General features: G+C 31.6%; 1 protein-coding gene, 16 long non-coding RNA genes and 4 pseudogenes across 24 annotated transcripts; 12 read left to right on the top strand and 9 right to left on the bottom strand.

The window, feature by feature from the left end:
• Nucleotides 1-2957: 2957 nt before the first annotated feature.
• On the bottom strand, nucleotides 2958-5846 carry LOC124459366 (annotated as a pseudogene).
• Nucleotides 5845-10138, top strand: LOC124459365 (annotated as a pseudogene).
• Nucleotides 10139-12006: 1868 nt separating this feature from the next.
• Nucleotides 12007-14763, top strand: LOC124459375. Its single transcript, XR_006953588.1, has 4 exons — nucleotides 12007-12329; nucleotides 12390-12707; nucleotides 14468-14513; nucleotides 14573-14763. It is a non-coding gene; the product is annotated as an uncharacterized LOC124459375 (long non-coding RNA).
• A 164-nt stretch (nucleotides 14764-14927) lies between these two features.
• LOC124459386 lies at nucleotides 14928-68863 on the bottom strand. The gene is made up of 3 exons (XR_006953606.1): nucleotides 68651-68863; nucleotides 68248-68413; nucleotides 14928-15110 (listed from the first exon to the last, which is right to left on the bottom strand). It is a non-coding gene; the product is annotated as an uncharacterized LOC124459386 (long non-coding RNA).
• On the top strand, nucleotides 15597-27258 carry LOC124459387. Its single transcript, XR_006953607.1, has 2 exons — nucleotides 15597-16431; nucleotides 27148-27258. It is a non-coding gene; the product is annotated as an uncharacterized LOC124459387 (long non-coding RNA).
• On the top strand, nucleotides 18211-20281 carry LOC124459376. Of its 2 annotated transcripts, none has more exons than XR_006953590.1 (5): nucleotides 18211-18291; nucleotides 19030-19116; nucleotides 19233-19347; nucleotides 19898-20063; nucleotides 20134-20281. It is a non-coding gene; the product is annotated as an uncharacterized LOC124459376 (long non-coding RNA). The 2 variants fall into 2 exon arrangements; XR_006953591.1 differs by lacking the exon at nucleotides 18211-18291 and adding an exon at nucleotides 18821-18862.
• On the top strand, nucleotides 20290-25370 carry LOC124459371 (enoyl-CoA delta isomerase 2-like). 2 transcript variants are annotated; one of them, XM_047008843.1, is made up of 5 exons: nucleotides 20290-20402; nucleotides 21289-21507; nucleotides 24242-24331; nucleotides 24680-24823; nucleotides 25051-25370. In XM_047008843.1, the coding sequence occupies exons 2-5, from the start codon at nucleotides 21346-21348 to the stop codon at nucleotides 25084-25086; spliced, it is 432 nt and encodes a 143-aa protein (XP_046864799.1). In that variant the 5' UTR covers nucleotides 20290-20402; nucleotides 21289-21345; the 3' UTR covers nucleotides 25087-25370. The 2 variants fall into 2 exon arrangements, with proteins under 2 accessions (XP_046864799.1, XP_046864798.1); XM_047008842.1 differs by having other exon boundaries at nucleotides 24215-24331.
• Nucleotides 25706-26216, bottom strand: LOC124459373. Its single transcript, XR_006953586.1, has 2 exons — nucleotides 25978-26216; nucleotides 25706-25906 (listed from the first exon to the last, which is right to left on the bottom strand). It is a non-coding gene; the product is annotated as an uncharacterized LOC124459373 (long non-coding RNA).
• Nucleotides 27523-29577, top strand: LOC124459389. The gene is made up of 3 exons (XR_006953609.1): nucleotides 27523-27874; nucleotides 28920-29016; nucleotides 29532-29577. It is a non-coding gene; the product is annotated as an uncharacterized LOC124459389 (long non-coding RNA).
• Nucleotides 68864-76321: 7458 nt separating the features above from the next.
• Nucleotides 76322-90255, bottom strand: LOC124459385. 2 transcript variants are annotated; one of them, XR_006953604.1, is made up of 4 exons: nucleotides 77197-77441; nucleotides 77061-77128; nucleotides 76707-76869; nucleotides 76322-76618 (listed from the first exon to the last, which is right to left on the bottom strand). It is a non-coding gene; the product is annotated as an uncharacterized LOC124459385 (long non-coding RNA). The 2 variants fall into 2 exon arrangements; XR_006953605.1 differs by lacking the exons at nucleotides 77061-77128; nucleotides 77197-77441 and adding an exon at nucleotides 90243-90255.
• LOC124459382 lies at nucleotides 80562-85408 on the bottom strand. 2 transcript variants are annotated; one of them, XR_006953602.1, is made up of 5 exons: nucleotides 85296-85408; nucleotides 84447-84665; nucleotides 81627-81743; nucleotides 81116-81259; nucleotides 80562-80881 (listed from the first exon to the last, which is right to left on the bottom strand). It is a non-coding gene; the product is annotated as an uncharacterized LOC124459382 (long non-coding RNA). The 2 variants fall into 2 exon arrangements; XR_006953601.1 differs by having other exon boundaries at nucleotides 81627-81716.
• Nucleotides 85662-87480, bottom strand: LOC124459378. The gene is made up of 4 exons (XR_006953593.1): nucleotides 87405-87480; nucleotides 86580-86666; nucleotides 86349-86463; nucleotides 85662-85797 (listed from the first exon to the last, which is right to left on the bottom strand). It is a non-coding gene; the product is annotated as an uncharacterized LOC124459378 (long non-coding RNA).
• Nucleotides 90256-91074: 819 nt separating the features above from the next.
• Nucleotides 91075-94282, bottom strand: LOC124459383. The gene is made up of 3 exons (XR_006953603.1): nucleotides 94122-94282; nucleotides 93744-94061; nucleotides 91075-91358 (listed from the first exon to the last, which is right to left on the bottom strand). It is a non-coding gene; the product is annotated as an uncharacterized LOC124459383 (long non-coding RNA).
• Nucleotides 94283-96306: 2024 nt separating this feature from the next.
• On the bottom strand, nucleotides 96307-99354 carry LOC124459370 (annotated as a pseudogene).
• A 5821-nt stretch (nucleotides 99355-105175) lies between these two features.
• On the top strand, nucleotides 105176-108661 carry LOC124459393 (annotated as a pseudogene).
• A 1166-nt stretch (nucleotides 108662-109827) lies between these two features.
• On the top strand, nucleotides 109828-111995 carry LOC124459377. The gene is made up of 2 exons (XR_006953592.1): nucleotides 109828-111000; nucleotides 111751-111995. It is a non-coding gene; the product is annotated as an uncharacterized LOC124459377 (long non-coding RNA).
• A 1740-nt stretch (nucleotides 111996-113735) lies between these two features.
• Nucleotides 113736-124761, top strand: LOC124459388. Its single transcript, XR_006953608.1, has 2 exons — nucleotides 113736-113816; nucleotides 124543-124761. It is a non-coding gene; the product is annotated as an uncharacterized LOC124459388 (long non-coding RNA).
• On the top strand, nucleotides 115609-117426 carry LOC124459379. The gene is made up of 4 exons (XR_006953594.1): nucleotides 115609-115684; nucleotides 116422-116508; nucleotides 116625-116739; nucleotides 117291-117426. It is a non-coding gene; the product is annotated as an uncharacterized LOC124459379 (long non-coding RNA).
• LOC124459381 lies at nucleotides 117680-122769 on the top strand. Of its 2 annotated transcripts, none has more exons than XR_006953599.1 (5): nucleotides 117680-117792; nucleotides 118676-118894; nucleotides 121621-121710; nucleotides 122076-122219; nucleotides 122450-122769. It is a non-coding gene; the product is annotated as an uncharacterized LOC124459381 (long non-coding RNA). The 2 variants fall into 2 exon arrangements; XR_006953600.1 differs by having other exon boundaries at nucleotides 121594-121710.
• Nucleotides 123065-129438, bottom strand: LOC124459374. Its single transcript, XR_006953587.1, has 3 exons — nucleotides 129427-129438; nucleotides 123385-123529; nucleotides 123065-123313 (listed from the first exon to the last, which is right to left on the bottom strand). It is a non-coding gene; the product is annotated as an uncharacterized LOC124459374 (long non-coding RNA).
• On the top strand, nucleotides 124818-127521 carry LOC124459380. Of its 3 annotated transcripts, none has more exons than XR_006953597.1 (5): nucleotides 124818-125313; nucleotides 126360-126456; nucleotides 126973-127033; nucleotides 127203-127289; nucleotides 127411-127521. It is a non-coding gene; the product is annotated as an uncharacterized LOC124459380 (long non-coding RNA). The 3 variants fall into 3 exon arrangements; XR_006953598.1 differs by having other exon boundaries at nucleotides 124819-125313; nucleotides 126982-127033; XR_006953595.1 differs by lacking the exon at nucleotides 126973-127033 and having other exon boundaries at nucleotides 124825-125313.
• Nucleotides 129439-144179: the final 14741 nt, after the last annotated feature.

Below are 144179 nucleotides of genomic sequence, written 5' to 3'. Positions count from 1 at the left end.
GGTTGTTTGATTATTACGGTAAGGCACTAAGGTTTATAAAAGACTATCGAGTTTAAAGATTTTGCAACATTCTGCCCAATGTTGCAATATCAAATGATTTACCTCAATTATATATTAATATCATATCGATAATCCACCTCCTTCGTCACTTCATCTGCATCCCTCGTCTCTTCATCTGCATCCTCGTCGTCTCTTCATCGGTATCCTCTCCTTCATCTGCATCCTCTCCATCTGCATCCTCTCCATCTGCATCCTTCTCTTCATCTGATCTTCTCTTATCCCTTCTTCATCTGCATCCTTCTCCTCCTTCATCGGCATCGTCTCTTCATCTGCATCCTCCTTGTTTCTGCATTAGCATCCTCCTCATCTAAACGAGTATCTAAAACTGTTACGATTATGACATACTTTCTATATCCTTTGATCCTCCTTGTCCGTTCTTGATCCTCCTTGTCCATTCATTTCATCCTCCTCGTCCCTTCATCTGCATCCTCCTTTTCTTTATCTGCATCCTCGTCTCTTCATCTGCATCCTCCTTTTCTCTTCATCTGCATCCCGTCTCTTCATCTGCATCCTTCTTGTCTCTCCGTCAGCATCCTCCTCTACTTTCATCAGCCTCCTCCTCATCTAAACGAAAATCTAAAACAAGTTAAGATAAGGACAGGAAAAATAATAACGTACTCCTCTATCTTCTTCCTGATCTTCATCTCTTGTACCTAAAAGACTGAAGAAGGAGTTATTTGTTTAATGGAAACAAACAATTGTTTAGCACATACCACTGCCAGAGTTCGCGTTCTTTCACTGTCCGTACGCTCGACACTGTACATGACTGAACATGTATGTTAAGTGAACAACTCTTTGAAGATTATAAGACTCGCGGAAAGCTTATCGTTTGAACCGTGCATTGTGCTGTAACACCCTCAATGTTATAACACATGCAGTGTTCTGTAACATTGTCAAACGATTTATTACATGCGATATAATTCAAAATACCTAGATAAAAACAAGATAATTAACGAATGTCTCATGCAATATATTCTCTGCTCGATTTCATTGAAAAGGTTGTTTAATTATTACGGTAAGGTACGAAGGTTTATAAAACATCATCGCATTTGAAGATTCAGCAACATTTTGCCCCATGTTGCAATATCTTGTATACTCTATAATATATATTTGAGGTAATTCATTTGAACGTTTCTCAAGTGAATTACCCACTTTTATCTCACCTACTATAACATCACTTGATGCTACAGTAGTTCCTCTCAGGAGCAGGGACGGATTAACCAAAGGAAGCTGTCTAGAAGCCTCCACAAACAAGGGCCTTCACATTATTCAAAGGAAGAATAAACATAGTTGCTTTAAAGACGAAGGAAAAGCATTTAGTTTATTTGTTGGATCAATTTCAGCTGATGAAGAACAGACCACGTATGACAACGAATCACAGTAAACTCAGCCATTTTGCTCTGATGAGCATTGAGGACAATATTCTAACAGAAATAAACTTGGAAGAGCTTATCAAAGACTGCCAGAATAAAATCGCAATAACTACTTTATCTCAAGTAGCAGCATTCACTCGTCGTATGCAACCGCTTTACACGCTATATTCGAAGTTTATACTTTTATCAAATGCTTTACGAAATTTGAAAGTAAATTTTACTGTTGAAAAATGAGCAGCACATTGCGTTTAGAGTAAGGAAAGGGGATCTTTACTACGTATTTTGCTGCTCAGAGCCTCCACACATCTTAATCCGGCCCTGCTCGGGAGACAAAATATTATATCCTTTTGTCACAAAGACAAAGGATTGAACTTGCTATTTCTAACAATGGCCAGTTGTTAGAAATAGGCAAAATGCAAAATCATCACACTTATGTGAATGATAACGATGAATGCAAAAATGAAAATATTTTCTGGACATGTATTGAAGAGGTCCAATAATTGATGTCAAGAATAGTGGGAAACTTTTGGCAGTTTCGTTCGTGTTCTCACTTCAATATGTAACTGAAACTTGACGGCATTTTGTGCTCCAAGATCGAAACATAGAAATACTAAGAAACCAAAGAAATCGATCATTCCTTCGAACAAATAGGACTCATAACGATGCTTTGAATATGCTGTAACGAGAATTCACATCACAATTGGGTTATACATTTTAATTCATCGATCTCAAACTTACATCTTTATGTCATCGACGATTTTTCTGTATTTAACCTGCCGCTTTCAAACATGGCTAAAATATCTCAACCGTGTCATGTCTTCAGTTGCTCGTCCTTTCCAACAAGTAGTCGCATTTCTTGAAGGCTGTCTTCGACTTTCAACAGACTTTCACCTTTCCCAGACGAACAGCTCGGTCAAATAGGGTTATCGAAGTGAAAGACCCTACTTTTCTTCTGATAACTTTCATATATCACATGAATTAATTATTAATTCATTCGTCAATTTTGTTCAAACCATGATAAAAAGGGATTAAATTCATTGATTGCATGAAAATATATGCAGGGCAAAGACAAAAGGAATTAAGCCTGGTTATAAGTTAACTAACGACATTGGTTAGTAAAAGAAAGCAAAGCCTTTTCCCCAGAGGTTTGGAGAAAACAAAAGAATATTTCTTTTGTTTCCTCAATGAAGAGTTTGCGAAATCAATGATTGTAAGGTTATGACGGCAGACAGAGCATGTCGTGTTGTGGTAAATTTTATCTAGTATGAACAAAAAATTATCTCACCCAAAACCGCAATTCAATGCACCATAGCTAGGAGAGTTATCATTTTTCTCCCACCTGACCACCTTTATTCAACTTGTTACGTCAACAAATAAATTAGAAGGCATATCAAAAGCTTGTAATTTATTCACGTGGGAATCACCCACATGTTATAGAAAAGCTTTTGTCGTGCTCAATACTTATTATGAACATTGGAGCCCTGCTTATTGCAATAATATGACTTGCCATTGTAAAATGTAATGTAATAATTTAACGAGAGAATTTTATTGACAGAACTAAATGGTAGCAAGTGATTCATTTTAGCAATCCTAATAGGATGGGACAAAGGGAAAGAATGAGAGGTAAGTTCGTTTTCAAATAATTATCTTTAGCGATGTAACGATAGCAGGACTTTCAAATGCGGTAAATGTTTTGTGGGAAAAGCGCGATTGTTTCTTTTCCGTGGTTGTAATCCTTAAAATTACATTATTAACAGTAAAACTGAACAAATTGAAAGTTATCTTTTTCCTCTTATATTCCTTGTTCAACGAGTTCATTTCCTTGATCAAACCATGATGAAAATTTATCTAATCACATTTACATTAAAGTTTTTTAAACTTCAAGATTTCCCCACATTCATTTAGCTTAAATCCCGCATGATAAACGAATGATATCTCTAATCAAAGATGATCACGCAGTCTCCGATTTTTTAGGAATGAAAATTGGTTTTACGTTAATTGGTTTATGTTTGGCGTAAGGTGAAGCCGGTGATCCAACAATTAACACGTGATTACCCTTTAACCATAATCTCCACATGCTTTTATGAAATCCTCGAGCATCTAAGTCCAAGATTCGTAAACATCTCGCTATATTATTCCATGTTGTCCAGTCGTTAGCATGTTTCATTTCAATATAAAATATATATGATTTATCAGATGTTTCTGGAACAAAGGTGACTCACCTGATTTTTTCAGGTCCTGAGACGATTGCTTAAATTGTCCAGCTAAGTGCGAAGATCATATCTCATTTAATTTCAAAACACCGCACTGCATAAAACATTCATTAAACTTAACGTTAGGTTCAGTATTCAACGTATGTTTTTTGAAATAGGATTCTTGAAAAAATACATTCATATTCAGGCCTTTGGCGCCAAAATGCTAGGTTCTTGAGATATCCGGAATGATACATTCACGTCCCTTTTTGTTGCTGTCCATCCTCATCCACATATCCCAATCCCAAAAGAGATCAGGGGTTGGCCATTTTGGCTCAAGTTCTTCTTTATAAAGTCGTCGTTTGAGCAACCTGTTAATGCAAAGAGAAATAATAGATAGAATGAAGTTTATACTATCTATACATTTATAGTGCTGCGTGATGTCATTGTGGCGTGATGTCATTGCAGCGTGAGGTCATTGTAGCGTGATGTCATTGCAGCGTGATGTGCTTGTAGTGTGATGTCATTGTAGCATGACGTCACTGTTGCGTGATGTCATAGCGTAAACAAAATCATTTGTAGTAATAAAATTCTCACCAGCCTAAACCAGGCATTGTTTCTACACGATATAACATTGCAGGATCATTACATGTGTGATCATAACCCTAAAAATAGAAATACTTGTTTTGCAATTAAATCATTAATCACATAAATTAGTTTTTCAATGGATGTACCATTTCTAAGGTAAATTTCCTAAATTTCACTTCGTGATGTGCAAGGAAGGAAGCTCGATAAAGACAAACATAATGTAACCAAAGAAAACTACAATAAGATAACAGATTCTTGTTAGGAGATTTCCATTTTCCATTATAATGTGAAAAATATTTGAGATTTATTTAATTTACATTCTGCACTCTCGTCAGAGATAAACTGGACTCGACAAAAAAAAACAAAAAGAATCAGAGACGTTCAAAACCACGTTAATAAAGTTGAAAACGAATTAAAATTTTGTTGTGTAGCAAACACAAGCCAACAATAGAGTAAAAGACTAAAAAGATGAAAAGAATGTTGTTAGCTTTTGTTTATAACAAACCTGATCATTCCACGCCGATATACAGTACAGACTTTCATCTGTATCCATTAAAGGCAAAAATTGATTAAAATAACTAAATATGTCCACAGATACGTCTAAATCTTCTTCCAAAATAATCATATACTGAGCATTGGGATAAGCATTAAACGTCTCTGTCAATGTTCGCTTGTAATGCTGGGAGGAAGAGAAAATACATTTAAAAAGTAATAAAAGGAACGAAAAAATTTTGATTACATCGTGTAAACACTCTCAAAGAAAAAGCCTTACCAACCTGTGATATTCTAGCGTTCTTACTGCTAATAGGAATATGCTGTACGACTTTACATCATATAGCCTTGCCACAGCAGCTGGTTCTTCAAAGAATCCATCAATAAATACAGTAAATAACTCCTTCTTTGCTCCATGAGCTGACAACATTGACCGTAAGCCACGATAAAGATAATGTGGCCTGTTACTAGCAATCACAGCAACAGGAATGTCTTGAACTTTTCTAACTTCAACGGTGTTGTTTTAATTTCAATTGGAGCAGGATTATTACCTACAACATTTAAGAACATATTCTGTCAGTTCTTCATATCGTTCTAACATTAGCTGCAATAACAGTGATATCCTTATTTCTACAATTTTTCCATGGAGTATTCTCAGAATATTTTCTCGAAGTTTTAATGCACAATGTGAATGGCAAAATTACTGAACACATCGCTGTACGTTCAATTAAATAAGAAATCTAATCCTACATGGATGTAACGAAAGATACTTACAACTGCATACACTTCCATAGCCTTCAAACTTATCACAAAACATTCTTCTTCGCTTTAATTCTTCACTGTCATCCCAAGCACAATGAGATTGTTCAAAAGAAAGCCAACATTGTTTTGAGTTTTATCAGCAGAAATTTACATCCAAAATCGTAAGTATGGACGAGAGATTCTCGCCACAAAAGTAGTTTACTGGATGGCACCGTGTTTCGCCTTTATTCCAAAGCCATCATCAGAGAATACATATAATATATTAATCCTAACACGGTTTTAATATGCACATGAAAAACATGTGACTTGGACGAACTTTGAACTCGCACCTTCAGGATACTAGTCCGCCGCTCAACCTGTTCAGCTACCAAGCCCACATGGATTGGAGACCAGTCAAATCTCTTTTAAACTGCGTTTGGACAGTGGCGGATCTAGGATTTTTCAAACATCAGTCATAAAACGTCTTTAAACATTTTACAGTCTTTAAAAATTTCTACCAAGTTGTCAGGCATAAACCCCCCTAGAGACCCCCATTCAAACCTCTATGTAACGAGTTAAGTTAGAAATTTGGTACTACAAGTGACAGTTCATAGATATAGAAAAGCTCAGACTTCAAACCATGCAAGTTTATTGTAACCCTTTACCCATCTCCACATCAGTGTCAGCAAATTCACTTTTTGAGAAAAAACTCAAAATTTTTCTGCCAAAGATTAAGCAAAAATTATCAGAGTAAAAATTTGCAGTTAAGGACAGCTTAATGTCATAAATGTTTATTAGGCATTTCACTAGACTATTATCTTCTGTAAGTATATGCAAGGTGTGCTATATAGCAATCACTAGTAGCATTGTATTTGCAAATACAAACAGAATGTAACCAACATGTCTTTAATTATATAATTACATGAATGTTATATTTGGTTCATGTGTCATGCTTACTGGTTATGATAAATATCTTTTGATATGATCAAAGCTCGTTTGATCTGAAATAATTTAGTTTAGAAATTATAATGATCATCAGAAAAATTACATAGTGATCATGAAAATACTTTGCTGTTTTGCCAAATTTCAAGGTTTATCTGCATACATAGGAAGACATTTTTACTCTATAAAAAATGCTTTTCATACATCAATAGCCCTTTGGATTTTATGGCAAACTTTGGATTTTATGGTATGAGCCATAGATTAACACACCTTTACATCTCTACATGAGGTGTTCAGTTTGAAAAGGGACAATATGTGACATGGGACAACATTTCATGTATGTGAAATACTCAGGTTTAATACCATTCCAGTCAAATTGTCAAAATAAAAGCTTCATGGATCAGAAGACTCAAAATCACAGGTTATAGTAAACAGCTTCTCATGTAATCAATGTTAGTTTTCTCAAATCTTAAACAATATGTAGTATAACTGTCCAATGATTGAATGATCAATGATCATAAACTGAAAAGCCCCAAACATTTGCTTATGATAAAGTAAATAATAGTATGGCGCCTTATGGCTACAGATTTTTTGTCCATTGAAATATATTTGCAGGAATGTAGGATTTTGCTGCCATATAACGGCCACGATTCCCCAAGCACTAAAGAAATTATAGCTAAAAGTCCTTCGTCAACAACAATTTTAGAAGCATCAATCTGCTTACCATATGCCATATTGACATAAATCGCATCACATACTCGCATAAATTGACTTTGATATATTACATTCATGCATACACTTCACTTGTACTTTACTTACGATTTTGGATGTAAATTTCTGCTGATAAAACTCAAAACAATGTTGGCTTTCTTTTGAACAATCTCATTGTGCTTGGGATGACAGTGAAGAATTAAAGCGAAGAAGAATGTTTTGTGATAAGTTTGAAGGCTATGGAAGTGTATGCAGTTGTAAGTATCTTTTCGTTACATCCATGTAGGATTAGATTTCTTATTTAATTGAACGTACAGCGATGTGTTCAGTAATTTTGCCATTCACATTGTGCATTAAAACTTCGAGAAAATATTCTGAGAATACTCCATGGAAAAAATTGTAGAAATAAGGATATCACTGTTATTGCAGCTAATGTTAGAACGATATGAAGAACTGACAGAATATGTTCTTAAATGTTGTAGGTAATAATCCTGCTCCAATTGAAATTAAAACAACACCGTTGAAGTTAGAAAAGTTCAAGACATTCCTGTTGCTGTGATTGCTAGTAACAGGCCACATTATCTTTATCGTGGCTTACGGTCAATGTTGTCAGCTCATGGAGCAAAGAAGGAGTTATTTACTGTATTTATTGATGGATTCTTTGAAGAACCAGCTGCTGTGGCAAGGCTATATGATGTAAAAGTCGTACAGCATATTCCTATTAGCAGTAAGAACGCTAGAATATCACAGGTTGGTAAGGCTTTTTCTTTGAGAGTGTTTACACGATGTAATCAAAATTTTTCGTTCCTTTTATTACTTTTAAATGTATTTTCTCTTCCTCCCAGCATTACAAGCGAACATTGACAGAGACGTTTAATGCTTATCCCAATGCTCAGTATATGATTATTTTGGAAGAAGATTTAGACGTATCTGTGGACATATTTAGTTATTTTAATCAATTTTGCCTTTAATGGATACAGATGAAAGTCTGTACTGTATATCGGCGTGGAATGATCAGGTTTGTTATAAACAAAAGCTAACAACATTCTTTTCATCTTTTAGTCTTTTACTCTATTGTTGGCTTGTGTTTGCTACACAACAAAATTTTAATTCGTTTTCAACTTTATTAACGTGGTTTTGAACGTCTCTGATTCTTTTTGTTTTTTTTTGTCGAGTCCAGTTTATCTCTGACGAGAGTGCAGAATGTAAATTAAATAAATCTCAAATATTTTTCACATTATAATGGAAAATGGAAATCTCCTAACAAGAATCTGTTATCTTATTGTAGTTTTCTTTGGTTACATTATGTTTGTCTTTATCGAGCTTCCTTCCTTGCACATCACGAAGTGAAATTTAGGAAATTTACCTTAGAAATGGTACATCCATTGAAAAACTAATTTATGTGATTAATGATTTAATTGCAAAAACAAGTATTTCTATTTTTAGGGTTATGATCACACATGTAATGATCCTGCAATGTTATATCGTGTAGAAACAATGCCTGGTTTAGGCTGGTGAGAATTTTTATTACTACAAATGATTTTGTTTACGCTATGACATCACGCAACAGTGACGTCATGCTACAATGAAATCACACTACAAGCACATCACGCTGCAATGACATCACGCTAATATGACCTCACGCTGCAATGACATCACGCCACAATGACATCACGCAGCACTATAAATGTATAGATAGTATAAACTTCATTCTATCTATTATTTCTCTTTGCATTAACAGGTTGCTCAAACGACGACTTTATAAAGAAGAACTTGAGCCAAAATGGCCAACCCCTGATCCATTTTGGGATTGGGATATGTGGATGAGGATGGACAGCAACAAAAAGGGACGTGAATGTATCATTCCGGATATCTCAAGAACCTAGCATTTTGGCGCCAAAGGCCTGAATATGAATGTGTTTTTTCAAGAATCCTATTTCAAAAAACATACGTTGAATACTGAACCTAACGTTAAGTTTAATGAATGTTTTATGCAGTTTTTGAATTAATGAGATATGAATTAGCTGAATTTGATCAGGTGAGACGATTGTTAATTGTAGTGGATCATATCTCAAAGTTAAGTTTAATGTTGGATTGTTGAAAAAAGAAAATTATGAGGAGATTGAACGGCTTGTAGGGTATGTCTTGCAGGATTTTATAAAATATTGACAACAATATTTTTCTTTTCACAGGACAATGAAGGAGATTTCTACTTAGTGATTCAGTGATCTAATTATCATCATAGTGCGTATATTTATGTCATTTGATTGTTAGAGATGTCTATCTACTGTTTTTTACAGGTTGGCAGAGCCGTTGGATCACAGTAAAAATCCTTGCAAGAACGAGAAAGACTTTGTTCCAGAAACATCTGATAAAACATATATATTTTATATTGAAATGAAACATGCTAACGACTGGACAACATGGAATAATATAGCGAGATGTTTACGAATCTGGGACTTAGATGCTCGAGGATTTCATAAAAGCATGTGGAGATTATGGTTAAAGGGTAATCACGTGTTAATTGTTGGATCACCGGCTTCACCTTACGCCAAACATAAACCAATTAACGTAAAACCTATTTTCATTCCTAAAAAATCGGAGACTGCGTGATCATCTTTGATTAGAGATATCATTCGTTTATCATGCGGGATTTAAGCTAAATGAATGTGGGGAAATCTTGAAGTTTAAAAAACTTTAATGTAAATGTGATTGGATAAATTTTCATCATGGTTTGATCAAGGAAATGAACTCGTTGAACAAGGAATATAAGAGGAAAAGATAACTTTCAATTTGTTCAGTTTTACTGTTAATAATGTAATTTTAAGGATTACAACCACGGAAAAGAAACAATCGCGCTTTTCCCACAAAACATTTACCGCATTTGAAAGTCCTGCTATCGTTACATCGCTAAAGATAATTATTTGAAAACGAACTTACCTCTCATTCTTTCCCTTTGTCCCATCCTATTAGGATTGCTAAAATGAATCACTTGCTACCATTTAGTTCTGTCAATAAAATTCTCTCGTTAAATTATTACATTACATTTTACAATGGCAAGTCATATTATTGCAATAAGCAGGGCTCCAATGTTCATAATAAGTATTGAGCACGACAAAAGCTTTTCTATAACATGTGGGTGATTCCCACGTGAATAAATTACAAGCTTTTGATATGCCTTCTAATTTATTTGTTGACGTAACAAGTTGAATAAAGGTGGTCAGGTGGGAGAAAATGATAACTCTCCTAGCTATGGTGCATTGAATTGCGGTTTTGGGTGAGATAATTTTTTGTTCATACTAGATAAAATTTACCACAACACGACATGCTCTGTCTGCCGTCATAACCTTACAATCATTGATTTCGCAAACTCTTCATTGAGGAAACAAAAGAAATATTCTTTTGTTTTCTCCAAACCTCTGGGGAAAAGGCTTTGCTTTCTTTTACTAACCAATGTCGTTAGTTAACTTATAACCAGGCTTAATTCCTTTTGTCTTTGCCCTGCATATATTTTCATGCAATCAATGAATTTAATCCCTTTTTATCATGGTTTGAACAAAATTGACGAATGAATTAATAATTAATTCATGTGATATATGAAAGTTATCAGAAGAAAAAGTAGGGTCTTTCACTTCGATAACCCTATTTGACCGAGCTGTTCGTCTGGGAAAGGTGAAAGTCTGTTGAAAGTCGAAGACAGCCTTCAAGAAATGCGACTACTTGTTGGAAAGGACGAGCAACTGAAGACATGACACGGTTGAGATATTTTAGCCATGTTTGAAAGCGGCAGGTTAAATACAGAAAAATCGTCGATGACATAAAGATGTAAGTTTGAGATCGATGAATTAAAATGTATAACCCAATTGTGATGTGAATTCTCGTTACAGCATATTCAAAGCATCGTTATGAGTCCTATTTGTTCGAAGGAATGATCGATTTCTTTGGTTTCTTAGTATTTCTATGTTTCGATCTTGGAGCACAAAAATGCCGTCAAGTTTCAGTTACATATTGAAGTGAGAACACGAACGAAACTGCCAAAAGTTTCCCACTATTCTTGACATCAATTATTGGACCTCTTCAATACATGTCCAGAAAATATTTTCATTTTTGCATTCATCGTTATCATTCACATAAGTGTGATGATTTTGCATTTTGCCTATTTCTAACAACTGGCCATTGTTAGAAATAGCAAGTTCAATCCTTTTGTCTTTGTGACAAAAGGATATAATATTTTATGTCTCCCGAGCAGGGCCGGATTAAGATGTGTGGAGGCTCTGAGCAGCAAAAATACGTAGTAAAGATCCCCTTTCCCTTACTCTAAACGCAATGTGCTGCTCATTTTTCAACAGTAAAATTTACTTTCAAATTTCGTAAAGCATTTGATAAAAGTATAAACTTCGAATATAGCGTGTAAAGCGGTTGCATACGACGAGTGAATGCTGCTACTTGAGATAAAGTAGTTATTGCGATTTTATTCTGGCAGTCTTTGATAAGCTCTTCCAAGTTTATTTCTGTTAGAATATTGTCCTCAATGCTCATCAGAGCAAAATGGCTGAGTTTACTGTGATTCGTTGTCATACGTGGTCTGTTCTTCATCAGCTGAAATTGATCCAACAAATAAACTAAATGCTTTTCCTTCGTCTTTAAAGCAACTATGTTTATTCTTCCTTTGAATAATGTGAAGGCCCTTGTTTGTGGAGGCTTCTAGACAGCTTCCTTTGGTTAATCCGTCCCTGCTCCTGAGAGGAACTACTGTAGCATCAAGTGATGTTATAGTAGGTGAGATAAAGTGGGTAATTCACTTGAGAAACGTTCAAATGAATTACCTCAAATATATATTATAGAGTATACAAGATATTGCAACATGGGGCAAAATGTTGCTGAATCTTCAAATGCGATGATGTTTTATAAACCTTCGTACCTTACCGTAATAATTAAACAACCTTTTCAATGAAATCGAGCAGAGAATATATTGCATGAGACATTCGTTAATTATCTTGTTTTTATCTAGGTATTTTTGAATTATATCGCATGTAATAAATCGTTTGACAATGTTACAGAACACTGCATGTGTTATAACATTGAGGGGTGTTACAGCACAATGCACGGTTCAAACGATAAGCTTTCCGCGAGTCTTATAATCTTCAAAGAGTTGTTCACTTAACATACATGTTCAGTCATGTACAGTGTCGAGCGTACGGACAGTGAAAGAACGCGAACTCTGGCAGTGGTATGTGCTAAACAATTGTTTTTTCCATTAAACAAATAACTCCTTCTTCAGTCTTTTTAGGTACAAGAGATGAAGATCAGGAAGAAGATAGAGGAGTACGTTATTATTTTTCCTGTCCTTATCTTAACTTGTTTTTAGATTTTTCGTTTAGATGAGGAGGAGGCTGATGAAAAGTAGAGGAGGATGCTGACGGAGAGACAAGAAGGATGCAGATGAAGAGACGAGGATGCAGATGAAGAGAAAAGGAGGATGCAGATGAAGAGACGAGGATGCAGATAAAGAGAAAAGGAGGATGCAGATGAAGGGACGAGGAGGATGAAAATGAATGGACAAGGAGGATCAAGAACGGACAAGGAGGATCAAGAAGGATATAGAGAAGTATGTTACTTTTTTCCTGTCATAATCGTAACTTGATTTTTAGGTACTTCGTTTAGATGAGGAGGATGCTAATGCAGAAACGAGGAGGATGCAGATGAAGAGACGAAGATGCCGATGAAGGGAGGAGAAGGATGCAGATGAAGAGAGGAGGTATGAGAGAGAAGTATGCAGATGAAGAGACGAGAAGGATGCAGATGGAGAGAGGATGCAGATGGAGAGAGGATGCAGATGAAGAGGAGAGGATACCGATGAAGAGACGACGAGGATGCAGATGAAGAGACGAGGAGGATGCAGATGAAGTGACGAGGAATTCAAGTGAATTATCTCGATTATATATCATAGAATATTTGTATATTAATATATAATTGAGGTAAGTCATTTGATATTGCAACATGCGGGCAGAATGTTGCAAAATCTTTAAACTCGATAGTCTTTTATAAACCTTAGTGCCTTACCGTAATAATCAAACAACCTTTTGGATGAAATCGACAAGATTTGAGTAGAGAATATATTGCATGAGACATTCGTTAATTATCTTGTTTTTATCTAGGTATTTTTGAATTATATCGCATGTAATAAATCGTTTGACAATGTTACAGAACACTGCATGTGTTGTAACATTGAGGGGTGTTACAGCACAATGCAAGGTTCAAACGATAAGCTTTCCGCGAGTGTTATAATCTTCAAAGAGTTGTTCACTTAACATACATGTTCAATCATGTACAGTCATGGATATCGATGTTTTAGCATGATAGAACTATAACAATGTGAAAGCACGATCTCCATAATCACTTGCTATGATTTTCATTCAACAATTTTTGTTGCATTTATGTGGACATGTCGGGCTAACGGACAATGAAAAACACGAACCCTAACAGTGGTATGTGCTTACAATTGTTTGCTTCCATCAAACAAATAACTTCTTCTTCAGTCTATTTTTAGGCACTAGAGACGATGATCAAGAAGAAGATAGAGAAGTATGTTATTTTTTTCCTGTCATAATCTTAACTTGATTTTTAGATGTTTCGTTAAGATGAGGAGGATGCAGATGAAGATACAAGGAGGATGCAGATGGAGAGACAAGGAGGATGCAGATGGAAAGACGAGGAGGATGCAGATGAAGAGACGAGGAGGATGCAGATGAAGAGACAAGAAGGATGCAGATGGAAAGACGAGGAGGATGCAGATGAAGAGACAAGAAGGATGCAGATGAAGAGACGAGGAGGATGCAGATGAAGAGACGAGGAATTCAAGTGAATTATCTCGATTATATATCATAGAATATTTGTATATTAATATATAATTGAGGTAAGTCATTTGATATTGCAACATGCGGGCAGAATGTTGCAAAATCTTTAAACTCGATAGTCTTTTATAAACCTTAGTGCCTTACCGTAATAATCAAACAACCTTTTGGATGAAATCGACAAGATTTGAGTAGAGAATATATTGCATGAGACATTCGTTAATTATCTTGTTTTTATCTAGGTATTTTTGAATTATATCGCATGTAATAAATCGTTTGACAATGTTACAGAACACTGCATGTGTTGTAACATTGAGGGGTGTTACAGCACAATGCAAGGTTCAAACGATAAGCTTTCCGCGAGTGTTATAATCTTCAAAGAGTTGTTCACTTAACATACATGTTCAATCATGTACAGTCATGGATATCAATGTTTTAGCATGATAAAACTATTACAATGCGAAAGCACGATCTCCATAATCACTTGCCATGATATTGTTGTTGCATTTTATAGACATGTCGAGCGTACGGACAGTGAAAGAACGCGAACTCTGGCAGTGGTGGTGCTTACAATTGTTTGTTTCCATCAAACAAATAACTTCTTCTTCAGTCTTTTTAGGTACAAGAGATGAAGATCAAGAAGAAGATAGAGGAGTACGTTATTATTTTTTCCTGTCCTAATCTTAACTTGTTTTCAGATTTTTCGTTTAGATGAGGAGGAGGCTGATGAAAAGAAGAGGATGCTGACGGAGAGACGAGGAAGATGCTGACGGAGCTACGAGGAGGATGCTGATGGTGCTACGAAGAGGATGCTGATGGTCCTACGAGGAGGATGCTGATGGCGCTACGAGGAGGATGCTGATGGTCCTGCGAGGAGGATGCTGATGGTCCTACGAGGAGGATGCTGATGGTGCTACGAGGAGGATGCTGATGGCGCTACGAGGAGGATGCTGATGGTGCTACGAGGAGGATGCTGATGGTGCTACGAGGAGGATGCTGATGGTGCTACGAGGAGGATGCTGATGGCGTTACGAGGTGGATGCGTATGAAGCAACGAAGAGGATGCTGATGGAGCGACGAAGAGGATGCTGATGGAGCGACGAAGAGGATGCTGATGGAGCGACGAAGAGGATGCTGACGGAGAGACGGGAAGCATGCTGATGGAGAACAAGATGAAAAGCAAGATGAGGTATAAAAATTTTTTTATTTGTTTCACTGACTTGTAGCTTAGTGACTTCAGTCTTTTTTCAGGTTTATGTGTTTGTTTTTCTTGTGTCACTAATTTGTTCTTTGGCTATCTTTTAGATTTTTAAGAAATCTTGGATTTTGAGAGAGCATATATACTCTGTTGAATTCGGCGTATTCTTACTAAGTCAGAGAGTTCCCTCGCTCTCTGACTTAGAAAACGAATTTTGTGGTAAAGTATTTCAAAGTAGGCTCCTGCCACCTATTTTGGAATAATGTTGTACAAATTTCTATTAAGTAATGATTTTAGAATAATAATGTTGTTTGAAAAGCATTTATGCCGTGATGAATAAATAACATCCATCGGTAGTTTTGAAACGACTGTCAGCTTAAAATATGCATATGTATTTAAATTAAACATGGTCACCATGCCAGCAAGTGTCAGCGTTTGATAAATGTTTTCGAAATACGCTTTTCAATGCAATATGGAAATTTGTCATCATAACGTGCACAAAATCGCTGTTTCGTAATAATATATACGCAATTTTAACAAATATTTAATGATGTTTGGGGCTGTTTTCATTCAACCGTAGCTATAGTGTGTTTTCTTTTGACGTCATATAAGCCATGTTGGGAGAGTACATGAGAGTGTCGAAGCTCAGCAAAGCATAAAATTAGCAGAAATTCTTTTCACTGTATGGAATTTTGCCCCAACATGGTAACTGATGAAAACAATTTAGAGGAAGAAATCATTAAGGTGTAAAATGATTTTTCATCAGCTGGCAATCCATTTGGGACTTTTCACAGTATTTTTAATTCACGAAAATTTACATAAAACGTACAAAATGACATACCTCGCAACAAGTATAAAACATGTGAAAATTGATCATCAAATTTACTGGCATTTCCCCAGTATAGTAGCGGCATCTTCTTTCATGTTTAGAGATTATTTTACACCTCAATGTTTTCTACTCTCATGTCCTTAGACCCAAAAAAAAATTTACATTTGTAATGTAATGTATGATAAACTTAAGAATAAATTTAAGAGAAAGGAACTTCTCAAACGACTTCAAGTAATATGTAAGTTTTAGCAAGTAAAAATGTTCGTACAATAAATGATAAAAAACAATCTCCAAACATTGTTTAAGATTTTTAGACATTAAGCTGGCTTGAAGACCACTGTTTTTTGCAAAAAATTCGGCAATTTCGCCTCCGTACCTTCAATGGCGGCGCTCATGCAGGCTTCAAAGATGGCGTCCAATTTAGCCTTCCAGTTGTTGTAGAGTTCACTGGGTTTAAATAAGGTCGAGATAGATAGTTCACTATACCACGACGAAAAATTGCATGTAATTTACAAACTCTTGGCGTCACGTTCATTTGCTATAATAAAATTTACAATAAATATTTTTATTATTGATTGAACTATGGACGAATAAGAAAATTCATATCTAGAAATGACATGAATGAAAGGCAAAAGTAAATAAAAATGTGACTATTTTTGACCAATGACATTAGGATGTTGATAGTGGTTACAATGGATGATAGTGGATAATTATAGACATGCTTTCAAAATGGCGTATGCTGAACAATTTTATTTTCAGTCAACTTGGAGCACACTTAATCATTTTATGGCAAGAATAGGTAAATGTTGGCTGAACTGTATAAAATAAGGCGTTCAAGGATGCAATTCGGAAGCGTAAAAAAAGACTTGAGGCATATGCAAGAGAACTATCTTCACGTAGCAGACTGACATTTGTGGTGAATTCACTGAATTGCTCTGGAAGCTAACAGTTATTGGTTGTTATTCTGGCTATGTGAAACCAATCTATCTGCATGAGTTCTATCATGATTTTAAACAGCAAATCGATGCGTTGCGTATGAGTTGTATCGACCAGCTTACTACACAGTCAACACTTCACCAATTTGGAATTTGAAACATTTTGGTGATAAGAATTTTATACCGACGTATCCCTGCGATAAAAAGACTCACAAGAAAAACTGTTTTGTTCAGAGTAAGGTAAAACATTTTACTCTCTGATTGCCTAAATATTCTTTGAGTATTTAAAACTGGCTCATATAAGACCATACATGTATGTAGTTAATGGGATCTACATTTTAGCTAGCGTGTGCAATATTTTTATAAGTAAAACGATGCACGGTAGTGAGGTAACTTAGTGATTAAATGTACTTGAAAGCCGAGGGAGATTTTGTAGTAAAAGTCACAAGACTTGTAGCACCGAGGGACTTTAGCTAACCTGCCAGGGCTTTCAAGTGCATTTGATTGCCAAAATGTTTTAGTCAGTGCTTCACACACTGTTTATAAATTTGGATCTGCAGCTATTATTACCTAAGTGAAGATCTATTGATTGTCATGCTTTATTTTATCTCCATGTTTTTATATTTTCACCATCATAAGTTGAACATTTGAGTTACCTTGCATGAGTCGCTTTTACTTAAAATATGTTCTTTAACAATTTTGGTTCATCATTGTTTTGTTTTCTTGTAATTGATTTTATTTAGTATTTGTTAATATTGCAACTAAAATATTAACATGTTTCAGTCTCCGCTTGCTGAAATCAAGATGGCTTCTAACCTTGAACATTTCAAACATTACAACTCAATGGTTGAAACCATTGAACTATTTAATCAAGTTACATTTGTTTCATCGTGTGCAATTCCTCTTTATGGATATCAAAGATATCGACAGTTATTCAAGAATGAAATAAAATATAGAATGTTTTCATTTGTTGATTTGACATACAGATTGGTTTGTTTACCTCCCAAAAGGGAGGAAATTTGTTCACAGCGAACATAAATGCAGTCTTTACAATGTTTTTTAGCTGTCTTGTCATAAATATCGAAAATGTTTAATGATTGATAATATTTTTAATTGTTTAACTAAATGAGTTTGTTTTATGCTTCATTAGAAACTGATGGAAGCTTTGAATAATTTTGGTCAAAACGGCAGATAAATCCTGGGGATGGGGATGAAGCTTTCTATGTTTACAGATGTATACCATTGTGAATTTATAATTTCATTGCTATCACAATTTATAGATTAATATAAAATTTTTGATGCTATGAGATGGTCTCATCAATGTGCAACAATTGAACTGGATTTCCAACTTCCTGAGAGATTCAACCTCACGCTAGGTAAGTTTTGCCAGTAAGCTTTTCGTTGAATAACCTCACTACGGTCTTGATACTTAATTTATTTAACCAACAGTGACATGATTATTTGTTTCTATAGAAACCTATTGTTATATATTTATATGCTTATATATACTATATACTTATATGCAGCCTGCTACATTGCTGAACACTGAAAGTCCCACCTGCATTCAAACTCGCCAAAACAAACCCACCATATAAGTATATAGTTACATTTAATATTGCAATGTTAACAGATAATTGCAATATAATAGTTAATAGTCCATGCATGTATCCCTGTGCATCCATCCCCCCCATGTAAATATCATTGATAATGGCTCACAAACATATGTAAGCCTGTGTATTATAGTCAGAGGATTACGGCACAGTTTAAGTTTCCATGAAATTGTAGATCTTTACAAATTGTAACAATTTAGTAATTTATCAATATTCTATTACTCTATTGACAGTGGTGAAGGAGATATAAAATTACATCCTGTTATTATTCATCGAGCTATTGTAGGTTCAGTTGAAAAATGATTGCTATTCTTGCTGAAAGCTTTGGTGGAAAATGGTGAGTGTTTTCTTGGCTCATGCCAGAGCTTAAAGCAAATGAAATGTCCTTAAAATGTTAAATTAAAATGATACAAAGTTTCTTAATTGTTTGGAAATTTTTATCATTTTACTCTACTTTACTTTATTTCAAAATTTTGACGCACTGCATTTTCTGTTATTTTCTAGGATTTTATGGCTTTCTCCCCATCAAGTTGTAGTAATTCCTGTCAGTAGTAAATATGATGATTATGCCGAACCGGTAAATTTAATTTGGTAAGCCTTAGATCGAACTTGCACAGGCTAATGCAAACTCAGCTATGGACAAATTGTTGCTATTTTATGAATTGGAATTTTTGTCCTTTTTTTATTGACATTTTGGTCATGTTTAGATTCAAAAGAAGTTCCATGCAGCTGGTTATCGTGTTGATACAGACTTGGATCACGGATCAACACTAAATAAGAAAGTTCGCAATGCACAACTTTCACAGTACAACTTCATTCTTGGTATGAATAAGTCTTTTAAATTATTTTTATTTACTGTACAAATAAATAGAAATTAAAATGGTTTGGAACCACTGTTGGTGTTCAGAGTTTACTGACGTTTCCACAACATTAGTCAGGTTCGCCGTATTTGTTCTCTAGACGTCATGACAGAGAGGAAAATATGTGGATGTTTTAGTTTGTGTGGTATACTTATTAATTGTTCGCTTGTAAGCCGTTTATAAGGTGCTGATATTTGTATTCTGTTCAATGATTTTGTTTTGAGTTTGTTAACCTACTTTCTAACGTAAGTCGTTGTCTATAGTCAGTGCTGTTTGTAATGTTGTGCATTGTGATGCTCACTTGTCAGTACTCGTTGTTCTTGGTAGTCAGTTGATGTGCGAGTTGTAAAATGTAAGGTATTATCGTTTGCTGTTGTTGGATTGTTTGTGTTTTTGTTTGTTTGTTTTGTGTTCATTGTCTTTTAAGTGTTGTCTATTTTAAAAGCAAAATAGATGTTCATTTTATTACTAAATGCGATTGGTTAAATGGTTTTATGTTGTTTTTTAAACAGTTGTTGGTGAAAAAGAGACGGTCTCAGACACGGTCAACGTCAGAACACGTGACAACAAAGTACTCGGTGAAAAATCGGTCATGGCCGTGATCGAACGCTTGCGAGATTTAGTCAGCTCACGAAGTCTGACAAGCGAAGATTTTTGAAGTAAAACAACATTTTTATGGTAAAGATAAAATGAATTTACTCACAAAAATAAATTTGAATGTAAATCCCATGATGCGTCGCAATTATAGAAAAATAGGTACGCGTACATGCCACTGGTCACTGGCAAACTGGCGGCATTGGTCACTAATACTTTATCAGTGGTGGTAATATTGATTTTATCGTGGTGGTAAATTCTTCCATTGGTAATTTATGGCGATAACCATCAGCAACTTTTCAACTTTTACCATCAAGTTTTCACTCAAACGAGATCGCTTCTCTTTCATATTTTGGCTTGTTTCTTGAGCTAGTAGGAGGCTGTGTGCGTTGATACAAGAAAAACTTTGTTGTGCAGAGGAAGGTAAAGATATTTTACTCGCAGAATTACTATATATTTATCAACAAAGTAGTTCATACTACAGCGATGAAAAATATAAAGCGTCGTATTTAACGCAAACCTTGGTTAAACCAGGGTTAGTTGACACATGTGCACTTGTATAATATGTCCAAATGGACATGTTTTGTGGAATTCCCTTCATTTGGTAAAATATTATCGCAGTGGGCCAAGATCGTCCCTCGTTTTGACAGTCATTTGCTATTCGTACTGGAGCTCTAGAATTTTACTGTTTTAGTGGTAAATGTGACCAATTCCTCATTCGTTTTCTTGTTATTGTGTGATGCTTAACATAGCAAAACAAAGAGTAGCTATATAAATGTAATTTTCCTGCCACACTTACAAACATTTCATATGTCAGCTGCAAGACCCGTAACAGACTGTGACAAATTTTTGTTTGGTGAAAAAATTAGCAATTAGCATATCTTGTCGAGTCTCCATTTGTGAATATCCATTTGAGAAATGCTTGCAAGAATATGGGCTACAAGATTACAAGAATAAAATGCGGATTTGAAACGAAAGATTAGAATGCACATTGAACTCCAAAAACAATAGGAAGTAGGCTTTATAATGTGACTACAATTGACTACAGTTCATACATTGGTTCAATGGTTAGGGTATGGATTAGGTCAGGGTTAGATTATGGTTAGTGTAAGTGTTAAGGTTAGGGTTAGAATTGTTTAAAAGTTTCTTATAAACGTAGAATTAGTCAAACTCATCAACACTTTGTTATGCCCCTCGTAATATCCGTGACAATGTTAAAGATGTTTTTTTCTCTTCATAACTTTGTGTCTGCATATTTTCTACATAAACAAACTGCTTTAATATTTATGACAGATATTATAATTCGTAGATCGAGGTAGAAGAACTGCTTGAAAATGAAACTTCCAACATTGAAACAAAATCAAGCATGGCAGAAGAGAAACAACGACGCCAGGTTGAAGATAGCTTGATGAAATTGAACGTAGTTGAAGCACCTAGCATACGCTCGAGAGTTTTGGATGAGGACTCGTCAACCACTGAAAACATGAATGAGTCCAAGCATGTTTACGACGATAAAGGCTCTTGCGAGGTAGGCTGTTGCGACATATCGAATTATCGATAAATATCGGGGTTTTAAATATCGGTTTATCGATATTGGTTTTTCGGTATATCGATATATCGATGTACCGAAAATATCGAAAAATATGAAAATATTCGTTGTTACGATATATATAGTTATTATACATAGTTTTTAATTGTGTTTTGTTGGTTTTAATAGCTTTATAGCGGTTTTTAAATGGTTCTGTATACAATGTATTAGACAGACAATCTTGACCCAATCACACGTGCGGGGTAATTGTCGGCTAAGGTTCAATTTGATCTATTTATGAATCATTGCGAACAACACTACAAAAAAACCCCCAAAATATCCGAAAATATATCGTCATATCTATATTTTTTCGAAGCGGGATTTATCGAGCACAAAAGCGACGACACTTATCAATGGTGAAGGATTGTCCCTGTATGAAATATCTAAGTTATAAGATTCGGCTATGAAATGCACACTAAACGGCAAAATATGACGGAAAGTGGGTTTAGGAGGAAGGTATGCGAAATATGTTCTATCGTATGCCAGCAAAAACAATGTAAATTTCTTGAAACAACGAAAATATAAAAATTCAATCTCTGCCACGAATATTTGTTAATTTGTGCAAAATTGCCATTTGACCATAGCTGGTGTATGGTAATTTCCTCAGTAAATATTAAACTCATGTAAATTTTTCTCCCATGACCACCCCTAAAGTGAACTTTCGAAACACCATAAACACTACAGAATTGTTTGAAGATTGTTTTGGTGTCTGCTTATGAGAGGTTGTAAATAAGTTAATAGTAAGAGTATTGGCAGGGACCTAATAGCAGTGTCTGCTTTCGGGAGGTGTCCGTTAGTAGTAAAGTTCTGACTGATTTTGCTTATAGTTTCGTCTATAAAGTTTCTATAGGGTAACTAGTTTTTATAAATGAGAACAAGTAGTTGCGTTCTGTTTTTTGGCTTCTTCTGTGCTGCAGTGAGTGTTAATTCTGTTGAAAAGTGTTCGAATGTTGCTTATTTTGTGTTGTGTGGAATGATTACGGTTGAAATCAAGTATTTGGTCTGTAAGGGTATTTATGCCGTATACTTGTTTGTTTAGTCTTGTTGTGTTTTTTGTCTTTAGTGAAGGTTATCTTCTTTGTAGTATTTTTATGGTGTGTAGCATTTGTCCAGTTTTGGCTTTCTTGACTATGGCAAAGATATCGTCTTTATATCTATTCCATAGTCTGTCTGTTTCATCTGTGCTGTTGGTGACTGATTGTGTTTCGAGGTTTTGCACGACAGCTTTTGCGAGGAAGGTGTATAGTGGTGACCCCATTGATTCGCTGAAAGTTGTCTATAGTATGAGTTTTAGAAGAAGAATTCAGTGGAGAGGCAAAGGTTGAGTAAGTCTAGGATTTTATTTGTCTAGTTGTGTTGTTTGGCTATGTCTAATGGTATGGATGTGAAGAGTGATGTCACATTGTAATTAGATATCATGATTTTGTCTGGTCAATAGTTCATATGTATGTGATCCTGGAATTAAGAACAAGAATTGGAATGTACGACCTTTAAGAAAGTTTTGAAAACATGGGAAAATACAATTCACCAATCAAGTGAGTTCAATAAGTGGGAAATAAACGCATGAACAATCTTTGAGATTTAGGTGCGTGAAATATAAGTTTTGGAATTTAAGTGCTTTAACTATAGTCTTTGGATGTTAGGTGCATGAACTATAGTCTTTGGGAGCTCTTTCATGAACTATAGTCCTTCGGAGTAAGGTGCATGAACTATAGTCTTTGGTAATTAGATACATTAACTATTTTCTTTGGTGTTAGTTGCATGAACTAAACTCTTTGGGAAATAGACGCATGATCTTATAGTCTTTGCGAGTTACGTGCGTGAAATATAGTCTTTGGGAGTTAGGTGTATGAACTATAGTCGTTCCGAGTTTAGGTGCATGAAGAAGAATTTTGGGAGTTTAGTCTTTGAAGTTGGGTGTGTGAAAGATATTCTTTGAAAGTTAAGTTTGTGAACTATAGTCTTTGGGAGTTAGGTACATGAACTATATTGTTAAGATGCACGAACAATATACATATATATAGATTTTATAGCCTTTAGGTGCATGAACTAAAGTCTTTGTGAAATAGACACATTAGCTATAGTCTTTGGGAGTTAGGTGCATGGAAAATTTAACTGTCTTTTCAGCATATGAAGTTACCCCCACGATGACACACACACTATGATCAAACGAAACATTTTTCTTGCGAGCGCTTTATTAGCGATTAGAACCGATGGAACTCGATTACCATTTCATTTATTTCAACGGTGTCATGAGATCGTTTAAGTCGCATGAACTATAGTATTATAGAAATAGACGCATGAACAGTCATTGCGAGTTAGCAAAATTACTTTGTGCTCAGCAGTTCGAAGTAGGTGGCAAACTACTTTGAAACAACTTCACAATTTGCTAAAATTCTAATTCAAATTATATAGCGGGGACAATCTAATTTCATAGAAAAACCAATTGTAACTGAGCACGAATCTAATTAAACGACGACCTTTCCAATTATGAAAAGTAAATATACATGCGCGAAAGCGGAACGTATTCATAACGCTTCTTCTTGTTTATAGACCAATGTTTCCAGTTTGGTAAGAACTGATCTTAGTGACTCCTTAGTGACTCCTAGTGACTCCTCAGTACAACATTACGTAATTTTTATTTCAGTTGACATATTCGTCGTGTTTTTTAAAGGCAACTTTTCAAACGAAGTTTGTGGAGTTGGGTCATCCTCCAGTTGGATGTTGCTCTCTAACTGTACCTAATTTATTTGGTCATTCACAGGTACACGTGACTTGTTTATATTAAACGGAGGCCTGGGCACTAGGTCATATTTTGCCATGTTATGTATTTGAGTTGTATCCACGCCTATTGATCACTTTATATAAACATTAAAATGTTTTCTTTTCTTGAACCTGAGAGGATGTGTTATGTTCTGAGGTGTTAAAATTAACTGTGAGATTGAAAAGTAATTAAAACTACGAATAGCTTTATCTAAGTTCCCAAAATGCTTTACTCCCTATCCCTACCCCGCCTTAAAAAGTGTATCGTGAAACATAATTGTTGTTTTATAAAGAACCGAGATGCTTTAAAAAATTCATTTTGTCTTACGGTGAATTTCCTTTAAATCAGGCAATGTCTGTTATTCTATGCAACACGAAACTCGACTGCGACATGGCAAAGGAACGCGGAATTGTCGCAGAAATTTTATCTTTCAAACATTTCGAGGAGGAGCTCAATTCACTTTTGGCGAGATCTTCACTAGTTTCTAGACAGGTTTGTGTGTCTATTTTACGAGGGAGAGATTGGGCACTATTGGAAAGGAGAGGAAGGGGTGGGCGGAGCTTAGCAACTAGAGAGAGGACACGGGACCTTTGAAAATGCAATAGATTTCTATTGTTATTCATGGACGTTCACGTCGAAGATGATGAAAACATTTACAGTTTCGAACTTTGAAAAATCCCATGTCAGCAAATAGTAAAGCAGCATATTTAATATTGTAGTGCCTTCGAGAAACAGACGTTGATGGTCAACGGTAATATACAAGAACTTGAGGATAAAAATCACGAGGAACGCGATTTGTTTCAAAAGTACATCAGCAACATGGCATCGTAAGAAGATGGTGGACGAGCTTACAGGAATGGCTTACCATCCAGGTATACTTGCGATCGGACTTATAGCGCGTGCAAATATTTGTTGTACATATAGGATATTGTGTCCCCCAATGATCCGTTTGTAACCTTTACGCAGCGGAATTTGTAGCGTTGTTGGTGTAAATCATTCGTAACTTGAGTTGAATAACAAAACATATTCGTTCATTTAACCACGATTTTTAAAATCTTTACTTTGAGGAAAAAATTGCGTTTTGAATCAAGTTCCAAAACATAGCAAAAACTTTGCTGGAAAATTTCGAACACTCGTTCTGTATCGTTCAAGTCATTGAGACTTCAGTGTTTACTGCTGGCGTAACGGACTTCTTAGTCGCGATAACCTTATTTTCTTGCGCATTTGTTGAAAATTGATGCAGTTGTTTAAAAATAAGTGTCATTAATTAACATGTTGTCACGTGACATCAAGTAGATGTTTGCGCAGATGCTTTTGTACGCTTAACACTTTGGTGGAAATGGTTTTTATCAAACTGAATAACATACACAGAAAGAAAATGCATCGAACATTTCATAAACAAGAATCAACTTAATGTTTCAACTACATTTTTGATTTGCGTTGTAAAAGTCATCACTGCTTGCGCGCATTCCTCCGAGAGCCATTTTGAGCAAGCACTTCGCATTCTTTATTATTCACATCGTGAAGTTTCTCCAGCTCAACTGAGCAACATAATTTCTTGGACAATGAGAGCGACTGCAATGGAGAGAAGCATTGTATGGTTAAATGAAACGAAGCAATAACGGTAAAGTCCAGATTTGTGCTACCTTCGGCGGCAACGCAGCCATGTATTTCATTCTGTTGTTAATTTCTTTTTCAATTTCGGCTTGAGGAATAACTTCTGTTACCAAACCGTAGTTACAAGCTTCGACCGCAGTCAGTTTCTTTTCCAACGAGTAACATCTCATTCGCCTGAGTGCAAATTAATAAGAAATGTGTGACAATCATACCTTACCTCTTAACTGCATTAAGATAACAATACCTTGTTAAAAATTGAGTTAACTAAGCAAAAAGAACAGGGCTCAAAATAACGGCCAGGCAACGGACAATGATTTTCAAAAATACCTATGTATCGGTAACATTTTCAGTTTTCCCATAATAATTTATTATTCGGCTTTCCTTTCAATATGTTTTTGCAATATTGAGCGTCAATTTTTTACATACGTAAAAACCATGCTTTCTCTAGTAAGTATTTGCTGGCTAGGGGCTTGTTGCATTGAAGGTTACGATTCCGTTCTCGTAAAGTGTGTCGTGGTCAGCTTTGGGTAATGAGGATTTCAATATTATAATGAGACCGTGCGTAGTGATGTCGGAAGCGCTTAGTTAAAAATGTTTTTTCATATTATCGACGAAAATTATGTATATTAATGTGACGATACAAAAACTGACTTTGACCAAGCCAAAATGAAATTGACCTTTCACGAAAACACTATAATTAATGCATTCCAACACATTTTCCACTTAAAAAACAACTTTTAGAAAAATGAGGATTCCACCCCTTCCACCTGAAAATGAATTTTATAATATTTCCATAATTTCACCAAAAGACTATAATTCATGTATTTGAACACATTTTCCACATCAAAAAGAACTTTGACAAAATAATCGAGTCCACCCCCCTGAAAATGAATTTTATAATATTTCCATACTTTCACCAAAAGACTATAATTCATGCATTTGAACACATTTTCCACAACAAAAAGAACTTTTATAGAAATAGGGATTCCACCCCCCCTGAAAATGAATTTAATGTTAGTTCCATTATTTTACCAAAAGACTATAATTCATGCATTTGAACACATTTTCCACATCCAAAAGAACTTTTAGAAAAATCGAGTCACCCCCCCTTAAAAAAGAATTTTATCTTATTTCCATATTTTCATCAAACGACTATAATTAATGCATTGATGCATATAACGACTATAAAAAATGTTCAGGTTTAAATAAGGTCGAGATAGATAGTTCACTATACCACGACGAAAAATTGCATGTAATTTACAAACTCTTGGCGTCACGTTCATTTGCTATAATAAAATTTACAATAAATATTTTTTTATTATTGATTGAACTATGGACGAATAAGAAAATTCATATCTAGAAATAACATGAATGAAAGGCAAAAGTAAATAAAAAATGTGACTATTTTTGACCAATGACATTAAGATGTTGATAGTGGTTACAATGGATGATAGTGGATAATTATAGACATGCTTTCAAAATGGCGTATTCTGAACAATTTTATTTTCAGTCAACTTGGAGCACACTTAATCATTTTATGGCAAGAATAGGTAAATGTTTGCTGAACTATATAAAATAAGGCGTTCAAGGATGCAATTCGGAAGCGTAAAAAAAGACTTGAGGCATATGCAAGAGAACTATCTTCACGTAGCAGACTGACATTTGTGGTGAATTCACTGAATTGTTCTGGAAGCTAACAGTTATTGGTTGTTATTCTGGCTATGTGAAACCAATCTATCTGCATGAGTTCTATCATGATTTTAAACAGCAAATCGATGCGTTGCGTATGAGTTGTATCGACCAGCTTACTACACAGTCAACACTTCACCAATTTGGAATTTGAAACATTTTGGTGATAAGAATTTTATACCGACGTATCCCTGCGATAAAAAGACTCACAAGAAAAACTGTTTTGTTCAGAGTAAGGTAAAAATATTTTACTCTCTGATTGCCTAAATATTCTTTGAGTATTTAAAACTGGCTCATATAAGACCATACATGTATGTAGTTAATGGGATCTACATTTTAGCTAGCGTGTGCAATATTTTATAAGTAAAACGATGCACGGTAGTGAGGTAACTTAGTGATTAAATGTACTTGAAAGCCAAGGGAGATTTTGTAGTAAAAGTCACAAGACTTGTAGCACCGAGGGACTTTAGCTAATCTGCCAGGGCTTTCAAGTGCATTTGATTGCCAAAATGTTTTAGTCAGTGCTTCACACACTGTTTATAAATTTGGATATGCAGCTATTATTACCTAAGTGAAGATCTATTGATTGTCATGCTTTATTTTATCTCCATGTTTTTTTTATATTTTCACCATCATAAGTTGAACATTTGAGTTACCTTGCATGAGTCGTTTTTACTTAAAATATGTTCTTTAACAATTTTGGTTCAGCATTGTTTTTGTTTTCTTGTAATTGATTTTATTTAGTATTTGTTAATATTGCAACTAAAATATTAACTCGGTTCAGTCTCCGCTTGCTGAAATCAAGATGGCTTCTAACCTTGAACATTTCAAACATTACAACTCAATGGTTGAAACCAATGAACTATTTAATCAAGTTACATTTGTTTCATCGTGTGCAATTCCTCTTTATGGATATCAAAGATATAGACAGTTATTCAAGAATGAAATAAAATATAGAATGTTTTCATTTGTTGATTTGACATACAGATTGGTTTGTTTACCTCCCAAAAGGGAGGAAATTTGTTCACAGCGAACATAAATGCAGTCTTTACAATGTTTTCAGCTGTCTTGTCATAAATATCGAAAATGTTAAATGATTGATAATATTTTTAATTGTTTAAATAAATGAGTTTGTTTTATGCTTCATTAGAAACTGATGGAAGCTTTGAATAATTTTGGTCAAAAACGGCAGATAATTCCTGGGGATGGGGGATGAAGCTTTCTATGTTTACAGATGTATACCATTGTGAATTTATAATTTCATTGCTATCACAATTTATAGATTAATATAAAAATTCTTGATGCTATGAGATGGTCTCATCAATGTGCAACAATTGAACTGGATTTCCAACTTCCTGAGAGATTCAACCTCACGCTAGGTAAGTTTTGCCAGTAAGCTTTTCGTTGAATAACCTCACTATGGTCTTGATACTTAATTTATTTAACCAACAGTGACATGTTATTTGTTTCTATAGAAACCTGTTGTTATATATTTATATGCTTATATATACTATATACTTATATGCAGCCTGCTACATTGCTGAACACTGAAAGTCCCACCTGCATTCAAACTCGCCCGCAAACAAACCCACCCGCATATAAGTATATAGTTACATTTAATATTGCAATGTTAACAGATAATTGCATAATAATAGTTAATAGTCCATGCATGTATCCCTGTGCATCCATCCCCCCCATGTAAATATCATTGATAATGGCTCACAAACATATGTAAGCCTGTGTATTATAGTCAGAGGATTACGGCACAGTTTAAGTTTCCATGAAATTGTAGATCTTTACAAATTGTAACAATTTAGTAATTTATCAATATTCTATTACTCTATTGACAGTGGTGAAGGAGATATAAAATTACATCCTGTTATTATTCATCGAGCTATTGTAGGTTCAGTTGAAAAAATGATTGCTATTCTTGCTGAAAGCTTATGTGGAAAATGGTGAGTGTTTTCTTGGCTCATGCCAGAAATTTAATGACATGTATGAACCAACTATTTAATGATGACATGTATGAACCAACTATTTAATGATGACATGTATGAACCAACTATTTAATGATGACATGTATGAACCAACTATTTAATGACATGTATGAACCAACTATTTAATGATGACATGTATAAACCAACTATTTAATGACATGTATGAACCAAATACTTAATGATGACATGTATGAACCAAGTACCTAATGATGACATGTATGAACCAACTATTTAATGATGACATGTATGAACTATTTAATGACATGTATGAACCAAATACTTAATGATGACATGTATGAACCAAGTACCTAATGATAACATATATGAACCAACTATTTAATGATGACATGTATGAACCAACTATTTAATGACATATATGAACCAAATACTTAATGATGACATGTATGAACCAACTATTTAATGATGACATGTATGAACCAACTATTTAATGATGACATGTATGAACCAAATACTTAATGATGACATGTATGAACCAAGTACCTAATGATGACATGTATGAACCAACTATTTAATGACATGTATGAACCAACTGTTTAATGATGACATGTATGAACCAACTATTTAATGACATGTATGAACCAAATACTTAATGATGACATGTATGAACCAAGTACCTAATGATAACATATATGAACCAACTATTTAATGATGACACGATGAACCAACTATTTAATGATGACATGTATGAACCAACTATTTAATGACATGTATGAACCAACTATTTAATGATGGCATGTATGAACCAACTATTTAATGACATGTATGAACCAACTATTTAATGATGACATGTATGAACCAACTATTTAATGACATGTATGAACCAACTATTTAATGATGACATATATGAACCAACTATTTAATGATGACATGTATGAACCAACTATTTAATGACATGTATGAACCAACTATTTAATGATGACATGTATGAACCAACTATTTAATGACATGTATGAACCAAATACTTAATGATGACATGTATGAACCAAGTACCTAATGATAACATATATGAACCAACTATTTAATGATGACATGTATGAACCAACTATTTCATGACATATATGAACCAAATACTTAATGATGACATGTATGAACAATCTATTTAATGATGACATGTATGAACCAACTATTTAATGATGACATGTATGAACCAAATACTTAATGATGACATGTATGAACCAAGTACCTAATGATGACATGTATGAACCAACTATTTAATGACATGTATGAACCAACTATTTAATGACATGTATGAACCAACTATTTAATGACATGTATGAACCAAATACTTAATGATGACATGTATGAACCAAGTACCTAATGATAACATATATGAACAAACTATTTAATGATGACATGTATGAAGCAACTATTTAATGATGACATATATGAACCAACTATTTAATGATGACATGTATGAACCAACTATTTAATGACATGTATGAACCAACTATTTAATGATGACATGTATGAACCAACTATTTAATGATGACATGTATGAACCAACTATTTAATGACATGTATGAACCAACTATTTAATGATGACATGTATGAACCAACTATTTAATGACATGTATGAACCAAATACTTAATGATGACATGTATGAACCAAGTACCTAATGATAACATATATGAACCAACTATTTAATGATGACATGTATGAACCAACTATTTAATGACATATATGAACCAAATACTTAATGATGACATGTATGAACCAACTATTTAATGATGACATGTATGAACCAACTATTTAATGACATGTATGAACCAACTATTTAATGATGACATGTATGAACCAACTATTTAATGACATGTATGAACCAACTATTTAATGACATGTATGAACCAAATACATAATGATGACATGTATGAACCAAGTACCTAATGATGACATGTATGAACCAACTATTTAATGATGACATGTATGAACCAACTATTTAATGACATGTATGAACCAAGAACTTAATGATGACATGTATGAACCAAATACCTAATGATGACATGTATGAACCAACTATTTAATGATGACATGTATGAACCAACTATTTAATGATGACATGTATGAACCAAATACTTAATGATGACATGTATGAACCAACTATTTAATGATGACATGTATGAACCAACTATTTAATGATGACATGTATGAACCAACTATTTAATGACATGTATGAACCAACTATTTAATGATGACATGTATGAACCAACTATTTAATGACATGTATGAACCAACTATTTAATGATGACATGTATGAACCAACTATTTAATGACATGTATGAACCAACTATTTAATGATGACATGTATGAACCAAATACTTAATGATGACATGTATGAACCAAGTATCTAATGATGACATGTATGAACAAACTATTTAATGATGACATGTATGAACCAACTATTTAATGACATGTATGAACCAACTATTTAATGACATGTATGAACCAACTATTTGATGATGACATGTATGAACCAACTATTTAATGACATGTATGAACCAACTATTTAATGATGACATGTATGAACCAACTATTTAATGATGACATGTATGAACCAAATACTTAATTATGACATGTATGAACCAAGTACCTAATGATGACATGTATGAACAAACTATTAAATGACATGTATGAACCAACTATTTAATGACATGTATGAACCAAATACTTAATGATGACATGTATGAACCAATTACCTAATAATGACATGTATGAACCAACTATTTAATGATGACATGTATGAACCCACTATTTAATGACATGTATGAACCAACTATTTAATGACAAGTATGAACCAAATACTTAATGATGACATGTATGAACCAAGTACCTAATGATGACATGTATGAACCAACTATTTAATGATGACATGTATGAACCAACTATTTAATGACATGTATGAACCAATTATTTAATGATGACATGTATGAAGCAACTATTTAATGACATGTATGAACCAACTATTTAATGACATGTTTGAAACAAATACTTAATGATGACATGTATGAACCAACTATTTAATGATGACATGTATGAACCAACTATTTAATGACATGTATGAACCAAATACTTAATAATGACATGTATGAACCAAGTACCCAATGATGACATGTATAAACCAACTATTTAATGATGACATGTATGAACCAACTATTTAATGACATGTATGAACCAACTATTTAATGATGACATGTATCAACCAACTATTTAATGACATGTATGAACCAAATACTTAATGATGACATGTATGAACCAACTATTTAATGATGACATGTATGAACCAAATACTTAATGATGACATGTATGAGCCAACTATTTAATGATGACATGTATGAACCAACTATTTAATGACATGTATGAACCAACTATTTAATGATGACATGTATGAACCAACTATTTAATGACATGTATGAACCAAATACTTAATGATGACATGTATGAAAATAGTTAATGATGACATGTACCAAAAGACTAATTAATGTATTTGAACATATTTTCCAAAATGTGTTCAAATACATTAATTTAGTTTTAGTTTTACAAAAACTCGAGTCAACCCCCCCCGAAATTTAATTTTATCATAATTCCATATTTTCACCAAAAGACTATAATTAATTCATTTCAACACATTTTTCATTTAAAAAACAACTTTTACGAAAGTAGGGATTCCAATCCCCTGAAAATAAATGTTATCATATTTCCACATTTTTACCAAAAGACTAATTAATGCATTTGAACACATTTTCCACTTAAAAAACAACTTTTACAAAAAATTAAGTCCATCCCCCCTCCTGAATATAAGTTTTATAATATTTTCATATTTCACTACAAAACTTTAATTAATGTATTTTAACACATTTTCCATTTGAAAACAACTTTTACAAAACAGGGATTCCAACCATTCTGAAAATGAATTTAATTATATTTCCATTTTTCATTAAAATATTATAATTAATGCATTTCAACAATTTTCCACTTAAAACAACTTTTACGAAAGTAGGATTCCAACCATTCTGAAAATGAATGTTATCATATTTCCACATTTTCACCAAAAGATTAATTAATGTATTTGAACAAATTTTCCATTAAAAACAACTTTTACAAAATATTAAGTCCATCCCCTCCTGAATATAAGTTTTATAATATTTTCATATTTTCACTATAAAACTATAATTAATGCATTTCAACACATTTTCCATTTAAAAACAACTTTTAAAGTAGGATTCCAACAATTCTGAAAATAAATTTTATCATATTTCCATATTTTAATCAAAAGACTATAATTCATGCATTTGAACACATTTTCCACATCAAAAAGAGTTTTACAAATAATAGATTCCCACCTGAAAATGAATTTTATCATATTTCCATATTTTCATTAAAAGATTATAATTAATGCATTTCAACACATTTTCCACTTTAAAACAACTTTTACGAAAGTAAGGATTCCACCGCTTTAAAAATGAATTCTATCATATTTCCTTATTTTCATCAAATTATTATAATTCATGCATTTGAACACATTTTCCACATCGAAAAGTAGTTTTACAAAAAGTCGAGTCAACCCCCAAAAATTTTTTTTTATCATAATTCCATATTTTCACGAAAAGAGTATAATTAATGCATTTCAACACATTTTCCATTTAAAAAACAACTTTTACGAAAGTAAGGATTCCAATCCCCTGAAAATAAATGTTATCATATTTCCACATTTTCACCAAAAGACTAATTAATGTATTTGAACACATTTTCCACTTAAAAAACAACTTTTACAAAATATTAAGTCCACCCCTCCTGAATATAAGTTTTATAATATTTTCATATTTTCACTATAAAACTATAATTAATGCATTTCAACACATTTTCCATTTAAAAACAACTTTTACAAAACAGGGATTCCAACCATTCTGAAATGAATTTTATCATATTTCCATATTTTAATCAAAAGACTATAATTCATGCATTTGAACACATTTTCCACATCAAAAAGAGTTTTACAAATAATAGATTCCCACCTGAAAATGAATTTTATCATATTTCCATATTTTCATTAAAAGATTATAATTAATGCATTTCAACACATTTTCTATTTAAAAATAACTTTTACAAAAACAGGGATTCCAACCATTCTGAAAATGAATTTCTCATCCTGAATATTAATTGTATCATATTTTCATTATTTTCATAATTGCCATCATGAAAATATTATAATTCAAGCATTTGAAAACATTTTCCACTTTAAAACAACTTTTACGAAAGTAGGGATTCCACCTCATCCTGAAAATTAATTTTATCATATTTTCATTATTTTCATAATTGCCATCATGAAAATATTATAATTCAAGCATTTGAAAACATTTTCCACTTTAAAACAACTTTTACAAAAGTAAGGATTCCACCGCTTTGAAAATGAATTCTATCATATTTCCTTATTTTCATCAAATTATTATAATTCATGCATTTGAACACATTTTCCACATCGAAAAGTAGTTTTACAAAAAGTCGAGTCAACCCCCAAAATTTAATTTTATCATAATTCCATATTTTCACCAAAAGACTATAATTAATGCATTTCAACACATTTTCCATTTAAAAAACAACTTTTACGAAAGTAAGGATTCCAACCCTGAAAATAAATGTTATCATATTTCCACATTTTCACCAAAAGACTAATTAATGTATTTGAACACATTTTCCACTTAAAACAACTTTTACAAAATATTAAGTCCACCCCCCTCCTGAATATAAGTTTTATCATATTTCCATATTTTCACCAAAAGACTATAAATAATGCATTTCAACACATTTTCCTCTCAAAAACAACTTTTACAAAAACAAGGATTCCAACCATTCTGAAATGAATTTTATCATATTTCCATATTTTAATCAAAAGACTATAATTCATGCATTTGAACACATTTTCCACATCAAAAAGAATTTTATAAATAATAGAGCCCCTCCCTGAAAATGAATTTTATCATATTTCCATATTTTCATTAAAAGATTATAATTAATGCATTTCAACACATTTTCTATTTAAAAATAACTTTTACAAAAACAGGGATTCCAACCATTCTGAAAATGAATTTCTCATCCTGAATATTAATTGTATCATATTTTAATTATTTTCATAATTGCCATCATGAAAATATTATAATTCAAGCATTTCAAAACATTTTCCACTTTAAAACAACTTTTACGAAAGTAGGGATTCCACCTCATCCTGAAAATTAATTTTATCATATTTTCATTATTTTCATAATTGCCATCATGAAAATATTATAATTCAAGCATTTGAAAACATTTTCCACTTTAAAACAACTTTTACAAAAGTAAGGATTCCACCGCTTTGAAAATGAATTCTATCATATTTCCTTATTTTCATCAAATTATTATAATTCATGCATTTGAACACATTTTCCACATCGAAAAGTAGTTTTACAAAAAGTCGAGTCAACCCCAAAATTTAATTTTATCATAATTCCATATTTTCACCAAAAGACTATAATTAATGCATTTCAACACATTTTCCATTTAAAAAACAACTTTTACGAAAGTAAGGATTCCAATCCCCTGAAAATAAATGTTATCATATTTCCACATTTTCACCAAAAGACTAATTAATGTATTTGAACACATTTTCCACTTAAAAAACAACTTTTACAAAATATTAAGTCCACCCCCCTCCTGAATATAAGTTTTATAATATTTTCATATTTTCACTATAAAACTATAATTAATGCATTTCAACGCATTTTCCATTTAAAAAAATACTTTTACAAAAACAGGGATTCCAACCATTCTGAAAATGAATTTTATCATATTTCCCTATTTTAATCAAAAGACTATAATTCATGCCATTTGAACACATTTTCCACATCTAAAAGGGTTTTACAAATTATAGATTCCCACTTGAAAATGAATTTTATCATATTTCCATATTTTCATTAAAAGATTATAATTAATGCATTTCAACAATTTCCACTTAAAAAACAACTTTTACGAAAGTAGGGATTCCAATCAACTGAAAATGAATGTTATCATATTTCCACATTTTCACCAAAAGACTAATTAATGCATTTGAATACATTTTCCACTTAAAAAACAACTTTTACAAAAAATTAAGTCCATCCCCACTCCTGAATATAAGTTTTATAATATTTTCATATTTCACTACAAAACTTTAATTAATGTATTTTAACACATTTTCCATTTGAAAAACAACTTTTACAAAAACAGGGATTCCAACCATTCTGAAAATGAATTTAATTATATTTCCATTTTTTCATTAAAATATTATAATTAATGCATTTCAACAATTTTCCACTTAAAAAACAACTTTTACGAAAGTAGGGATTCCAACCATTCTGAAAATGAATGTTATCATATTTCCACATTTTCACCAAAAGATTAATTAATGTATTTGAACAAATTTTCCACTTAAAAAACAACTTTTACAAAATATTAAGTCCATCCCCCCTCCTGAATATAAGTTTTATAATATTTTCATATTTTAACTATAAAACTATAATTAATGCATTTCAACACATTTTCCATTTAAAAAACAACTTTTACGAAAGTAGGGATTCCAACAATTCTGAAAATAAATTTTATCATATTTCCATATTTTAATCAAATTATTATAATTCATGCATTTGAACACATTTTCCACATCGAAAAGTAGTTTTACAAAAAGTCGAGTCAACCCCCCCCCCCAAAAAATTTAATTTTATCATAATTCCATATTTTCAAAAAGACTATAATTAATGCATTTCAACACATTTTCCATTTAAAAAACAACTTTTACGAAAGTAAGGATTCCAATCCCTGAAAATAAATGTTATCATATTTCCACATTTTCACCAAAAGACTTATTAATGCATTTGAACACATTTTCCACTTAAAAACAACTTTTACAAAATATTAAGTCCACCCTCCTGAATATAAGTTTTATAATATTTTCATATTTTCACTATAAAACTATAATTAATGCATTTCAACACATTTTCCATTTAAAAACAACTTTTACAAAACAGGGATTCCAACCATTCTGAAAATGAATTTTATCATATTTCCATATTTTAATCAAAAGACTATAATTCATGCCATTTGAACACATTTTCCACATCTAAAAGGGTTTTACAAATTATAGATTCCCACTTGAAAATGAATTTTATCATATTTCCATATTTTCATTAAAAGATTATAATTAATGCATTTCAACAATTTCCACTTAAAAAACAACTTTTACGAAAGTAGGGATTCCAATCCACTGAAAATGAATGTTATCATATTTCCATATTTTCACCAAAAGACTAATTAATGCATTTGAACACATTTTCCACTTAAAAAACAACTTTTACAAAAATTAAGTCCATCCCCTCCTGAATATAAGTTTTATAATATTTTCATATTTCACTACAAAACTTTAATTAATGCATTTTAACACATTTTCCATTTGAAAACAACTTTTACAAAACAGGGATTCCAACCATTCTGAAAATGAATTTAATTATATTTCCATTTTTTCATTAAAATATTATAATTAATGCATTTCAACAATTTTCCACTTAAAAAACAACTTTTACGAAAGTAGGGATTCCAATCATTCTGAAAATGAATGTTATCATATTTCCACATTTTCACCAAAAGATTAATTAATGTATTTGAACAAATTTTCCACTTAAAAAACAACTTTTACAAAATATTAAGTCCATCCCCCCTCCTGAATATAAGTTTTATAATATTTTCATATTTTCACTATAAAACTATAATTAATGCATTTCAACACATTTTCCATTTAAAAAACAACTTTTACGAAAGTAGGGATTCCAACAATTCTGAAAATAAATTTTATCATATTTCCATATTTTAATCAAAAGACTATAATTCATGCATTTGAACACATTTTCCAAATCAAAAAGAGTTTTACAAATAATAGATTCCCACCTGAAAATGAATTTTATCATATTTCCATATTTTCACTAAAAGATTATAATTAATGCATTTCAACACATTTTCCACTTTAAAACAACTTTTACGAAAGTAAGGATTCCACCGCTTTAAAAATGAATTCTATCATATTTCCTTATTTTCATCAAATTATTATAATTCATGCATTTGAACACATTTTCCACATCGAAAAGTAGTTTTACAAAAAGTCGAGTCAACCCCAAAAATTTAATTTTATCATAATTCCATATTTTCACGAAAAGAGTATAATTAATGCATTTCAACACATTTTCCATTTAAAAAACAACTTTTACGAAAGTAAGGATTCCAATCCCCTGAAAATAAATGTTATCATATTTCCACATTTTCACCAAAAGACTTATTAATGTATTTGAACACATTTTCCACTTACAAAACAACTTTTACAAAATATTAAGTCCACCCCCCTCCTGAATATAAGTTTTATAATATTTTCATATTTTCACTATAAAACTATAATTAATGCATTTCAACGCATTTTCCATTTAAAAAACAACTTTTACAAAAACAGGGATTCCAACCATTCTGAAAATGAATTTTATCATATTTCCATATTTTAATCAAAAGACTATAATTCATGCCATTTGAACACATTTTCCACATCTAAAAGGGTTTTACAAATTATAGATTCCCACTTGAAAATGAATTTTGTCATATTTCCATATTTTCATTAAAAGATTATAATTAATGCATTTCAACAATTTCCACTTAAAAACAACTTTTACGAAAGTAGGATTCCAATCCACTGAAAATGAATGTTATCATATTTCCATATTTTCACCAAAAGACTAATTAATGCATTTGAACACATTTTCCACTTAAAAAACAACTTTTACAAAAAATTAAGTCCATCCCCTCCTGAATATAAGTTTTATAATATTTTCATATTTCACTACAAAACTTTAATTAATGTATTTTAACACATTTTCCATTTGAAAAACAACTTTTACAAAAACAGGGATTCCAACCATTCTGAAAATGAATTTAATTATATTTCCATTTTTTCATTAAAATATTATAATTAATGCATTTCAACAATTTTCCACTTAAAAAACAACTTTTACGAAAGTAGGGATTCCAACCATTCTGAAAATGAATGTTATCATATTTCCACATTTTCACCAAAAGATTAATTAATGTATTTGAACAAATTTTCCACTTAAAAAACAACTTTTACAAAATATTAAGTCCATCCCCCCTCCTGAATATAAGTTTTATAATATTTTCATATTTTCACTATAAAACTATAATTAATGCATTTCAACACATTTTCCATTTAAAAAACAACTTTTACGAAAGTAGGGATTCCAACAATTCTGAAAATAAATTTTATCATATTTCCATATTTTAATCAAAAGACTATAATTCATGCATTTGAACACATTTTCCAAATCAAAAAGAGTTTTACAAATAATAGATTCCCACCTGAAAATGAATTTTATCATATTTCCATATTTTCACTAAAAGATTATAATTAATGCATTTCAACACATTTTCCACTTTAAAACAACTTTTACGAAAGTAAGGATTCCACCGCTTAAAAATGAATTTATCATATTTCCTTATTTTCATCAAATTATTATAATTCATGCATTTGAACACATTTTCCACATCGAAAAGTAGTTTTACAAAAGTCGAGTCAACCCCCAAAAATTTAATTTTATCATAATTCCATATTTTCACAAAAGACTATAATTAATGCATTTCAACACATTTTCCATTTAAAAACAACTTTTACGAAAGTAAGGATTCCAACCCTGAAAATAAATGTTATCATATTTCCACATTTTCACCAAAAGACTAATTAATGTATTTGAACACATTTTCCACTTAAAAAACAACTTTTACAAAATATTAAGTCCACCCCCCTCCTGAATATAAGTTTTATAATATTTTCATATTTTCACTATAAAACTATAATTAATGCATTTCAACGCATTTTCCATTTAAAAAACAACTTTTACAAAAACAGGGATTCCAACCATTCTGAAAATGAATTTTATCATATTTCCATATTTTAATCAAAAGACTATAATTCATGCATTTGAACACATTTTCCACATCAAAAAGAGTTTTACAAATAATAGATTCCCACCTGAAAATGAATTTTATCATATTTCCATATTTTCATTGAAAGATTATAATTAATGCATTTCAACACATTTTCTATTTAAAAATAACTTTTACAAAAACAGGGATTCCAACCATTCTGAAAATGAATTTCTCATCCTGAAAATTAATTTTATCATATTTTCATTATTTTTATAATTGCCATCATGAAAATATTATAATTCAAGCATTTGAACACATTTTCTACATCCAAAAGAACTTTTACAAAAAATAGAGTCAACTCCCCCTGAAATTTAATTCTATCATATTTCAATATTTTCACCAAAAGACTATAATTAATGCATTTCAACACATTTTCCACTTAAAAAGAACTTTTACAAAAAATAAAGTCCACCCCCGATCCTGAATATAAGTTTTATAATATTTTCATATTTCACTACAAAACTTTAATTAATGTATTTTAACACATTTTCCATTTGAAAAACAACTTTTACAAAAACAGGGATTCCAACCATTCTGAAAATGAATTTCTCATCCTGAAAATTAATTTTATCATATTTTCATTATTTTTATAATTGCCATCATGAAAATATTATAATTCAAGCATTTGAACACATTTTCCACATCCAAAAGAAGTTTTACAAAAAATCGATTCAACTCCCCTGAAATTTAATTTTATCATATTTCCATATTTTCACCAAAAGACTATAATTAATGCATTTCAACACATTTTCCACTTAAAAGAACTTTTACAAAAATAAAGTCCACCCCATCCTGAATATAATTTTATAATATTTTCATATTTCACTACAAAACTTTAATTAATGCATTTAACACATTTTCCATTTAAAACAACTTTTACAAAACAGGATTCCAACCATTCTGAAAATGAATTTAATTATATTTCCATTTTTTCATTAAAATATTATAATTAATGCATTTCAACAATTTTCCACTTAAAAAACAACTTTTACGAAAGTAGGGATTCCAACCATTCTGAAAATGAATGTTATCATATTTCCACATTTTCACCAAAAGATTAATTAATGCATTTGAACACATTTTCCACTTAAAAACAACTTTTACAAAATATTAAGTCCATCCCCTCCTGAATATAAGTTTTATAATATTTTCATATTTTCACTATAAAACTATAATTAATGCATTTCAACACATTTTCCATTTAAAAACAACTTTTACAAAACAGGGATTCCAACCATTCTGAAAATGAATTTTATCATATTTCCATATTTTAATCAAAAGACTATAATTCATGCATTTGAACACATTTTCCACATCAAAAGAGTTTTACAAATAATAGATTCCCACCTGAAAATGAATTTTATCATATTTCCATATTTTCATTAAAAGATTATAATTAATGCATTTCAACACATTTTCTATTTAAAATAACTTTTACAAAACAGGGATTCCAACCATTCTGAAAATGAATTTCTCATCCTGAATATTAATTGTATCATATTTTCATTATTTTCATAATTGCCATCATGAAAATATTATAATTCAAGCATTTGAAAACATTTTCCACTTTAAAACAACTTTTACGAAAGTAGGATTCCACCTCATCCTGAAAATTAATTTTATCATATTTTCATTATTTTCAATTGCCATCATGAAAATATTATAATTCAAGCATTTGAAAACATTTTCCACTTTAAAACAACTTTTACAAAAGTAAGGATTCCACCGCTTTGAAAATGAATTTATCATATTTCCTTATTTTCATCAAATTATTATAATTCATGCATTTGAACACATTTTCCACATCGAAAAGTAGTTTTACAAAAAGTCGAGTCAACCCCCAAAAATTTAATTTTATCATAATTCCATATTTTCACCAAAAGACTATAATTAATGCATTTCAACACATTTTCCATTTAAAAAACAACTTTTACGAAAGTAAGGATTCCAATCCCCTGAAAATAAATGTTATCATATTTCCACATTTTCACCAAAAGACTAATTAATGTATTTGAACACATTTTCCACTTAAAAACAACTTTTACAAAATATTAAGTCCACCCTCCTGAATATAAGTTTTATAATATTTTCATATTTTCACTATAAAACTATAATTAATGCATTTCAACACATTTTCCATTTAAAAAACAACTTTTACAAAAACAGGGATTCCAACCATTCTGAAAATGAATTTTATCATATTTCCATATTTTAATCAAAAGACTATAATTCATGCATTTGAACACATTTTCCACATCAAAAAGAGTTTTACAAATAATAGATTCCCACCTGAAAATGAATTTTATCATATTTCCATATTTTCATTGAAAGATTATAATTAATGCATTTCAACACATTTTCTATTTAAAAATAACTTTTACAAAAACAGGGATTCCAACCATTCTGAAAATGAATTTCTCATCCTGAAAATTAATTTTATCATATTTTCATTATTTTCATAATTGCCATCATAAAAATATTATAATTCAAGCATTTGAAAACATTTTCCACTTTAAAACAACTTACACGAAAGTAAGGATTCCACCGCTTTGAAAATGAATTCTATCATATTTCCATATTTTCATCAAATTATTATAATTCATGCATTTGAACACATTTTCCACATCGAAAAGTAGTTTTACAAAAAGTCGAGTCAACCCACCCCCCCCGAAATTTAATTTAATCATATTTCCATATTTTCACTAAAAGACTATAATAAATGCATTTCAACACATTTTCCAATTAAAAAACAACTTTTACAAAAACAGGGATTCCAACCATTCTGAAAATGAATTTTCATCCTAAAAATTAATTTTATCATATTTTCATTATTTTCATAATTGCCATCATGAAAATATTATAATTTAAGCATTTGAAAACATTTTCCACTTTAAAACAACTTTTACGAAAGTAAGGATTCCACCGGTTTGAAAATGAATTCTATCATATTTCCATATTTTCATCAAATTATTAGAATTCATGCATTTGAGCACATTTTCCACATCGAAAGTAGTTTTACAAAAAGTCGAGTCAACCCCCCCCCGAAATTTATTTTATCATAATTCTATATTTTCACCAAAAGACTATAATTATTTCATTTCAACACATTTTCCATTTAAAAAACAACTTTTACGAAAGTAGGGATTCCAATCCCCTGAAAATAAATGTTATCATATTTCCACATTTTCACCAAAAGACTAATTAATGTATTTGAACACATTTTCCACTTAAAAAACAACTTTTACGAAAGTAGGGATTCCAATCCCCTGAAAATGAATGTTATCACATTTCCACATTTTCACCAAAAGACTAATTAATGTATTTGAACACATTTTCCACTTAAACTACTACTTTTACAAAAAATTAAGTCCATCCCCCCTCCTGAATATAAGTTTTATAATATTTTCATATTTTCACTATAAAACTATAATTAATGCATTTCAACACATTTTCCACTTAAAACACAACTTTTACAAAAACAGGGATTCCAACCATTCTGAAAATGAATTTTATCATATTTCCATATTTTAATCAAAAGACTATAATTCATGCATTTGAACACATTTTCCACATCAAAAAGAGTTTTACAAATAATAGATTCCCACCTGAAAATGAATTTTATCATATTTCCATATTTTCATTAAAAGATTATAATTAATGCATTTCAACACATTTTCTATTTAAAAATAACTTTTACAAAAACAGGGATTCCAACCATTCTGAAAATGAATTTCTCATCCTGAAAATTAATTTTATCATATTTCCATTATTTTCATTATTGCCATCATGAAAATATTATAATTCAAGCATTTGAACACATTTTCTACATCCAAAAGAACTTTTACAAAAAATAGAGTCAACTCCCCCTGAAATTTAATTCTATCATATTTCCATATTTTCACCAAAAGACTATAATTAATGCATTTCAACACATTTTCCACTTAAAAAGAACTTTTACAAAAATAAAGTCCCCCATCCTGAATATAAGTTTTATAATATTTTCATATTTTCACTATAAAACTATAATTAATGCATTTCAACACATTTTTCATTTAAAAAACAACTTTTACAAAAACAGGGATTCCAACCATTCTGAAAATGAATTTTATTATATTTCCATATTTTAATCAAAAGACTATAATTCATGCCATTTGAACATATTTTCCACATCTAAAAGGGTTTTACAAATTATAGATTCCCACTTGAAAATGAATTTTATCATATTTCCATATTTTCATTAAAAGATTATAATTAATGCATTTCAACAATTTCCACTTAAAAACAACTTTTACGAAAGTAGGATTCCAATCCACTGAAAATGAATGTTATCATATTTCCATATTTTCACCAAAAGACTAATTAATGCATTTGAACACATTTTCCACTTAAAACAACTTTTACAAAAATTAAGTCCATCCCCTCCTGAATATAAGTTTTATAATATTTTCATATTTCACTACAAAACTTTAATTAATGCATTTTAACACATTTTCCATTTGAAAACAACTTTTACAAAACAGGGATTCCAACCATTCTGAAAATGAATTTAATTATATTTCCATTTTTTCATTAAAATATTATAATTAATGCATTTCAACAATTTTCCACTTAAAAAACAACTTTTACGAAAGTAGGGATTCCAACCATTCTGAAAATGAATGTTATCATATTTCCACATTTTCACCAAAAGATTAATTAATGTATTTGAACACATTTTCCACTTAAAAACAACTTTTACAAAATATTAAGTCCATCCCCTCCTGAATATAAGTTTTATAATATTTTCATATTTTCACTATAAAACTATAATTAATGCATTTCAACACATTTTCCATTTAAAAACAACTTTTACAAAGTAGGGATTCCAACAATTCTGAAAATAAATTTTATCATATTTCCATATTTTAATCAAAAGACTATAATTCATGCATTTGAACACATTTTCCACATCAAAAAGAGTTTTACAAATAATAGATTCCCACCTGAAAATGAATTTTATCATATTTCCATATTTTCATTAAAAGATTATAATTAATGCATTTCAACACATTTTCCACTTTAAAACAACTTTTACGAAAGTAAGGATTCCACCCTTTGAAAATGAATTTATCATATTTCCTTATTTTCATCAAATTATTATAATTCATGCATTTGAACACATTTTCCACATCGAAAAGTAGTTTTACAAAAAGTCGAGTCAACGCCCCCCCCCAAAAATTTAATTTTATCATAATTCCATATTTTCACAAAAAGACTATAATTAATGCATTTCAACACATTTTCCATTTAAAAAACAACTTTTACGAAAGTAAGGATTCCAATCCCCTGAAAATAAATGTTATCATATTTCCACATTTTCACCAAAAGACTAATTAATGTATTTGAACACATTTTCCACTTAAAAAACAACTTTTACAAAATATTAAGTCCACCCCCCTCCTGAATATAAGTTTTATAATATTTTCATATTTTCACTATAAAACTATAATTAATGCATTTCAACACATTTTCCATTTAAAAAACAACTTTTACGAAAGTAGGGATTCCAACAATTCTGAAAATAAATTTTATCATATTTCCATATTTTAATCAAAAGACTATAATTCATGCATTTGAACACATTTTCCAAATCAAAAAGAGTTTTACAAATAATAGATTCCCACCTGAAAATGAATTTTATCATATTTCCATATTTTCACTAAAAGATTATAATTAATGCATTTCAACACATTTTCCACTTTAAAACAACTTTTACGAAAGTAAGGATTCCACCCTTTAAAATGAATTCTATCATATTTCCCATTTTATTTAACACATTTTCACATCAAAAAAAGTTTAATTTTATCATAATTCCATATTTTCACAAAAGACTATAATTAATGCATTTCAACACATTTTCCATTTAAAAACAACTTTTACGAAAGTAAGGATTCCAACCCTGAAAATAAATGTTATCATATTTCCACATTTTCACCAAAAGACTAATTAATGTATTTGAACACATTTTCCACTTAAAAACAACTTTTACAAAATATTAAGTCCACCCCTCCTGAATATAAGTTTTATAATATTTTCATATTTTCACTATAAAACTATAATTAATGCATTTCAACACATTTTCCATTTAAAAACAACTTTTACAAAACAGGGATTCCAACCATTCTGAAAATGAATTTTATCATATTTCCATATTTTAATCAAAAGACTATAATTCATGCATTTGAACACATTTTCCACATCAAAAGAGTTTTACAAATAATAGATTCCCACCTGAAAATGAATTTTATCATATTTCCATATTTTCATTAAAAGATTATAATTAATGCATTTCAACACATTTTCATTTAAAATAACTTTTACAAAACAGGGATTCCAACCATTCTGAAAATGAATTTCTCATCCTGAAAATTAATTTTATCATATTTTCATTATTTTTATAATTGCCATCATGAAAATATTATAATTCAAGCATTTGAACACATTTTCTACATCCAAAAGAACTTTTACAAAAAATAGAGTCAACTCCCCCTGAAATTTAATTCTATCATATTTCAATATTTTCACCAAAAGACTATAATTAATGCATTTCAACACATTTTCCACTTAAAAAGAACTTTTACAAAAAATAAAGTCCACCCCCCTCCTGAATATAAGTTTTATAATATTTTCATATTTTCACTATAAAACTATAATTAATGCATTTCAACGCATTTTCCATTTAAAAAACAACTTTTACAAAAACAGGGATTCCAACCATTCTGAAAATGAATTTTATCATATTTCCATATTTTAATCAAAAGACTATAATTCATGCATTTGAACACATTTTCCACATCAAAAAGAGTTTTACAAATAATAGATTCCCACCTGAAAATGAATTTTATCATATTTCCATATTTTCATTAAAAGATTATAATTAATGCATTTCAACACATTTTCTATTTAAAAATAACTTTTACAAAAACAGGGATTCCAACCATTCTGAAAATGAATTTCTCATCCTGAATATTAATTGTATCATATTTTCATTATTTTCATAATTGCCATCATGAAAATATTATAATTCAAGCATTTGAAAACATTTTCCACTTTAAAACAACTTTTACGAAAGTAGGGATTCCACCTCATCCTGAAAATTAATTTTATCATATTTTCATTATTTTCATAATTGCCATCATGAAAATATTATAATTCAAGCATTTGAAAACATTTTCCACTTTAAAACAACTTTTACAAAAGTAAGGATTCCACCGCTTTGAAAATGAATTCTATCATATTTCCTTATTTTCATCAAATTATTATAATTCATGCATTTGAACACATTTTCCACATCGAAAAGTAGTTTTACAAAAAGTCGAGTCAACCCCCCCCCCCAAAAATTTAATTTTATCATAATTCCATATTTTCACAAAAAGACTATAATTAATGCATTTCAACAATTTTCCACTTAAAAAACAACTTTTACGAAAGTAGGGATTCCAACCATTCTGAAAATGAATGTTATCATATTTCCACATTTTCACCAAAAGATTAATTAATGTATTTGAACAAATTTTCCACTTAAAAAACAACTTTTACAAAATATTAAGTCCATCCCCCCTCCTGAATATAAGTTTTATAATATTTTCATATTTTCACTATAAAACTATAATTAATGCATTTCAACGCATTTTCCATTTAAAAAACAACTTTTACAAAAACAGGGATTCCAACCATTCTGAAAATGAATTTTATCATATTTCCATATTTTAATCAAAAGACTATAATTCATGCATTTGAACACATTTTCCACATCAAAAAGAGTTTTACAAATAATAGATTCCCACCTGAAAATGAATTTTATCATATTTCCATATTTTCATTAAAAGATTATAATTAATGCATTTCAACACATTTTCCATTTAAAACAACTTTTACAAAAACAGGGATTCCAACCATTCTGAAAATGAATTTTATCATATTTCCATATTTTAATCAAAAGACTATAATTCATGCATTTGAACACATTTTCCACATCGAAAAGTAGTTTTACAAAAAGTCGAGTCAACCCCCCCCCCCAAAAATTTAATTTTATCATAATTCCATATTTTCACGAAAAGAGTATAATTAATGCATTTCAACACATTTTCCATTTAAAAAACAACTTTTACGAAAGTAAGGATTCCAATCCCCTGAAAATAAATGTTATCATATTTCCATATTTTCACCAAAAGACTAATTAATGCATTTGAACACATTTTCCACTTAAAAACAACTTTTACAAAATATTAAGTCCACCCTCCTGAATATAAGTTTTATAATATTTTCATATTTTCACTATAAAACTATAATTAATGCATTTCAACACATTTTCTATTTAAAAATAACTTTTACAAAAACAGGGATTCCAACCATTCTGAAAATGAATTTTATCATATTTCCATATTTTAATCAAAAGACTATAATTCATGCATTTGAACACATTTTCCACATCGAAAAGTAGTTTTACAAAAGTCGAGTCAACCCCCAAAAATTTAATTTTATCATATTTCCATATTTTCACAAAAGACTATAATTAATGCATTTCAACACATTTTCCATTTAAAAAACAACTTTTACGAAAGTAAGGATTCCAATCCCCTGAAAATAAATGTTATCATATTTCCACATTTTCACCAAAAGACTAATTAATGTATTTGAACACATTTTCCACTTAAAAAACAACTTTTACAAAATATTAAGTCCACCCCTCCTGAATATAAGTTTTATAATATTTTCATATTTTCACTATAAAACTATAATTAATGCATTTCAACACATTTTCCATTTAAAAACAACTTTTACAAAACAGGGATTCCAACCATTCTGAAAATGAATTTTATCATATTTCCATATTTTAATCAAAAGACTATAATTCATGCATTTGAACACATTTTCCACATCAAAAAGAGTTTTACAAATAATAGATTCCCACCTGAAAATGAATTTTATCATATTTCCATATTTTCATTAAAAGATTATAATTAATGCATTTCAACACATTTTCTATTTAAAAATAACTTTTACAAAAACAGGGATTCCAACCATTCTGAAAATGAATTTCTCATCCTGAATATTAATTGTATCATATTTTCATTATTTTCATAATTGCCATCATGAAAATATTATAATTCAAGCATTTGAAAACATTTTCCACTTTAAAACAACTTTTACGAAAGTAGGATTCCACCTCATCCTGAAAATTAATTTTATCATATTTTCATTATTTTCATAATTGCCATCATGAAAATATTATAATTCAAGCATTTGAAAACATTTTCCACTTTAAAACAACTTTTACAAAAGTAAGGATTCCACCGCTTTGAAAATGAATTCTATCATATTTCCATATTTTCATCAAATTATTATAATTCATGCATTTGAACACATTTTCCACATCGAAAAGTAGTTTTACAAAAAGTCGAGTCAACCCCCCCGCCCGAAATTTAATTTTATCATAATTCCATATTTTCATTAAAAGATTATAATTAATGCATTTCAACATATTTTCCATTTAAAAATAACTTTTACAAAAACAGGGATTCCAACCATTCTGAAAATGAATTTCTCATCCTAAAAATTAATTTTATCATATTTTCATTATTTTCATAATTGCCATCATGAAAATATTATAATTTAAGCATTTGAAAACATTTTCCACTTTAAAACAACTTTTACGAAAGTAAGGATTCCACCGGTTTGAAAATGAATTCTATCATATTTCCATATTTTCATCAAATTATTAGAATTCATGCATTTGAACACATTTTCCACATCGAAAGTAGTTTTACAAAAAGTCGAGTCAACCCTGAAAATGAATTTTATCATATTTCCATATTTTCACCAAAAGACTATAATTATTGCATTTCAACACATTTTCCATTTAAAAACAACTTTTACAAAAGTAGGGATTCCAATCCCTGAAAATAAATTTTATCATATTTCCATATTTTCACCAAAAGACTAATTAATGCATTTGAACACATTTTCCACTTAAAAACAACTTTTACGAAAGTAGGATTCCAATCCCTGAAAATGAATGTTATCATATTTCCATTTCACCAAAAGACTAATTAATGCATTTGAACACATTTTCCACTTAAAACAACTTTTACAAAAATTAAGTCCATCCCCTCCTGAATATAAGTTTTATAATATTTTCATATTTTCACTATAAAACTATAATTAATGCATTTCAACACATTTTCCACTTAAAAACAACTTTTACAAAACAGGGATTCCAACCATTCTGAAAATGAATTTTATCATATTTCCATATTTTAATCAAAAGACTATAATTCATGCATTTGAACACATTTTCCACATCAAAAAGAGTTTTACAAATAATAGATTCCCACCTGAAAATGAATTTTATCATATTTCCATATTTTCATTAAAAGATTATAATTAATGCATTTCAACACATTTTCTATTTAAAAATAACTTTTACAAAAACAGGGATTCCAACCATTCTGAAAATGAATTTCTCATCCTGAAAATTAATTTTATCATATTTCCATTATTTTCATTATTGCCATCATGAAAATATTATAATTCAAGCATTTGAACACATTTTCTACATCCAAAAGAACTTTTACAAAAAATAGAGTCAACTCCCCCTGAAATTTAATTCTATCATATTTCCATATTTTCACCAAAAGACTATAATTAATGCATTTCAACACATTTTCCACTTAAAAAACAACTTTTACAAAATATTAAGTCCACCCCCCTCCTGAATATAAGTTTTATAATATTTTCATATTTTCACTATAAAACTATAATTAATGCATTTCAACGCATTTTCCATTTAAAAAACAACTTTTACAAAAACAGGGATTCCAACCATTCTGAAAATGAATTTTATCATATTTCCATATTTTAATCAAAAGACTATAATTCATGCATTTGAACACATTTTCCACATCAAAAAGAGTTTTACAAATAATAGATTCCCACCTGAAAATGAATTTTATCATATTTCCATATTTTCATTAAAAGATTATAATTAATGCATTTGACCACATTTTCTATTTAAAAATAACTTTTACAAAAACAGGGATTCCAACCATTCTAAAAATGAATTTCTCATCCTGAAAATTAATTTTATCATATTTCCATTATTTTCATTATTGCCATCATTAAAATATTATAATTCAAGCATTTGAACACATTTTCCACATTAAAACAACTTTTACAAAAATAGAGTCAACTCCCCTGAAAATTAATTTATCATATTTCCATATTTTCACAAAAGACTATAATTAATGCATTTGAACACATTTTCCACTTAAAACAACTTTTACAAAATATTAAGTCCACCCTCCTGAATATAAGTTTTATAATATTTTCATATTTTCACTATAAAACTATAATTAATGCATTTCAACACATTTTCCATTTAAAAAACAACTTTTACAAAAACAGGGATTCCAACCATTCTGAAAATGAATTTTATCATATTTCCATATTTTAATCAAAAGACTATAATTCATGCATTTGAACACATTTTCCACATCAAAAGACTTTTACAAATAATAGAGTCCCACCTGAAAATGAATTTTATCATATTTCCATATTTTCATTAAAAGATTATAATTAATGCATTTGAACACATTTTCATTTAAAAATAACTTTTACAAAACAGGATTCCAACCATTCTGAAAATGAATTTCTCATCCTGAAAATTAATTTTATCATATTTCCATTATTTTCATTATTGCCATCATTAAAATATTATAATTCAAGCATTTGAACACATTTTCTACATCCAAAAGAACTTTTACAAAAAATAGAGTCAACTCCCCCTGAAATTTAATTTTATCATATTTCCATATTTTCACCAAAAGACTATAATTAATGCATTTCAACACATTTTCCACTTAAAAAAACAACTTTTACAAAAATAAAGTCCACCCCATCCTGAATATAAGTTTTATAATATTTTCATATTTTCACTATAAAACTATAATTAATGCATTTCAACACATTTTCATTTAAAAACAACTTTTACAAAACAGGGATTCCAACCATTCTGAAAATGAATTTTATCATATTTTCATATTTTCATCAAAGACTATAATTCTTCACGCATTTGAACACATTTTGCACAATAAAAGAACTTTTATAAAATAGGGATTCTTCTCTTATTGAAAATGAATTTAGTCTTATTTCCATCATTTCATAAAAATGTTATAATTCAAGCAATTAAACACATTTTCATTTAAAAACAACTTTTACGAAAGTAGGATTCCAATCCCTGAAAATGAATGTTATCATATTTCCATATTTTCACAAAAACTTATTCATGCATTTGAACACATTTTCCACTTAAAAACAACTTTTAAAAAATTAAGTCCACCCCGATCCTGAATATAAGTTTTATAATATTTTCATATTTTCACTATAAAACTATAATTAATGCATTTCAACACATTTTCCACTTAAAAACAACTTTTACAAAAATTAAGTCCACCCCATCCTGAATATAATTTTATAATATTTTCATATTTTCACTATAAAACTATAATTAATGCATTTCAACACATTTTCCACTTAAAAACAACTTTTACAAAACAGGGATTCCAACCATTCTGAAAATGAATTTTATCATATTTTTATATTTTATTAAAAGATTATAATCAATGCATTTCAACACATTTTCCATTTAAAAACAACTTTTACAAAACAGGGATTCCAACCATTCTGAAAATGAATTTTATCATATTTCCATATTTTCATCAAAAGACTATAATTCTTCACGCATTTGAACACATTTTGCACAATAAAAGAACTTTTATAAAAATAGGATTCTTCTCCTATTGAAAATGAATTTATCTTATTTCCATCATTTCATATAAATGTTATAATTCAAGCATTTAAACACATTTTCACTTAAAACAACTTTTCGAAAGTAGGATTCCAATCCCTGAAAATGAATGTTATCATATTTCCATATTTTCACCAAAGACTTATTCATGCATTTGAACACATTTTCCACTTAAAAGAACTTTTACAAAATAAAGTCCACCCCATCCTGAATATAAGTTTTATAATATTTTCATATTTTCACTATAAAACTATAATTAATGCATTTCAACACATTTTTCATTTAAAAAACAACTTTTACAAAAACAGGGATTCCAACCATTCTGAAAATGAATTTTATCATATTTCCATATTTTTATTAAAAGATTATAATCAATGCATTTCAACACATTTTCCATTTAAAAAACAACTTTTACAAAAACAGGGATTCCAACCATTCTGAAAATGAATTTTATCATATTTCCATATTTCAATCAAAAGACAATAATTCATGCATTTCAACAGATTTTCCACATAAAAAAGAATTTTACAAATAGATTCCCCCCCTGAAAATGAATTTTAGCATATTTCCATATTTTCATTAAAAGATTATAATTAATGCATTTCAACAGTTTTCCACTTAAAAAAACAACTTTTACAAAAATAAGGATTCCACCTAATATTTTGATGATGTGAATAATGGAAATAATGGAAATATGATAAATTAAATTTTGAGGATGAGGTGGAATCCCTATTTTTGTAAAAGTGATAACATTTATTTTCAGGGGATTGGAATCCCTACTTTCGTAAAATTTGTTTTTAAGTGGAAAATGTTTTCAAATGTTTGAATTATAACATTTTTATAAAATGATTGAAATAAGACTAAATTCATTTTCAAGGGGAGAAGAATCCCTATTTTTATAAAAGTTCTTTTTATTGTGCAAAATATGTTCAAATGCGTGAAGAATTATAGTCTTTTGATGAAAATATGGAAATATGATAAAATTCATTTTCAGAATGGTTGGAATCCCTGTTTTTGTAAAAGTTGTTTTTAAATGGAAAATGTGTTAAAATGCATTGATTATAATCTTTTAATAAAAATATGGAAATATGATAAAATTCATTTTCAGAATGGTTGGAATCCTGTTTTGTAAAGTTGTTTTTAAGTGGAAAATGTGTTGAAATGCATTAATTATAGTTTTATAGTGAAAATATGAAAATATTATAAAACTTATATTCAGGATCTGGGGTGGACTTAATTTTTGTAAAAGTTGTTTTTATGGAAAATGTGTTCAAATGCATGAATAAGTTTTGGTGAAAATATGGAAATATGATAACATTCATTTTCAGGGATTGGAACTCCTACTTTCGTAAAAGTTGTTTTTATGGAAAATTGTTTAAATGTTTGAATTATAACATTTTTATGAAATGATGGAAATAAGACTAAATTCATTTTCAATGAGAAGAATCCTATTTTTATAAAAGTTCTTTTATTGTGCAAAATATGTTCAAATGCGTGAAGAATTATAGTCTTTGATGAAAATATGGAAATATGATAAAATTCATTTTCAGAATGGTTGGAATCCCTGTTTTGTAAAAGTTGTTTTTAAATGAAAATGTGTTGAAATGCATTGATTATAATCTTTTAATAAAATATGGAAATATGATAAAATTCATTTTCAGAATGGTTGGAATTTCGTAAAAGTTGTTTTTAAGTGGAAAATGTGCTGAAATGCATTAATTATAGTTTTATAGTGAAAATATGAAAATATTATAAAACTTATATTCAGGATCGGGGTGGACTTAATTTTTGTAAAAGTTGTTTTAAGTGGAAAATGTGTTCAAATGCATGAATAAGTTTTTGGTGAAAATATGGAAATATGATAACATTCATTTTCAGGGATTGAATCCCTTTCGTAAAAGTTGTTTTTAAGTGGAAAATTGTTTAATTGTTTGAATTATAACATTTTTATGAAATGATGGAAATAAGACTAAATTCATTTTCAATAAGAGAAGAATCCTATTTTATAAAAGTTCTTTTATTGTGCAAAATGTGTTCAAATGCGTGAAGAATTATAGTCTTTTGATGAAAATATGAAAAAATGATAAAATTCATTTTCAGAATGGTTGGAATCCCTGTTTTTGTAAAAGTTGTTTTTAAATGAAAATTTGTTGAAATGCATTAATTATAGTTTTATAGTGAAAATATGAAAATATTATAAAACTTATATTCAGGATCGGGGTGGACTTTATTTTTGTAAAAGTTTTTTAAGTGAAAATGTGTTGAAATGCATTAATTATAGTCTTTTGGTGAAAATATGGAAATATGATAAATTAAATTTCAGGAGTTGACTCTATTTTTGTAAAAGTTCTTTTGATGTAGAAAATGTGTTCAAATGCTTGAATTATAATATTTTAATGAAAATATGGAAATATGATAAATTCATTTTCAGGGATTGGAATCCTACTTTCGTAAAAGTTGTTTTTAAATGAAAATGTGTTTAATTGCTTGAATTATAACATTTTTGAAATGATGGAAATAAGACTAAATTCATTTTCAATAGAGAAGAATCCCTATTTTTATAAAAGTTCTTTTATTGTGCAAAATATGTTCAAATGTGAAGAATTATAGTCTTTTGATGAAAATATGGAAATATGATAAAATTCATTTTCAGAATGGTTGGAAGTTGTTTTAAATGGAAAATGTGCTGAAATGCATTAATTATAGTTTTATAGTGAAAATATGAAAATATTATAAAACTTATATTCAGGATCGGGGTGGACTTAATTTTTGTAAAAGTTGTTTTAAGTGGAAAATGTGTTCAAATGCATGAATAAGTTTTTGGTGAAAATATGGAAATATGATAACATTCATTTTCAGGGATTGGAATCCCTACTTTCGTAAAAGTTGTTTTAAGTGGAAAATGTGTTTAATTGCTTGAATTATAACATTTTATGAAATGATGGAAATAAGACTAAATTCATTTTCAATAAGAGAAGAATCCTATTTTTATAAAAGTTCTTTTATTGTGCAAAATGTGTTCAAATGCGTGAAGAATTATAGTCTTTTGATGAAAACTAAAATATGATAAAATTCATTTTCAGAATGGTTGGAATCCCTGTTTTTGTAAAAGTTGTTTTTTAAATGAAAAATTTGTTGAAATGCATTAATTATAGTTTTATAGTGAAAATATTATAAAACTTATATTCATGATCGGGGGTGGACTTTATTTTTTGTAAAAGTTCTTTTTAAGTGAAAAATGTGTTGAAATGCATTAATTATAGTCTTTTGGTGAAAATATGGAAATATGATAGAATTAAATTTCAGGGAGTTGACTCTATTTTTTGTAAAAGTTCTTTTGGATGTAGAAAATGTGTTCAAATGCTTGAATTATAATATTTTCATGATGGCAATAATTAAAATAATGGAAATATAATAAAATTAATTTTCAGGATAAGGTGGAATCCCTACTTTCGTAAAAGTTTTTTTAAAGTGGAAAATGTGTTCAAATGCTTGAATTATAGTCTTTTGATAAAAATATGGAAATATGATAAAATTCATTTTCAGAATGGTTGGAATCCCTGTTTTCGTAAAAGTTGTTTTTTTAAGTGGAAAATGTGCTGAAATGCATTAATTATAGTTTTATAGTGAAAATATGAAAATATTATAAAACTTATATTCAGGATCAGGGGTGGACTTAATTTTTTGTAAAAGTTGTTTTTTAAGTGGAAAATGTGTTCAAATGCATGAATAAGTTTTTTGGTGAAAATATGGAAATATGATAACATTCATTTTCAGGGGATTGGAATCCCTACTTTCGTAAAAGTTGTTTTTAAGTGGAAAATGTGTTTAATTGCTTGAATTATAACATTTTTATGAAATGATGGAAATAAGACTAAATTCATTTTCAATAGGAGAAGAATCCCTATTTTTATAAAAGTTCTTTTTATTGTGCAAAATATGTTCAAATGCGTGAAGAATTATAGTCTTTTGATGAAAATATGGAAATATGATAAAATTCATTTTCAGAATGGTTGGAATCCCTGTTTTTGTAAAAGTTGTTTTTTAAATGGAAAATGTGTTGAAATGCATTGATTATAACCTTTTAATAAAAATATGGAAATATGATAAAATTCATTTTGGAATCCTTGTTTTCGTAAAAGTTGTTTTTTTAAGTGGAAAATGTGCTGAAATGCATTAATTATAGTTTTATAGTGAAAATATGAAAATATTATAAAACTTATATTCAGGATCGGGGTGGACTTAATTTTTTGTAAAAGTTGTTTTTTAAGTGGAAAATGTGTTCAAATGCATGAATAAGTTTTTTGGTGAAAATATGGAAATATGATAACATTCATTTTCAGGGGATTGGAATCCCTACTTTCGTAAAAGTTGTTTTTAAGTGGAAAATGTGTTTAATTGCTTGAATTATAACATTTTTATGAAATGATGGAAATAAGACTAAATTCATTTTCAATAGGAGAAGAATCCCTATTTTTATAAAAGTTCTTTTTATTGTGCAAAATATGTTCAAATGCGTGAAGAATTATAGTCTTTTGATGAAAATATGGAAATATGATAAAATTCATTTTCAGAATGGTTGAATCCCTGTTTTGTAAAAGTTGTTTTTTAAATGGAAAATGTGTTTAAATGCATTGATTATAATCTTTTAATAAAAATATGGAAATATGATAAAATTCATTTTCAGAATGGTTGGAATCCCTCTTTTCGTAAAAGTTGTTTTTTTAAGTGGAAAATGTGCTGAAATGCATTAATTATAGTTTTATAGTGAAAATATGAAAATATTATAAAACTTATATTCAGGATCAGGGGTGGACTTAATTTTTTGTAAAAGTTGTTTTTTAAGTGGAAAATGTGTTCAAATGCATGAATAAGTTTTTTGGTGAAAATATGGAAATATGATAACATTCATTTTCAGGGGATTGGAATCCCTACTTTCGTAAAAGTTGTTTTTTAAGTGGAAAATTGTTTAATTGCTTGAATTATAACATTTTTATGAAATAATGGAAATAAGACTTAATTCAATTTCAATAAGAGAAGAATCCCTATTTTTATAAAAGTTCTTTTTATTGTGCAAAATGTGTTCAAATGCGTGAAGAATTATAGTCTTTTGATGAAATAAGAAAATATGATAAAATTCATTTTCAGAATGGTTGGAATCCCTGTTTTGTAAAAGTTGTTTTTAAATGAAAATTTGTTGAAATGCATTAATTATAGTTTTATAGTGAAAATATGAAAATATTATAAAACTTATATTCAGATCGGGGTGGACTTTATTTTTGTAAAAGTTCTTTTTAGTGAAAATGTGTTGAAATGCATTAATTATAGTCTTTGGTGAAAATATGGAAATATGATAAATTAAATTTCAGGAGTTGACTCTATTTTTTGTAAAAGTTCTTTTGGATGTAGAAAATGTGTTCAAATGCTTGAATTATAATATTTTAATGAAAATATGGAAATATGATAAAATTCATTTTCAGGGGATTGGAATCCCTACTTTCGTAAAAGTTGTTTTTTAAATGAAAAATGTGTTTAATTGCTTGAATTATAACATTTTTATGAAATGATGGAAATAAGACTAAATTCATTTTCAATAGGAGAAGAATCCCTATTTTTATAAAAGTTCTTTTTATTGTGCAAAATATGTTCAAATGCGTGAAGAATTATAGTCTTTTGATGAAAATATGGAAATATGATAAAATTCATTTTCAGAATGGTTGGAATCCCTGTTTTTGTAAAGGTTGTTTTTTAAATGGAAAATGTGTTGAAATGCATTGATTATAACCTTTTAATAAAAATATGGAAATATGATAAAATTCATTTTCAGAATGGTTGGAATCCCTGTTTTCGTAAAAGTTGTTTTTTTAAGTGGAAAATGTGCTGAAATGCATTAATTATAGTTTTATAGTGAAAATATGAAAATATTATAAAACTTATATTCAGGATCGGGGGTGGACTTAATTTTTTGTAAGAGTTGTTTTTTAAGTGGCAAATGTGTTCAAATGCATGAATAAGTTTTTTGGTGAAAATATGGAAATATGATAACATTCATTTTCAGGGGATTGGAATCCCTACTTTCGTAAAAGTTGTTTTTTAAATGAAAAATGTGTTTAATTGCTTGAATTATAACATTTTTATGAAATGATGGAAATAAGACTAAATTCATTTTCAATAAGAGAAGAATCCCTATTTTTATAAAAGTTCTTTTTATTGTGCAAAATGTGTTCAAATGCGTGAAGAATTATAGTCTTTTGATGAAACTAAGAAAATATGATAAAATTCATTTTCAGAATGGTTGGAATCCCTGTTTTTGTAAAAGTTGTTTTTTAAATGGAAAATGTGTTTAAATGCATTGATTATAATCTTTTAATAAAATATGGAAATATGATAAAATTCATTTTCAGAATGGTGGAATCCCTGTTTTCGTAAAAGTTGTTTTTTTAAGTGGAAAATGTGCTGAAATGCATTAATTATAGTTTTATAGTGAAAATATGAAAATATTATAAAACTTATATTCAGGATCAGGGGTGGACTTAATTTTTTGTAAAAGTTGTTTTTTAAGTGGAAAATGTGTTCAAATGCATGAATAAGTCTTTTGGTGAAAATATGGAAATATGATAACATTCATTTTCAGATTGGAATCCCTACTTCGTAAAAGTTGTTTTAAGTGGAAAATGTGTTTAATTGCTTGAATTATAACATTTTTATGAAATGATGGAAATAAGACTAAATTCATTTTCAATAAGAGAAGAATCCCTATTTTTATAAAAGTTCTTTTTATTGTGCAAAATGTGTTCAAATGCGTGAAGAATTATAGTCTTTGATGAAACTAAGAAAATATGATAAAATTCATTTTCAGAATGGTTGGAATCCCTGTTTTGTAAAAGTTGTTTTTAAATGAAAATTTGTTGAAATGCATTAATTATAGTTTTATAGTGAAAATATGAAAATATTATCATATCAGGGGGGTGGACTTTATTTTTTGTAAAAGTTCTTTTAAGTGAAAATGTGTTGAAATGCATTAATTATAGTCTTTTGGTGAAAATATGGAAATATGATAGAATTAAATTTCAGGGGGAGTTGACTCTATTTTTTGTAAAAGTTCTTTTGGATGTAGAAAATGTGTTCAAATGCTTGAATTATAATATTTTAATGAAAATATGGAAATATGATAAAATTCATTTTCAGGGGATTGGAATCCCTACTTTCGTAAAAGTTGTTTTTTAAATGAAAAATGTGTTTAATTGCTTGAATTATAACATTTTTATGAAATGATGGAAATAAGACTAAATTCATTTTCAATAGGAGAAGAATCCCTATTTTTATAAAAGTTCTTTTTATTGTGCAAAATATGTTCAAATGCGTGAAGAATTATAGTCTTTTGATGAAAATATGGAAATATGATAAAATTCATTTTCAGAATGGTTGGAATCCCTGTTTTTGTAAAAGTTGTTTTTTAAATGGAAAATGTGTTTAAATGCATTGATTATAATCTTTTAATAAAAATATGGAAATATGATAAAATTCATTTTCAGAATGGTTGGAATCCCTGTTTTCGTAAAAGTTGTTTTTTTAAGTGGAAAATGTGCTGAAATGCATTAATTATAGTTTTATAGTGAAAATATGAAAATATTATAAAACTTATATTCAGGATCTGGGGTGGACTTAATTTTTTGTAAAAGTTGTTTTTTAAGTGGAAAATGTGTTCAAATGCATGAATAAGTTTTTTGGTGAAAATATGGAAATATGATAACATTCATTTTCAGGGGATTGGAATCCCTACTTTCGTAAAAGTTGTTTTTTAAGTGGAAAATTGTTTAATTGCTTGAATTATAACATTTTTATGAAATGATGGAAATAAGACTAAATTCATTTTCAATAAGAGAAGAATCCCTATTTTTATAAAAGTTCTTTTTATTGTGCAAAATGTGTTCAAATGCGTGAAGAATTATAGTCTTTTGATGAAACTAAGAAAATATGATAAAATTCATTTTCAGAATGGTTGGAATCCCTGTTTTTGTAAAAGTTGTTTTTTAAATGAAAAATTTGTTGAAATGCATTAATTATAGTTTTATAGTGAAAATATGAAAATATTATAAAACTTATATTCATGATCGGGGTGGACTTTATTTTTTGTAAAAGTTCTTTTTAAGTGAAAAATGTGTTGAAATGCATTAATTATAGTCTTTTGGTGAAAATATGGAAATATGATAGAATTAAATTTCAGGGGGAGTTGACTCTATTTTTTGTAAAAGTTCTTTTGGATGTGAAAATGTGTTCAAATGCTTGAATATATTTTAATGAAAATATGGAAATATGATAAAATTCATTTTCAGGGATTGGAATCCCTACTTTCGTAAAAGTTGTTTTTAAATGGAAAATGTGTTTAATGCTTAACATTTTTATGAAATGATGGAAATAAGACTAAATTCATTTTCAATAGGAGAAGAATCCCTATTTTTATAAAAGTTCTTTTTATTGTGCAAAATATGTTCAAATGCGTGAAGAATTATAGTCTTTTGATGAAAATATGGAAATATGATAAAATTCATTTTCAGAATGGTTGGAATCCCTGTTTTTGTAAAAGTTGTTTTTTAAATGGAAAATGTGTTGAAATGCATTGATTATAATCTTTTAATAAAAATATGGAAATATGATAAAATTCATTTTCAGAATGGTTGGAATCCCTGTTTTCGTAAAAGTTGTTTTTTTAAGTGGAAAATGTGCTGAAATGCATTAATTATAGTTTTATAGTGAAAATATGAAAATATTATAAAACTTATATTCAGGATCGGGGGTGGACTTAATTTTTTGTAAAAGTTGTTTTTTAAGTGGAAAATGTGTTCAAATGCATGAATAAGTTTTTGGTGAAAATATGGAAATATGATAACATTCATTTTCAGGGATTGGAATCCCTACTTTCGTAAAAGTTGTTTTTAAGTGGAAAATGTGTTTAATTGCTTGAATTATAACATTTTTATGAAATGATGGAAATAAGACTAAATTCATTTTCAATAGGAGAAGAATCCTATTTTATAAAAGTTCTTTTTATTGTGCAAAATATGTTCAAATGCGTGAAGAATTATAGTCTTTTGATGAAAATATGGAAATATGATAAAATTCATTTTCAGAATGGTTGGAATCCCTGTTTTTGTAAAAGTTGTTTTTTAAATGGAAAATGTGTTTAAATGCATTGATTATAATCTTTTAATAAAAATATGGAAATATGATAAAATTCATTTTCAGAATGGTTGGAATCCCTGTTTTCGTAAAAGTTGTTTTTTTAAGTGGAAAATGTGCTGAAATGCATTAATTATAGTTTTATAGTGAAAATATGAAAATATTATAAAACTTATATTCAGGATCAGGGGTGGACTTAATTTTTTGTAAAAGTTGTTTTTTAAGTGGAAAATGTGTTCAAATGCATGAATAAGTCTTTTGGTGAAAATATGGAAATATGATAACATTCATTTTCAGGGGATTGGAATCCCTACTTTCGTAAAAGTTGTTTTTAAGTGGAAAATGTGTTTAATTGCTTGAATTATAACATTTTTATGAAATGATGGAAATAAGACTAAATTCATTTTCAATAAGAGAAGAATCCCTATTTTTATAAAAGTTCTTTTTATTGTGCAAAATGTGTTCAAATGCGTGAAGAATTATAGTCTTTTGATGAAACTAAGAAAATATGATAAAATTCATTTTCAGAATGGTTGGAATCCCTGTTTTTGTAAAAGTTGTTTTTTAAATGAAAAATTTGTTGAAATGCATTAATTATAGTTTTATAGTGAAAATATGAAAATATTATAAAACTTATATTCAGGATCGGGGGTGGACTTTATTTTTTGTAAAAGTTCTTTTTAAGTGAAAAATGTGTTGAAATGCATTAATTATAGTCTTTTGGTGAAAATATGGAAATATGATAGAATTAAATTTCAGGGGGAGTTGACTCTATTTTTTGTAAAAGTTCTTTTGGATGTAGAAAATGTGTTCAAATGCTTGAATTATAATATTTTAATGAAAATATGGAAATATGATAAAATTCATTTTCAGGGGATTGGAATCCCTACTTTCGTAAAAGTTGTTTTTTAAATGAAAAATGTGTTTAATTGCTTGAATTATAACATTTTATGAAATGATGGAAATAAGATAAATTCATTTTCAATAGGAGAAGAATCCCTATTTTATAAAAGTTCTTTTATTGTGCAAAATGTGTTCAAATGCATGAAGAATTATAGTCTTTTGATGAAAATATGAAATATGATAAAATTCATTTTCAGAATGGTTGGAATCCTGTTTTTGTAAAAGTTGTTTTTAAATGGAAAATGTGTTGAAATGCATTGATTATAACTTTTAATAAAAATATGGAAATATGATAAAATTCATTTTCAGAATGGTTGGAATCCCTGTTTTCGTAAAAGTTGTTTTTTTAAGTGGAAAATGTGTTGAAATGCATTAATTATAGTTTTATAGTGAAAATATGAAAATATTATAAAACTTATATTCAGGATCGGGGTGGACTTAATTTTTGTAAAAGTTGTTTTTAAGTGGAAAATGTGTTCAAATGCATGAATAAGTTTTTGGTGAAAATATGGAAATATGATAACATTCATTTTCAGGGTTGGAATCCTACTTTCGTAAAAGTTGTTTTAAGTGGAAAATGTGTTTAAATGCTTGAATTATAACATTTTTATGAAATGATGGAAATAAGACTAAATTCATTTTCAATAGGAGAAGAATCCCTATTTTTATAAAAGTTCTTTTTTGTGCAAAATGTGTTCAAATGCATGAAGAATTATAGTCTTTTGATGAAAATATGGAAATATGATAAAATTCATTTTCAGAATGGTTGGAATCCCTGTTTTTGTAAAAGTTGTTTTTTAAATGGAAAATGTGTTTAAATGCATTGATTATAATCTTTTAATAAAAATATGGAAATATGATAAAATTCATTTTTAGAATGGTTGGAATCCTTGTTTTCGTAAAAGTTGTGTTTTAAGTGGAAATGTGCTGAAATGCATTAATTATAGTTTTATAGTGAAAATATGAAAATATTATAAAACTTATATTCAGGATCTGGGGTGGACTTAATTTTTTGTAAAAGTTGTTTTTTAAGTGGAAAATGTGTTCAAATGCATGAATAAGTCTTTTGGTGAAAATATGGAAATATGATAACATTCATTTTCAGGGGATTGGAATCCCTACTTTCGAAAAAGTTGTTTTTAAGTAGAAAATGTGTTTAAATGCTTGAATTATAACATTTATATGAAATGATGGAAATAAGACTAAATTCATTTTCAATAGGAGAAGAATCCCTATTTTTATAAAAGTTCTTTTTATTGTGCAAAATATGTTCAAATGCGTGAAGAATTATAGTCTTTTGATGAAAATATGGAAATATGATAAAATTCATTTTCAGAATGGTTGGAATCCCTGTTTTGTAAAAGTTGTTTTTAAATGAAAATTTGTTGAAATGCATTAATTATAGTTTTATAGTGAAAATATGAAAATATTATAAAACTTATATTCAGGATGGGGTGGACTTTATTTTTGTAAAAGTTCTTTTAAGTGAAAATGTGTTGAAATGCATTAATTATAGTCTTTTGGTGAAAATATGGAAATATGATAAAATTAAATTTCAGGGGAGTTGACTCTATTTTTGTGAAAGTTCTTTTAATGTGGAAAATGTGCTCAAATGCATGAGTTATAGTGTTTTGATGAAAATATGGAAAAATTATAAAATTCATTTTCAGGGTTGGAATCCTACTTTCGTAAAAGTTGTTTTTAAATGGAAAATGTGTTTAAATGCTTGAATTATAACATTTTATGAAATATGGAAATATGATAAATTCATTTTCAATAGGAGAAGAATCCCTATTTTTATAAAAGTTCTTTTATTGTGCAAAATGTGTTCAAATGCATGAAGAATTATAGTCTTTGATGAAAATATGAAAATATGATAAAATTCATTTTCAGAATGGTTGGAATCCCTGTTTTTGTAAAAGTTGTTTTTAAATGGAAAATGTGTTGAAATGCATTGATTATAACTTTTAATAAAATATGGAAATATGATAAAATTCATTTTCAGAATGGTTGGAATCCCTGTTTTCGTAAAAGTTGTTTTTAAGTGGAAAATGTGTTGAAATGCATTAATTATAGTTTTATAGTGAAAATATGAAAATATTATAAAACTTATATTCAGGATGGGGTGGACTTAATTTTTGTAAAAGTTGTTTTTAAGTGGAAAATGTGTTCAAATGCATGAAATAGTTTTGGTGAAAATATGGAAATATGATAAAATTCATTTTCAGGGATTGGAATCCCTACTTTCGTAAAAGTTGTTTTAAGTGGAAAATGTGTTTAAATGCTTGAATTATAACTTTTTATGAAATATGGAAATAAGATAAATTCATTTTCAATAGGAGAATCCTATTTTTATAAAAGTTCTTTTATTGTGGAAAATGTGTTCAAATGCAAGAATTATAGTCTTTTGATAAAAATATGGAAATATGATAAAATTCATTTTCAGAATGGTTGGAATCCCTATTTTTGTAAAAGTTGTTTTTTTAAGTGGAAAATGTGTTGAAATGCATTAATTATAGTTTTATAGGAAAATATGAAAATATTATAAACTTATATTCAGGAGGGGTAGACTTAATTTTTGTAAAAGTTTTTTAAGTGGAAAATGTGTTCAAATGCATGAATTATAGTCTTTCGGTGAAAATATGGAAATTTTATAAAATTCATTTTCAGCTGGGGGGTGGACGTGATTTTTTTGTATAAAGTTCTTTTTGATGTGGAAAATGTGTTCAAATGCATGAATTATAATTTTTTGATGAAATAATGGAAATGAGATTAAATTCATTTTCAAGGGGGTGGAATCCCTTTTTAGTAAAAGTTGTTTTTTTAATTGGAATATGTGTACAAATGCATGAATTATAGTCTTTTGACGAAAATATGAAAATATTACAAAATTAATTTTCAGGGGTGTGGACTCGATTTTTCGTCAAAGTTCTTTTTGATGTGAAAATGTGCTCAAATGCATGAATTATAGCTTTTTGATGAAAATATGTAAATATGATAAAATTAATTTTCATGGGGGTGGAATACCTACTTTTGTAAAAGTTGTTTTAAAGTTGAAAATGTGTTCAAAAGCAAGAATTATAGTCTTGGTGAAATAATGGAATATGATAATATTTATTTTCAGGGGGGTGGAGTGAATTTTTTGTAAGAAGCTCTTTCTGATGTGGAAAATGTGTTCAAATGCTTTCGTTCAAGACGAAACATCAATTTCATTTTGTCTTGGTCGAAGTAAGTTTTTTTATTGTCACATTAATATACATAATTTTCGTCGATAATATGAAAAAACATTTTTAGTTAAGCGCTTCTGACATCACTACGCACGGTCTCATTATAATATGAAATCCTCAGTAACAAAAGCTGACCACGACACACTTTACGAGAACGGGGTCGATACCTTCAATGCAACAAGCCCCTAGCCTGGATATAAATACTAGTGAAAGCATGGTTTATACATATGTAAAGAATTGACGCTCAACATTGAAAAAGCATATTGAAAGCAAAAACGAATAATAAATTTATATGGGAAAACTGAAAATGTTACCGATACATAGGTATTTTTTAAATCATTGTTCGTTGCCTGACCGTTATTTTGAGCTCTGTTCTTCTTGTTTAATTAACTCAATTATTAACAAGGTATCGTTATCTTAATGCATTTAAGAGTTAAGGTATCGTTTTCACACATTTCGTATTAGTTTGCACTCAGACGAATGAGATGTTACTCGTTGGAAAAAAACTGACTGCGGTCGAAGCGTGCAACTACGGTTTGGTAACAGAAGTTATTCCTCAAGCCGAAATTGAAAAAGAAATCAACAACAGAATGAAATACATGGCTGCGTTGCCGCCGAAGGTAGCGCAAATCTGGACTTTAAAGTTATAGCTTCGTTTCATTTAACCATACAATGCTTCTCTCCATTGCAGTCTCTCTCAATGTGGAAGAAATTATGTCGCTCAGCTGAGCTGGAGAAACTTCATGATGAGAGTAATATAGAATGCGATTTGATTGCTCAAAGATGGGTCTGGAGGAATGCGCGCAAGCAGTGATGAATTTTTAAAACGAAAATAAAAAATGTAGTTGAAACATTAAGTTGATTTTTGTTGATGAAATGTTCCATGCATTTTCTTTCTGTGTATGTTATTCAGTTTAATAAAAACCATTTTCACCAAAGTGTTAAGCGTACAAAAGCATCTGCGCAAACATCTACTTGATGTCACGTGACAACATGTTAATTAATGGCAATTATTTTTTAACAACTGCATCATTTTTCAACAATTGCGCACGAAAGAAGGTTGTTGCGACTAAGAAGTCCGTTACGCCAGCAGTAAACACTGAAGTCTCAATGACTTGAACGATACAGAACGAGTGTTCGAAATTTTCCAGCAAAAGTTTTTTTGCTATGTTTTGGAACTTGATTCAAAACGCAATTTTTTTCCTCCAAAGTAAAGATTTTAAAAATCGTGGTTAAATGAACGAATATGTTTTGTTATTCAACTCAAGTTACGAATGATTTACACCAACAACGCTACAAATTCCGCTGCGTAAAGGTTACAAACGGATCATTGGGGACACAATATCCTATTTGTACAATAAATATTTGCACGCGCCATAAGTCTGATCGTAAAATACCTTGATGGTAAATCATTCCTGTAAGCTCGTCCACCATCTTCTTACGATGCCATCCAAAATATCATCGTTGCTGATGTACTTTTGAAACAAATCGCATTCCTCGTGATTTTTATCCTCAAGTTCTTGTATATTACTGTTGACCATCAACGTCTGTTTCTCGAAGGCACTACAATATTAAATATGCTGCTTTACTATTTGCTGACATGGATTTTTTAAAAGTTCAAAACTGTAAATGTTTTCATCATCTGCGACGTGAACGTCCATGAATAAAAATAGAAATTTATTGCATTTTCAAAGGTCCCGTGTCCCTCTCCCTCTAGTTGCTAAGCTTCGCCCACCCTCCCTTTCCTTCTGCTTTCCAATAGTGTTCAATCCTCTCCCTCGTAAAAATAGACACACAAACCTGTCTAGAAACTAGTGAAAATCTCGCCAAAAGTGAATTGAGTTCCTTCTCGAAATGTTTGAAAGACAAAAGTTCTGCAATAATTCCGCGTTTCCTTTGCCATGTCGCAATCGAGTTTCGTGTTGCATAGAATAACAGACATTACCCGATTTAAAGGAAATTCACCGTAAGACAAAATGAATTTTTTTTAAAGCATCTCGGTTCTTTTATAAAAACAACAATTATGTTTCACGATACACTTTGTTTGAGGCGAGGGGGGGTAGGGATAGGGAGTAAAACATTTTGTGGGAACTTAGATAAAGCTATTCGTAGTTTTAATAACTTTTCAATCTCACAGTTAATTTTTAACACCTCAGAACATAACACATCCTCTCAGGTTCAAGAAAAGAAAACATTAAAAGCTTTATATAAAGTGATCAATAGGCGTGGATACAACTCATATACCTAACGATTCAAAATATGACCTTGTGCCCAGGCCTCTGTTTAATATAAACAAGTCACATGTGCCTGTGAGTGATTAAATAAATGAGGTAAAGATAGAGAGCAACATCCAACTGAAGGATAACCCCACTCCACAAACTTCGTTTGAAAAGTTGCCCTTTAAAAACACGAGGAATATGTCAACTGAAATAAAAATTACGTAATGTTGTACTGAGGGAGTCACTGGGGGTGAACAAAGTACTCAATTATATTAAGGGGTGTGCGTAAAAAGGAAAGTATGGGGGTAAAGGAAACTGAACCCGTCAAGGTTTAATATCGCCCCGTTAGCAAATAAACTTTCTCACTTTGGGGATTTTTGTCTGAATGTATTATTGACGTGTTTATTGCATTCATTGGCGAAGTAAATTGACCAATTTAAAACGACTCAATAAATGTTTGACATATGATATTAAAGAAAGTTTGGCTGTTTTCAAAATTATATCAATTCCTTTCTTTTTTCCACAAAACTCTCAAAAATGACTTAAATGTTAGTGACGTGACGGTATGCGCAAAAAACTCTTTTGAGACAATCGCTATTTTCCATATTAAATATAACTCTGAAATTAAACACTTGAAAACACAGATGAAGTCAGACCAGCTAGGATGAATAATTTTACTAACTCAATACAATTACCTTTTTTTGAAGCAAAGACTATATCAGACAGTGCGATAAGGGAAAGACCAAATCCAGCTGTTGGACCGTTTACCGAAGCGATCAAAGGTTTAGGACACGTGAGAAGAAGTCGTAGGTCGTATTTACTGCAAGTCTACACCACAATTTGAACAATCTGTACCTCTATGCAATTAACAGCATAAATGTGCCATTCAATAAACAAACCAAAAATCAGTACGATCAATAAAAACCATTGAGATTTTCACAAGAACAATAGCGATAAATCAAGAGGCATATAATCATTTATCACAAAACCTTTTCTATTGTTGATGTTGGCTATAACCAAACTTTTTCCATCTTTTGTAGCTACTTCCTTTCTTTATATACGCAACTTTGAGCAAGGCGAAAGGGACCACTTCAATACCCCAGTTCTATCATCACATAAAGAATGTTTAGTGCAGAGTTGATCTTCTGCGAGTACCAGTTGACCACCTTCATGTGGGCTCATATAATAATGGGGCCCCGTCATCATTATACGAACAAACAACTGACATCCACAAAGAATCCAAACTACAAAAAAAAACATTCTTGGCCATGAGTCACGATGACACATGAACAATGAAAAAACTAGTAAGAGTAATTGAAGTGAATGACAGAGGTGGTAAAGGGATTTTCACAACTCTATCCATCTGGGATGTACAATATGAGAAAATATGAAATAATGATATGCAAAGTAACAATGCATCAGCAAAATAAATTTATTATGAAATCTCATGCATTTCTTTCATATTATATTACATTGACTCCCAAAGACTATAGTTCCTGCACTTAACACCAGGCTGCGAATTAACGGTGTGCAATGTGCAATTTGCACATCGTTTTGGCTAAAATGAAAGTAATTGCACAACACTTTTTCAAACGATGTGCAAAAATATTTTTTCATTAATTACTATCACATATATTGAAAAAAAAATTTTTAAAATCTTAGGCCATGTAATTGGCCATGTTGACATATTGTCGTCAAATTGAAAAGGACGTCACTTTGAGACTGGAAAGTCTGTCAACAGTCGACATACTGGTTGACATACATGGTTTTCTGTGCCAGAAGTCACCTAAGAAACTGAGAGAGCTGATTAAACTAGCTGAAATGTATGGAGAAACTGTACATTTCAGATGTAGGCCGCAACTACTTCACCTGATGCCCAAAAGCAGAAGATAAATGGATTCCTAGCTAAATGAAAAGACGCTCGTTTCCCAATGTATGCTTCTATCTTTGTGGACATTATTAGTCCTTTGCGTGTTTTGTCTCTTGGACTACAAACTGACGACAATGATCCAGTTAAAGCTTTAAGGAGAATCAAGGAATTTGACTGGACTATGGTCAAGCTTCAAGGTAGTACATTTGGCAAAGCTACTTTCGATAAATTTAGGAAGGATTGCAAACCTACTGGTGACGACAAGAACCAGATTTCGTATCAAGGTGTTGTGCTCACAAATTATCCCCGTGCACTAAATGGAGCTGCTGGACAACGACAAGAGTGGATAGATGCGATTATCCTCTGTTTGGGCAATCGCTTTAGTGATCTTCAAGAGACACCAGTTTACAAACACCTTTGTCCAATTATAGACACCCAGTCTTGGCCAGGTGAGGAAATTAATTTGGTGAGCTATGGAGACGAATCGGTTACGCTACTTGTCGACCACTTCATTCAGCTTTTGAAGCATAACGTATGGGATGTGTCGAACGATACGATGCTGACAGAAGAATGGAGTGGGCTTAAGTTGTTGATTCAGAGACGTATGGCAGAGCTATACCATACTTAGATGTTTGGGCTGCCATTCTCTCTTCACCAGTTAGTAAGGAAAAGTTTTAAGCGTTCTTAACATTGTGGAACTGTTATTAATTACGCCCATCTCTAATGCTGTGGTTGAGCGAATGTTCTCAACAATGGCCAAAATAAAGCCACACCTACGTAACAGAATGTCAAGAGGAAGATTGGACAGTCAGCGAATTAGTGAGGAGGGTCCATCAGTGGAAGAGTATGATCCAGCTCCCGCAATAGAGCGGTGGTATGAACAAAAGAAACGAAGGATTGGATATGGAGGCCATGCTTACCCAGAGAAGCGAAAGAAGAAAGTCGATACGTCAGAGGCATCAAGCTGCAGCAAACATTCTTATTTTCGGACCAAGACTCGTCAGAAAGTAACTAGTCGTGTACTATAACATGATAACTTGTAAAATGTATACGTTGATAAAATGTTATAAAAATATTACGTTCTAAAAATGTTAATTTAGTAAATAGTGCAGTATAATAATTACTGTGATATCATTTGATTATGCCTCTGGAGAAAAATTTTTGTCGAAAAAATTTGCACACCGTTTTTTCTCAACTAATTCGCACCCTGCTTAACACCATAAGACTAGAGTTCATGAACATAACTCCTGACTGTTATGGTCTATGCCCCTAAATCACAAATATTATAATGAATCCACGTAACTCACTAACACTATACTTCCTGCCCCTAACTCATAAACACTATAATTCACACAATTAGCTTGCAAACACTATATTTCATGCACCTCATACTCAAAAACTAGAGTTTATGCACTAACTCCAAAGATTACATTTCACACACCTAAGTACCAATAATTAAATACAATAGATTTTATGAGATGACTTTCATCGCAATACCTTTTTTAAACGTATTCCTGACGCTAGCAAACGTGAAAATCAAGTTGTTGGTGAATATATCTGCTAAATATGATTGAAGAAAAACATCGAGCCAAGAATCATCTAAAGATATAGAAACATAACATAAACTTACCACATCGCTTTCATTAAAAACGGCTTCTTCACCAAACTTCAAGAAACGAATTGTGACCTTGCCGAAATATAAATAGCGTTATGTTGCAAAGGAAGCAAAACGAGAAATGTCCGACGTCAATATATCTCACATTCCAAATTTACTTTACACGTTTTTCTGCCAAAACTGCGAGTCGCTCTTTGTTGTCTTCACCTCATCAAGCAAACATTAATTATAATTTTGAAAACAGCAATTCTTGGTTTTCATGTGTGTCTCAAGGGAATAACAAACAAAGAAAGGGCATCCACCATGTCGCCTAAGAGCAAAGGGAATCCAATGATATTATTTTGTAAGGAGTCCATCAGCATGATGCATATGAAAACCACCAATACTTTCCATAAACTAACAAATTCACAGTTTGAAAACGGATCGCTTTCTTCTATGCCAATTGCATGTTAAAAGTTCATTGCCAATGGCTGCTTCATCAAACTAAATATAAAAAGTGTTATGTTCAAAGGAAGCAAAATGAGACATGTGGGAAGTCATTATCTCACAATCCAAATTTACTTTAATTGATAGATATGATGCGAACTGTAGAGACGACGACACTTTTCACTTTATTATAAAACACATGTAATATAGACAAAAGAAACAGCCACCATGGGGCTGCTGCAAAACTGCAACGTCAATTTAAATTTATTGCAAAACCAATCTAATTCATTCATATTCATTACACTAGTTTGAATTCATAAAAAAAATTTAAATTTTCGATCCGTGCCACGCCTTAACAGCTTTCTCTAATCTTCCAAGTTCACTTTTTATTAAGCATTGATATGTGGTTAATCTCTTTTACCGCGAATTTTGTTGTGGATGGACAACTTTTCGCATTAGACAGAATATTTCACAATAAAAAAATCGTCTGTGAAAAACTATACTTTTAAAATTGTAGTTGTTTATTCCCTTTTATGCAAGAGAAACCGCAAGTTATTAGTAGCCTTACAGATCGTCTTTCTCAATCAGTAAACCATAAATTTTCTTTTACTGCTCAATAATCTTTTAAAACGGTGTGCGAACAGCAAGCAGTTTTAGATTATGTTTTAATTAAGCCATGAAAACCGCATGAAATCTTTGTGACGATCTATAAACATCTTCACACGTTTCTCAAGATCACATTCAGTTTCAGTTCAAAATTTATATTTTTCTCGTTATTATAAAGCATCTTGTAAGTTGCGCTATTCATAACAGATTAGCTTTCCGCTAATTGCTGCCATGCATCAGCGTGGCAGCACACTAATCTTGACATGTCTCGGCCCATTCCTCTACTCGACCTATATAGAGGTAAAATCTCGATTTGTGTCGTTCTGTCTGTTAACATTTCCGGGGATTTTACGGAATGAGGGGAAGAACAATCACAATAAGGTAGAACCTTTCGGAACTCCTGTCAGTTTCTCTTTGATTTTAAATGTCTGGAATCCGAATAGATATGCGGCCTAAACAACGTTATACAGTAGATACCAAAATCGAGTGATTACCGACATCAATTACACATATCTCGTTTGGCGAAAACACATGAAATCGATTCACCGTGCCGTATTTAGCCAGCTCGGTTCACATTTTTTATCTTGCGCTCTATGCTCAGACGGTGAGCAAAATATAGTGTAAGCATGTATTTATTTTCGTTAGAGCTTTTACTATTACTTGAAATATCGGTGTGGATTTAACAAAACGTCAAAAATAATTTAAACGCATGGTGCGAGTTCAACCATGAAATATGAATTATGAATATGATGAAACGTTTGCTCTTTCCGATAACTATACATGATTTTATCGCAGTCGCACAGAATCATCGGAAAAAAGGTTCTATCAAAATGTTATAAAGGAAATAATGGAAACAAAACTACAGTTTTATAATATTGTCCGTTTCTACGTTTGTAAACATGCGGACGATTGTTCGGTTGAGTAAACAACGTATCATACTTTTAATCAAAAAGCATTTTAAAAACTCAAAAGAATCAAAACAATGAAGACATTTAAAAGAATCAAAAAAATGTTTTCATTCAAAATGGCAAGGAATTTATCCTTTAATTTTATGATGAAAACGTATGACTGACGAGAATCGATTGAGCATTGAAGCACTCACCTCCATATAAGGTGAACTGTGCGTCGTTTGTGCATGCCGATTGGATAGAAATTGGAATGCTATGATTAAACGATCGTGACTAAAACACCACACGAGTACATACGAGTAACATACGAGTACATACGAGTGACATACGAGTACATACGAGTAACATACAAGTACTTACGAGTAACATACGAGTACATACGAGTGACATACGACTATTTTCTGGTCAACAAATGAGAAACAACACAATTTCTTCAATACATTGATATTTGCGTTTATTTTTCCTTGTATTTGTGAGGACTTTGGGGCAACCATTTGATGGATTTAAATGCTGAAAAGGTATTTTACTTTTATACTACATTCATTTGTATGTTTTAGTTGAATTTGTTATAGATATTTTGTCGATGCGATTTGCCAGTATTTGAGCGCTTTTTGAAACACTTTCACCTAGGAAATACATATTTATGAAAGCGATTAAATAAACAACGTATAAATAATGCTTTCAAAACGTGCTACATGAAATAAATTTACATTATATATATTTGAATTAAATGAGAGTTGCACTGTTACGTATAGTCCTGAGACGGACTGTTTTGTTGTTGTTGACTGACGTTTCGACAACCTTAGCGGTAGTCATCTTCAGAGTCAAAATGAATGTATAATCGCTTTCATAAATATGTATTTCCTAGGTGAAAGTGCTTCAAAAGCGCTCAAATACTGGCAAATCGCATCGACAAAATATCTATAACAAATTCAACTAAAACATACAAATGAATGTAGTATGAAAGTAAAATACCTTTTCAGCATTTAAATCCATCAAATGGTTGCCCCAAAGTCCACACAAATACAAGGAAAAATAAACGCAAATATCAATGTATTGAAGAAATTGTGTTGTTTCTCATTTGTTGACCAGAAAATAGTCGTATGTCACTCGTATGTACTCGTATGTTACTCGTATGTACTTGTATGTTTCTCGTATGTACTTGTATGTTACTCGTATGTTACTCGTATGTACTCGTGTGTTACTCGTATGTACTCGTATGTACTCGTGTGGTGTTTTAGTCACGATCATGATTAAACATGGCGAGTAAACCATGCATCATATTGTATTGGTTGTATTGCAAAAAATTGATTTGCGCTAGACTCAGGTTACAATTATCTCTCAGGTTACAATTAATAAGGCGAATGAGCTTCACAAAAGCAGTCTAAAAGAAAGTGACACAAATCAAACAAGAAATCATGCCGTTTTTATTTCAACCTAAAGAACAAAATCAGAATTGTGAATTGTCTTAAAATATTTAAGCAAACAAAACTTTAAGCTTTTGACAAATATGAAACATTTTCAATAGGAACCATATGTCTTTTCAAAGTTAAAAAACTTTTCAAGGTTAAAATCTGTTCAAATGTCCACAATGTTTACATCAACCATGTGGCTTTTTACAGAATCATATTTTACAAAATCAAATTTAAGCTCCGGTTAACATGATTTAATTGTTATTGGCCGAGTTCTAAATGACAATATGCAAATTTTTGTAAAATGAGCTTTGAAAACTGTTCATCCAATTATCCCATTTTGAAATTAGCATAATTATACATACATACAGTGTTACTTCTTGCATCTACTTCTATAAATTGATTTATATGACAATTTGAAAATAAAAGATGACACAATTAGCTTGTCTTTATGCAATGACAAAGTATACGAGTTGTTGCGGTTTCTTGCTGTATTTTTATTTTACCATTCATTATTGTATTGTTTATGGCAGATGATAAATGATGGAAAACACGCAATAGCAGTTTCCAAACTGTTTTACCTTACTTGGTGGAGGGGCAGCACTTCCCTTGCGATAGTAACTCCTAGTAAATAAGTAATAATGAGCAAAGTACATACAACATGTGGCTTTCAGCTTCGTAAACATTATCTTCGTTTGTGGCGTTGACAAAACTACAATGAGAATTTCTTGTTTTAAAGTAATATTATTACTCTATAAATCTATTTATTGAGGCTTAAATAATCGCAATGATTGTACTACCTTGAAGCAATTGAATGAAAATTGATGAGAGACTTGCGGCTTCTTGCGAGATGCGTTCCCTTGCTGCAGAGTATTTGTCCTTTGTTGCATATTTCAAATGGTTTTGAATAAACGGAACTTTTAATGAACTGAACCAGCAGCCGGTGGAAATGTCGAAGAAAATCTTCCACCAACAATAATTAAATACAATAGATTTTTATGAGATGACTTTTATCACAATATCTTTTTAGACGTATTCCTGAAGCTAGCAAACGTGAAAATCAAGTTGTTGGTGATTATATCTGCTAAATATGATTGAAGAAAAACATCGAGCCAAGAATCATCTAAAGATATAGAAAAATAACATAAACTTACCACATCGCTTTCAATTTCATTGATAATGGCTTCTTCACCAAAATTCAACGAACGAATTTTGACCTTGCCTAAATGTAAAAGGAGTAATGTTACAAAAGAAGCAAAACGAGAAATGTCCGACGTCAATATAACTCACATTCCAAATATACTTTCCACGTTTTTCAGCGAAAGCCGCGTGTCGCTCTTTCTTGTCTTCATCTTATCAGGCGAACATTAATAATAGTTTTGAAAACAGCAATTCTTGGTTTTCATGTGTGTCTTAAGGGAATAACAAACAAAGAAAGGGCATCCACCAATAATTAAATACAATAGATTTTTATGCTTTGCGTAACGAGGATTTCAATATTATAGTGAGACCATGCGTAGTGATGTCAGAAGCGCTTAGTTAAGAATGTTTTTTCACATTATTGACAAAAATTATGTATATTAATGTGACGATACAAAAACTGACTTTGACCAAGCCAAAATGAAATTGACCTTTCGTCTTGAACGAAAACATTTCGGCCGTTATTTTGAGAACCAAAGAATGGGTCGAGGACGTTTGTTATATGAATTTTTAAATTGACGGCATTCATGCTGTGATGATGAAAAGAGTTTTGAATTTAAACGAGGATGTTAAAGGAGGAGGTTAATGGTGTTAGGAGGATGTTAAACAAGAAACCAACTTTCGTCCAGCATCAATATGACAGGGTTAATTGAAAGTGGACTGGGACAGATAGTAGATGTGACGTCCTTTGCATAACCCATGATCTTTGGAAAGAGGTACGAACATTGAGCTCTATAATAACTGGAGGGGAAACGTCAACCAAATTACTATAAATTATTAGCGCGCGGCCGCGTGGTCAAAAACATGGCGGATTTTGGTTGTCAAAGTCAGCGGAAAGACGCGGGCTCATAAAATGAAATTTTTTTCGCCCACCCGGATTTGACAACCACAATTGCGATTATATAAAATTTCAATGCGAAGCACAAAACTTTAGAAATTTTATTTTAAAACATGCTGCAAACTTGTTTGGTGTACGGATGCTGAAGTAATGCCAGAAAAGAAAACATTTCATGACACCGGTGAGCAACGTAAGATTGTTTACCATTTAAAGTGTTCAGTGTTTTGTTTTAAGTCAATACTTGAAGTGTGATGGTATATATTTTGTGAATGTTTTTACTTCTAAGTTATAATTTAAGTTATGTATATCCAGTCTTATTTGTTCTTTACTTAATCGCTTGCCAGACGAGGCAAAGCAACCAATTCTTATCGAGATACGCATGTCTTAAAACTCCTTGTTTCAACTGACTTTACCTCCAAGAAATAGAGGATTTTTTCATGATATTTTTCTGAAAACATGAAGCAAATATTAAGAACAGAGCTGTATTGAAATCAAATGCAGTGCAGGATTAATTAATGAACTTTTTGGTGCATGTCGTACAATAAAAAATACCTGTATTAAACAGCTAGCCTGGACAATTTGACAGATTATGAACAATCATGATGATGGTGTTTAAGGGTTTGCTTTATGCTAAAAGTTTTATAAATGCCATCGGGTGTTTCTGTAAGTGAATTGTTTGTTATAGTAAACAGGTTAGTACATCAAAATCAAGATAAAAACTACTTTGTTCAATAATATGCCAAATTATGCTCCTACCTTGAAATATTTGCTCAAGAAAAGCTAATGATGACATGCATGAAACATTAAATATAGTACTGCATCATCTGTCAAAATCCATACGTTTTTCAATTTCAGGTGATTAAAATTCACATAAGATGCATTGGTTGCAATGAAGTTGAATGTGTAAGAAGCAAAATTGATGGCATAGAACTTTTTATGTCTTTTGAAGAATTACGATATCATTTAAACGATATCATTTAGTAGCAATGTAGTAAAAGAAGTGATATCTGTCTTCAACATGAGACTTTTCTAATTATGTATAGTTTCTTTGTACAAAATACTATTTTAGAAAACTTGATTTTTTAAGTCATTCACTGATATTTTTTACCAAAAGACAAAAAGAAAAATTCAAAGGCATAATGTAAAATTCAAAAGTTTGTCAAGTTGTTTGAACCTAGAAAAAATTAGTATAGGTACTAGTAATTTGTAAGGACACAAGAGAAAATAGTGCAAGAAGGTTAGCATTTTTGAGAATTAATATGTTCTTCTTGACATACATTACACAAGGCCATAATATTATAAATAATGACTGTACAATAACAATTATACAACATGCTAAAAATCTTCACCTACATTATAATTATTTAAACAGGTTTGTCTTCATGCAGCAATAAGAAAAGTGTTATGTCAGAGAAACCAATCAACTCTTTTAACTATATAATCAACTCTTTTAACTAAGCGCTTCCGACATCACTACGCACGGTCTCATTATAATATTGAAATCCTCATTACCCAAAGCTGACCACGACACACTTTACGAGAACGGAATCGTAACCTTCAATGCAACAAGCCCCTAGCCAGCATATACTTACTAGAGAAAGCATAGTTTTTACTTATGTAAAAAATTGACGCTCAATATTGCAAAAACATATTGAAAGGAAAGCCGAATAATAAATTATTATGGGAAAACTGAAAATGTTACCGATACATAGGTATTTTTGAAAATCATTGTCCGTTGCCTGGCCGTTATTTTGAGCCCTGTTCTTTTTGCTTAGTTAACTCAATTTTTAACAAGGTATTGTTATCTTAATGCAGTTAAAAGGTAAGGTATGATTGTCACACATTTCTTATTAATTTGCACTCAGGCGAATGAGATGTTACTCGTTGGAAAAGAAACTGACTGCGGTCGAAGCTTGTAACTACGGTTTGGTAACAGAAGTTATTCCTCAAGCCGAAATTGAAAAAGAAATCAACAACAGAATGAAATACATGGCTGCGTTGCCGCCGAAGGTAGCACAAATCTGGACTTTACCGTTATTGCTTCGTTTCATTTAACCATACAATGCTTCTCTCCATTGCAGTCGCTCTCATTGTCCAAGAAATTATGTTGCTCAGTTGAGCTGGAGAAACTTCACGATGTGAATAATAAAGAATGCGAAGTGCTTGCTCAAAATGGCTCTCGGAGGAATGCGCGCAAGCAGTGATGACTTTTACAACGCAAATCAAAAATGTAGTTGAAACATTAAGTTGATTCTGGTTTATGAAATGTTCGATGCATTTTCTTTCTGTGTATGTTATCCAGTTTGATAAAAACCATTTCCACCAAAGTGTTAAGCGTACAAAAGCATCTGCGCAAACATCTACTTGATGTCACGTGACAACATGTTAATTAATGACACTTATTTTTAAACAACTGCATCAATTTTCAACAAATGCGCAAGAAAATAAGGTTATCGCGACTAAGAAGTCCGTTACGCCAGCAGTAAACACTGAAGTCTCAATGACTTGAACGATACAGAACGAGTGTTCGAAATTTTCCAGCAAAGTTTTTGCTATGTTTTGGAACTTGATTCAAAACGCAATTTTTCCTCCAAAGTAAAGATTTTAAAAATCGTGGTTAAATGAACGAATATGTTTTGTTATTCAACTCAAGTTACGAATGATTTACACCAACAACGCTACAAATTCCGCTGCGTAAAGGTTACAAACGGATCATTGGGGGACACAATATCCTATATGTACAACAAATATTTGCACGCGCTATAAGTCCGATCGCAAGTATACCTGGATGGTAAGCCATTCCTGTAAGCTCGTCCACCATCTTCTTACGATGCCATGTTGCTGATGTACTTTTGAAACAAATCGCGTTCCTCGTGATTTTTATCCTCAAGTTCTTGTATATTACCGTTGACCATCAACGTCTGTTTCTCGAAGGCACTACAATATTAAATATGCTGCTTTACTATTTGCTGACATGGGATTTTTTTCAAAGTTCGAAACTGTAAATGTTTTCATCATCTTCGACGTGAACGTCCATGAATAACAATAGAAATCTATTGCATTTTCAAAGGTCCCGTGTCCTCTCTCTAGTTGCTAAGCTCCGCCCACCCCCTTCCTCTCCTTTCCAATAGTGCCCAATCTCTCTCCCTCGTAAAAAATAGACACACAAACCTGTCTAGAAACTAGTGAAGATCTCGCCAAAAGTGAATTGAGCTCCTCCTCGAAATGTTTGAAAGATAAAATTTCTGCGACAATTCCGCGTTCCTTTGCCATGTCGCAGTCGAGTTTCGTGTTTCATAGAATAACAGACATTGCCTGATTTAAAGGAAATTCACCGTAAGACAAAATGAATTTTTTTTAAAGCATCTCGGTTCTTTTATAAAAACAACAATTATGCTTCACGATACACTTTTTTTAAGGTGGGTGGGGGGGGGGTTAGGGATAGGGAGTAAAGAATTTTGGGGAACTTAGATAAAGCTATTCGTAGTTTTAATTACTTTTCAATCTCACAGTTAATTTTTAACACCTCAGAACATAACACATCCTCTCAGGTTCAAGAAAAGAAAACATTTTAATGTTTATATAAAGTGATCAATAGGCGTGGATACAACTCAAATACATAACATGGCAAAATATGACCTAGTGCCCAGTTCTCCGTTTAATATAAACAAGTCACGTTTACCTGTGAATGACCAAATAAATTAGGTACAGTTAGAGAGCAACATCCAACTGGAGGATGACCCAACTCCACAAACTTCGTTTGAAAAGTTGCCTTTAAAAAACACGACGAATACGTCAACTGAAATAAAAATTACGTAATGTTGTACTGAGGAGTCACTAGGAGTCACTAAGATCAGTTCTTACCAAACTGGAAACATTGGTCTATAAACAAGAAGAAGCGTTATGAATACGTTCCGCTTTCGCGCATGTATATTTACTTTTCATAATTGGAAAGGTCGTCGTTTAATTAGATTCGTGCTCAGTTACAATTGGTTTTTTCTATGAAATTAGATTGTCCCCCCGCTATATAATTTGAATTAGAATTTTAGCAAATTGTGAAGTTGTTTCAAAGTAGTTTGCCACCTACTTCGAACTGCTGAGCACAAAGTAATTTTGCTAACTCGCAATGACTGTTCATGCGTCTATTTCTATAATACTATAGTTCATGCGACTTAAACGATCTCATGACACCGTTGAAATAAATGAAATGGTAATCGAGTTCCATCGGTTCTAATCGCTAATAAAGCGCTCGCAAGAAAAATGTTTCGTTTGATCATAGTGTGTGTGTGTCATCGTGGGGTAACTTCATATGCTGAAAAGACAGTTAAATTTTCCATGCACCTAACTCCCAAAGACTATAGCTAATGTGTCTATTTCACAAAGACTTTAGTTCATGCACCTAAAGGCTATAAAATCTATATATATGTATATTGTTCGTGCATCTTAACAATATAGTTCATGTACCTAACTCCCAAAGACTATAGTTCACAAACTTAACTTTCAAAGAATATCTTTCACACACCCAACTTCAAAGACTAAACTCCCAAAATTCTTCTTCATGCACCTAAACTCGGAACGACTATAGTTCATACACCTAACTCCCAAAGACTATATTTCACGCACGTAACTCGCAAAGACTATAAGATCATGCGTCTATTTCCCAAAGAGTTTAGTTCATGCAACTAACACCAAAGAAAATAGTTAATGTATCTAATTACCAAAGACTATAGTTCATGCACCTTACTCCGAAGGACTATAGTTCATGAAAGAGCTCCCAAAGACTATAGTTCATGCACCTAACATCCAAAGACTATAGTTAAAGCACTTAAATTCCAAAACTTATATTTCACGCACCTAAATCTCAAAGATTGTTCATGCGTTTATTTCCCACTTATTGAACTCACTTGATTGGTGAATTGTATTTTCCCATGTTTTCAAAAACTTTCTTAAAGGTCGTACATTCCAATTCTTGTTCTTAATTCCAGGATCACATACATATGAACTATTGACCAGACAAAATCATGATATCTAATTACAATGTGACATCACTCTTCACATCCATACCATTAGACATAGCCAAACAACACAACTAGACAAATAAAATCCTAGACTTACTCAACCTTTGCCTCTCCACTGAATTCTTCTTCTAAAACTCATACTATAGACAACTTTCAGCGAATCAATGGGGTCACCACTATACACCTTCCTCGCAAAAGCTGTCGTGCAAAACCTCGAAACACAATCAGTCACCAACAGCACAGATGAAACAGACAGACTATGGAATAGATATAAAGACGATATCTTTGCCATAGTCAAGAAAGCCAAAACTGGACAAATGCTACACACCATAAAAATACTACAAAGAAGATAACCTTCACTAAAGACAAAAAAACACAACAAGACTAAACAAACAAGTATACGGCATAAATACCCTTACAGACCAAATACTTGATTTCAACCGTAATCATTCCACACAACACAAAATAAGCAACATTCGAACACTTTTCAACAGAATTAACACTCACTGCAGCACAGAAGAAGCCAAAAAACAGAACGCAACTACTTGTTCTCATTTATAAAAACTAGTTACCCTATAGAAACTTTATAGACGAAACTATAAGCAAAATCAGTCAGAACTTTACTACTAACGGACACCTCCCGAAAGCAGACACTGCTATTAGGTCCCTGCCAATACTCTTACTATTAACTTATTTACAACCTCTCATAAGCAGACACCAAAACAATCTTCAAACAATTCTGTAGTGTTTATGGTGTTTCGAAAGTTCACTTTTAGGGTGGTCATGGGAGAAAAATTTACATGAGTTTAATATTTACTGAGGAAATTACCATACACCAGCTATGGTCAAATGGCAATTTTGCACAAATTAACAAATATTCGTGGCAGAGATTGAATTTTTATATTTTCGTTGTTTCAAGAAATTTACATTGTTTTTGCTGGCATACGATAGAACATATTTCGCATACCTTCCTCCTAAACCCACTTTCCGTCATATTTTGCCGTTTAGTGTGCATTTCATAGCCGAATCTTATAACTTAGATATTTCATACAGGGACAATCCTTCACCATTGATAAGTGTCGTCGCTTTTGTGCTCGATAAATCCCGCTTCGAAAAAAATATAGATATGACGATATATTTTCGGATATTTTTCGGGGGTTTTTGTAGTGTTGTTCGCAATGATTCATAAATAGATCAAATTGAACCTTAGCCGACAATTACCCCGCACGTGTGATTGGGTCAAGATTGTCTGTCTAATACATTGTATACAGAACCATTTAAAAACCGCTATAAAGCTATTAAAACCAACAAAACACAATTAAAAACTATGTATAATAACTATATATATCGTAACAACGAATATTTTCATATTTTTCGATATTTTCGGTACATCGATATATCGATATACCGAAAAACCAATATCGATAAACCGATATTTAAAACCCCGATATTTATCGATAATTCGATATGTCGCAACAGCCTACCTCGCAAGAGCCTTTATCGTCGTAAACATGCTTGGACTCATTCATGTTTTCAGTGGTTGACGAGTCCTCATCCAAAACTCTCGAGCGTATGCTAGGTGCTTCAACTACGTTCAATTTCATCAAGCTATCTTCAACCTGGCGTCGTTGTTTCTCTTCTGCCATGCTTGATTTTGTTTCAATGTTGGAAGTTTCATTTTCAAGCAGTTCTTCTACCTCGATCTACGAATTATAATATCTGTCATAAATATTAAAGCAGTTTGTTTATGTAGAAAATATGCAGACACAAAGTTATGAAGAGAAATAAAAACATCTTTAACATTGTCACGGATATTACGAGGGGCATAACAAAGTGTTGATGAGTTTGACTAATTCTACGTTTATAAGAAACTTTTAAACAATTCTAACCCTAACCTTAACACTTACACTAACCATAATCTAACCCTGACCTAATCCATACCCTAACCATTGAACCAATGTATGAACTGTAGTCAATTGTAGTCACATTATAAAGCCTACTTCCTATTGTTTTTGGAGTTCAATGTGCATTCTAATCTTTCGTTTCAAATCCGCATTTTATTCTTGTAATCTTGTAGCCCATATTCTTGCAAGCATTTCTCAAATGGATATTTCACCAAACAAAAATTTGTCACAGTCTGTTACGGGTCTTGCAGCTGACATATGAAATGTTTGTAAGTGTGGCATATAGTTAATAGCATACAACACCACAAAATTCTAGACAGATGTTCGATCTTCCACACCAAATGTCCACACCCATTTATGTGCACTGTAACCAAGGTTTGTTTCATCGCTGTAGTATACTACATAAATATATAGTTAAAATATCTTTACCTTCCTCTGCACAACAAAGTTTTTCTTGTATCAACGCACACAGCCTCCTACTAGCTCAAGAAACAAGCCAAAATATGAAAGAGAAGCGATCTCGTTTGAGTGAAAACTTGATGGTAAAAGTTGAAAAGTTGCTGATGGTTATCGCCATAAATTACCAATGGAAGAATTTACCACCACGATAAAATCAATATTACCACCACTGATAAAGTATTAGTGACCAATGCCGCCAGTTTGCCAGTGACCAGTGGCATGTACGCGTACCTATTTTTCTATAATTGCGACGCATCATGGGATTTACATTCAAATTTATTTTTGTGAGTAAATTCATTTTATCTTTACCATAAAATGTTGTTTTACTTCAAAATCTTCGCTTGTCAGACTTCGTGAGCTGACTAAATCTCGCAAGCGTTCGATCACGGCCATGACCGATTTTTCACCGAGTACTTTGTTGTCACGTGTTCTGACGTTGACCGTGTCTGAGACCGTCTCTTTTCACCAACAACTGTTTAAAAACAACATAAAACCATTTAACCAATCGCATTTAGTAATAAAATGAACATCTATTTTGCTTTTAAAATAGACAACACTTAAAAGACAATGAACACAAAACAAACAAACACAAACAACAAACAATCCAACAACAGCAAACGATAATACCTTACATTTTACAACTCGCACATCAACTGACTACCAAGAACAACGAGTACTGACAAGTGAGCATCACAATGCACAACATTACAAACAGCACTGACTATAGACAACGACTTACGTTAGAAAGTAGGTTAACAAACTCAAAACAAAAATCATTGAACAGAATACAAATATCAGCACCTTATAAACGGCTTACAAGCGAACAATTAATAAGTATACCACACAAACTAAAACATCCACATATTTTCCTCTCTGTCATGACGTCTAGAGAACAAATACGGCGAACCTGACTAATGTTGTGGAAACGTCAGTAAACTCTGAACACCAACAGTGGTTCCAAACCATTTTAATTTCTATTTATTTGTACAGTAAATAAAAATAATTTAAAAGACTTATTCATACCAAGAATGAAGTTGTACTGTGAAAGTTGTGCATTGCGAACTTTCTTATTTAGTGTTGATCCGTGATCCAAGTCTGTATCAACACGATAACCAGCTGCATGGAACTTCTTTTGAATCTAAACATGACCAAAATGTCAATAAAAAAAGGACAAAAATTCCAATTCATAAAATAGCAACAATTTGTCCATAGCTGAGTTTGCATTAGCCTGTGCAAGTTCGATCTAAGGCTTACCAAATTAAATTTACCGGTTCGGCATAATCATCATATTTACTACTGACAGGAATTACTACAACTTGATGGGGAGAAAGCCATAAAATCCTAGAAAATAACAGAAAATGCAGTGCGTCAAAATTTTGAAATAAAGTAAAGTAGAGTAAAAATGATAAAAAATTTCCAAACAATTAAGAAACTTTGTATCATTTTAATTTAACATTTTAAGGACATTTCATTTGCTTTAAGCTCTGGCATGAGCCAAGAAAACACTCACCATTTTCCACCAAAGCTTTCAGCAAGAATAGCAATCATTTTTCAACTGAACCTACAATAGCTCGATGAATAATAACAGGATGTAATTTTATATCTCCTTCACCACTGTCAATAGAGTAATAGAATATTGATAAATTACTAAATTGTTACAATTTGTAAAGATCTACAATTTCATGGAAACTTAAACTGTGCCGTAATCCTCTGACTATAATACACAGGCTTACATATGTTTGTGAGCCATTATCAATGATATTTACATGGGGATGGATGCACAGGGATACATGCATGGACTATTAACTATTATATTGCAATTATCTGTTAACATTGCAATATTAAATGTAACTATATACTTATATGGGTGGGTTTGTTTATGCGAGTTTGAATGCAGGTGGGACTTTCAGTGTTCAGCAATGTAGCAGGCTGCATATAAGTATATAGTATATATAAGCATATAAATATATAACAATAGGTTTCTATAGAAACAAATAATCATGTCACTGTTGGTTAAATAAATTAAGTATCAAGACCGTAGTGAGGTTATTCAACGAAAAGCTTACTGGCAAAACTTACCTAGCGTGAGGTTGAATCTCTCAGGAAGTTGGAAATCCAGTTCAATTGTTGCACATTGATGAGACCATCTCATAGCATCAAAATTTTTATATTAATCTATAAATTGTGATAGCAATGAAATTATAAATTCACAATGGTATACATCTGTAAACATAGAAAGCTTCATCCCCATCCCCAGGATTTATCTGCCGTTTTGACCAAAATTATTCAAAGCTTCCATCAGTTTCTAATGAAGCATAAAACAAACTCATTTAGTTAAACAATTAAAAATATTATCAATCATTAAACATTTTCGATATTTATGACAAGACAGCTAAAAAACATTGTAAAGACTGCATTTATGTTCGCTGTGAACAAATTTCCTCCCTTTTTGGGAGGTAAACAAACCAATCTGTATGTCAAATCAACAAATGAAAACATTCTATATTTTATTTCATTCTTGAATAACTGTCTATATCTTTGATATCCATAAAGAGGAATTGCACACGATGAAACAAATGTAACTTGATTAAATAGTTCAATGGTTTCAACCATTGAGTTGTAATGTTTGAAATGTTCAAGGTTAGAAGCCATCTTGATTTCAGCAAGCGGAGACTGAAACGAGTTAATATTTTAGTTGCAATATTAACAAATACTAAATAAAATCAATTACAAGAAAACAAAAACAATGATGAACCAAAATTGTTAAAGAACATATTTTAAGTAAAACGACTCATGCAAGGTAACTCAAATGTTCAACTTATGATGGTGAAAATATAAAAAACATGGAGATAAAATAAAGCATGACAATCAATAGATCTTCACTTAGGTAATAATAGCTGCAGATCCAAATTTATAAACAGTGTGTGAAGCACTGACTAAAACATTTTGGCAATCAAATGCACTTGAAAGCCCTGGCAGGTTAGCTAAAGTCCCTCGGTGCTACAAGTCTTGTGACTTTTACTACAAAATCTCCCTCGGCTTTCAAGTACATTTAATCACTAAGTTACCTCACTACCGTGCATCGTTTTACTTATAAAAATATTGCACACGCTAGCTAAAATGTAGATCCCATTAACTACATACATGTATGGTCTTATATGAGCCAGTTTTAAATACTCAAAGAATATTTAGGCAATCAGAGAGTAAAATATTTTTACCTTACTCTGAACAAAACAGTTTTTCTTGTGAGTCTTTTTATCGCAGGGATACGTCGGTATAAAATTCTTATCACCAAAATGTTTCAAATTCCAAATTGGTGAAGTGTTGACTGTGTAGTAAGCTGGTCGATACAACTCATACGCAACGCATCGATTTGCTGTTTAAAATCATGATAGAACTCATGCAGATAGATTGGTTTCACATAGCCAGAATAACAACCAATAACTGTTAGCTTCCAGAGCAATTCAGTGAATTCACCACAAATGTCAGTCTGCTACGTGAAGATAGTTCTCTTGCATATGCCTCAAGTCTTTTTTTACGCTTCCGAATTGCATCCTTGAACGCCTTATTTTATACAGTTCAGCCAACATTTACCTATTCTTGCCATAAAATGATTAAGTGTGCTCCAAGTTGACTGAAAATAAAATTGTTCAGCATACGCCATTTTGAAAGCATGTCTATAATTATCCACTATCATCCATTGTAACCACTATCAACATCCTAATGTCATTGGTCAAAAATAGTCACATTTTTTATTTACTTTTGCCTTTCATTCATGTCATTTCTAGATATGAATTTTCTTATTCGTCCATAGTTCAATCAATAATAAAAAAATATTTATTGTAAATTTTATTATAGCAAATGAACGTGACGCCAAGAGTTTGTAAATTACATGCAATTTTTCGTCGTGGTATAGTGAACTATCTATCTCGACCTTATTTAAACCCAGTGAACTCTACAACAACTGGAAGGCTAAATTGGACGCCATCTTTGAAGCCTGCATGAGCGCCGCCATTGAAGGTACGGAGGCGAAATTGCCGAATTTTTTGCAAAAAACAGTGGTCTTCAAGCCAGCTTAATGTCTAAAAATCTTAAACAATGTTTGGAGATTGTTTTTTATCATTTATTGTACGAACATTTTTACTTGTTAAAACTTACATATTACTTGAAGTCGTTTCAGAAGTTCCTTTCTCTTAAATTTATTCTTAAGTTTATCATACATTACATTACAGATGTAAATTTTTTTTTTGGGTCTAAGGACATGAGAGTAGAAAACATTGAGGTGTAAAATAATCTCTAAACATGAAAGAAGATGCCGCTACTATGCTGGGGAAATGCCAGTAAATTTGATGATCAATTTTCACATGTTTTATACTTGTTGCGAGGTATGTCATTTTGTACGTTTTATGTAAATTTTCGTGAATTAAAAATACTGTGAAAAGTCCCAAATGGATTGCCAGCTGATGAAAAAATCATTTTACACCTTAATGATTTCTTCCTCTAAATTGTTTTCATCAGTTACCATGTTGGGGCAAAATTCCATACAGTGAAAAGAATTTCTGCTAATTTTATGCTTTGCTGAGCTTCGACACTCTCATGTACTCTCCCAACATGGCTTATATGACGTCAAAGAAAACACACTATAGCTACGGTTGAATGAAAACAGCCCCAAACATCATTAAATATTTGTTAAAATTGCGTATATATTATTACGAAACAGCGATTTTGTGCACGTTATGATGACAAATTTCCATATTGCATTGAAAAGCGTATTTCGAAAACATTTATCAAACGCTGACACTTGCTGGCATGGTGACCATGTTTAATTTAAATACATATGCATATTTTAAGCTGACAGTCGTTTCAAAACTACCGATGGATGTTATTTATTCATCACGGCATAAATGCTTTTCAAACAACATTATTATTCTAAAATCATTACTTAATAGAAATTTGTACAACATTATTCCAAAATAGGTGGCAGGAGCCTACTTTGAAATACTTTACCACAAAATTCGTTTTCTAAGTCAGAGAGCGAGGGAACTCTCTGACTTAGTAAGAATACGCCGAATTCAACAGAGTATATATGCTCTCTCAAAATCCAAGATTTCTTAAAAATCTAAAAGATAGCCAAAGAACAAATTAGCGACACAATAAAAACAAACACATAAACCTGAAAAAAGACTGAAGTCACTAAGCTACAAGTCAGTGAAACAAATAAAAAAATTTTTATACCTCATCTTGTTTTTCATCTTGTTTTCCATCAGCATGCTTCCCGTCTCTCCGTCAGCATCCTCTTCGTCGCTCCATCAGCATCCTCTTCGTCGCTCCATCAGCATCCTCTTCGTCGCTCCATCAGCATCCTCTTCGTTGCTTCATACGCATCCACCTCGTAACGCCATCAGCATCCTCCTCGGAGCGCCATCAGCATCCTCCTCGTAGGACCATCAGCATCCTCCTCAGACCATCAGCATCCTCTTCGTCGCTCCATCAGCATCTCTCGCTCCATCAGCATCTCGTCATCAGCATCCTCCTCGTAGCACCATCAGCATCCTCCTCGTAGCACCATCAGCATCCTCCTCGTAGCACCATCAGCATCCTCCTCGTAGCGCCATCAGCATCCTCCTCGTAGCGCCATCAGCATCCCCCTCGTAGCGCCATCAGCATCCTCCTCGTAGGACCATCAGCATCCTCCTCGCAGGACCATCAGCATTCTCCTCGCAGGACCATCAGCATCCTCTTCGTAGCACCATCAGCATCCTCCTCGTAGCTCCGTCAGCATCTTCCTCGTCTCTCCGTCAGCATCCTCTTCTTTTCATCAGCCTCCTCCTCATCTAAACGAAAAATCTAAAAACAAGTTAAGATTAGGACAGGAAAAAATAACGTACTCCTCTCTATCTTCTTCTTGATCTTCATCTCTTGTACCTAAAAAAAGACTGAAGAAGAAGTTATTTGTTTGATGGAAACAAACAATTGTAAGCACCCACCACTGCCAGAGTTCGCGTTCTTTCACTGTCCGTACGCTCGACATGTCTATAAAATGCAACAACAATATCATGGCAAGTGATTATGGAGATCGTGCTTTCGCATTGTAATAGTTTTATCATGCTAAAACATTGATATCCATGACTGTACATGATTGAACATGTATGTTAAGTGAACAACTCTTTGAAGATTATAAGACTCGCGGAAAGCTTATCGTTTGAACCGTGCATTGTGTTATAACACCCCTCAATGTTATAACACATGCAGTGTTCTGTAACATTGTCAAACGATTTATTACATGCGATATAATTCAAAATACCTAGATAAAAACAAGATAATTAACGAATGTCTCATGCAATATATTCTCTGCTCAACTCTTTTCGATTTCATCCAAAAGGTTGTTTAATTATTTCGGTAAGGCACTAAGGTTTATAAAGATTTTGCAACACTCTGCCCGCATGTTGCAAATATTAACTTAATTACCTCAATTATATATTACAGAATATACAATTCTGTAATATATAATTGAGGTAATTGATTTAAATTCCTCGTCTCTTCATGTGCATCCTTCTCGTCTCTTCATGTGCATCCTTCTCGTCTCTTCATGTGCATCCTTCTCGTCTCTTCATGTGCATCCTTCTCGTCTTTCCATCTGCATCTTCCTTGTCTTTCCATCTGCATCCTCCTCGTCTTTCCATTTGCATCCTCCTCTTCTTTCCATCTGCATCCTCCTCTTCTTTCCATCTGCATCCTTTCTCGCCTTTCCATCTGAATCCTTCTCGTCTCTTCATGCATCCGTCTCTCCATCTGCATCTTCCTTGTCTTTCCATCTGCATCCTTTTCTCACATCTCCTCATCTTTCTCGCCATCCATCTCTCCCATGATCCTCCTCATTCTTCCCATCTTCCCTCTTCCATCCTCATTCTCCATCCTTCATTCCTCCATTCTCATCTCGATCCATCCTCGTCTCATCCATCATCTCTCATCATCCTTCTCTTCATCTGCATCCTCTTCTTTGTCTCTTTGTCTCATCCCCGTCCTCTTCATCTGCATCCTTGTCTTCCATCTGCATCCTTCGTCTTCATCTGCATCCTTCTTGTCTCTTCATCTGCATCCTCGTCATCCATCCTTCCTGTCTCTTCATCTGCATCCTCCTCGTCTTCATCTGCATCCTCTTGTCTTCATCTGCATCCTCCTTGTCTTCATCTGCATCCTCTTGTCTCTTCATCTGCATCCTCCTCCTTTCATCTGCATCCTTCTTCATCCTCATCCTCCATCGTCTCTTTCATCTGCATCCTCCTCGTCTCCATCTGCATCCTCCTCTCTCCATCTGCATCCTCCTTGTATCTTCATCTGCATCCTCCTCATCTTAACGAAACATCTAAAATCAAGTTAAGATTATGACAGGGAACATACTTCTCTATCTTCTTCTTGATCATCGTCTCTAGTGCCTAAAAATAGACTGAAGAAGAAGTTATTTGTTTGATGGAAGCAAACAATTGTAAGCACATACCACTGTTAGGGTTCGTGTTTTTTATTATCCGTAAGCCCGACATGTCCACATAAATGCAACAAAAATTGTTGAATGAAAATCATAGCAAGTGATTATGGAGATCGTGCTTTCACATTGTTATAGTTCTATCATGCTAAAACATCGATATCCACGACTGTACATGATTGAACATGTATGTTAAGTGAACAACTCTTTGAAGATTATAACACTCGCGGAAAGCTTATCGTTTGAACCTTGCATTGTGCTGTGACACCCCTCAATGTTACAACACATGCAGTGTTCTGTAACATTGTCAAACGATTTATTACATGCGATATAATTCAAAAATACCTAGATAAAAACAAGATAATTAACGAATGTCTCATGCAATATATTCTCTACTCAAATCTTGTCGATTTCATCCAAAAGGTTGTTTGATTATTACGGTAAGGCACTAAGGTTTATAAAAGACTATCGAGTTTAAAGATTTTGCAACATTCTGCCCGCATGTTGCAATATCAAATGACTTACCTCAATTATATATTAATATACAAATATTCTATGATATATAATCGAGATAATTCACTTGAATTCCTCGTCACTTCATCTGCATCCTCCTCGTCTCTTCATCTGCATCCTCGTCGTCTCTTCATCGGTATCCTCTCCTCTTCATCTGCATCCTCTCTCCATCTGCATCCTCTCTCCATCTGCATCCTCTCTCCATCTGCATCCTCTCTCCATCTGCATCGTCCTCGTCTCTTCATCTGCTCTCTCCATCTGCATCCTCCTCTCTTCATCGGTATCCTCCTCTCTTCATCTGCATCCTCCCTTCATCGGCATCTTCCTCTCTTCATCTGCATCCTCCTCGTTTCTGCATTAGCATCCTCATCTAAACGAAGTACGTAAAAATCAAGTTATTATGACAGGAAAAAGTAACATACTTCTCTATATCCTTCTTGATCCTCCTTGTCCGTTCTTGATCCTCCTTGTCCATTCATTTTCATCCTCCTCGTCCCTTCATCTGCATCCTCCTTTTCTCTTTATCTGCATCCTCGTCTCTTCATCTGCATCCTCCTTTTCTCTTCATCTGCATCCTCGTCTCTTCATCTGCATCCTTCTTGTCTCTCCGTCAGCATCCTCCTCTACTTTTCATCAGCCTCCTCCTCATCTAAACGAAAAATCTAAAAACAAGTTAAGATAAGGACAGGAAAAATAATAACGTACTCCTCTATCTTCTTCCTGATCTTCATCTCTTGTACCTAAAAAGACTGAAGAAGGAGTTATTTGTTTAATGGAAAAAACAATTGTTTAGCACATACCACTGCCAGAGTTCGCGTTCTTTCACTGTCCGTACGCTCGACACTGTACATGACTGAACATGTATGTTAAGTGAACAACTCTTTGAAGATTATAAGACTCGCGGAAAGCTTATCGTTTGAACCGTGCATTGTGCTGTAACACCCTCAATGTTATAACACATGCAGTGTTCTGTAACATTGTCAAACGATTTATTACATGCGATATAATTCAAAATACCTAGATAAAAACAAGATAATTAACGAATGTCTCATGCAATATATTCTCTGCTCGATTTCATTGAAAAGGTTGTTTAATTATTACGGTAAGGTACGAAGGTTTATAAAACATCATCGCATTTGAAGATTCAGCAACATTTTGCCCCATGTTGCAATATCTTGTATACTCTATAATATATATTTGAGGTAATTCATTTGAACGTTTCTCAAGTGAATTACCCACTTTTATCTCACCTACTATAACATCACTTGATGCTACAGTAGTTCCTCTCAGGAGCAGGGACGGATTAACCAAAGGAAGCTGTCTAGAAGCCTCCACAAACAAGGGCCTTCACATTATTCAAAGGAAGAATAAACATAGTTGCTTTAAAGACGAAGGAAAAGCATTTAGTTTATTTGTTGGATCAATTTCAGCTGATGAAGAACAGACCACGTATGACAACGAATCACAGTAAACTCAGCCATTTTGCTCTGATGAGCATTGAGGACAATATTCTAACAGAAATAAACTTGGAAGAGCTTATCAAAGACTGCCAGAATAAAATCGCAATAACTACTTTATCTCAAGTAGCAGCATTCACTCGTCGTATGCAACCGCTTTACACGCTATATTCGAAGTTTATACTTTTATCAAATGCTTTACGAAATTTGAAAGTAAATTTTACTGTTGAAAAATGAGCAGCACATTGCGTTTAGAGTAAGGAAAGGGATCTTTACTACGTATTTTTGCTGCTCAGAGCCTCCACACATCTTAATCCGGCCCTGCTCGGGAGACATAAAATATTATATCCTTTTGTCACAAAGACAAAGGATTGAACTGCTATTTCTAACAATGGCCAGTTGTTAGAAATAGGCAAAATGCAAAATCATCACACTTATGTGAATGATAACGATGAATGCAAAAATGAAAATATTTTCTGGACATGTATTGAAGAGGTCCAATAATTGATGTCAAGAATAGTGGGAAACTTTTGGCAGTTTCGTTCGTGTTCTCACTTCAATATGTAACTGAAACTTGACGGCATTTTGTGCTCCAAGATCGAAACATAGAAATACTAAGAAACCAAAGAAATCGATCATTCCTTCGAACAAATAGGACTCATAACGATGCTTTGAATATGCTGTAACGAGAATTCACATCACAATTGGGTTATACATTTTAATTCATCGATCTCAAACTTACATCTTTATGTCATCGACGATTTTTCTGTATTTAACCTGCCGCTTTCAAACATGGCTAAAATATCTCAACCGTGTCATGTCTTCAGTTGCTCGTCCTTTCCAACAAGTAGTCGCATTTCTTGAAGGCTGTCTTCGACTTTCAACAGACTTTCACCTTTCCCAGACGAACAGCTCGGTCAAATAGGGTTATCGAAGTGAAAGACCCTACTTTTTCTTCTGATAACTTTCATATATCACATGAATTAATTATTAATTCATTCGTCAATTTTGTTCAAACCATGATAAAAAGGGATTAAATTCATTGATTGCATGAAAATATATGCAGGGCAAAGACAAAAGGAATTAAGCCTGGTTATAAGTTAACTAACGACATTGGTTAGTAAAAGAAAGCAAAGCCTTTTCCCCAGAGGTTTGGAGAAAACAAAAGAATATTTCTTTTGTTTCCTCAATGAAGAGTTTGCGAAATCAATGATTGTAAGGTTATGACGGCAGACAGAGCATGTCGTGTTGTGGTAAATTTTATCTAGTATGAACAAAAAATTATCTCACCCAAAACCGCAATTCAATGCACCATAGCTAGGAGAGTTATCATTTTCTCCCACCTGACCACCTTTATTCAACTTGTTACGTCAACAAATAAATTAGAAGGCATATCAAAAGCTTGTAATTTATTCACGTGGGAATCACCCACATGTTATAGAAAAGCTTTTGTCGTGCTCAATACTTATTATGAACATTGGAGCCCTGCTTATTGCAATAATATGACTTGCCATTGTAAAATGTAATGTAATAATTTAACGAGAGAATTTTATTGACAGAACTAAATGGTAGCAAGTGATTCATTTTAGCAATCCTAATAGGATGGGACAAAGGGAAAGAATGAGAGGTAAGTTCGTTTTCAAATAATTATCTTTAGCGATGTAACGATAGCAGGACTTTCAAATGCGGTAAATGTTTTGTGGGAAAAGCGCGATTGTTTCTTTTCCGTGGTTGTAATCCTTAAAATTACATTATTAACAGTAAAACTGAACAAATTGAAAGTTATCTTTTCCTCTTATATTCCTTGTTCAACGAGTTCATTTCCTTGATCAAACCATGATGAAAATTTATCCAATCACATTTACATTAAAGTTTTTTAAACTTCAAGATTTCCCCACATTCATTTAGCTTAAATCCCGCATGATAAACGAATGATATCTCTAATCAAAGATGATCACGCAGTCTCCGATTTTTTAGGAATGAAAATTGGTTTTACGTTAATTGGTTTATGTTTGGCGTAAGGTGAAGCCGGTGATCCAACAATTAACACGTGATTACCCTTTAACCATAATCTCCACATGCTTTTATGAAATCCTCGAGCATCTAAGTCCCAGATTCGTAAACATCTCGCTATATTATTCCATGTTGTCCAGTCGTTAGCATGTTTCATTTCAATATAAAATATATATGTTTTATCAGATGTTTCATGAACAAAGTCTTTCTCGTTCTTGCAAGGATTTTTACTGTGATCCAACGGCTCTGCCAACCTGTAAAAAACAGTAGATAGACATCTCTAACAATCAAATGACATAAATATACGCACTATGATGATAATTAGATCACTGAATCACTAAGTAGAAATCTCCTTCATTGTCCTGTGAAAAGAAAAATATTGTTGTCAATATTTTATAAAATCCTGCAAGACATACCCTACAAGCCGTTCAATCTCCTTCTCATAATTTTCTTTTTTCAACAATCCAACATTAAACTTAACTTTAAAATTAAATGAGATATGATCTTCGCACTTAGCTGGACAATTTAAGCAATCGTCTACCTCTTAAATTGTCCAGCTAAAGATCATATCTCATTTATTTCAAAAACACTGCATAAAACATTCATTAAACTTAACGTTAGGTTCAGTATTCAACGTATGTTTTTTGAAATAGGATTCTTGAAAAAACACATTCATATTCAGGCCTTTGGCGCCAAAATGCTAGGTTCTTGAGATATCCGGAATGATACATTCACGTCCCTTTTTGTTGCTGTCCATCCTCATCCACATATCCCAATCCCAAAAGGGATCAGGGGTTGGCCATTTTGGCTCAAGTTCTTCTTTATAAAGTCGTCGTTTGAGCAACCTGTTAATGCAAAGAGAAATAATAGATAGAATGAAGTTAATACTATCTATACATTTATAGTGCTGCGTGATGTCATTGTGGCGTGATGTCATTGCAGCGTGAGGTCATTGTAGCGTGATGTCATTGCAGCGTGATGTGCTTGTAGTGTGATTTCATTGTAGCATGACGTCACTGTTGCGTGATGTCATAGCGTAAACAAAATCATTTGTAGTAATAAAAATTCTCACCAGCCTAAACCAGGCATTGTTTCTACACGATATAACATTGCAGGATCATTACATGTGTGATCATAACCCTAAAAATAGAAATACTTGTTTTTGCAATTAAATCATTAATCACATAAATTAGTTTTTCAATGGATGTACCATTTCAAAGGTAAATTTCCTAAATTTCACTTCGTGATGTGCAAGGAAGGAAGCTCGATAAAGACAAACATAATGTAACCAATGAAAACTACAATAAGATAACAGATTCTTGTACGGAGATTTCCATTTTCCATTATAATGTGAAAAATATTTGAGATTTATTTAATTTACATTCTGCACTCTCGTCAGAGATAAACTGGACTCGACAAAAAGCAAAAGAATCAGAGACGTTCAAAACCACGTTAATAAAGTTGAAAACGAATTAAAATTTTGTTGTGTAGCAAAACAAGCCAACAATAGAGTAAAAGACTAAAAGATGAAAAGAATGTTGTTAGCTTTTGTTTATAACAAACCTGATCATTCCACCGATATACAGTACAGACTTTCATCTGTATCCATTAAAGGCAAAATTGATTAAAATAACTAAATATGTCCACAGATACGTCTAAATCTTCTTCCAAAATAATCATATACCGAGCATTGGGATAAGCATTAAACGTCTCTGTCAATGTTCGCTTGTAATGCTGGGAGGAAGAGAAAATACATTTAAAAAGTAATAAAAAGAACGAAAAAATTTTGATTACATTGTGTAAACACTCTCAAAGAAAAAGCCTTACCAACCTGTGATATTCTAGCGTTCTTACTGCTAATAGGAATATGCTGTACGACTTTTACATCATATAGCCTTGCCACAGCAGCTGGTTCTTCAAAGAATCCATCAATAAATACAGTAAATAACTCCTTCTTTGCTCCATGAGCTGACAACATTGACCGTAAGCCACGATAAAGATAATGTGGCCTGTTACTAGCAATCACAGCAACAGGAATGTCTTGAACTTTTTCTAACTTCAACGGTGTTGTTTTAATTTCAATTGGAGCAGGATTATTACCCTACAACATTTAAGAACATATTCTGTCAGTTCTTCATATCGTTCTAACATTAGCTGCAATAACAGTGATATCCTTATTTCTACAATTTTTTCCATGGAGTATTCTCAGAATATTTTCTCGAAGTTTTAATGCACAATGTGAATGGCAAAATTACTGAACACATCGCTGTACGTTCAATTAAATAAGAAATCTAATCCTACATGGATGTAACGAAAAGATACTTACAACTGCATACACTTCCATAGCCTTCAAACTTATCACAAAACATTCTTCTCTATTTCCATGCAGCATCGGCACTCTTGAGGGTTGACAACAAGATCCAACGAACAATGGCCACATTCACACATTTAATATTGGCCAAATTGTATGTTTCCATAAAGTTATCATAGCTAACGGCAGACGATTCAGATCAAAGTAAAACACTAAGAATGACATCTTACCATGAAGTAACATCAACACGGGCATCAAAACGATCCTGCAGCATGTCTTCAACCCGCCGTTCTTCTGCGACTGCAGCTTCGTACTCAGCAATTTCATTGGGCGAAGCAAGCGGTTCAATATTATCGGCAAATGGCAAAATTTCCGAATTAGATTCGTCCGAATTTGCCGTCATGAATTCCGATGAAGAAACCAATGCATTTGTCTCGATCGAAGACTCAGAAAGCGAGCTAGATCTCGATGAATTTGACATTTTTTTGCTCTATTTATGTATTACTTTGTATACTTTCCAATGTGCGCTTCTTGCTGTGTTAAGACTATGACGTCACAGACCTTTGCTGATTGCAAATATTCAAAATGGCCTATTTTAATGGCGGACATGAACATTAGACATTTCAAATGTTCATAACTCCCTCGTTATACTATTATTTTTGCTTAAATTTTACGAAAGCAATAATTGATATGTGTTTAAACTATTGAATGCTAAAATCGATGATTTTTTAACGTTCAGTTTTCGTCTTAGTACCACTTTAATGAAACTCTTACAAGTGTCAAGGAAACATTAACTTGTAGCATTATTTTTCCATCTGTTAAAATGTGACTTCAATACGATCGGAAATATACGTACTCGACTTAATGGTCATTGTTTGCACTCCATTTCTCTTCCATTTGACTTGGTGCAAGCAAAATGGTAGTTCAGTATAATGAGCAAATTTGCGCAAATTTAAGGGAGACTGGCAACCGGCAAATACTTCATTGCTATCTTACAATTGGTTCATTTGAATTTTTGTTTTATTGTGATTGGTTTGACGGATTTCGACTGATAGCCAACTGAACTAACATAGTCAAGCTCACTGTCTGAATTGAATGTTTGATCGTTTCATAGCAATTTTTATAAGCATGATAGAAACTAAACTACAATCAGATGGATTTTATGGAAATCTTTTACAAATTCATATATTGACATGAATGAAGCTGTCCAAACTGTGATTTTTTTCAAGAGGGTGAAAAATTTATGGATAAATTGTAAATGCTTGGCGAAGACGATCTCGCGAGCGACATTTCAGTCATTGATGTTCAAAAGAAAGCCAACATTGTTTTGAGTTTTATCAGCAGAAATTTACATCCAAAATCGTAAGTAAAGGACAAGTGAAGTGTATGCATGAATGTAATATATCAAAGTCAATTTATGCGAGTATGTGATGCGATTTATGTCAATATGGCATATGGTAAGCAGATTGATGCTTCTAAAATTGTTGTTGCCGAAGGAGTTTTAGCTATAATTTCTTTAGTGCTTGGGGAATCGTGGCCGTTATATGGCAGCAAAATCCTACATTCCTGCAAATATATTTCAATGGACAAAAAATCTGTAGCCATAAGGCGCCATACTATTATTTACTTTATCATAAGCAAATGTTTGGGGCTTTTCAGTTTATGATCATTGATCATTCAATCATTGGACAGTTATACTACATATTGTTTAAGATTTGAGAAAACTAACATTGATTACATGAGAAGCTGTTTACTATAACCTGTGATTTTGAGTCTTCTGATCCATGAAGCTTTTATTTTGACAATTTGACTGAAATGGTATTAAACCTGAGTATTTCACATACATGAAATGTTGTCCCATGTCACATATTGTCCCTTTTCAAACTGAACACCTCATGTAGAGATGTAAAGGTGTGTTAATCTATGGCTCATACCATAAAATCCAAAGTTTGCCATAAAATCCAAAGGGCTATTGATGTATGAAAAGCATTTTTTATAGAGTAAAAATGTCTTCCTATGTATGCAGATAAACCTTGAAATTTGGCAAAACAGCAAAGTATTTTCATGATCACTATGTAATTTTTCTGATGATCATTATAATTTCTAAACTAAATTATTTCAGATCAAACGAGCTTTGATCATATCAAAAGATATTTATCATAACCAGTAAGCATGACACATTAACCAAATATAACATTCATGTAATTATATAATTAAAGACATGTTGGTTACATTCTGTTTGTATTTGCAAATACAATGCTACTAGTGATTGCTATATAGCACACCTTGCATATACTTACAGAAGATAATAGTCTAGTGAAATGCCTAATAAACATTTATGACATTAAGCTGTCTTAACTGCAAATTTTACTCTGATAATTTTGCTTAATCTTTGGCAGAAAAATTTTGAGTTTTTCTCAAAAGTGAATTTGCTGACACTGATGTGGAGATGGGTAAAGGGTTACAATAAACTTGCATGGTTTGAAGTCTGAGCTTTTCTATATCTATGAACTGTCACTTGTAGTACCAAATTTCTAACTTAACTCGTTACATAGAGGTTTGAATGGGGGGGTCTATGCCTGACAACTTGGTAGAAATTTTAAAGACTGTATCTGTTTTGAATAGCATTATTGTAAAATAAATTTTACGTTCCTAGACATGCTAATGAGCCATATATTTGGCATGATAATGAGCCTAAATATTTGGCAAAACATTCAAGTATTGTTCACTTCATTTTTTTTTTGAAAAAAACGTAAGCAAAATGTGTTGTATTTACGCAAAACCGATGCCCACAAAATACATTTTGTGTTGCTCTAAAACGCTGAAAATGGCATTTTCAAGGTTCTGAAATTCAAAATTTCTCAGGGGAGAATGCCTCAGACCACCCCAGGTGCGGATCGCCCCCGACGTTTTATGACTGATGAAAAATCCTAGATCCGCCACTGTCCAAACGCAGTTTAAAAGAGATTTGACTGGTCTCCAATCCATGTGGGCTTGGTAGCTGAACAGGTTGAGCGGCGGACTAGTATCCTGAAGCAGAGCCCTCTATTAGTAAGAGTTGGGACAAACGGTCTGGGGCGAGCGCGGAGCCGCCATTTTGGTTCCTACTTGCAAAGTTTAACTATAATAATACTATTGGAAATTGGGTTTATATGCAAAAGAAGAAGGCAATTTAAGCTTATTCCATGGTAGTATCAAATATATTAGGAATAATAGCAAGCTTTTTGCGTTTTTTTAACGATTTGCGGCAGACCTGATTTAATTTCATTGGTTTGAGCTTCGTTTGCGGTTTACTAGTTCGTGCTTCAAATTGATCGTGACCCATTGTAAGAAGTATTTTTCGTACGTGAACGTGTTTTCTCGGCTTATGTTCCGACTCTGTAACAAGTTTTCAAGATCTTTAAGCTTGGTGGCAAGCGGCAATGTTATCCTGGCATCAGTGTTATCAAATACTTGGACAAGACTTTGTTCGAAACTTCGAATCATAGTAATCATGCAGTTTTGGTCCGGAGAGATTTGTGTTCAAGATTTGTAACAATTTAATGGTAGTGAGTGGTTTATGCCCCCCCAATTTGATCCAAACATGACATTTTTTATTCTGAAAGATCACAAAATTTTCTTGCTCAGCAGAAAATGACAGACTTTACTTTTTTAGTTATTGAAATATGCAATGATTTGACCAAGATGCATTTGGCCTTAAACGTTTTATTCCTTTATATGAAGTTATTTCGTTTTTATCACTTTATAAAGTATTAAAGTTTATTTCTAATAAAGTTTGTTAGGGATTCTGCTGAAAATTTTGGTGAAGCATTTCTTTAAAATGAATATATTATTTCTATAATATGAAACATTTCTGTTGTTGAAGAACAGTCTGTTTGCTATAAATGCTACTGTTTGTAGTCTTTTATACAGCATATGAGTCTGATCCAATCTTTAATTTAGCAAAGAGTTAAATTTATTGGTTGAGGAATGACGAAACTTCTATATGTGTTTAATGATCAAACAGGGGTGTGTTGGAGGGAGCTCAGCCCCGTTTGTTCAAATTCTATGCCTTGTATTGCCAGTGAAATATATATATCAAAAAGCTAGCAGCACCTAAATATATATCAGAAAGCCAGCAATATTTTAATATATATGAGAAAGGCAGCAACAGTTGTAATATACATTAAAAAGCCCAAATAGCTGAAATTATGGAGATATGCCTCTGATCTTATAAACCAAAGCCTACAATTAAAATATCATCGACAAGTCTAGAAGAGAAGTAATGTTCTACTTTGAGCTACAGAAGTAGGGTACATTTGTACAATTCATTACCAAAAATATCTTATACTCAAATGTTTCAGTGAATATCCTAATTATAATTACTTCATTTTTAAATGATGAACTAAAAATAATAAATACAACATGGAAAATCATAAGAGTTTCTGTGATTTGGTGTAGTTGTTTCAGTGTGGAAGTGGCTGAGAATTGAGAGGTTTGTAGATTGACCAATTTCAGAACATAATGAGAAATCATCTTCGATTAAAAAACAAGCTTTGGAGTAAGAAAACTATTGAAACTGCATCAGCACGAACTTTTCAATGTTATTTGGCCCAAAAATGTTTCTCTACTTGAGTCAGTTAATTGAACCTTATATCAAAAGCAGTTCAGCACAACAATCACCATACGCAATCAAATTTCGTAAGTTCGACGAAAAGGTATTTCTTTAATTTTTTTCGTAATCCTCGATTCTTGCGATATGTAATGACATTTAGTAGTCTTCAACAATCAGTTATTACACACTTATCCTTAAAAAATCGCAATATTATCTCAAAATACTGTATTACTAGCAGCAATTGCTATATAAACACTAGCTGAAATTTCAAAACTAGGAACCAAAATGGCGGAAATTGATCAGGTGATCAATATTGCCCAATCAACGTAAGCTAAACGGATAACAATAGATGTCCCAACTCTTATTAATAGAGGGCTCTGTCCTGAAGGTGCTGAAGGTGCGAGTTCAAAGTTCGTCCAAGTCACATGTTTTTCATGTGCATATTAAAACCGTGTTAGGATTAATATATTATATGTATTCTCTGATGATGGCTTTGGAATAAAGGCGAAACACGGTGCCATCCAGTAAACTACTTTTGTGGCGAGAATCTCTCGTCCATACTTACGATTTTGGATGTAAATTTCCGCTGATAAAACTCAAAACAATGTTGGCTTTCTTTTGAACATCAATGACTGAAATGTCGCTCGCGAGATCGTCTTCGCCAAGCATTTACAATTTATCCATAAATTTTTCACCCTCTTGAAAAAATTCACAGTTTGGACAGCTTCATTCATGTCAATATATGAATTTGTAAAAGATTTCCATAAAATCCATCTGATTGTAGTTTAGTTTTTATCATGCTTATAAAAATTGCTATGAAACGATCAAACATTCAATTCAGACAGTGAGCTTGACTATGTTAGTTCAGTTGGCTATCAGTCGAAATCCGTCAAACCAATCACAATAAAACAAAAATTCAAATGAACCAATTGTAAGATAGCAATGAAGTATTTGCCGGTTGCCAGTCTCCCTTAAATTTGGGCAAATTTGCTCATCATACTGAACTACCATTTTTCTTGCACCAAGTCAAATGGAAGAGAAATGGAGTGCAAACATTGAGTTCTATAATAACTGGAGGGGAAACGTCAACAAAATTACTATAAATTATCAGCGCGCGGCCGCGTGGTCAAAAACATGGCGGATTTTGGTGGTCAAAGTCAGCGGAGAGACGCGGGCTCATGAAATAAAATTTTTGTCGCCCACCCTGATTTGACCACCACGATTGCGAGTATAGAAAATATCAAAACTATTTATTTTCCTAACATAAACACTTTTTTAAAACTTTATTTATTAAACTGCCAACTTTTGTGGTTTGCGGATGCTGAAATAGCGACAGAAAAGGGAACATTTCTTGACTCCGGTAAGTAGCACAGTATTAGTTTTACTATTTTGTTTTTAACACGATACTTGAAGAGTGTTTCTAATACTAAGTTTATAGAGCTCTTATAGAGCTCTTATAGAGCTCAATGAGTGCAAACAATGACCATTAAGTCGAGTACGTATATTTCCGATCGTATTGAAGTCACATTTTAACAGATGGAAAAATAATGCTACAAGTTAATGTTTCCTTGACACTTGTAAGAGTTTCATTAAAGAATCCTTTTACGTGGAGAACTTTGTCTTTACATGATCGCCGATATTGCTTTTGCTCAAAAGTCTTGGTAGTGTTTATGCCGATGAACTAAAATGGCGGGATAGCTGGTCATTTATCGTCACAAAACGTGGCCAGAAATACTCAGAGAAACATCATCACGCAGCAGACATATCGAACTGGGGTGAGCCTGTCACTGCTCGTGTACAGTTCCTCTTGTTCCTGCTAAACAATCTCATTGTGCTTGGGATGACAGTGAAGAATTAAAGCGAAGAAGAATGTTTTGTGATAAGTTTGAAGGCTATGGAAGTGTATGCAGTTGTAAGTATCTTTTCGTTACATCCATGTAGGATTAGATTTCTTATTTAATTGAACGTACAGCGATGTGTTCAGTAATTTTGCCATTCACATTGTGCATTAAAACTTCGAGAAAATATTCTGAGAATACTCCATGGAAAAATTGTAGAAATAAGGATATCACTGTTATTGCAGCTAATGTTAGAACGATATGAAGAACTGACAGAATATGTTCTTAAATGTTGTAGGTAATAATCCTGCTCCAATTGAAATTAAAACAACACCGTTGAAGTTAGAAAAGTTCAAGACATTCCTGTTGCTGTGATTGCTAGTAACAGGCCACATTATCTTTATCGTGGCTTACGGTCAATGTTGTCAGCTCATGGAGCAAAGAAGGAGTTATTTACTGTATTTATTGATGGATTCTTTGAAGAACCAGCTGCTGTGGCAAGGCTATATGATGTAAAAGTCGTACAGCATATTCCTATTAGCAGTAAGAACGCTAGAATATCACAGGTTGGTAAGGCTTTTTCTTTGAGAGTGTTTACACAATGTAATCAAAATTTTTTCGTTCCTTTTATTACTTTTTAAATGCATTTTCTCTTCCTCCCAGCATTACAAGCGAACATTGACAGAGACGTTTAATGCTTATCATAATGCTCAGTATATGATTATTTTGCAAGAAGATTTAGACGTATCTGTGGACATATTTAGTTATTTTAATCAATTTTTGCCTTTAATGGATACAGATGAAAGTCTGTACTGTATATTGGCGTGGAATGATCAGGTTTGTTATAAACAAAAGCTAACAACATTCTTTTCATCTTTTTAGTCTTTTACTCTATTGTTGGCTTGTGTTTGCTACACAACAAAATTTTAATTCGTTTTCAACTTTATTAACTTGGTTTTGAACGTCTCTGATTCTTTTTGCTTTTTTTGTTGAGTCCAGTTTATCTCTGACGAGAGTGCAGAATGTAAATTAAATAAATCTCAAATATTTTTCACATTATAATGGAAAATGGAAATCTCCGTACAAGAATCTGTTATCTTATTGTAGTTTTCATTGGTTACATTATGTTTGTCTTTATCGAGCTTCCTTCCTTGCACATCACGAAGTGAAATTTAGGAAATTTACCTTAGAAATGGTACATCCATTGAAAAACTAATTTATGTGATTAATGATTTAATTGCAAAAACAAGTATTTCTATTTTTAGGGTTATGATCACACATGTAATGATCCTGCAATGTTATATCGTGTAGAAACAATGCCTGGTTTAGGCTGGTGAGAATTTTATTACTACAAATGATTTTGTTTACGCTATGACATCACGCAACAGTGACGTCATGCTACAATGACATCACACTACAAGCACATCACGCTGCAATGACATCACGCTACAATGACCTCACGCTGCAATGACATCACGCCACAATGACATCACGCAGCACTATAAATGTATAGATAGTATAAACTTCATTCTATCTATTATTTCTCTTTGCATTAACAGGTTGCTCAAACGACGACTTTATAAAGAAGAACTTGAGCCAAAATGGCCAACCCCTGATCCCTTTTGGGATTGGGATATGTGGATGAGGATGGACAGCAACAAAAAGGGACGTGAATGTATCATTCCGGATATCTCAAGAACCTAGCATTTTGGCGCCAAAGGCCTGAATATGAATGTATTTTTTCAAGAATCCTATTTCAAAAAACATACGTTGAATACTGAACCTAACGTTAAGTTTAATGAATGTTTTATGCAGTGCGGTGTTTTGAAATTAAATGAGATATGATCTTCGCACTTAGCTGGACAATTTAAGCAATCGTCTCAGGACCTGAAAAAATCAGGTGAGTCACCTGATTTTTTCTCATTTAATTTTAAAGTTAAGTTTAATGTTGGATTGTTGAAAAAAGAAAATTATGAGAAGGAGATTGAACGGCTTGTAGGGTATGTCTTGCAGGATTTTATAAAATATTGACAACAATATTTTTCTTTTCACAGGACAATGAAGGAGATTTCTACTTAGTGATTCAGTGATCTAATTATCATCATAGTGCGTATATTTATGTCATTTGATTGTTAGAGATGTCTATCTACTGTTTTTTACAGGTTGGCAGAGCCGTTGGATCACAGTAAAAATCCTTGCAAGAACGAGAAAGACTTTGTTCATGAAACATCTGATAAAACATATATATTTTATATTGAAATGAAACATGCTAACGACTGGACAACATGGAATAATATAGCGAGATGTTTACGAATCTGGGACTTAGATGCTCGAGGATTTCATAACAGCATGTGGAGATTATGGTTAAAGGGTAATCACGTGTTAATTGTTGGATCACCGGCTTCACCTTACGCCAAACATAAACCAATTAACGTAAAACCAATTTTCATTCCTAAAAAATCGGAGACTGCGTGATCATCTTTGATTAGAGATATCATTCGTTTATCATGCGGGATTTAAGCTAAATGAATGGGGAAATCTTGAAGTTTAAAAAACTTTAATGTAAATGTGATTGGATAAATTTTCATCATGGTTTGATCAAGGAAATGAACTCGTTGAACAAGGAATATAAGAGGAAAAAGATAACTTTCAATTTGTTCAATTTTACTGTTAATAATGTAATTTTAAGGATTACAACCACGGAAAAGAAACAATCGCGCTTTTCCCACAAAACATTTACCGCATTTGAAAGTCCTGCTATCGTTACATCGCTAAAGATAATTATTTGAAAACGAACTTACCTCTCATTCTTTCCCTTTGTCCCATCCTATTAGGATTGCTAAAATAAATCACTTGCTACCATTTAGTTCTGTCAATAAAATTCTCTCGTTAAATTATTACATTCTATTTTACAATGGCAAGTCATATTATTGCAATAAGCAGGGCTCCAATGTTCATAATAAGTATTGAGCACGACAAAAGCTTTTCTATAACATGTGGGTGATTCCCACGTGAATAAATTACAAGCTATTGATATGCCTTCTAATTTATTTGTTGACGTAACAAGTTGAATAAAGGTGGTCAGGTGGGAGAAAAATGATAACTCTCCTAGCTATGGTGCATTGAATTGCGGTTTTGGGTGAGATAATATTTTGTTCATACTAGATAAAATTTACCACAACACGACATGCTCTGTCTGCCGTCATAACCTTACAATCATTGATTTCGCAAACTCTTCATTGAGGAAACAAAAGAAATATTCTTTTGTTTTCTCCAAACCTCTGGGGAAAAGGCTTTGCTTTCTTTTACTAACCAATGTCGTTAGTTAACTTATAACCAGGCTTAATTCCTTTTGTCTTTGCCCTGCATATATTTTCATGCAATCAATGAATTTAATCCCTTTTTATCATGGTTTGAACAAAATTGACGAATGAATTAATAATTAATTCATGTGATATATGAAAGTTATCAGAAGAAAAGTAGGGTCTTTCACTTCGATAACCCTATTTGACCGAGCTGTTCGTCTGGGAAAGGTGAAAGTCTGTTGAAAGTCGAAGACAGCCTTCAAGAAATGCGACTACTTGTTGGAAAGGACGAGCAACTGAAGACATGACACGGTTGAGATATTTTAGCCATGTTTGAAAGCGGCAGGTTAAATACAGAAAAATCGTCGATGACATAAAGATGTAAGTTTGAGATCGATGAATTAAAATGTATAACCCAATTGTGATGTGAATTCTCGTTACAGCATATTCAAAGCATCGTTATGAGTCCTATTTGTTCGAAGGAATGATCGATTTCTTTGGTTTCTTAGTATTTCTATGTTTCGATCTTGGAGCAAAAATGCCGTCAAGTTTCAGTTACATATTGAAGTGAGAACACGAACGAAACTGCCAAAAGTTTCCCACTATTCTTGACATCAATTATTGGACCTCTTCAATACATGTCCAGAAAATATTTTCATTTTTGCATTCATCGTTATCATTCACATAAGTGTGATGATTTTGCATTTTGCCTATTTCTAACAACTGGCCATTGTTAGAAATAGCAAGTTCAATCCTTTTGTCTTTGTGACAAAAGGATATAATATTTTATGTCTCCCGAGCAGGGCCGGATTAAGATGTGGAGGCTCTGAGCAGCAAAAATACGTATCCCTTTCCCTTACTCTAAACGCAATGTGCTGCTCATTTTTCAACAGTAAAATTTACTTTCAAATTTCGTAAAGCATTTGATAAAAGTATGAACTTCGAATATAGCGTGTAAAGCGGTTGCATACGACGAGTGATTGCTGCTACTTGAGATAAAGTAGTTATTGCGATTTTATTCTGGCAGTCTTTGATAAGCTCTTCCAAGTTTATTTCTGTTAGAATATTGTCCTCAATGCTCATCAGAGCAAAATGGCTGAGTTTACTGTGATTCGTTGTCATACGTGGTCTGTTCTTCATCAGCTGAAATTGATCCAACAAATAAACTAAATGCTTTTCCTTCGTCTTTAAAGCAACTATGTTTATTCTTCCTTTGAATAATGTGTGAAGGCCCTTGTTTGTGGAGGCTTCTAGACAGCTTCCTTTGGTTAATCCGTCCCTGCTCCTGAGAGGAACTACTGTAGCATCAAGTGATGTTATAGTAGGTGAGATAAAAGTGGGTAATTCACTTGAGAAACGTTCAAATGAATTACCTCAAATATATATTATAGAGTATACAAGATATTGCAACATGGGGGCAAAATGTTGCTGAATCTTCAAATGCGATGATGTTTTATAAACCTTCGTACCTTACCGTAATAATTAAACAACAACCTTTTCAATGAAATCGAGCAGAGAATATATTGCATGAGACATTCGTTAATTATCTTGTTTTTATCTAGGTATTTTTGAATTATATCGCATGTAATAAATCGTTTGACAATGTTACAGAACACTGCATGTGTTATAACATTGAAGGGTGTTACAGCACAATGCACGGTTCAAACGATAAGCTTTCCGCGAGTCTTATAATCTTCAAAGAGTTGTTCACTTAACATACATGTTCAGTCATGTACAGTGTCGAGCGTACGGACAGTGAAAGAACGCGAACTCTGGCAGTGGTATGTGCTAAACAATTGTTTTTTCCATTAAACAAATAACTCCTTCTTCAGTCTTTTTTTAGGTACAAGACATGAAGATGAGGAAGAAGATAGAGGAGTACGTTATTATTTTTCCTGTCCTTATCTTAACTTGTTTTTAGATTTTTCGTTTAGATGAGGAGGAGGCTGATGAAAAGTAGAGGAGGATGCTGACGGAGAGACAAGAAGGATGCAGATGAAGAGACGAGGATGCAGATGAAGAGAAAAGGAGGATGCACATGAAGAGACGAGGATGCAGATAAAGAGAAAAGGAGGATGCAGATGAAGGGACGAGGAGGATGAAAATGAATGGACAAGGAGGATTAAGAACGGACAAGGAGGATCAAGAAGGATATAGAGAAGTATGTTACTTTTTTCCTGTCATAATCATAACTTGATTTTTACGTACTTCGTTTAGATGAGGATGCTAATGCAGAAACGAGGAGGATGCAGATGAAGAGAGGAAGATGCCGATGAAGGGAGGAGAAGGATGCAGATGAAGAGAGGAGGATACCGATGAAGAGAGGAGCAGATGGAGAGAGGGATGGATGATGCAGATGGAGAGGATGCAGATGGAGAGAGGATGGATGGAGAGGATGCAGATGGAGAGGATGCAGATGGAGAGAGGATTGAGAGGACAATGGATGAAGAGATGGATGAGAAGGATAGGATAGTGGAATTGGATGGAATGGTAACATGAATTGAGGTGGAATAATCAAACGAAGTCTTTATAAACCTTAGTGCCTTACCGTAATAATCAAACAACCTTTTGGATGAAATCGACAAGATTTGAGTAGAGAATATATTGCATGAGACATTCGTTAATTATCTTGTTTTTATCTAGGTTTTTGAATTATATCGCATGTAATAAATCGTTTGACAATGTTACAGAACACTGCATGTGTTGTAACATTGAGGTGCACAGCACAATGCAAGGTTCAAACGATAAGCTTTCCGCGAGTGTTATAATCTTCAAAGAGTTGTTCACTTAACATACATGTTCAATCATGTACAGTCATGGATATCAATGTTTTAGCATGATAAAACTATTACAATGCGAAAGCACGATCTCCATAATCACTTGCCATGATATTGTTGTTGCATTTTTATAGACATGTCGAGCGTACGGACAGTGAAAGAACGCGAACTCTGGCAGTGGTGGGTGCTTACAATTGTTTGTTTCCATCAAACAAATAACTTCTTCTTCAGTCTTTTTTTAGGTACAAGAGATGAAGATCAAGAAGAAGATAGAGAGGAGTACGTTATTTTTTCCTGTCCTAATCTTAACTTGTTTTTAGATTTTTCGTTTAGATGAGGAGGAGGCTGATGAAAAGAAGAGGATGCTGACGGAGAGACGGAGAGACGAGGAGGATGCTGATGGTGCTACGAAGAGGATGCTGATGGTCCTGCGAGGAGATGCTGATGGTCCCTGAGGAGGATGCTGATGGTCCCTGAGGAGGATGCTGATGGCGCTACGAGGATGCTGATGGCGCTACGAGGAGGATGCTGATGGCGCTACGAGGAGGATGCTGATGGAGCTACGAGGAGGATGCTGATGGTGCTACGAGGAGGATGCTGATGGAGCTACGAAGAGGATGCTGATGCTGATGGATGCTGATGGAGCGACGAAGAGGATGCTGATGGAGCGACGAAGAGGATGCTGATGGTCCTGCGAGGAGGATGCTGATGGTCCTACGAGGAGGATGCTGATGGCGCTCCGAGGAGGATGCTGATGGCGTTACGAGGTGGATGCGTATGAAGCAACGAAGAGGATGCTGATGGAGCGACGAAGAGGATGCTGATGGAGCGACGAAGAGGATGCTGATGGAGCGACGAAGAGGATGCTGACGGAGAGACGGGAAGCATGCTGATGGAAACAAGATGAAAAACAAGATGAGGTATAAAATTTTTTATTTGTTTCACTGACTTGTAGCTTAGTGACTTCAGTCTTTTTCAGGTTTATGTGTTTGTTTTATTGTGTCGCTAATTTGTTCTTTGGCTATCTTTTAGATTTTAAGAAATCTTGGATTTTGAGAGAGCATATATACTCTGTTGAAATCGGCGTATTTTACTAAGTCAGAGAGTTCCCTCGCTCTCTGACTTAGAAAACGAATTTTGTGGTAAAGTATTTCAAAGTAGGCTCCTGCCACCTATTTTGGAATAATGTTGTACAAATTTCTATTAAGTAATGATTTTAGAATAATAATGTTGTTTGAAAAGCATTTATGCCGTGATGAATAAATAACATCCATCGGTAGTTTTGAAACGACTGTCAGCTTAAAATATGCATATGTATTTAAATTAAACATGGTCACCATGCCAGCAAGTGTCAGCGTTTGATAAATGTTTTCGAAATACGCTTTTCAATGCAATATGGAAATTTGTCATCATAACGTGCACAAAATCGCTGTTTCGTAATAATATATACGCAATTTTAACAAATATTTAATGATGTTTGGGGCTGTTTTCATTCAACCGTAGCTATAGTGTGTTTTCTTTTGACGTCATATAAGCCATGTTGGGAGAGTACATGAGAGTGTCGAAGCTCAGCAAAGCATAAAATTAGCAGAAATTCTTTTCACTGTATGGAATTTTGCCCCAACATGGTAACTGATGAAAACAATTTAGAGGAAGAAATCATTAAGGTGTAAAATGATTTTTCATCAGCTGGCAATCCATTTGGGACTTTTCACAGTATTTTTAATTCACGAAAATTTACATAAAACGTACAAAATGACATACCTCGCAACAAGTATAAAACATGTGAAAATTGATCATCAAATTTACTGGCATTTCCCCAGTATAGTAGCGGCATCTTCTTTCATGTTTAGAGATTATTTTACACCTCAATGTTTTCTACTCTCATGTCCTTAGACCCAAAAAAAAATTTACATCTGTAATGTAATGTATGATAAACTTAAGAATAAATTTAAGAGAAAGGAACTTCTCAAACGACTTCAAGTAATATGTAAGTTTTAGCAAGTAAAAATGTTCGTACAATAAATGATAAAAAACAATCTCCAAACATTGTTTAAGATTTTTAGACATTAAGCTGGCTTGAAGACCACTGTTTTTGCAAAATTCGGCAATTTCGCCTCCGTACCTTCAATGGCGGCGCTCATGCAGGCTTCAAAGATGGCGTCCAAGTTAGCCTTCCAGTTGTTGTAGAGTTCACTGGGTTTAAATAAGGTCGAGATAGATAGTTCACTATACCACGACGAAAAATTGCATGTAATTTACAAACTCTTGGCGTCACGTTCATTTGCTATAATAAAATTTACAATAAATATTTTTTTATTATTGATTGAACTATGGACGAATAAGAAAATTCATATCTAGAAATGACATGAATGAAAGGCAAAAGTAAATAAAAATGTGACTATTTTGACCAATGACATTAGGATGTTGATAGTGGTTACAATGGATGATAGTGGATAATTATAGACATGCTTTCAAAATGGCGTATGCTGAACAATTTTATTTTCAGTCAACTTGGAGCACACTTAATCATTTTATGGCAAGAATAGGTAAATGTTGGCTGAACTGTATAAAATAAGGCGTTCAAGGATGCAATTCGGAAGCGTAAAAAAAGACTTGAGGCATATGCAAGAGAACTATCTTCACGTAGCAGACTGACATTTGTGGTGAATTCACTGAATTGCTCTGGAAGCTAACAGTTATTGGTTGTTATTCTGGCTATGTGAAACCAATCTATCTGCATGAGTTCTATCATGATTTTAAACAGCAAATCGATGCGTTGCGTATGAGTTGTATCGACCAGCTTACTACACAGTCAACACTTCACCAATTTGGAATTTGAAACATTTTGGTGATAAGAATTTTATACCGACGTATCCCTGCGATAAAAAGACTCACAAGAAAAACTGTTTTGTTCAAAGTAAGGTAAAAATATTTTACTCTCTGATTGCCTAAATATTCTTTGAGTATTTAAAACTGGCTCATATAAGACCATACATGTATGTAGTTAATGGGATCTACATTTTAGCTAGCGTGTGCAATATTTTTATAAGTAAAACGATGCACGGTAGTGAGGTAACTTAGTGATTAAATGTACTTGAAAGCCGAGGGAGATTTTGTAGTAAAAGTCACAAGACTTGTAGCACCGAGGGACTTTAGCTAACCTGCCAGGATATTCAAGTGAATTTGATTGCCAAAATGTTTTAGTCAGTGCTTCACACACTGTTTATAAATTTGGATCTGCAGCTATTATTACCTAAGTGAAGATCTATTGATTGTCATGCTTTATTTTATCTCCATGTTTTTTTTATATTTTCACCATCATAAGTTGAACATTTGAGTTACCTTGCATGAGTCGTTTTTACTTAAAATATGTTCTTTAACAATTTTGGTTCATCATTGTTTTTGTTTTCTTGTAATTGATTTTATTTAGTATTTGTTAATATTGCAACTAAAATATTAACTCGTTTCAGTCTCCGCTTGCTGAAATCAAGATGGCTTCTAACCTTGAACATTTCAAACATTACAACTCAATGGTTGAAACCATTGAACTATTTAATCAAGTTACATTTGTTTCATCGTGCAATTCCTCTTTATGGATATCAAAGATATAGACAGTTATTCAAGAATGAAATAAAATATAGAATGTTTTCATTTGTTGATTTGACATACAGATTGGTTTGTTTACCTCCCAAAAAAGGGAGGAAATTTGTTCACAGCGAACATAAATGCAGTCTTTACAATGTTTTTTAGCTGTCTTGTCATAAATATCGAAAATGTTTAATGATTGATAATATTTTTAATTGTTTAACTAAATGAGTTTGTTTTATGCTTCATTAGAAACTGATGGAAGCTTTGAATAATTTTGGTCAAAAACGGCAGATAAATCCTGGGGATGGGGGATGAAGCTTTCTATGTTTACAGATGTATACCATTGTGAATTTATAATTTCATTGCTATCACAATTTATAGATTAATATAAAAATTTTGATGCTATGAGATGGTCTCATCAATGTGCAACAATTGAACTGGATTTCCAACTTCCTGAGAGATTCAACCTCACGCTAGGTAAGTTTTGCCAGTAAGCTTTTCGTTGAATAACCTCACTACGGTCTTGATACTTAATTTATTTAACCAACAGTGACATGATTATTTGTTTCTATAGAAACCTATTGTTATATATTTATATGCTTATATATACTATATACTTATATGCAGCCTGCTACATTGCTGAACACTGAAAGTCCCACCTGCATTCAAACTCAAAACAAACCCACCCGCATATAAGTATATAGTTACATTTAATATTGCAATGTTAACAGATAATTGCAATATAATAGTTAATAGTCCATGCATGTATCCCTGTGCATCCATCCCCATGTAAATATCATTGATAATGGCTCACAAACATATGTAAGCCTGTGTATTATAGTCAGAGGATTACGGCACAGTTTAAGTTTCCATGAAATTGTAGATCTTTACAAATTGTAACAATTTAGTAATTTATCAATATTCTATTACTCTATTGACAGTGGTGAAGGAGATATAAAATTACATCCTGTTATTATTCATCGAGCTATTGTAGGTTCAGTTGAAAAATGATTGCTATTCTTGCTGAAAGCTTTGGTGGAAAATGGTGAGTGTTTTCTTGGCTCATGCCAGAGCTTAAAGCAAATGAAATGTCCTTAAAATGTTAAATTAAAATGATACAAAGTTTCTTAATTGTTTGGAAATTTTTTATCATTTTTACTCTACTTTACTTTATTTCAAAATTTTGACGCACTGCATTTTCTGTTATTTTCTAGGATTTTATGGCTTTCTCCCCATCAAGTTGTAGTAATTCCTGTCAGTAGTAAATATGATGATTATGCCGAACCGGTAAATTTAATTTGGTAAGCCTTAGATCGAACTTGCACAGGCTAATGCAAACTCAGCTATGGACAAATTGTTGCTATTTTATGAATTGGAATTTTTGTCCTTTTTTTATTGACATTTTGGTCATGTTTAGATTCAAAAGAAGTTCCATGCAGCTGGTTATCGTGTTGATACAGACTTGGATCACGGATCAACACTAAATAAGAAAGTTCGCAATGCACAACTTTCACAGTACAACTTCATTCTTGGTATGAATAAGTCTTTTAAATTATTTTTATTTACTGTACAAATAAATAGAAATTAAAATGGTTTGGAACCACTGTTGGTGTTCAGAGTTTACTGACGTTTCCACAACATTAGTCAGGTTCGCCGTATTTGTTCTCTAGACGTCATGACAGAGAGGAAAATATGTGGATGTTTTAGTTTGTGTGGTATACTTATTAATTGTTCGCTTGTAAGCCGTTTATAAGGTGCTGATATTTGTATTCTGTTCAATGATTTTTGTTTTGAGTTTGTTAACCTACTTTCTAACGTAAGTCGTTGTCTATAGTCAGTGCTGTTTGTAATGTTGTGCATTGTGATGCTCACTTGTCAGTACTCGTTGTTCTTGGTAGTCAGTTGATGTGCGAGTTGTAAAATGTAAGGTATTATCGTTTGCTGTTGTTGGATTGTTTGTTGTTTGTGTTTGTTTGTTTTGTGTTCATTGTCTTTTAAGTGTTGTCTATTTTAAAAGCAAAATAGATGTTCATTTTATTACTAAATGCGATTGGTTAAATGGTTTTATGTTGTTTTTAAACAGTTGTTGGTGAAAAGAGACGGTCTCAGACACGGTCAACGTCAGAACACGTGACAACAAAGTACTCGGTGAAAAATCGGTCATGGCCGTGATCGAACGCTTGCGAGATTTAGTCAGCTCACGAAGTCTGACAAGCGAAGATTTTGAAGTAAAACAACATTTTATGGTAAAGATAAAATGAATTTACTCACAAAAATAAATTTGAATGTAAATCCCATGATGCGTCGCAATTATAGAAAAATAGGTACGCGTACATGCCACTGGTCACTGGCAAACTGGCGGCATTGGTCACTAATACTTTATCAGTGGTGGTAATATTGATTTTATCGTGGTGGTAAATTCTTCCATTGGTAATTTATGGCGATAACCATCAGCAACTTTTCAACTTTTACCATCAAGTTTTCACTCAAACGAGATCGCTTCTCTTTCATATTTTGGCTTGTTTCTTGAGCTAGTAGGAGGCTGTGTGCGTTGATACAAGAAAAACTTTGTTGTGCAGAGGAAGGTAAAGATATTTTACTCGCAGAATTACTATATATTTATCAACAAAGTAGTTCATACTACAGCGATGAAAAATATAAAGCGTCGTATTTAACGCAAACCTTGGTTAAACCAGGGTTAGTTGACACATGTGCACTTGTATAATATGTCCAAATGGACATGTTTTGTGGAATTCCCTTCATTTGGTAAAATATTATCGCAGTGGGCCAAGATCGTCCCTCGTTTCGACAGTCATTTGCTATTCGTACTGGAGCTCTAGAATTTTACTGTTTTTAGTCGTAAATGTGACAAATTCTTCATTCGTTTTCTTGTTATTGTGTAATAATTAACATAGCAAAACAAAGAGTAGCTATATAAATGTAATTTTCCTGCCACACTTACAAACATTTCATATTCCAGCTGCAAGACCAGTAACAGACTGTGACAAATGTTTGTTTGGTGAAAAATATTAACATATCTTGTCGAGTCTCCATTTGTGAATATCCATTTGAGAAATGGTTGCAAGAATATGGACTACAAGATTACAAGAATAAAATGCGGATTGGAAACGAAAGATTAGAATACACATTGAACTCCAAAAACAATAGGAAGTAGGCTTTATAATGTGACTACAATTGACTACAGTTCATACATTGGTTCAATGGTTAGGGTATGGATTAGGTCAGGGTTAGATTATGATTAGTTTAAGTGTTAAGGTTAGGGTTAGAATTGTTTAAAAGTTTCTTATAAACGTAGAATTAGTCAAACTTATCAACACTTTGTTATGCCCCTCGTAATATCCGTGACAATGTTAAAGATGTTTTCATTTCTCTTCATAACTTTGTGTCTGCATATTTTCTACATAAACAAACTGCTTTAATATTTATGACAGATATTATAATTCGTAGATCGAGGTAGAAGAACTGCTTGAAAATGAAACTTCCAACATTGAAACAAAATCAAGCATGGCAGAAGAGAAACAACGACGCCAGGTTGAAGATAGCTTGATGAAATTGAACGTAGTTGAAGCACCTAGCATACGCTCGAGAGTTTTGGATGAGGACTCGTCAACCACTGAAAACATGAATGAGTCCAAGCATGTTTACGACGATAAAGGCTCTTGCGAGGTAGGCTGTTGCGACATATCGAATTATCGATAAATATCGGGGTTTTAAATATCGGTTTATCGATATTGGTTTTTCGGTATATCGATATATCGATGTACCGAAAATATCGAAAAATATGAAAATATTCGTTGTTACGATATATATAGTTATTATACATAGTTTTTAATTGTGTTTTGTTGGTTTTAATAGCTTTATAGCGGTTTTTAAATGGTTCTGTATACAATGTATTAGACAGACAATCTTGACCCAATCACACGTGCGGGGTAATTGTCGGCTAAGGTTCAATTTGATCTATTTATGAATCATTGCGAACAACACTACAAAAAAACCCCCAAAATATCCGAAAATATATCGTCATATCTATATTTTTTCGAAGCGGGATTTATCGAGCACAAAAGCGACGACACTTATCAATGGTGAAGGATTGTCCCTGTATGAAATATCTAAGTTATAAGATTCGGCTATGAAATGCACACTAAACGGCAAAATATGACGGAAAGTGGGTTTAGGAGGAAGGTATGCGAAATATGTTCTATCGTATGCCAGCAAAAACAATGTAAATTTCTTGAAACAACGAAAATATAAAAATTCAATCTCTGCCACGAATATTTGTTAATTTGTGCAAAATTGCCATTTGACCATAGCTGGTGTATGGTAATTTCCTCAGTAAATATTAAACTCATGTAAATTTTTCTCCCATGACCACCCCTAAAAGTGAACTTTCGAAACACCATAAACACTACAGAATTGTTTGAAGATTGTTTTGGTGTCTGCTTATGAGAGGTTGTAAATAAGTTAATAGTAAGAGTATTGGCAGGGACCTAATAGCAGTGTCTGCTTTCGGGAGGTGTCCGTTAGTAGTAAAGTTCTGACTGATTTTGCTTATAGTTTCGTCTATAAAGTTTCTATAGGGTAACTAGTTTTTATAAATGAGAACAAGTAGTTGCGTTCTGTTTTGGCTTCTTCTGTGCTGCAGTGAGTGTTAATTCTGTTGAAAAGTGTTCGAATGTTGCTTATTTTGTGTTGTGTGGAATGATTACGGTTGAAATCAAGTATTTGGTCTGTAAGGGTATTTATGCCGTATACTTGTTTGTTTAGTCTTGTTGTGTTTTTTTGTCTTTAGTGAAGGTTATCTTCTTTGTAGTATTTTTATGGTGTGTAGCATTTGTCCAGTTTTGCTTTCTTGACTATGGCAAAGATATCGTCTTTATATCTATTCCATAGTCTGTCTGTTTCATCTGTGCTGTTGGTGACTGATTGTGTTTCGAGGTTTTGCACGACAGCTTTTGCGAGGAAGGTGTATAGTGGTGACCCCATTGATTCGCTGAAAGTTGTCTATAGTATGAGTTTTAGAAGAAGAATTCAGTGGAGAGGCAAAGGTTGAGTAAGTCTAGGATTTTATTTGTCTAGTTGTGTTGTTTGGCTATGTCTAATGGTATGGATGTGAAGAGTGATGTCACATTGTAATTAGATATCATGATTTTGTCTGGTCAATAGTTCATATGTATGTGATCCTGGAATTAAGAACAAGAATTGGAATGTACGACCTTTAAGAAAGTTTTGAAAACATGGGAAAATACAATTCACCAATCAAGTGAGTTCAATAAGTGGGAAATAAACGCATGAACAATCTTTGAGATTTAGGTGCGTGAAATATAAGTTTTGGAATTTAAGTGCTTTAACTATAGTCTTTGGATGTTAGGTGCATGAACTATAGTCTTTGGGAGCTCTTTCATGAACTATAGTCCTTCGGAGTAAGGTGCATGAACTATAGTCTTTGGTAATTAGATACATTAACTATTTTCTTTGGTGTTAGTTGCATGAACTAAACTCTTTGGGAAATAGACGCATGATCTTATAGTCTTTGCGAGTTACGTGCGTGAAATATAGTCTTTGGGAGTTAGGTGTATGAACTATAGTCGTTCCGAGTTTAGGTGCATGAAGAAGAATTTTGGGAGTTTAGTCTTTGAAGTTGGGTGTGTGAAAGATATTCTTTGAAAGTTAAGTTTGTGAACTATAGTCTTTGGGAGTTAGGTACATGAACTATATTGTTAAGATGCACGAACAATATACATATATATAGATTTTATAGCCTTTAGGTGCATGAACTAAAGTCTTTGTGAAATAGACACATTAGCTATAGTCTTTGGGAGTTAGGTGCATGGAAAATTTAACTGTCTTTTCAGCATATGAAGTTACCCCACGATGACACACACACACTATGATCAAACGAAACATTTTTCTTGCGAGCGCTTTATTAGCGATTAGAACCGATGGAACTCGATTACCATTTCATTTATTTCAACGGTGTCATGAGATCGTTTAAGTCGCATGAACTATAGTATTATAGAAATAGACGCATGAACAGTCATTGCGAGTTAGCAAAATTACTTTGTGCTCAGCAGTTCGAAGTAGGTGGCAAACTACTTTGAAACAACTTCACAATTTGCTAAAATTCTAATTCAAATTATATAGCGGGGGGACAATCTAATTTCATAGAAAAAACCAATTGTAACTGAGCACGAATCTAATTAAACGACGACCTTTCCAATTATGAAAAGTAAATATACATGCGCGAAAGCGGAACGTATTCATAACGCTTCTTCTTGTTTATAGACCAATGTTTCCAGTTTGGTAAGAACTGATCTTAGTGACTCCTAGTGACTCCTCAGTACAACATTACGTAATTTTTATTTCAGTTGACGTATTCGTCGTGTTTTTTAAAGGCAACTTTTCAAACGAAGTTTGTGGAGTTGGGTCATCCTCCAGTTGGATGTTGCTCTCTAACTGTACCTAATTTATTTGGTCATTCACAGGTACACGTGACTTGTTTATATTAAACGGAGGCCTGGGCACTAGGTCATATTTTGCCATGTTATGTATTTGAGTTGTATCCACGCCTATTGATCACTTTATATAAACATTAAAATGTTTTCTTTTCTTGAACCTGAGAGGATGTGTTATGTTCTGAGGTGTTAAATTAACTGTGAGATTGAAAAGTAATTAAAACTACGAATAGCTTTATCTAAGTTCCCCAAAATTCTTTACTCCCTATCCCTAACCCCCCCCCCACCCACCTTAAAAAAAGTGTATCGTGAAGCATAATTGTTGTTTTTATAAAAGAACCGAGATGCTTTAAAAAAAAATCATTTTGTCTTACGGTGAATTTCCTTTAAATCAGGCAATGTCTGTTATTCTATGAAACACGAAACTCGACTGCGACATGGCAAAGGAACGCGGAATTGTCGCAGAAATTTTATCTTTCAAACATTTCGAGGAGGAGCTCAATTCACTTTTGGCGAGATCTTCACTAGTTTCTAGACAGGTTTGTGTGTCTATTTTTACGAGGGAGAGAGATTGGGCACTATTGGAAAGGAGAGGAAGGGGGTGGGCGGAGCTTAGCAACTAGAGAGAGGACACGGACCTTTGAAAATGCAATAGATTTCTATTGTTATTCATGGACGTTCACGTCGAAGATGATGAAAACATTTACAGTTTCGAACTTTGAAAAATCCCATGTCAGCAAATAGTAAAGCAGCATATTTAATATTGTAGTGCCTTCGAGAAACAGACGTTGATGGTCAACGGTAATATACAAGAACTTGAGGATAAAAATCACGAGGAACGCGATTTGTTTCAAAAGTACATCAGCAACATGGCATCGTAAGAAGATGGTGGACGAGCTTACAGGAATGGCTTACCATCCAGGTATACTTGCGATCGGACTTATAGCGCGTGCAAATATTTGTTGTACATATAGGATATTGTGTCCCCCAATGATCCGTTTGTAACCTTTACGCAGCGGAATTTGTAGCGTTGTTGGTGTAAATCATTCGTAACTTGAGTTGAATAACAAAACATATTCGTTCATTTAACCACGATTTTTAAAATCTTTACTTTGGAGGAAAAAAATTGCGTTTTGAATCAAGTTCCAAAACATAGCAAAAAAACTTTTGCTGGAAAATTTCGAACACTCGTTCTGTATCGTTCAAGTCATTGAGACTTCAGTGTTTACTGCTGGCGTAACGGACTTCTTAGTCGCGATAACCTTATTTTCTTGCGCATTTGTTGAAAATTGATGCAGTTGTTTAAAAATAAGTGTCATTAATTAACATGTTGTCACGTGACATCAAGTAGATGTTTGCGCAGATGCTTTTGTACGCTTAACACTTTGGTGGAAATGGTTTTTATCAAACTGAATAACATACACAGAAAGAAAATGCATCGAACATTTCATAAACAAGAATCAACTTAATGTTTCAACTACATTTTTGATTTGCGTTGTAAAAAAGTCATCACTGCTTGCGCGCATTCCTCCGAGAGCCATTTTTGAGCAAGCACTTCGCATTCTTTATTATTCACATCGTGAAGTTTCTCCAGCTCAACTGAGCAACATAATTTCTTGGACAATGAGAGCGACTGCAATGGAGAGAAGCATTGTATGGTTAAATGAAACGAAGCAATAACGGTAAAGTCCAGATTTGTGCTACCTTCGGCGGCAACGCAGCCATGTATTTCATTCTGTTGTTAATTTCTTTTTCAATTTCGGCTTGAGGAATAACTTCTGTTACCAAACCGTAGTTACAAGCTTCGACCGCAGTCAGTTTCTTTTCCAACGAGTAACATCTCATTCGCCTGAGTGCAAATTAATAAGAAATGTGTGACAATCATACCTTACCTTAACTGCATTAAGATAACAATACCTTGTTAAAAATTGAGTTAACTAAGCAAAAAGAACAGGGCTCAAAATAACGGCCAGGCAACGGACAATGATTTTCAAAAATACCTATGTATCGGTAACATTTTCAGTTTTCCCATAATAATTTATTATTCGGCTTTCCTTTCAATATGTTTTGCAATATTGAGCGTCAATTTTTTACATACGTAAAAACCATGCTTTCTCTAGTAAGTATTTGCTGGCTAGGGGCTTGTTGCATTGAAGGTTACGATTCCGTTCTCGTAAAGTGTGTCGTGGTCAGCTTTGGGTAATGAGGATTTCAATATTATAATGAGACCGTGCGTAGTGATGTCGGAAGCGCTTAGTTAAAAATGTTTTTTCATATTATCGACGAAAATTATGTATATTAATGTGACGATACAAAACTGACTTTGACCAAGCCAAAATGAAATTGACCTTTCACGAAAACACTATAATTAATGCATTCCAACACATTTTCCACTTAAAAACAACTTTTAGAAAATGAGGATTCCACCCCCCCTGAAAATGAATTTTATAATATTTCCATAATTTCACCAAAAGACTATAATTCATGTATTTGAACACATTTTCCACATCAAAAAGAACTTTGACAAAATAATCGAGTCCACCCCTGAAAATGAATTTTATAATATTTCCATACTTTCACCAAAAGACTATAATTCATGCAGTTGAACACATTTTCCACAACGAAAAGAACTTTTATAGAAATAGGAATTCCACCCCCCCTGAAAATGAATTTAATCTTAGTTCCATTATTTTACCAAAAGACTATAATTCATGCATTTGAACACATTTTCCACATCCAAAAGAACTTTTAGAAAAATCGAGTCACCCCCCCTTAAAAAAGAATTTTATCATATTTCCATATTTTCATCAAACGACTATAATTAATGCATTGATGCATATAACGACTATAAAAAATGTTCAGGTTTAAATAAGGTCGAGATAGATAGTTCACTATACCACGACGAAAAATTGCATGTAATTTACAAACTCTTGGCGTCACGTTCATTTGCTATAATAAAATTTACAATAAATATTTTTTTATTATTGATTGAACTATGGACGAATAAGAAAATTCATATCTAGAAATGACATGAATGAAAGGCAAAAGTAAATAAAAAATGTGACTATTTTTGACCAATGACATTAGGTGTTGATAGTGGTTACAATCATTGAGTTCTATAATGAGTTATTATAGAACTCAATGGTTACAATGGATGATAGTGGATAATTATAGACATGCTTTCAAAATGGCGTATGCTGAACAATTTTATTTTCAGTCAACTTGGAGCACACTTAATCATTTTATGGCAAGAATAGGTAAATGTTGGCTGAACTATATAAAATAAGGCGTTCAAGGATGCAATTCGGAAGCGTAAAAAAAGACTTGAGGCATATGCAAGAGAACTATCTTCACGTAGCAGACTGACATTTGTGGTGAATTCACTGAATTGTTCTGGAAGCTAACAGTTATTGGTTGTTATTCTGGCTATGTGAAACCAATCTATCTGCATGAGTTCTATCATGATTTTAAACAGCAAATCGATGCGTTGCGTATGAGTTGTATCGACCAGCTTACTACACAGTCAACACTTCACCAATTTGGAATTTGAAACATTTTGGTGATAAGAATTTTATACCGACGTATCCCTGCGATAAAAAGACTCACAAGAAAAACTGTTTTGTTCAGAGTAAGGTAAAAATATTTTACTCTCTGATTGCCTAAATATTCTTTGAGTATTTAAAACTGGCTCATATAAGACCATACATGTATGTAGTTAATGGGATCTACATTTTAGCTAGCGTGTGCAATATTTTTATAAGTAAAACGATGCACGGTAGTGAGGTAACTTAGTGATTAAATGTACTTGAAAGCCGAGGGAGATTTTGTAGTAAAAGTCACAAGACTTGTAGCACCGAGGGACTTTAGCTAACCTGCCAGGGCTTTCAAGTGCATTTGATTGCCAAAATGTTTTAGTCAGTGCTTCACACACTGTTTATAAATTTGGATCTGCAGCTATTATTACCTAAGTGAAGATCTATTGATTGTCATGCTTTATTTTATCTCCATGTTTTTTTTATATTTTCACCATCATAAGTTGAACATTTGAGTTACCTTGCATGAGTCGCTTTTACTTAAAATATGTTCTTTAACAATTTTGGTTCATCATTGTTTTTGTTTTCTTGTAATTGATTTTATTTAGTATTTGTTAATATTGCAACTAAAATATTAACTCGTTCAGTCTCCTTGCTGAAATCAAGATGGCTTCTAACCTTGAACATTTCAAACATTACAACTCAATGGTTGAAACCAATGAACTATTTAATCAAGTTACATTTGTTTCATCGTGTGCAATTCCTCTTTATGGATATCAAAGATATAGACAGTTATTCAAGAATGAAATAAAATATAGAATGTTTTCATTTGTTGATTTGACATACAGATTGGTTTGTTTACCTCCCAAAGAAGGAAGGAAATTTGTTCACAGCGAACATAAATGCAGTCTTTACAATGTTTTTTAGCTGTCTTGTCATAAATATCGAAAATGTTTAATGATTGATAATATTTTTAATTGTTTAACTAAATGAGTTTGTTTTATGCTTCATTAGAAACTGATGGAAGCTTTGAATAATTTTGGTCAAAAACGGCAGATAATTCCTGGGGATGGGGGATGAAGCTTTCTATGTTTACAGATGTATACCATTGTGAATTTATAATTTCATTGCTATCACAATTTATAGATTAATATAAAAATTCTTGATGCTATGAGATGGTCTCATCAATGTGCAACAATTGAACTGGATTTCCAACTTCCTGAGAGATTCAACCTCACGCTAGGTAAGTTTTGCCAGTAAGCTTTTCGTTGAATAACCTCACTACGGTCTTGATACTTAATTTATTTAACCAACAGTGACATGATTATTTGTTTCTATAGAAACCTATTGTTATATATTTATATGCTTATATATACTATATACTTATATGCAGCCTGCTACATTGCTGAACACTGAAAGTCCCACCTGCATTCAAACTCGCCCGCAAACAAACCCACCCTCATATAAGTATATAGTTACATTTAATATTGCAATGTCAACAGATAATTGCAATATAATAGTTAATAGTCCATGTATGTATCCCTGTGCATCCATCCCCCCTATGTAAATATCATTGATAATGGCTCACAAACATATGTAAGCCTGTGTATTATAGTCAGAGGATTACGGCACAGTTTAAGTTTCCATGAAATTGTAGATCTTTACAAATTGTAACAATTTAGTAATTTATCAATATTCTATTACTCTATTGACAGTGGTGAAGGTGATATAAAATTACATCCTGTTATAATTCATCGAGCTATTGTAGGTTCAGTTGAAAAAATGATTGCTATTCTTGCTGAAAGCTTTGGTGGAAAATGGTGAGTGTTTTCTTGGCTCATGCCAGAGCTTAAAGCAAATGAAATGTCCTTAAATTGTTAAATTAAAATGATACAAAGTTTCTTAATTGTTTGGAAATTTTTTATCATTTTTATTCTACTTTACTTTATTTCAAAATTTTGACGCACTGCATTTTCTGTTATTTTCTAGGATTTTATGGCTTTCTCCCCATCAAGTTGTAGTAATTCCTGTCAGTAGTAAATATGATGATTATGCCGAACCGGTAAATTTAATTTGGTAAGCCTTAGATCGAACTTGCACAGGCTAATGCAAACTCAGCTATGGACAAATTGTTGCTATTTTATGAATTGGAATTTTTTTGTCCTTTTTTTTTTATTGACATTTTGGTCATGTTTAGATTCAAAAGAAGTTCCATGCAGCTGGTTATCGTGTTGATACAGACTTGGATCACGGATCAACACTAAATAAGAAAGTTCGCAATGCACAACTTTCACAGTACAACTTCATTCTTGGTATGAATAAGTCTTTTAAATTATTTTTATTTACTGTACAAATAAATAGAAATTAAAATGGTTTGGAACCACTGTTGGTGTTCAGAGTTTACTGACGTTTCCACAACATTAGTCAGGTTTGCCGTATTTGTTCTCTAGACGTCATGACAGAGAGGAAAATATGTGGATGTTTTAGTTTGTGTGGTATACTTATTAATTGTTCGCTTGTAAGCCGTTTACAAGGTGCTGATATTTGTATTCTAGTAGTATAGTACATGGGGGTTTTAGCGCACGAAAAGTGCGCTATAATCCCCCATGTACTATACTACGTATAACCTTGGGTAAAAACTATTTTTATAACAGCTTAAAATAAGACCATGGTTCAAAGACGTCCCTCTGGTAAAAAGGTCATGTAAAAAAGCTGTGTAAAAAATTGTTTGTTTCAATATAGTAGTAAAAACTTTCTTTATAACAGCATAAAATAAGACCATGGTTCAAAAGGCGTCCCTCAGTAAAAGGTCATGTAAGAAAGCTGTATGAAAAAGTCATTGTTTCCAGGGGTAAAAATTTGAATCTATATGTTTTTAAAACGGTCTTTACAAACAAATGTTAACAAGCATCGTTTCGAGAGGGTCGAGTAGCGCAAATTTTAGCGTAGCTAAAATTGAGCAGGGAATGGAGCCCTCGAGAATTTAAGCGACGGGGAAAATTTTCACGAAGTGAAAATTGAGCGTCCCCTTACATTCGAAGAATATTCGAAGAATATTCGAGAATAACAGAGGCTTAAGAAATGCTCTTCAAAAAACCGTCTTTAATAATCAAGTGTTAATAATCAAGTGTTAACAAGACCCTGTCAGGCGCGTGTCTTAGTGCATGTTTTCAACAATGGTTGTTTAATGTAATAGCACATTTCATCAGCGCATGTATAATAATCAAGTGTTAATAATCAAGTGTTAATAATCAAGTGTTAACAAGACCCTGTCAGGCGCGTGTCTTAGTGCATGTTTTCAACAATGGTTGTTTAATGTAATAGCACATTTCATCAGCGCATGTATAATAATCAAGTGTTAATAATCAAGTGTTAATAATCAAGTGTTAACAAGACCCTGTCAGGCGCGTGTCTTAGTGCATGTTTTCAACAATGGTTGTTTAATGTAAGCAGCACATTTCATCAGCGCATGTATAATAATACAATGTTGTACAAAATATGGAATCTATATGTTTTTTTAATTTGTCTGTCAAGCGAGTGTCATATAATTTTTGTTAAAAGTGTTTTTAATAATTGTTTCAGGATTTTGAATTCTTTTGTATATCGCTTTTTTATTAATTACTTATTACAAACAGTTATGTGATATGTAGTCAAACATGAGGATTATTCTTCATCTTAAGTTTTAGCTTGATAGTTATTTTTAATAAATTTTTTTAATTTTTCGATTTCATCATTTACAAATTTTTAGTTGATAGAATATTATCTTCTATAGTAGCCCTAAAATTTTGTGAAAACCATTATATGACATAGATAATGTAGATTGATGTTGTGAATAAACTTGAATTTTGGTTAATCCATTAAATGCTGCCAGCCATTTTCTTTTCCATTCGTCATAATCTAGTGAAACTGAAGATTTTGTTGGTTCAATAATTAATAAAATATTATTATCTTTATCATCAACACAGTATACGTGATATAAATCTAGTAATGCATTAACTATCTTTTTTTCATTATCATTTGTTACTTTAATGATAAATTTTTTTTTAATCTTATCTACCATCATATCTAATTTAATTGTTTTAGTGTTATCAGATGGATTTATTAATAAAAGTGTAAATTCAATAAATTTAATATTTTTAAAATAAATTCTGATAATATCTTGTCGGTATTAAAATTTTATAATTTAATTGATTGCTATGGTGTACTACTTTACCATTTACTCTGCTATCAATTTCATTCTTTGTATAATAGTTAGTTAAATTAGAAGTTAAAGCATACTTACCATCTGTTTCATTTTTGTATAATAGTTATTTAAATTAGAAGTCAAAGCATACTTACCATCAGCTTGTGTTTTATTATAATAGTTATTTAAATTAGAAGTCAAAGCATACTTACCATCTGTTTCAATCTTTGTATAATATTTATTTAAATTAGAAGTCAAAGCATACTTACCATCAGCTTGTGTTTTATTATAATAGTTATTTAAATTAGAAGTCAAAGCATACTTACCATCTGTTTCAGTCTTTGTGTAATATTTATTTAAATTAGAACTTAAAGCATACTTACCATTTGTTTCATTCTTTGTATAATAGTTGGCTAATCTTGAAACAAAACATATTTATTATCAGCTTGTATTTTAGTATAATATTTTAGTAAATTAGAAATCAAAGCATACTTGAATCTGAGCACTTTTGGTATAATAGTTATTATCACTTTGTGATTTGGTATAATAATGGTCATTAAATTTATTATCAACTTGAGTTTTGTTATAGTGGTTATTAAATTTATTATTAATTTGAGTTTTAGTATAATAATTATCTGATAGATGTGTTTTATCTACAGATCCTTGTATATTTACATTAATATCTGTTTTATCATGCCCATAAAATAAGCTCATTTATATTATTCCTCAGATTTTATATCCGGTTTATTATTTTTATGTTCGTAAACATGTTAACTATTATTATACAACCAGATAAAAACCTAAAAAGGTAATATTGGTGATATTTTTCTACTAAACTGTACACATCTCGTTTTAAAAGGTCGTCTGATTTAAGCTGTTTTGTTAATTCTTTGGAGTCTTCAATAGCATCAAACCCTTTTAATATATCTGAAAATTTTGATATAACTAAATCAGTTAAAAACTCATTAGCTTTTGTAATCGTTTTTCTCGTATTCAGTGTATAATTTATCAATAATTTTTGACTAGCTTTTTAATGTAAGCAACTGACTTGTCTAAATCACCATCTTCAGCTAGTTTAAGTAGTTGATCTCTTTTATTAAAATTTTCTTGCGGTTTATTTTGTATATTATCATCACATACAGCATCTTTGATAGTATCATTTGCGGAATCAATCTCATTAATTATATCATCAATTGTTTCAGGCTCTTTACGCTTTGGCATATATATATTAACACATGTTTTATTGCGGAATAACAATTTTCCATTGGTATGGATATATTAGTTGAATAAATAGATGAGCAAATTTATTATTTTTCAATTTTTTTGTTATTTCTTCTATATCATCTTTCTCAAACCATAAAGATAATCATCAAATATTGTTTTCATATTATTGCGGTTTGTATTATAAAATGCAACTAAATAACTTATATTTTCACGATAAGGTTTGGCAATACTTGTCAATTGCTGTGTAACCACAATAGTAGAAAGTCCATAATGACGAGCACTGAATGCTAAACGAACTAATTCAGATGTCCTATTTTTAACATCTAAACAACTGCACAGTCATCAAGTATAATAAGACTGTTTGTACCTTTATATACATCACTCACATATTTTAAAACAATATCTACCTGATCTTGGTCACATTCGACCTTAATTAAATCAGAATCATTTATATATTTCCATTCTTGATAGGTTTTATTATATGATAGCGTTGGACATAATAAAATAATATAATCAAAATGTCTATTAAAGTTTTCTTCTAACATTGTTAGAAGGTAATGACTTTTACCACAATTCGTCATACCTACAATAATCATATTAAAAGGTGTATTCATTTATATATTACTGGTTATTTAGTATTGAATACTTTGTAAATCATTATTAACAAATTGAACAAGAGCATCACTAATAACATAAATGTAACAGTTTAAATCTTTTGTATATACTCTCTTTTTAATTTCTAGTAGAACGCCATTTTGAGTATTAATGATTTTTTTACCGTTACCAGCAATATTTTTTTCTTGAAAGGTGCGTAGATCGATAACTAATGCAAATTTATCCTTATAAAATTTTTCAATTGTCATGAAGCAATCTATCGGAATAGTTCTATCAAAAAATTTTCTTGCTTCTTCATAAAAATGTTTTTATTCATACCTTGGGCGAAAATACAATTTGGCACACCCTCTATTGTCACAGAAATTTTATCGATTAATGGAAATAGAAATTTTTCACTATCACTAACTGAATCTTCTGTAAATAATAGTACAATGCCTTTCATACTTTTACGAGGGACATTTACGTTTATATTCTGTAATGTACTTGACTTATCCCATTTTTCCTTTTTTAAGAGGGTTATATGTTCATAAAATAGGCTTCTTCCTATAGAATATAAATTTGTCACCTCATTTGCAATTTCTTGTTTTCAATAGTTTCATATTCAAGTTGAATATTTTCTAATTCATAATCACCTATATTTTGACCACTTTGGGGGATAAGGACTTGATCACTTGGTGGTAATGTTATTATGTATTGAAAGTTATTATTCATATTGAAAGGGCAATACAGACCATGGTCTTTAAGAATATTATCAATATTAATTTTTTGTCTTATACCATAAATATCATACATTAATTTGTCTGATACTTTTTCTATACTTCCATTTGTTTCACCACTATCATCCTTAGAAATAAGTTTTCTTAGATTTTGACTACATATACCATATTCAATAAGGCCTTGTCGATCACTTTTAGGTAACCACAAGTCTTTGTATACACTTATAATATTATGTTCACTACAATCGTAAAGGGTTTCCCCAGCCACTTTAATTTGTAGTCTATGTTGTAAAATCTGACTGAGATTATTTATAAAATGACTTTTTGTATTACTGATTTTAAGATCAAACGATAGATTAAGTGAACCAGGCACTAAGCAACTATTTGCTTTCAATTTCGGAATATTAATATAAACTTGTTCATTCGGTTTAAGACTATTAGGGTTAAAGGTTATACTATAAAAGTACGGTTACCTTTAATTTTGTCATAGCAGTCTTTTATAACCAGGTAAAAGCTCTTCTTGTAATAATCTATTCATATATATTAAAACATATTTTATTTTCTTCTTTGTTTATACTGATCATATATTAACAAAGCAGCAGCAATAGCTAAAATCCATAGATTAGAAGCTAACCATGCTAAACCTTTAGCTCCCCAAGATATAGCCTGAGTGATAATATTCAATAATGGTCCTAACACTGGCCATAATTTTTTAACTATATTTGCTACAGCCTTAGAAAATTTACTAGTAGCTTGAGCGCCTTGTAGTATTGCTTTTCTAGCTCCTATAACAATGGTTGTAATTATACCAGCCACAGATATAGCTAAAGCTGATAATCCTGGTATGTTTTCTTTAACCCATTCTTTAAACTGTTGTAACCTAGTAATGTCTTCTTCTTGTTTATCTCGTACATCCTCTTTTTCTAATTGATCTTCTTCTTCTTTAATTATAATTTCTAATTCCGCGGCCCTTTCGTGCAAATTAGTTAATTCATCAATATTATTGTCAATACCATTTTCATTTTCTATTTCATCTATTCTAGCTATAGTTTTGTTTAACTCTTCAGAAAAGTGATTTATTTGTGCTTCTATAAATTGTGAGCGTGTTCTTTTATCAATAGTTCCAGAAGGGGTCATTACACCTATATGTTCTCTAAGCTCTTGATTAGTTATTTGATTGAAATTTTCTGTATATTGATTATTTAAATCAACCATAGGCATACTCTCTTCAGTTCTTATAAATTCATTTTGCAACTTAATAATTCTTGTAATTTCGTTTTTAAATTGTTTAACAGCTTCTTTAGCACTTTCTGCTTTATTGTATTGTAATATACCATTACTATTACGTTTTAAAACAATTCTTTCAGCACCTCGCTTATTTTTTGTATTTAATGGTTTGTAAGTAATATTATTTGTTAAATCAGTTTTACCTAAATTTAATCTAAAATTTAAACCTTCATCAAATGCTATACCTTTTAGATGATTAAATCTAAACTCTTTTTTATAATTTTTATAAAAATTATAATTTTTTGTAATGAAATTTTCAACAGCAAAATAAACTTCATTTTCAAGTCTATTAATATTTGTATAAATAGGAGTAGAATTAGGAACATCAGGAAGATTATCAGTTTTATTTGTCTTTTTTCTTATTGTTACACCAAAATTATCATCAGTAAATGATGTTTCATAATATTCATTATTTTCTTGCTTATTATCTTCATCATCAATAAATTGAAAAATTTGCAAATCTTCATTATCATAGTTATTATCTTCTTGCTTCTTATCTTTTAATTCAATATTATCAAAACCTCCTTCAGCCATTATATAGATTACTCTATATTTTGTATTTCACTTTCAGGAATCCAACTGTTATGTTTATTATCATAACCTAACCATTTAACTAAAACCATTTTTTTACCTTTAACCTTCTTACGTTTTAATATCTTTTCAACTCTATAAACATCATCTTTCTTATTCACAACCGATAGTTCCTCTTCATAAAATTTACCTATTATAGGCTCTCCTTCTAAATCTTCTATCTCATATAAATTCGGATCTCCTCTGATAACTTTAGTCACTTTAAACAACTCTTCTGTAAAATTTGCTTCATAGCCTTTCGTAAATATAGATTTATACTTTGATATTCTAACCATATCACCAATTTTAATCTTAGGTAATGGTAAATCAGCATTTTCATAACCGTATAATGTATTCCATACTTCATCTTCATTATTTTTATTAACATCTTTAGGCTTCATCAAGATTGTACTATGTTTTGTATTGTTATAATTATATACTAAATCATCTAATATATCAATCCATTTATATGTTCCTTTACTGTAAAAATATTTCCACATTGATGTTTTAAGCGTTCTGTTAAATCGTTCGACAATCGCAGCCTTTTTATCATTTTTAGTAGAGAAGTACTTAATTCCATGTTTCTCTAATAATGATTTAACACCTAAATTATAAAATTCTTTACCATAATCAAATTGAGCTAGTTTCGGGTAATCATCAAATCTATATTTAAATTGACTTAATAGTTTTGCAACAGCTTTTGTCATATTATTTGTGTCTTTCCTATAAACAGGGATAGCAAATGAATATCTACTTAAAATTTCAATAGCTGTTAATATCCAATAATAACCATTGTTTTTATACTTATAAGAACCCATATCAACTAAATCCATTTGTATTTGTTCACCAAGATAGTTTACCCTTGTGTGTCTAAATTTATGTCTTCTAACAATAGGTTTATATCTAGTATATGTGTCTTGAGATATTAACCATTCTTTAACCTGTTTTCTACTAATATCTATACCTTCTTCTAATGCTTTCTGATAAAGACGTTCTGCTGATTGATACCCTGTTTTAGGATTATAATAAATATCTCTTAAACTTTGCTCAAGTTTAATGTCTTTATCCATTTAACTTACTCAAGATAACATTCCAATAGAATACTACCTACATTAACAGGGTTGCAATCTTGATCTAATATATTAAATAATAGCTCGTTAAAGGCTCCTTTTATAATTGTAATTTTACTTTCAATATCATTGTATTCGTATACAGTGCCAAATAATGACTGAATTGTTATTACTGGTAAAGTTAAAGCTATATTACTTTTTTTTCCTTCAGGGTTATAATTATAACTTGAATTTACAATATTAGAAGAAATTTGAATATAGTTTAATCCTCTGTTTATATCCACTTTAGAAACACCATTTTGTACGATACCTTTTTTAATAGTTTTTATAGTATCATTGAAACCTAACATTTTAATAAGAGTATCAGACAATACTAATATCTCATCATTATTATTAGTTATTTTACAAGTTCCGTTGTTTTCTACCATCTCAAGCTTTACGTTAACAGACTCAAGAAACGTTTTAAGCATTTTAAAAGTCCAGTAACCAGCATCTATATTATATTTTGTTGTGCCTATTGTAAAAACTAAAGTATTTAATTCGATATTTTTATATTCAAAATACACATAAGCTTTCTTTATATATAAATATGAATAGTTAGTTGTTACTATACTTTCTTGTAAGTCAATTTTTTTACGATCTCCGTCTATAAAAACAGTGAACTTCATATATAATATAGCTTATATTATATGTCAGACAAGCAAATCGAAGAAAATGCTATAAAATTAAGTGATGATAATTCAAAACATGTATCATATACAACATGGCCTAAAATATATTTAGAAACAACTAAAACGCCTTTGTTTTCAAATCTCATAGCAGCTGTTAATGGAGATGAAGGTCATTCTAAGGACTATTTTGATCATATGCTGCATAGGTGGTCATCAAAGTTTATTGTAAAACCTACATTTCAAAGGCCGGTAAATGTTGATATTTGTAACTTTAGATTGTATGTCACAGAGAATGATTATTTTATGAGTAATTTTAAAACTATACAAGCCACATGGTCAAGTGAAATTAAAAGTAAAAAAGAACAAACGACTGGTATAAGATACAATATTAAAAATCATTTAAATTATAAACAAGAAGCGTACTACGCTATGATTTGTGGGGCTTATGTGGCTTCGTTTCTATCTGGTATTGGGCTTAATCATTTAAATTTTGATAAAAGCAGAATTATACAAAGCCTTGTTAAATACCATTTATATTATCAGATTAAAAAATTTATGAAGCATCCATCGTTATTAGATAAATATGACTTTACGGAATTGAAAAAGCATATACCTTATAAAGGTATTTTAAAATTTGATAAAAACAATGATGGTTATTATGTTAATTTTCAATATTCGACTACTGATTATCGTAGCTTCATTGCATATCATTCGGAAGGTATTACATTAATTGGAAAAATTCTTTTGCAAGAGAGCATTGAAAGTTTTGTTTATACAGTTCTTGGAGCTCAAGCAAATACAAGATGGTCAATAGTTAATCATGGAGCTAAGAGCATGCAAACAAAAAGTTTTAGGAAATTATTAGAGGATACTATAGTACAGAATGATACGACTGTATTTATATCTAACATGAGGAAAGCTATAAAAGACACGAATGTTATTTTAAATATGGCAATCAGCCCTGGTATGATTTTAATACCCAGCCGTATGATAATATTAGATAAAAGATTGATGGGTATAATAATATTTTAACATTAGCTAATAAAACTATGAAATTCGGTATTAATTCTAAAATAAATTATTATGGAGTTAAAAGGAAGAACCTAAAAAGTACATCAAGATACACCATCACAACACCTAGATACTCTAGATGAAGTTCATAAAAACCAGTAGTACATAAACATACAAAATGATAGTAAATAATCCCCATCAAACAGATATGATTGCTTTACTCGGTATATCAACGCTATCAACATTCATATTAGTTAAATATGTTTTATAATATAATATGAAGAAAGTTCTAGATTTTAATCATATTTCAAGTGAGTTGAGTCAAGATGAATTTGAAAAGCTGAAAAAGTTGTATTTATACTATCACAAAATGTATACCTGTTATAAATGGAAGTATAGTAAATTAAAGAAAATTAGACTATCATTAAACATGGGAAGTATTTTCTAGTCTCAACTGGTGGTATTGTTGGTAGTATAACCCTGAACCCGATAGTTATAGCCACTAGTGGTTTAGGTGCTTTAATTCAAGGTTATATGGTTAAGAGTAAGATTAATAATAACTTAGAAATGTGTAAATTTGCATATACATCATATGAAAAATACTTATGGATATAAGATCATATTTAAGAGGATTACCTTATGATGAAATGATATTTCTATCAGACATAAAAGTTATCGATGATATTATAATAGACAATTGCATTACTATAGATAGTATGGTGAGTAAATATAACAAAAATATAAATGATCTGTGAGTTATCTGTGAGTTATCTATAAGATTATCTATGAGTTATCTGTGAACAAAATCTACAGTATTATATAACATGTCTGAAGAAAATCTAAAGATAACTACTATTAAGAAAGAAAAAGACCCTATTAGAGTCGAAGCTGGTAAACGCTTAGCTGCTATATCGAAAGTTGCTAAAGAGAAAAAGATGCGAGATAGGATTGAATTAGAACATAAAAAGAAAATTGAGGATAATAGTTGGAATATTAATTATGGATTCTTATTTGGAACATTGGAGTATTAACTGCTATTGCTAGTCTCTATTATACAAGAAAAATGATAAAAGGCAGGAAAAATTAACAAACGATAAAGCGAAAGAAGAAACAACTAGTGAAAAACATGTTTTGATACAAAAATAAAAATATAATTTAGACTCATTTGAATAAAATATTTCCTATTATATATGAGTAATACTATGAATAAGAAACAATTTATGAATGAAGCTTTTGATGCAGTGCTTGTGACAACAACTGCTGTAGGTCTTTCTATGGCGTCTAAAAACTACTAGGTCAAAATTAACAGATACTGATAATATTAAAGATTTTACAAAACTAGCTATTGCTATTACAACATCAACAATGCTAGTTAAATATGCTCAAGACAAAAATGGGTCCCTGAAAATCCATTTAAATCTGTATAAATATATATGACAAGTGTTATTACTAGTTGGAACAGCTTTTGGAGCTGTTGTTAATGGCCTAGGATTTAGTCTAGCAGGCTGGCTATTTCATAAACTTGATAAAAACGGTTACACTGAGGAAATGAAAAGATACCATGATTCTTTAGTAAAACTACAAAAGGCTAAAGAGGCATTCTATGAAAATGAAGTCAAGCAGCATGATAAAATACAACAGCTAAGACAAGAACTTCAATATGCTGATGATGATATAGAACTTACAAACAAAGCTTTAGATGCGCTTAGAAAAGTAAAACGATACATTACAACGGGTTAACATTTCATAGAGAACCACAATTAAATGACTTTTACAAACCATCTAAGAATATGAAAAATTATCAATCTGGTACAATGGTTGTGATTGGTATTATATCTGGATATTTATTATATAAAATTACTTAAAAATAAAATATATAGTATTAGTATATGTATTGTAATGAATTGTTCATAAAGAGTTAGAAGAGTTTTTGGTTATGTAAATTGTTGCTTTTGTGATAAAAGATATGTGATAGTTATATTAATAGATCTGCTAAACATACTTATGTTGTGAAAATCAAGAAATTATTTCAGATAATACAAAGAATGTTTGTAAGAACTGTGGTTCTGTCCATTCATATAAGATTGTTAATGAATGGATACCAGAAATTTGGAAATGTCAAAAATCAGTTCATTCAAGGAGAAAATGGTTTTATAATAAAATTAGATTGTGTGTAACTTTTGAATATGTTGAAATTTACAAATGATTTTATAAAGGTTGTTAGTACTATGATTAAACATAAATTATTAAAAAAAAATATTAGTATGTATAACTATTATATAATACGCTTAGCTAGGAGGGGTATACCATTAAAACACCCTGTTAGAGATATGAAAAATAGTAAGACAAAAAGATTTTTGATGATAGATTATTTGGTGAAGTATATAAATTCTTGAATGGGATAAAGACATCAACTGTACTTATTATAAAAATTGGATAGAGTCAAAGAAATAAAAAATTTACTATTATATATGAATCTTAAAAATCTATTAAAAAAGATTAGAAATTTTATTCTATGTTGTAAAAAAACTAGTTCTAATATAGAAGTTGTTTTGAAGGATTTTGAAAAAACATTGTATAAAACAAAAGATAATTTAAACGCACCTTAAAAAAAATAAAATATATAGTATAGTATATATGTGTTCAGATAACCTAATAAGAGGAAGGCCACGAATTTATACTAAAGAACAAATCAAACAACATAGGACATTATATATGCTCTCAAAACCATGGTATTGTGATTTATGTAATAAAACATATAGTTTAGCATATAAAACGTTACATCTTAAAACTAGAAAACATCTAATAAATTCAAAAAATTAGGTGCGTTTAACAAAAAAAAAATATATAGTAATTATATATGATAGAAAATATAAAAATAATAATGAAATTCTTAGTCTAGTGTATTTCGGCTGGCTGGGATTTTCGAATGGTTGATAAAGATTTATATTCTAAATTTAGTTTTTTATATACATAGATTCTTTACCAACAAAATTATTACATTATCCACCTGATTCTACAGGATATAAAAATGTAAAGATCTCCCAACATTTATACATACACTAATTACAAAAGCAAATAAACGTCAATTAAAATTAGTTGAACATCATAAACATTTAAGGTTATTAATATTTAAAACTAATGATCATAAACAAGAACTTCACTATTATTATAATACAACAACAAAGAAGCTCTTGATGACCCAATTATTAGAGAAAAATTAAACAAAGTGATCTGGTACATGAGAAGGGTTTCAATCCATGGAGGTCGGTCTAAACCGTATGTTACCTAATACAATAAAACTGAAGCTAAGTTAAGAGAATATTTACAAAATATTTAAAAACACTCAAAAGTTAAATAGATTAATTTAATTATTTTATAAAAGTTTTAAATATAGATTTATTTCTATAATTAAAATTAGTGCGTTTAAAAAATAAAATAAAATATATAGTATATATATATGAATAGAAATTATTTAAATCGAAAGGTACTTAAAGACAAACCTATATTATATAATATGCATAAGATGAATAAAGATAAAACAAAACATAAAGTACTTAAAGACATGAGTATTTTATATAGTATGCCTAATATGAATAGAGATGAACTTCAAAAGTTGACTAAAGACGATTTAATTAATTTAATATTAAATCAAAAGCCGTGGGTTGAAGTTAATAATACTTCAATTTCCAAACCAGTACAAAAAGTACTATCACAATCAAATATCAAACAAATGACTGTAAACAGTTAAAATATTGCTAAGAAAAAAAGGTTAAAGGTTATTATAAACTTAGAAAAACGAATTAATCAAAGTATTAACACCAGTCCCAAAACCAAGAAAGAGTGTAAAAGAGATGGTTAAAGAGTATGAGAACAATACACAGATGCTATCAGATAAAAATAAAAAACCAATACCAACACCAAGAGTTAAAATAAGAGAAACAAACAATGCTATAAAAGGATACACTAAATCATATGAAATAAGCATTATTAACAATAAAGCACCATTAATACAAATGCAAAGCACAAGAAAGTATCTTACATATTATATTAAAGAATTATTAACAACAATGAAAGGATTAAAATTTGTTGAAACGCTTAAGGTAACATTTGAAAAATTTGAAATAAAAGATGGTGGTACAGCTGGTTTTTTAACAAAAGTTGCTTATTTTAACAGTCAAGCTTTAACAATTACAAATAATGAAAATATTACTGAATCACTACAAATTTCAAAACAAAATATATTAAACAAGATTGATAAATTTACACAAGAAGGTTCTGGATGGGTTATTCGCTCTATAGATAATCATTATCTTAATGTTGTTAAATACAAGCCATTACAAGGTCTTCATACATTAATTTACCTCAAGAACTTAAAACCCTAATAAAGGTTTGATAAATATCAAAACCATGATAATGAATGTTTTAGGTGGTGCCATATTAGACATATTAACCCACAAAATAAAGACCCACAAAGAATAAAAAATCTGATAAGGAATATATTGAAAAGCTTAATTATGAAGGGTTGATTTTCCAGTGACTGTTAAACATTATAATAAAATCGAAAAGCAAAACAAAATTAACATTAATGTCTTCGGTTATGAAGATAAACAACCATATCCATTATTCATATCAAAAGAACAATTTGAAGACCATATGGAACTACTATTGATAACTGATAATGAAAACAAACATTATGTATTAATAAAAGATTTTAATAAATTTATGTACAATCAAACAAAGCATAAAGAAAGAAAACACTTTTGTATGCGCTGTCTTCAATGTTTTAGTTCTGAAAAATATTAAATAACCATATAGAAAACTGTATATTAATAAATGGTATACAATCAATAAAAATGCCTGATAAAAATAATAACATACTTAAATTCAACAACTATCATAAGCAACAACCAGTACCATTTGTTATATATGCTGATTTTGAGGCTATTACAGAAAAGATATCTGGTTGTAATCAAAATAATAAAAATCATATACAGAAGCCTATCAGAAACATACAGACTGTGGTTATGGATATAAAGTTGTTTGTTGTTATGATGATAAATTCACAAAAAATTCAACTATATAGAGGTGAAAAGGCTGTTTACAAATTTATGGAAGCTATGTTAAAAGAAGTTAAATATTGTAAAAATATTATGAAAACCCACTTTAATAAACCATTAAAAATGACCTCTTATGATGAAGAAGAATTTAAAAAAGCTGATGAATGTCATATCTGTAACAAAAAATATACTAACAAAGATATTCGAGTTCGAGACCATTGTCATATCACTGGAAGATACAGAGGGTCGGCTCATCAAGATTGTAATTTAAAACTTAGAATAGACCCTGATAAATTAAAGATCCCAGTAATATTTCACAATCTGCGTGGATATGATAGCCATTTTATTATGCAAGAAATCGGAGCTATTGTTAATAAGCATACAAAAACAAAAAGGTGAGGAAACGCAGATGAATATAAATGCTATACCTAATAATATGGAAAAATATATGGCTTTCATGTTAGGTAACCATTTAACATTTCTTGATAGTTTTCAATTTATGAGCTCTAGTCTTGAAAAGCTTGTTAGTAATTTACCTAAAGAATCATTTAAATATACCTCTAATCAGTTTAAAGGTGAAAACTTAATTTAATGACTAAAAGGTATATACCCATATGATTATATGGATAGCTTTGAAAAGTTTGATGAGGGGTTGCCTTCAAAAAAAGACTTTTATAGTATTCTTACTGATGAGAATATATCAGATGATTCTTATAACCATGCACAAAAGTGTGGAATACATTCAATCTCAAAACATGGGTGATTATCACGACCTGTATCTGAAATCTGATGTTTTGTTATTAGCTGATGTATTTGAAAACTTTAGGAAAACATGCTTAGAATACTATAACTTAGACCCATGTCACTATTTTACTAGTCCTGGTTGTCATGGGATGCTATGTTGAAGATGACAGATATTAAATTAGAATTAATGACTGATATTGACATGTTTCAATTCATTGAAAAAGGTATGAGAGGAGGTATTTCTTATATTTCTAACCGATATGGTAAGGCAAATAACAAGTATATGAAAACATTTAATAAGAATAAACCCTCAAAATATATAATGTATCTTGACTCTAATAATTTATATGGATGGGCTATGTCACAATACTTACCTACTGGTTGTTTCAAATGGTTAACTGAGAAACAGATTAACAACATAAACCTTGCTAAATATCAAGAAGATAGTAAAAAAGGTTTAATTTTAGAAGTTGATTTAGAATACACTGAAGAACTACATAATTTACATAACGATTATCCTGTTGCACCAGAAAAGTTAAAGTAACTAGTGATATGTTGTCAAAATATTGTAAGACAATTGCTTCTAATTATAATATATCAACAGGATTAGTAAGCAAACTTATTCCCACTTTAGGAAATAAAGATAAGTATGTGCTACATTATAGAAATCTTCAATTATACTTAGATCTCGGGTTAAAGTTAACTAAAGTCCACCGAGTACTTGAATTTAATCAATCTCCATGGTTGAAAAAATACATAGACTTTAATACTCAAAAAAGAACTAATGCAAAAAATTCTTTTGAAAAAGACTTCTTCAAACTCATGAATAATTCAGTATTTGGTAAAACGATGGAAAACTTACAAAAGAGTAGATGTTAGACTAGTAACTAATAAAGATAAATTATTAAAATTAGCTTCAAAACCTACTTATGTAAGTAGTAAAATCTTCAATGAGAACCTTGTGGCTGTACATAAGATCAAAGAAACACTAACCCTAACAGGCCGGCATATGTGGGAATGTGTATCTTAGATTTATCTAAAGTATTAATGTACGATTTTCATTACAATTATATCAAGAATAAATATGGTGATAAAGCTAAACTTCTTTTCACAGACACAGATAGTTTAACATATGAAATCGAAACTGAAGATGTCTATAAAGATTTTGGGTTGATAAAGATAAATTTGATACAGTGATTACCCAGAATACCATAAATATCATGATAAAACTAATAAAAAAGTTATTGGTAAAATGAAAGATGAAGCTGCTGGAATAGTAGTTAAAGAATTTGTTGGTTTAAGAAGTAAGATGTATAGTTATATTAAAGACAATAATAAAGGAGATAAAAAGCTAAAGGAATTAAGAAAATATTATTAAAAACAAAATAAAACATGAAGACTATAAACAAACACTATTTGAAAATAAACAAATACATCATACAATGAAAACTATTAGAAGTGTAAACCATCAACTTAGTAGTTATGAAATTAATAAAGTATCACTTAGCTGTTTTGATGATAAACGGTATATATTAGATGATGGTATAACTACTAGAGCTTATGGTCATTATTTAAATGATAATTAAAACTTATTTTAATATACAGTTATAATGTGTAGTAAGCATGTATGGGCCTCTTAGTAAAAATACATACATGTTTGACTACATATCACATAACTTTGTTTGTAATAAGTAATAAAGCGATATACAAAAGATTCAAAATCCTGAAACAATTATTAAAAACACTTTTAACAAAAATTATATGACACTCGCTTGACAGACAAATTAAAACATATAGATTCCATATTTTGTAAAG

The sequence above is a fragment of the Xenia sp. Carnegie-2017 genome, unplaced genomic scaffold (assembly GCF_021976095.1).
Source record: "Xenia sp. Carnegie-2017 unplaced genomic scaffold, XeniaSp_v1 HiC_scaffold_9, whole genome shotgun sequence".
NCBI classification, from domain to species: domain Eukaryota; kingdom Metazoa; phylum Cnidaria; class Anthozoa; order Malacalcyonacea; family Xeniidae; genus Xenia; species Xenia sp. Carnegie-2017.
Note: the sequence above shows the minus strand (reverse complement) of the source record. Positions and strands in the feature narration are given on the sequence as shown.

Bases quoted from the DNA above. Each gene is read 5' to 3' on its own strand.
- LOC124459371 (XM_047008842.1), top strand. From the start codon at position 21,346: ATGGCAGAAGAGAAACAACGACGCCAGGTTGAAGATAGCTTGATGAAA. The intron at 21,508-24,214 runs GTAGGCTGTTGC...TTTTTATTTCAG, and splicing joins ACGATAAAGGCTCTTGCGAG to TTGACATATTCGTCGTGTTT. The intron at 24,824-25,050 runs GTTTGTGTGTCT...TTAATATTGTAG, and splicing joins CTTCACTAGTTTCTAGACAG to TGCCTTCGAGAAACAGACGT.